This window comes from Microplitis demolitor, chromosome 4 (genome assembly GCF_026212275.2).
Source record: "Microplitis demolitor isolate Queensland-Clemson2020A chromosome 4, iyMicDemo2.1a, whole genome shotgun sequence".
NCBI lineage: Eukaryota > Metazoa > Arthropoda > Insecta > Hymenoptera > Braconidae > Microplitis > Microplitis demolitor.
The window spans coordinates 17,760,754-17,888,703 of NC_068548.1; the positions used below are offsets into that span (position 1 = coordinate 17,760,754).

The window sequence follows — 127,950 nt, forward strand, 5'->3', positions numbered from 1 at the left end:
CTACTTGAAAGTACTGATATTTTATCCCAATCTGTTTACTTTCTTTAATTGACTGTTTGAACTAAAGATGAATGTTCTTTCCATGCAATGCGAACATTTTATTTTATATCTATTTATTTATACATATATATGTATATATAATTTATTTATATTTATACTTATTATTAATATTATTATTTTATAACTAAATACTAGCCTAGCAAATAAAATTTATTTTAAAAAAATCTTCTTTGTTTTTTTTTAATACTCCTTAATAATTAGAGAGAACGTTTACAAGCATTTACAAAAAACTTATCACATTTTATTTTCAAACTTTATTCATTCGCAAAAAAAAATAACCTTTCTTATATACTAAAGGTCACGGCACTTATTACACACTTAAAATTTATTTTTTTTTATTTTTTAATATTTTTTTTTTTTTTTTACTTCAAATTTATAATTTTGTGTAAAAAATATCAACGACTTAAAAGCTCAAGTGCCGCAGTATTTTTTTTTTTATTTAAATAAGCTAAATATAGTTAAGCTTGAATACAACTTAAAATAATTTATTCGATTATATTAATTAAGTAATTTTTAATAAACTAATTAATAATAAGTACTTTTATTTAAATAAAGTTATTAAGTAATCGTTTTATTTTTTTTTTTTTTTAGAAAATCAGCGGTAAAATTGTTTAAAATTAATATAACACTAATTGTGTCAAATAAAAAAAATGTCATGAGAATACCAGCTCAAAAAAAAAAAATAATAATAAAAACAATAGTTAATAATACTTTCATAAGTAAACTGGTTCATAGATTATAATATATTTATGTTATTAAATATATATCTTACACACTTTTGGTAATGTATAAGAATTGATATACACGCTTAAATGTACAGTGAACAACATTTAAATTGTTATTTATGTTTTAATATGAAATATAAATTTATGTTTTATTTATTTTTAGTTATCATGTCACCCGTATAAAAAAAATCGTTTTAAAAAGTGTTGACTATTCTAAACTTCAAAACAAACACAATGACAATTTTTTTTAAACTTCTGAAAATACAAAGAAAAAAACAATTGACAATACTACAGATTATGAGTGTGAATGTAGCAGACATCAGACCAATTTTAAATTATTAGTTAATTAATAGAGAATAATTAAAAAATAAAATTTAAAACAAATGCGCGTTTAAAAAATTTCAAAATTAACAAGTGCTTTTTTTATAAATATTATTTTTTTAATTATTTACTCTATTTATTTGTAGTTTTAAATTTGTCTGATGTCTGATACATTCACACTCATTACAAATTAACGTTTTTGACTCATTTGCAAAATTTTCTTGACGCTTCATTAAAAGTAATAGAATTTATCATTTTTTTTAATGCAAAATACGTACAGAAAAACTATTTTGAATCATTTCTGAACATTTTTTGTTTTAGCATATCTTAATAATATCAAGATATTTATTGACTTTTCTCTTGAACTTCAAAAGTTCAAAAAAAGTTCATCGTTGTGTCCCGTTATGAAGTTTAGAATAAAACACTTTTTCAACCTTTTTTTACACGGGGAGAACAAAAAAAAATCATTCTTTTATGGAAATAAACTTGTTAGTCTTAAATGAATCAGTCTTAAAAACAGAAAAGGTTTTTAAATTTAATAACGTCATAATTATTCAATTTTTTTCCCATATAAATTATTTTTTGTAATTAAAAAAAATGGACAGAATTTATATTTAGTTAGAATACTCGACATCCATAGAATGGATTTTTTTTTTTCTTATAAGGTATATATAAATATATATATACACAAATTCACGTATATGCGTGAATGTAAGTTTGAAATTGAATTCGAAACTTGGTTTACGACCCACAAATAATCTCATTAGTCATCACATGATTTTTTTTTTTTAAGTTTGTTATTTTTTTTTATATATTTACGTTGAACTTCGCCCCATTTACATGCATAATCCTACTCAAATTCAATTTTAAAATTTATAGATCGTGTTTAATAAATAATATCCAGCGTACTAGATCGGCGTCAGTTACATTAACGAAGTTAAAATAAAAAAAAGCTTATTGAAAGCATTATAATAACTACTATTAGCTCGTAAATCTACATATTATATTTATTTATTTTATTATAAAACTTTATGCATAAGTATCAATTACTCACATCAGTAAATAGTTTTTAAATTTAAGTACGTGGGGCGGATTTAATTTTATGATCTGATTACATTGTGGATAAGAGGATACTACAAAGGGGAATAAAATTCTCTAATACTTTCTATTATTATTATTACCTTTTTTTTCACAGCTAATGCAGCTGTCAAATTTGTACCAAATAATTTGAAATTATTTATTTATTTTATATATTATTTAATTTAAATATTTATGGCAGGTGTAGCAATTTTTTCGAGCAGAGAGAAATTTTATTTTGTCAATTTAAAATTTCTCATCAATCAATTAATTAATTAATTAATTAATTATTTTGTTTGTTTTAATAGTTATTACATACTTTAACGCGTCACTACTTATGTTGGCATAAAATAATAAAAATTTATAATCTAGTACGCCGGAAAAATATCTAAACGGCCGAATCTTTTCCCACAAAGCCAGTCTTTGAGATTGATCGTTTGCCATCAAAGGTGATGGATGTTTCTCGTCTTAAACCAGAGTCGATTATTGGTGTTATTTTTTTCTCTTCTTTAAGTGGTTCTTTTTCTTCTCTGTAAAATTAATAAATAAAAAAAAAAATTATAATAAATATATACTTAGTATTTATACAACATGAGTCAAGTCACCAATTACTTAATTTATTATTCAATTTATTTATTTATCTAGTGTACTGCGTGCACGACACGCTTCATTAAGTCAAGTGATTCGATTACAATGATAATGTGTCGCATGCTGGCATTCGTTTTTTTTTTTTAATTATACAATTATCATTGTTCAAGTACAATGTTAAACAAGATGCATAAAAAGCATCATTTAGTTTATCGCTTAATTTAGTAGTTTAATTCTCATTTATATATTTTTTTAAATTATTTAATTACAATTAATAAATGTGCATAAGTTAAGCCTGTAATTTTCTGAGTTATAAAAAAAAATTATGAGGACCGTGGATCAAAACGATGAATTTGAATACGAATTTTCAAATATTCATTTAATTAAAATTTATCATTGAAGAGAAAATGTGTTCAAAATATGTAAAATTCAATCATTTTTTATATGTATATGTATATCAGAATACTCAAAAAAAAAAATATCGTAAGATTAGAGTGTTCCAAAAACAGTTGTAATAAAAGTTTTTATACATCGAAAAAAAAAATCCTGTCAAAAGGACAATTTTTCATTTCAATTTTAAAAAGTGGCGCCCGCAATTTGAATTTTCTCGTGTTAATAGCATGGGAATTTTATTTTTTTTTTTTTATAACAAATCCAATAACTTCATTTGACATTGACGAAAAAATTTGAATCATGAACATTCTTGTAAGAAATTTTATACTCTACAAAATTACTTAGAAGGTCAAAAGTTCTGAAACGAACGGTTTAAAAGTTACAGGTATTTAAAGTTGATAATTTTTTAAAAATAAACGTTGAAACTTTTTTTACACCAAAACTACTACTCCCAAGAAAAGTATCAAATAAAGGCTTTGTAATTTAATCTATTACAAAATGATTTCCAAAACATCAAAGTAACTTCCTTACTTTCTGATTCATCTGTATATTTCATAAATACTTTTTCATTAAAATTATTATTTTAATAAACCTACTATAAATAAAAAAACATGATTTTTACATAAATCAATTTGAAAATAAGTTGAAAATATTTTAATGGTACAACAAATTTATGAAAATAATAATTTTGGTCGTAGTTGAGTTTTATTCATTTTTTTTGTATTTGTATTATTTAATGGACGTCATTAAATAAGTTTGGCAGTTGTTAAAATATATGTTGACGACAGACATACTCGAGTTATGTAGAACTCCTCATAGTAAACGTTGTTTCGCTTCGAACTATAAAAAAATTTATAATTTTCCAGTAACGCAAATGGTCTTTTAAAATGGCCCCAATTTATTTATAAAATTTTATACATTAAACTAGTCATTGATGTAAAAAAAAATTACCCTTTTAAGTTACCACCACGATTCTAAACAATAGCAAATGATTCAATAAATTTTTATATGCTTTGTGAGCTACTTTACTTGAACCATTTTCTGTTCACAATTTTGTAAAGTAAAAATTTTCAATTTCTCGAGTTTTTAACTGGGAAACGGCTTGACGACATCTATAAAAAATTATTTCACAAGTAAACATTCAGCAACAAGATTATAAAACTTTAATACAATGTCATCTCCGCAACAACTTTCTGTACAAAGTGTAAAATGGAACCTTTGTTAATTACAAAAAGTACAAACTAAGTTATCTTTACTGGTGTTTCATTACAAAAACTTTTGAAATACTTCTAAGCAATGATTATTTTTTTGACAACTTTCTTTGTCTGTAAAAACAAAGTATATTGCAGTGCACTGCAACTTTGGGAACAACATCCGCATTATATCTTATACTCATACTTGAAAAGTTTTCGTTGCGAAAAAAAATAAAAATTATTGTTTTTTCCAAGGCGCCTCTAAAACAACTTTGTGCTAATCAGGATAAATAAATCACTTACAACATTTATTTTTTATTTGATAAAATTTTTACGATCAAGGGAAGCACATTAATTGTAATTAAATTATTAAAATTATTAATCAATCAACTACTATATTATTATTGATTTATACTCAAGTTGAAATTTAAATCGTAGATTGAATGAACTAGACGTTGAAAACGTAAATTCAACCTCTGAAGACACAAATAGCCGTATAAACGTATTTTCGACGTAGTTGACGTATGCAAACGTAAATAAGACTTGCGTAATCGTAGACACAACCTTTCGAAATGCAATAACGAAATTAAACTATATCGGAAAGATTTCATTGTTAAAAAAACATGTCTAGCAGTTAGAAGACGAGGAATAAAAATTTTTTATTTTGGGTCTTACAGACTATCTTGTAGCTTGGAGACCAAAAATATAAATTCTCAACAGCTATAGAGAATACATTGGGCTTTGTGAGACACACTCTACTGATGGCTAATTTATTGTGTTCCGTTGGGTCTAACAGACTACCTAGAAACTTGTAGACAGGAAATAAAATTTTTTAGCAGTTTTTGAAAACTATTTTGGAGAAATTAGTCATCAGTAGATTACTGTCTTACAAGGCCCAAAATATTTTTCTGAAGCGGTTGAGAATTTATATTTTTGGTCTCCAAGCTACAAGATAGTCTGTAAGACCCAAAATAAAAAATTTTTATTCCTCGTCTTCTAACTGCTAGACATGTTTTTTTAACAATGAAATGTTTCCGATATAATTTAATTTTTTTATTGCGTTTTGAAAGGTTGTGCCCACGATTACGCAAGTCTTAGTTACGTTTGCGTACGTCAAATACGTCTAATATACGTTTTTACGTTTATTGCGGCTATTACGTCTATTACGTCGATTACGGCTATTTACGTCTTTAAAGGTTGAAATTATGTTTTCGGCGTCTAGTACGATCTACAGCTTAAATTTCGACTCATATGTTTATGAATATTTAAAAAATTTTGTTTTTTTTTTTTCAAATAGTGTAATCATGCAGCATGGCCAAAGCTCAAGCGAATGGTGACAAAGGTATTGCGAGTTGAACACGAGAAAAAAAATCGATATCTGATAAAAATGTAATAATGATAATTATCTACTTACAAAATAAAAAAAAAATAAATAAATAAATTGGAAAAATAAAAATTATCGCACGTTAATGGTTGGCGGCACACAGAAGCCGAAAAGTATCTAGACGAAATAAAAGGCTCTCCATGCTTGATTTCCTTTCTTAAATTATATTTTTTTTATTATTATATATTATTATTATTCTATTCTTCTTTGCTCTTCTTCTTCAATTGAACAACCAACGTATCGAAAAAATCAAATGGAATAAAATAAAATTCTATAAGATACACAATTGAATCGACGGTTAATTTACAAATGGAAATTTTATTGTAAAAATTAAAATTAATTAAAAAATTGTGATAAAAAAAAAGGGAGAAATCATGCTAAGTGGAAAGCCATGTCATTTTAAATAATATAATAATAAATGTCAATGTAAAATAGTGAAATAATAGTTGATAAATAAATAAAATATTTTTCTGACGACATGCTCATTCTTATTGAATGCGAATTATTTATAATAATGAAAGCAACAGACAACCGACAAATTTCATATTTCAAATTTACAAACTTGGTATTGGGAAAAATTTTTTTAAAATGTACGTTATTAGATCAGTTTTTCTAATTATATGTTAATCTATACTAGTGTTATAAGAACTTTTTTCCTTTAATCAAATAGTGATAATTTAAAAATACCTTTATTAAAGGTTATTCCGCGTCAGTAAAATTAAGTCGATTTTTTTTTATTCGAAATTAGGCAGCCAAAAACATGATTAGTAGCGAATCTATAGATTAACAAAAAAAAATGGTCGAATCAAAAATTGTAGAAAATTTAATTACCTACAAAAAAGGTTCTAATGCTTATTAACGTACCTCCAAAAGTTTTAAAGTTAAAGAAAAAATACGTAAGGAATCAATTTTTTAAAAAATAATCGGTTAAAATTTGTTTTCTCATTTCAAGTTACAATTACTTTAAAATTAATTGATAGTTTGCAATAAACAAAAATTGAATTGACGCCAAGAGCGAGTGCAAGTTTGCTTACAACAATAAAAATTGTCGGACATCTGTTAGTTTCAGTATTATAATTGTTTATCATTATTTTTTTTTTTTTTTGTATTTTATTTTTATAATTAAATTTCAATCTATCATCTTTGATATCCTTACATGGAGGAATGTTTTACCAACTTAATGGTACTCTTTCCACTACCCGAGTCTTGGATGGCCGTAACTCCCGCGACATTTGCCATTTTTTGATCACAATATGGCAATGGAAACCGCCAACCGTAAAGACTACAACGATGAGAGAAAAGAAAAAATATACGAAAGAATAAAATAATTTTACTTAGTTATTTTCTTTTTATTAATGTTTAATTTTTTTTTCTACCAAAAATTAATAATCTCTAATTAATAATTAAAATAAATATGATTATGAAGATGATTATGATAACGATTGTTTTAGTATTTATGAATGAAAATTAGTTTTTTTAAAATTAATTTCGGCAATTGTTCAATAATAAACATGATAGAGCCAGACTTGCCAAAGCACGATGTGTTTTGTGTTTATGTTTATATTCATCATTTAAAAATTTTTTCGTTTTTTTTTCTTTAAATATTAATGTTTCAAAAAATTTTGTTAATTTATTTTACTCATTAAAATAAAAATATAAAAAATTAATTTTTTTATTACCTTCCTAGTTTCGCATCCTCTTCATCAATGGGTTTTCTTCGTGATCTTTCACAGACATAAAAAATAATACCTATAAAAAAAAGTTTATTACATAAAAAATGTAACGATAATTGATACGTATTATAATAATTTAAATTACCTGCTCGATGTGTGCAGCAACAGATTAAGTCAATGAGAACCAACATGAGGATTAATATCGCAATGATAATACCAATGATAGCAGCACTTGATATTAAAGGTCCTTGATGAAGTACTGGTGTATTTTGTTCTTGAAAAATAAAATAAATAAATTTTATATATTTTTAATGACAAGTTCTTTTTTATTAATTTCGCAGTCTGTTAGTGCAGTAAGCAACATCGAAAGACGTTTGGTGATGATCGGCAATTAATTTGTAAATTTATACGCCAAATTTATTATTTTTTTTAATTAAATTTTTTAACGTACTGGTACATTTTTAATTTATTTTATTATTTATGATGATCTAATAAAATAACAAGCAGTGTTACATATCTACTTAAAACACTAATATTCAAAGATATTCTTTTCAACCAGAACTCTATTCATCTGCATAAAAAATAATTTTGAAAATTTTTCGCATAGGGATTTTTGAAATTTAAAACAATTCGGGAAGTTACTTTTTTTAATAATTTTTAATTAAAATTCATAGTCGATTTTGTATTTTTTTCTTAAATTTTTTTTTTTTTAAGTATCAACAAAATTTAAATACTGAATTGATTTTAATTTTTAGTTTTACTTTTTTGAAAGCTATTAAAATTTAAATTAAAATTCCGACGGGTCTGAAATTTGGAAATTTTTTATGCGGAAATAATTCCGAATTTTTTTTTTTTTTTTTTTTTTTTTTTGAGCTGTTATATTTTTACTATTTGAGTTCTACTTAATAATATGTAATTATGATACACATTATTAAGTAGAGGTGATTAAGTAAAACTATAACTGAGTAAATATATGACAGTAGAGCTTCAAGTTGAGTAAAACATTTATTGACAAGAATTAAAACTGTGTGAAGATAATATTGAATAAAAATTTTTTGTAACACTGCTAAGTAATTAATAAAAATTATTAGAAAAATAAATAAAAAAAAAAAATTTTTTAATTAAAAAACCACCAAACGTGCTCTCATACTATATTTATTAAGCAAATAAAAGTATATCCTAAGAAAGAAATAAGAAAAATATTAATGCCAAAAATCCGTTTTTATCGATCAAAGCTTTCTATTTTAAATATACAATTAATAATTAATAACATATAAGTGTAAGTAAAAAATTAAATTGTACTTAGTACTGTTAATAAAACAAAAAAAGTATATTAATTAAAATAATTATCTACGAAGCTCAGCCATTAGTGTAAATAAAAAGAAAATACAATATAAAGAAAGTTTAAAAGCTTTAAAGAGAAGTAAAGAATAAAAGTATATAAGAATAATAAAAAATAAAAAATAAAAAAAAAAGTAAATTGAGACAGCACCATTTCCTCTCGATATTACTGTTAGTCTATCCGGCTACTACTGTACTCTAGCAACAAACTTTTGTTATCATCTACCCATACTCTTTATTCCCAAAACACTTGAGCATCTTTTCCAGGACATTTATTTTCCCTCACCCGGTGTCATTCCACTCAATACAACTACATCTTCAAGAAGCTGTGCGCCTTTTTCCTCTTGTATTGTTTTAACATATACATATTTACCATTTTAACGTTTTATTATTTTTGTTCCCTCTCTTTTTATATTTTTCTAGTTTATTGAAGTACTATGCCATTGTTTATTTAACTTTAATCCATACTTATTTATCCCGCTGATAAATTATTAAAAATAAAGTTCGGGCAAACAGAAATGTAATAAGCGAGACGGCCGTAAAAGAAATCATATCAAAATGTATATGATTATAATTAATATTTGTTTATTTATTTTCAAAATTTTTCGATAGTAAAAACACATTGATTTGATTTCTTCATTAGCAAATCGAGCAGTTCCTTTAAACACTCATGTATATTTTAATATCCGTTGATTTATGTACAGTTTTATATTTTAATTATTATTATTGTATTTAAATCCATAAAATTAGTTCGAAAACCCTCATTTTCATAAATACAAGAAGTTAAACATGTTATGCATACATACATTATTATATTTAAATGTATACATGTTAAAAAATGAGTACAGAAAAAAATTTATTATTATTTTTTTTTTTTTTTTTAATATATATTTATATTTATATATTAATACGAACGACTTGCAAGTTATTGCATGTATTATTTATTGTGGATATAAACTATATGAGATTGGAAAGCTTGAGAGACGTTTAACTCTTTTGATTTAGTTCTTTTTTGTTTATATATTATATAATATATAGATATATATTTAAGTATATAAAATACGGAATGTTGTTTGCCAAGTCTAATAAGTATCAAGAGTTTTTTTTAAGTTAAGGGTGACTTCAAAGTAATGGAGAGACGTTTTGATTTTTTTTTTTTTTTTTTTAATAGTACCTTTAAGAAATTAATTCACGACGTGGCAAAATAAATTAATGAGGGAAACCATTAAGAGATCATAAGATTTAGTATAATATACCTTTGATATAAAATACTTAAAAAAATTTTGCAAAGCTTATGGAGGAATTAAAATTTTCTCGCTATAATTTTATTTATTATTTTTTTTTTTTTTTACGTCGTAAAAAATTTAGATCAGTGAGAAAAAAAGTAGTACGGGAACAAAAGGCAGAGCAATTCTGAGGAAAGCGGAAGAAGTTTGACGAAAAATAAAAAAAAAAGCTTTTTTTTTGTTTTTTAATATTCACTAGCTTTAGATTTTTTTGCTTTTTCGTCATCATTAACAGATAGAAAACTATTGTCAAACGTTTCTGCTAAAGTTTTAAACGGAAAAAAACCCTCTCAAGCCTTTCCTCTCTTGCATTATTTTACTCATTCACTCTTTCACATTTTCTCATTTTTTTTTTTTAAATTTTCTGTTTCACTCTCTCTTTCGCTCTCCTTTACTTGCTCGCTTACTCTCTCTCAATTTCGCTTAGATTTTTTTATCTACAACCACATTTGACTGTAATCACGCGAAGCGCCGCAAAAAACAATCCCCTATGGCTAAATATGTCTACCACTTTTACAAAGTTTCATTTTATTTTTTGTTTCGTTGCTTTTGAAAAAATTTCAGTTATTGTCACCGGACATGCTACACAAGTATTGTCGCGATATTAAAAACAAATAATAAATAATAAACAAAAAATAAAATAATACTTAAAAAAAAAAAAAATAGTTCTTCTGTCAAAGAGCTTGAGTTTAATGTACTCTAATTCTATGACTCGTAAAAACTATTTATGTATTATTAAAATACAAGATACAATATTCTTATCGCACATATACATATAATAACATTTATTGTCATTGGTAGATGAATAAAAATGATAAGAAATATTGTAGATTTTAATATTCAAATGCGATACATGCAATTTTATTGAAAACTATTAAAAATTACTAATAAATATTTTATTTTGTCTGGTTTAGTTTTTAAATATCGCGGCAATTTAAATAATAACTAGCAGATAATACAGTAAGTGACTAAATAATAACCATAATAATAATGTCTAATAATAATAATATAGTAATTAATTAATTAAATAATATTAACTTAGTTATTAATTCACTCATGCTTACTAAATAATAAAATAATGCTCTTATAATTAAAAACTAAACAAGCAAACTATCAATTCCCAAAAAAGAAAATAAACTTTTTTTAAAGATAAATATTTTAGAAATATCCAGTATAAAAAAAATTTTTGAAAAAATTTCGCTTGAGAAATTTTTCTATTTACGAGAATTCGAAACTTTTAAAAATAAAAAATGCTGGTTGATTTACTACTTGTGTGTAAAAATTTTTTAAGTCTATACAAATTCAAAAAACTGAAATATTAAAATCATGATCTTAAAAAATTAATAATTTGTTGAGAAATACTTATAGTTTTTTTTGCCGAAACATGTCACAAAAAAGTAGAAAATTTAGAAACGAATTTTTTTAAAATTTCTCTGAAAAAATTTAAAGCAAAATTGAAAAAAATTTTAAACCGACAGTTATTTCTAATTTCCGAAATTTTTCATAAATTTTTTTTTAACGGGATAATTTATTTCAGTATCCACTTTTTGTTTATAAATATTTTTTTTTTTCTAATTAAGACAAAGAAAAATAAAAAACTTTGACTAAGGCACCAAAAAATATTTAAAGACTTAAATTTTTTAGTCCGATAAAAACGGATTTTGTATAAAAATGCATTCACAATATTCTCATTATAATAACAATATTTATACGAAAAAAAAGCATTATCAAACATTTAATCTTATGTCTGCTCATTGAAGCTCAGAAAAATTCTATAAAAATATGTAAATCGAAATATATAAATCGTAAGCTAATTTTATTAATTAATTAATCAATTAATAAAACTAATAATTTATTCCTTTATTTATTTTGTTATTTTCTTTTTTTTTTTAAATTTTCTAAATACTAATTATTCACTTTCAGATATTTAATCAATAGTTATAAATATCGTGCATACAAATAGTAAGCTCATGATTTTTTGAATTCACAATAAAAGTTTTCTAGTACAAGTGTATAATTAAGCTTTTTTTGGCAATACAAGGCAGTATCCTAGCCTGATTTAAAAAAGAAAAATAATAACAATAAAAAAAAAAAAATAAGAAAGAAAATAAAAACGTACCAGTACGTTTTTAACAATGAGCATTGAACATTATTAATAATTAATAATATATAAATACATTATAGTACGTTGTATACTTTACATGTTTATATAGTTATTTTAAATCCGCAAGTCTATATACCATTACTATAATTATTTTTCTTTATGCTCTTAATTTTTTTTTTTTTTAGTTAATTATAAATTAATTTAATGAACGAACGCTTGGAGCCTGGAGGCACCTACGTTATGTAATAATTTATTATTATTTTTTTAAAAATGATTATCGTATTTGAAACCTACGTCGGAATGTATATTAATTAGCGTATCACCTAATTAATCCTACTTTATATTATCTCTTTAGTGTCGTTGTTAATACGGTGAAAGGGAAAAAAACTGTCTTTGATTCCTTCCGTACAGAAATAAGTGAAAAAAATATTTAAAATGTAAAAAATAAACGAGATATAAATCTCCAGACTCTTGTTAATTTAAAAGAGTCGTATGTATTTATTTATTTATATTTTTTTCTGAGTTTATTATTAAACGGATGATTACGAATTAATTTAAATGGCGATTCTAAATGGCTAAGAAGACAATCGCAAAAGCTGTGACAACCGCATGAACGATGGAGTTGGACTTGGACGAACCTCCAGAAGATAGTATCGAGTAGTCCACAGTGCTGCCACTTGATTCTAAATATAAAAAAAGTGACTCTTTTGGTAATCGGACAATATTATTTTCTTTTTATCTTGGCACGCGTTTATTTTTTTTTATTTTATTTTTAAATATTAAGAATCACTCAATACTAAAAATCCTAATTTATTTACAATTCTACATTATTATTGTCATTAATATTTAAAATTAATATAGAAAAATTATCTAAAAAAACGTTTTCTTGAGTATCGATTTCAACTATTTTATCTAGAGTATAATAAAACTACTTTTCTAATTAAATTATTTATATTAATGATTCTCAAGAAAACTCCAGCTAAAGCAATTTAAATAAATTCTTTTTTTTTTTTATATACTAATAAAAAAAAATAAATTAAATAAATCAACTAATATAAAGAGAATGATAATTTAAAAAAAAAAAAAAAAAAGTAAAATGCTAAGATCGAAAGGCTCATATCGTATTAAAAAAAAAAAAAAATAATAAATAGAAAAAAAAAAGTAATAATAATCAGTAATCAGTAATGTAAAAATAAATAATTAAAAAATAAGACTTACCTTTAGCTGTTTTGAATTGTAGAACCTCGGTCTTTCCAAAGCCGATAACATTGTGGGCTCTAAGCTCGACGCGATAAATCGTATCGGGAGTAAGATTTTTGATGTAATGTTTAGATCTCTGTCCTTTTATTTCGTCGCGTACACACGTACTGTCTTGTTGTTTCCAGTCACCATTAACGCGTTTTATTTCACAGTAATGGATTTCATATTTGTCTATTGGTTCACCATTATCTGGCGGCGTTATCCAATTAATTTCATACTGATTGCTGTACAATGAAATATCGTAATTAGGATTGTCAACTCTTGGCTGGAATTTAGGTGCATTTGGTACTGTTCTCATAGGCGTATTTTCTTCAAACTGTGCACCCCAGTTACCTGGACCTACGTCATTTGTCGCGAGAAAACGAAACATGTATGTAGTTGCTGGTTTTAAATGTTCCAAAATATACGGCGAGTTTAATGCCCATGTTTTGTTCAATGCATCTTTCCATGGTTGGTTGACTTCACGATATTGTACAGTGATGGTTTTAACTGGCAACTCTGGTTCCATTGGTGGTGGTTCAATATTGAATGTTATTGTCGTTGCTGTGACTTCGGACATACGTGCTTGTGGAATAGTATCTGGTCTCTTGCCTTCTTTCAATTGGATTGTATGAACTTTTTCACCATGAATATTTTTAGCTTGACAACGGTAATGTCCGTAGTATCTGGTGTCAACTGGTGTAACTCGAAGAGTGCTGATAGGTCCATTACCATACTGCCTATAAATTTCAGAAGTAGCCAACTCTGTTTGTAAAATGGGACGTTCGCCGTGGTACCATTGGATCGTTGCATTGGGGATACTTTCAGCGATACAGGTTAGATTAACTGGCCTACGATCCCACGACCAAATTGAATGATTTGTCATTGAGGCAAAAGACGGCGGGAATTCAACAGTCAAGTGTCCATTTTTGTAACTAGATCCTACTTTATTGGTAGCTATACATTCGTAAATGCCATCATCTTCACGTAGTAAACGTCGAATTGATAAAACAGCAACAGTTTCACCGTTTGCAACATTTTCAATACTTGTAAGTTCAATACGATCATCGTTTTGTTGAATTCCTTTACTAAATGGTTTGTCATTTGTTTGTTTTTTGAAGACAACTATTGGTGGTGGACGACCATAAGCTTTGCATGTTATTTCAACGTCTTTTTGTACAGCTTGAGTTCTGTTAATAAATTCCATTATTTTAGGTTTTTCAATAACATTTATTCGTATGTTTATATTTGCTGAAGCTGCTGGATTTTCAGCTATGCACTGATACTCTCCGCTGTCTTCACGACGTACATCAGTGATGGTAAGAATTCCAGTATCACGATCTACACCAAAACGATTTACCGTTGTAAGGTTGTCTTTTGTGATTGTTTTTATCCACGAGTAAGTTGGTGGTGGTTTTCCAGTAGCATTACAAACAGTTATACTTGCTGTTTTTCCTTCAATTATTTCGATTTCAGAACTTACTTCTTGAAGTTTTGGTTCTTCATAAACAATTAGTTTAATATAACGTTCTTGAAGTTCACCAGTTTCTAATACGGCCGCGCGACAAATATATGTGCCGGAATCGTCATCGCTTACACTAGTGATTTTTAATGCGTGAGTTTCTACGATGTAATGATCATCAGTTAAAATAGCTTTTGGGCCTAAATACCAATCGACTGTTGGAGCCGGTCGAGCACTGACTTGACATTTTATTTTGTACTCTTTACCGACAATTGCATACTGAGTTTCTGGAGCGTCAACCCATGTAATGGCGTCTGTAATTTTGAATTAATAAAATATGTTTGTATATAAATATATTTTTTTAATGATATTCAAAGAGAATAGAAAATATTTTCAGCTCCCGTTAAAAAAAAGTTCATTTTTTGCGGGCAAAATGGGTACCCTCTAAAAAAGGTAAAAAAAAAGAATTCTGGAAATTAAATAATTTTGATCAAATTCAATTTTTTTATAAGTGATTTACACAAAGGAAAATTCTATTTCACACAATTATTAAATGAAAAGGAAAAAAAAAATTTTCAATAGTTTTTATCGTAAAACAAAAATTATTAATATTTTTCGACTGACACTCGATTTTTTCAAAAGCTCACTATTTGTTATTAACATCAAAAAACATATAAGATTCAAGTTAGTTTTAATCCTAAAGGAGATATTTTTAAAAAAGCTACTGTACACGGAAAAAAAATAGTAGTGAAAAAAAAGTACTCAGTACTATCCCAGAGAGTAGCCACTACTATTTTTTTTCCGTGTATATTGTTTAAAGTAATCGATTAAAAAATTAATGAAGTTAATTAAATTTCAAAATTGGTGTTCAAAATCAAAATCAAATTAAAATTGTAAATGTTTTTAAGTTGATTATTGACATGCATCTGAAATAATTTGACACTAGGAGTTTTTTTTATTGAAAATTGATAAGAAAGAAAACTAAATTGATTTCATACTATTCTTTCACAAAAACTAAATTTTTGAGAACAGTAAAAAAAAAATTTTAAATAATGCTCATTTAGGTAGAGGTATCATTTTTAGCCATTTTAGGGCCAATTTTGGACACTTGAAAACTTTAAATGAAATAATTTGTAAAAGGCATAATGACAATTTTGCACACCTCAAGCGTGAAAATGCTGAGAGTGCTTTATGAACGGTTTGTTTTTTAAATATGTTCGAAGATACTTTGACTCCGCTATTAAAATGGAAATTTTATTTTATACTTTTTTATTTATTGAAATAAAGTATTAAATGTCCAAAATGGAGCAGTGACCATAAATGGTTATTCTGCCCTATATTTGCAAAAATGATTTTAGAATGATTAAACTTTAAAATTAATCTTTTTTTGAAAAATGTCGGGGGTACCCCATTTTGCTCCTCCCTCGCCTGTGTATGCATAATATCTTATGTACATTATTGTACAACTTACCAATTGTTTGAACCTTTACAGTCTTGTTGAAAGTCTCAGTGAGCGCATAGCTTCCGATACAAGTGTACTGACCAGTTTGATCTTCTTTCAGTGGATTAAAATACAGTGAAAGACTGTTGTCTTGTTGTTTTTCTGTGTAGACTATTGGATTTCCAGATTTATCATTGGATGTGAACGAGCTGTTCAATTAAAATATATATTTTATTGATTGGACATTTATTATATTTTATTTATTTAAATAACCCTTTCGATGACAAATAATTGAACCGTTTAATTGGATTATAAATATTTAAAATATTTCGATAAATTTATAGATGGAACATTTATTGTATAAAATTTATTTATTTAATTACATTGAAAGGATTATTTTATAATAATTTTTAAATACTTGTGGATGATAGCATTTAAATTTAATTATCAAGTGAAATATCACGATGCACGCAAAATAAAAATATGTGAAAAGATAAGTTTCAAGTAAAAAAATGAAGAAAAAAGACACCAACTGATGAGGATATGATTAAAGAAGGTTGAGAGGATTCGATGAAATATGAAAATTTAAATTATGACATGAACAATGGAAACCCTGTCAGAGATCTTTTGTTAACACTTGTCGTCGTAGTCGGGTATGAGTAGAATTTGACTGTGGCAAATGAGAAAACAGTGGTGACTTTAAATCGTCTCTCACTTTTCTTACTCTAGGTACATACAGTACCCATTCTTTCTCTCTTGGTCTCATTCACTATTAAAATGGCTGGTGAAACGTGAAAAGACTTAGTAATTTATGCAATGAGAGAGTAAAGAATATTTTCTTTTGTCTCATTTTCTTTCTTTGGAAAAAAATAAAAAAAAAAAATAATAAAAGATAAATGAGGGAATATAAACCCTGACGTGGTGAATGATAAGTGGTGATATGTATGCAGATGAAATAAGAGTATAAGAGTGAAAGAAGTATAACACACAAGACGACAACCACTCGCTGGACTACTCGAAAAAAATTTAAATAAAAATTTTTGTTTTCATAAACAACAAAAAAAGTTCATTAAAATATATAACAAAAAAATGATAATTCATGACAAACAATAAAAGCCACTCTAAATCATGAAATATTTGTCTTTGTATTGCAACGAAAAATATTTAAAAGCATTTGAAATTTAAAAAAAAAACAATTTGTTAAATCAAATTTGCCAATTTAATTAAAAAAATTTTAAATAAAAAATGACTGGAGCCAATAGAAAAAATTCAGTGATAAATATTTGATGCAAAACTCGTGAATAAAAAAACACTAGTTGATAAATAAAAATATTTATATGTAAAATAAAATGAAAAATGATGTTAACGGTTTTTTGTTTTTGTTTTTTTTTTTTTTTTTTTTTTTTTTTTATACTCGCCTGTCGATCGCCAACACGACGAGACTGTGTGCAACAAAAAAAGAATAAAGTGAAGAAAATTTTTGTTAGAAATTTAGTGCTCGTGTTGGATGTTTTTTAGTGTTTATTAAAACATTAAATTTGGATTCAGTTAATAAAAAAAATTCATTAAATTTTTATATTTAGAATATAATAATGTTTCAAACTACTTGTTATTACTTTTACAGCCCAAAGATAAAGAATTTTATAAACTATTTTTTTATGGATACATTTTAAATCCAATTATAATTATAATTATAGTTATTAATATAAATATAGATATAATTAAAAGTATAAAACTTACTTTCGTAATTCAATAATACGGTTATATGGATCCAACCACTGTATATTTCCTAAGCTGGGATCATTAACGCCAGTTAATTTGCACGTAAGGAAAAGGTTTGATCCACTGGGTTTAGATTGGATTTCACCATAAGGTAAAATTTCTAGTGACGCTGCATTAGCCCACGCTGCAATAAAAAAAATAACAATTAATTGAATTCTTTTTGTTTTTATTTAATAATATAGCAAGTCAATAAATTTAATACTATGTCTGACTGTAGGTATACTACTATAATCATTGTTATTATTATTATTATTTGGTGTTTTAATAAAATTGAAAGCAATACATAATACAGAAATACAGAGTGAACCGTCAGGCTTAGTCATTTTCGTGAAATACCATAATGACATGACGTGAAACTGTTGAGAGATTAGTTGAACTCAATGATGATGACCGAGGGGAGAGTCATGTACAGTATAGCAGTGGTATAACAGAGCAATAGCTTGCTTTAGTAGTATAACAAATCGAGATAGTAAATGTGTAGATGTAGACGGATAGAATAGGATAGTTTGATATGGTCTATGGCGAATGGACACAAATGTGAAATGGGGTGAAGAAGGAAGGGTAAGAGAAACACACAGCAAGAGAGGAGGAGAATGGGTGATGGGTGATGACCGACAACAGGAAGCAGCAATTAAGCCGATTAAATTCTGCCAAGCGAAAGTGCGGAATTGACGCAACCATGGAAATTTAAAACTTTACAAACAAATTCCGCGTTCGTTTAATAAAATAAATATTTTTATTAATTTTTATTTAATTTAAGTACACGGTTTTTTTTTATTCTTTCATTTATGTAAATCGAGAAATATTTCATTTTGATTAAATTCATTAATAAACATTAAAATAATAAATGTTGTCTATTTCCTAGACTGGAGATCGTGGGACAAATTTCATTTCCTTATCGTGGGAATGCTAATAAACAAAATAAAGAGTATAGTGGTGGTGATGCTGGTGTTGGATCTCATTTTAGTTTTCATCTCTTGTCTATGTATATAAGAGCACGAAATTGCCTTTATTCATCTTCTTTCTTTCTCTCTCTCTATTTTCTCGGATGGTAATATACAACATAGCATCAGAGCAATTAATCCGCGGATAAATCGGAACTAACTCTGTTAATTTATCTATATATTACTCTTTCATTGTATGTATGCTGTGAGTAAATGTATGTGTATATATATATATATATATATATATATCTGTCTCTCAATCTTGTATAGCTTTAACCAAAAGAGATGAGAGGATTCACAGACGCGTGAAGCCGCCTCGGCAACTTTGCTAATTGCACCTGAGTCAGTCAAAGTTAATTCCCGTGGCCGACCACATCGGCAAGCGTTAGAGCTACGTAGAGAATTTACTCAACGATCCAAGGATTCTCGGTGTGGTTATTTCATCTTATTCACAACAGCTATATATATTATAAATATCTCACTGCTAATTTTGATCATTAAGTTAATATGAATATTCTCAATCCAGATTATTATTAATGTGCTAAAAAGATAACAAGAGAAAAACTAAAAATAAGATAATAAATGTCTAGGGTGTATCTTGGGAAATTTAGGGTCTTCCTAATTGCTGTGCGTAGTTGTGTATGTCCTAATTTAGCCGGACAAGCATCAACACCCTTGCGTTAGTCACGGGGGCATCGTAAGAGTCGACCTGGTGTTAAGATTTTCCAGGGGATCTTTTCTCTTATATCTTTTGGTGTCACGGGGGTTGAAAGAAGCCCCATAATTGGCATCAGGGATTCATCCTGGCTTCAATGCCGCAGTACTTGAAGCCTGTCTATATATCTATGCCTCAATACTATCGTATACCATCACCATGCTATTCTCTGTTATAGTATAGTGTATATAGTTATGGTAAAGTAAAAGGCAGACTTTAACGGCTTTTCTTCTCTTCTTTCTGTTGGATAGCTGGTGCTTCCCTTTCTTCATATGTATAGATATATATATCTGTAGCAGGCCGCCTTTAGGACACATCTTATTTACGTTAGTTAGGGTTTGTTGGCGCATCCACCCTCTAACAGGCATTCGTTTTTCCCATCACGTTCTTTCCCTTTAGTAAACTACAAGAACCACCTTCTACATCACCACCTTCACATCATAGTCGTTATACTCTCCCTTTAATTTTTACCTCAGAACATCCCTTAAGAATGTTAACTGACAAAATTATTAAAAGAACCCAGTGATTAAATTTATCCAATTACTTTTAGTTATTTATTAAGATATAACTATAAATGTTATCTTAAATGTTTTTATTTTTAGGTTGAAATGACAGTTAATAAAGTTGGGAAATAAATAACTGGCATATAAATATATATATATATATAGAAAGAGAGAGAAAGTGTAACTAGGACTGAAGAGCATAAGGTCTCGTATATATACTGGGGATATAAATTAACAATGTACTACCCCGATGGCGCACCTGAATTTACGTATAAGAGGGTTGTGTTCCTCCTCATGGTTGCCTAGACCAGCAGGGCAATATCGAGAGACAAGTTGGAGGGTGCGACAACAGAACAGAGGGTTGCACATCAGAGGCACGCTCATACGTAAAGTTACCCCATGATGATGGTCTTTTCCATGGGACACACGCGCCCCCGTCGTTCATGTTCAGTTTCTTAACACAGTCACAAGGGTTTGCTGGGTGTGAGCCTACTGAAACTAAGGGGAACTTGCATTGAGATAGAGAAAGAAAAAGAGATAGCAAGTGAACTCTGCGACATGTCACTTGAGCCGGAAGAATTCTATCCAGAGGGTTCAGTTGGTCGGGCGACGAGAGGGAAAAGGGCGATGGAGGATTTGATCGAATTCCAATATCGAATTGGCTTGAAACTGGGCGGCTAATACGTTATAGCTATGGCTTCGGGAATTTTAGAGAGACTCAAGTTTTGTGATTAGGGAGGTGGATTTGTATTGGTGGATCAGGATTAATATACAAGGGGTTGGTGGTGAAGTTGATTAAAGAACTTGTTAAGAAATTGTTTGAATTGCGATGGAGGCTTTGCTCGAATTTCTTTTAATTTATTTTAAAACTTTTTTTTTCTTTTTTTTTTCTTCTCATTCATCTCAAGTCGTACTCGTTATTATGACAAGTCTATTTAAAAAAAAAGTTTATCATTATGAAGAGTCAGAAAATTTAATGAAGGTAATTATGGGTTATTTAATAGATAAATTGAGTTATATTTGTGACTATTAAAAATAATTAACCGAATTAAATATATTTAATAGGAAGAAATGATTGAAGATAATTGGAAATAAGAAATAAAGAAATAACTTTCGGAAGAAGCTGAACTCAATTATTACTAATCCAATCTTGGAAGAACATTATTAGAAAGTCGTTGAAAACTTTTGCGATTAGACACCCTGGGGCATCCTCTTAGGCTCTCAGCCCTCGGATGTACTTCAAGTGTTCGGGCAATTAACGATTTCGTTGCCAAGCAAATCTAGAAAATGGAGTGAGCGAGTTCTCTCTGGAGAATGTATATACAAAGACAGATATTTATTTTAAGAGCAATGCCGTCTGCAACGAGGAATAAGTCGCTTTACAAACTAAAAAATAAACTCAACTTGAGATAAAATCTGTTTTACTGCTGAAGACTCCAAGGGCTTTATACATCAGAACAGCTTGAGAAGAATCTTTGGAGAAATTATTTCCCAAATGATAGGAAAAAAAAAAATCATCAAAAGTTTTTTTTTCTTTTAAGCTATTGAAATTTTTTATTCCTTTTCGTATCTCTCTTTGAGGATATCTTTAAAAATGCCTCAAGGGTGAAATCGTAACCACCCTCGATAATCCAACGAGATTTTTCGATTAGGCTAAAAATTAGAGCTTTAAAAACCGGATAATAATGAGCTACACCAGATCCAAAGCAAGAAGCTCTGGCATAAGAAAAAAAAAAAACATATTTCGAGGGGAAAAAAAATCGAGTAAAGAGATATGTAATTTTATATTTTGTGGGACAAAAAAAAAGTAATGACATAAAATAAAATTCTTGGTAGATAATAGGCGTATCTAGTTTAATGTATGGCGGTAAAATGAATGGGTAGACGCGTAAATAGTGCAAGCAGATAAAAATTGTTTGGATTTAATGTACAAGAGAGGGGGAATAAATAGAATGGGGATGGGAAAAGAGTCGAAGCACGACGGGAGATAAGCCGGCCTAATTAAATGCTTGCAGGCGCGGTATCTCTACTTTACTCTCTGCTAGTGTGTAATGTGAATATATATATATATATATATATATATATATATATATATATATATATATATATATATATATATATATATATGTATACAGTGTAGTGTTGTACGGAGGGCGTTCGTTAAGTACGAAAAGCTGGTTGGAAAGTAAACGCGGATAGGGGCGGAAAAAAGGGACTGAAGGGATCTCCGACAGATTGCGGTCCCCGGTTGGGAAGACTCGGACAAATAAACAGAAAGGAATACATATATATGTGATAGAGAAAATTCTCGTATAAAGAAAGGATACTGTAAATACGATTGGATATATGTGTACGTGATGTCGTGCAGATTTTCGTGATTCTCTTTGCTGAGAGATCAAATGAACTCGGATTAGTGGAATACAATGGATGAAATATTCCGTATTAAAAAAATTACTTTTTATTTCAATTTACTTTTTTTCCTTTCATTAACTTGGTCATTCACTTTAAATACATATATTCACTGTAGTTTATTATATTTACTTTCAGCAGATTTCAATTTTGGTGACTTTATTACATATAGATAAAGCTTATAAATATGTCGGATACAAAAGTTAATCATTTTGTTTTATTATATTTACAAATAATCAATAAATTCAATTAACAGTTTGTATGTGGAAATTTAATTTAAAAATTTAATATGACTTTTGTTCAATAAATCAACTCTGTAAATATTTCATTTATTTTTAATTGTTTTATAATTCAAATTTAATCAAATAATTATATATTAAATCTCAATTTTTATTTATATTTATGAATTTATTGTAATTTAATTATTGTATCGAATAAAATATTTATAAAACTTGCAATAAAATGGAATTTTTTAATAATATTAAATTACCCATAACTCATAAACAATATAATACTATCCTATAAAATATTGCATTGTCACAAGCTTTAAACTTTATTATTACATAAAAAATGAATTGTTTGTCTAGAGCAGTAAAAAATTACGAGCAACAGAAAAAAAAAAAAAAAGACCGAGTACTTGTGATAGGCCAGAATATCATCGGGACTATTGATGGTGGCTATAAAAAAAAAATTTACCACAATTTCAATGGATAAAGGCAATGTGTAAAAGTATGGGTTGAAATGAATAAGGGGAAGGTAAAAAAATTACTATATACGAGCAATTAAAACAAATTGAACTCGGCATTCTTTTATTACATTTTTTTTATCTCCACTTTCCTCTTTCTACGTTATTTCTTCCTATCATTGTTTTGGAAATAAATATTGTCTCAATTATACACATTTACGTTTTTCTTAAATATCGATTCTATGAAATATCTATTTCATTTTAAACATGACAAAGTATACATAAAATACATTTTAAGAATCTATTTCTGCGGGCATTATAAATATAGACCGACAGAAATGAGTAACCGCAGCGGGAAAACTTTATATTGCTGCACTTATACTTGAAGCTCTATAGTTTTAATTTTATCCACTATAAAATGAAAAAAGAAAAAAAAAAGAAACGTATTATCGAGTATAGACAGGGAATAGTGAATGAATTACAGAAAATTGAGAGAAAAATATCAGGTATAAGAAAATTAATTTTAAATTATATCAAATTATTACATTACTCTTATATAACTGAAATTTAATTTGAATAATTTTTATTAAATTAGATATTAAATCATTTTATTGAACGGTATTAAGTCAAAATTTAAATATAGTTGGTTTATATTTAAAATAGTAAAGTTTAAATTTATTAATGACACGTTCGAGTAGCCATGGTACTCTTAAGATGCATTAAATCGGTCTCAATATGCACAGCTGCATTTGAGCTTTTTATTCATGTCGTTTATAAGTACCTAGAGTTAATGCCGGTATACTGGGTTTTGTAACAAGCGGCAAAGACTTTTATGAGACACACGTAAGCGCATTTACTTTTGCAGATTTATTTTTATTAACACCTTTACTTATGAATTTTTATAATATATAGTTTAACAAAAAAGATATGAAAAATACTTTAAACCTAAATATCAATATATCTATTTCGATTTATTCAAATTTATGTAGATCGAGATTTTTAGATTTTTTTTTTATTTCAAAATTTTTTTTTAAATTGAAATTTTTAATTTTAACAATTTAATAATTTACTTCGGATCTAAAAAAATAATATGTAAATTTGAATAAAAAATAAATTTATAATTCAAATTTTTCTAAATTATATATTATAGTAAGTTTCAAAAATTATTTCTTGAAATAAAGTAGATATTTAGGAAAACTTAGTGATCGAAAAATTTTGAGGCAGTTACGTAAAATTTTAAGAAACTTTGTATGTTAAATGAATGTATAGAGTAGAAGTACCGTTTTTGGCCATTTTAGAGCCAGTTTTGGACACTTGAAAAATTAAAATAAAAGTAATTTGCAAAATAAGCAATGACATAATTAATTATTTAAATTTCTTCAGCCGTACTTTTATCCCATTGTTAAAATAAAAATTTTATTTTATTCTTTTTCGTTAATTAAAATAAAGTACTAAATGTTCAAAAATGGGACAGTAGCAATAAATACTACCTCTACCCTATATATATAATATATATGAATATAAAAAAAATTTTAATAAATTAAAGAGACAGTACTTAAAGCTATTTTTTAATTAGAGCACGTCAATGATGTTATAAAATGAAAAAATGAGTTTGTAATAAAAATAAGAATTTCAAAAGTATATATATACGTACAGAAGAGAAGGTAATAAATTTTCGTAATAAAAATAACAGAGATCAAAACATTAGAGTACTTGAGGTGTAATGGTTAAAGTCAACATTGACACGCAAGTAATAAACTATCCTGTAGTCGAGGGTTCAGAAGACTGAAATTTGCTGAATGTGGAGTAGAGGTAAGGGGAAAAAAGTAGAAAAGTAAAAAAAAAAAAAAAAAAGAAAAGGCCCAATGAAAAAGGAAAAAGAAACGGACAACTTTTATGTCTTTCACGTGATGCGAAAGAAAAAGTCGTTACTCGTTTTACTTGGGTTTTTTCCCTGAGGTATCGAAAAGTTTGTACGGTGGAAAAATAAAAAAATGGAAATGAAATGAGGATAAAAGAAATCAGATGATTTATGTAAGTAAATGAGTTTATTGAATTAAAAATATTTAATTAAATGATTTTGAGAAAAATTTTTAAATTAATTTCAGTTTGCGAAGTATACATATATATATATATATATATATATATTATTGACTAATGAAAATGCCAATAAATATGGACGAGATGTCGTGATTAATGGAAATAGGGTTTAATTGATTGGAAATTCTGTCCAACTCCCTGTCGAGTATTTAATAAAATTTGTTCAAGTGATTCAAGATCAATATTGTTTAATTCATCGATGCTTTTTTCCATTCAAATCACGTTTGAATATGAATTTTATCGTAATTATTAGCATGATTATTATTACTATAATTATTTACTTGAATATTAAAATTAATTCTCGATAATATTTTTATTTGAACGACTAAGTGAATTCATAAAAATTTATTCAAGTCTAGTGAAATTTTACTCAAGTGTATTGACGACGATCAATGACATTTATTTATTTACTATGGTCTCGAGAAAGCCAGGTATAGACTTGGTCATATATGTACTCAATACACAGAGATATATATATATAGAAAGTACAGTAACAGCAAGTATCTTGGTATGTAGTTAGTCTACATACTTGAGAGTGATCAGGTAATTTCGGTAAAAGGGTTTCGCTATTTCGAACCAGTTGAAATGGGTTCTGTACACCTGGTGAAATTGTCGAGTATACGAGCACAAGTGACTTTCTCAGGAGGGTTAAAAGCCGCTTTTCCTCGATATGATTCACTAGCCGTCCAATACACTTTACTGCCTTTGATGATAACATAAAATATATATTTAACTTTATCATATCGCTTCGTATTTTATATACGCATTTGAAATAATTTCAAATTCAATTATCAATTCAAGCTTTCATCATAAGTCATAATAAATAATTAACAGCTGCTGGAAAATTAAATTATATGAGTAATTTAATTTTTAAATGTTTTACCTTTTAAATTTAAATTTAAAAAAAAAAAAAAAAGAATATGACAGAAGTAAAAAAAAAAAAAAACACTTTAAATTGAACAGAGACTGGAAACTACATTGGAGCTTGTGTTTTTCCACAATTAAAACATTTTCTTAATTCAGGAAAAGCTCTCTTAAGAGATGATTCGAGGTCTCTCGTCCTTTTAGTGATAGTGCGGCTTCTCGGGAAATTAAATTCCCTTCAGGAGACAGAGAAACTGTAGCTTGGTGTACTGAGTAAAGGGAAGAAGACTCTTGAGTGTTTTTTTCGTTGAATGTAAGTAGGGTTGGAGTTACTGAGAAGATGCAAGAAAAGGGAGGGTGTGGGTTAAACTTAAATAATTCAGTTGTGGAGAGCTGTTTTTCCGTTTCTCTTAAGACCAGCTTCGAAATAATGCTCTGTTTCCTTTTTCCTTTTCCTCTTTTAGGTCCTCATTTCGTTACATTCTCTTGTCATTTAGCATTCTGGTTGCTTTCCACGCTTCCCAATACTCGGGATACTAGAAACCTCACGATACGACCCTCGTCTTCTCTCCTTACTCTTATTTTCAAGATATCCGTGTGGTTCAGTTCAGACATATCCCACGTATTTCACTCGATATTTTATTCTCGTACACATCGTTCTCATGGCGACCCAAACATTCTAGTTATAGATGATGGAGCACTAACAGTAAGAGAATGAGTAAGTGAAAAAATGTTTTTTTTTTACTCTCTTTTTTACACAGAAGCTTATGACAGCACATTGTAACAGTCTTTGGTGAGATGTTGATTGTTTTTTGATGCTTCAGAGATAATCAATCATGAGCAAAGTCGACAGTAATCACAGCTCGGTAAATTGATCTTTATAATAAAAAATATTAAATTCTCATTGTCATGATTAATAAATGGAATAAAACATTTTTATTTAAAAATTAAAAAATAGGAATTTATTTTGATTTTATTTAATACATTTTTTAAAAATATTATTTATTAGTTGTTAGTTTTATGTATCCTTCTTTATCAGCTAAAATCTTTTTGATTTATAATACAGTTATGCAAAACAATATCAACAATACATCTTTGAATTCGTCATTAAATGAAAATATTAGATAAATCATATTTCGAGGGAGAGATATATTGAAAAATGTTTTGGGGAACGTGCGAAGACAGAAATTCAAGCGAGATAAATTTTAGCGAGACATGAAAAAAAAAAAAAAAAAAAAAAAAAAAAGAGAGAGATAAAAAATATTGCAGATTGACGAGAATAACCGACGACCCTCGGGCGAATTTTCGTAGAATGAATTGAGGGTTGAAGGAAGGGTAGTTTTGTAGTAGAGAGACATCGTTTTTCCACTCTGCGATGAGTATATAATGCAACACACAGCATATACATATATATATATATATATATATATATATATATATATATATATATATATATATATATATATATATATATATATATATAAATATATATATATATATATAAACAGGTTTGCTCCTGAATGTAGGCTTTTCCCTTTTATCGAAAGTGTGTTGAGTGTGTGAGAAAGCATAGAGGGACTAAGAAGGCATATAGAGGAAACGCTGTAAATTGAGCACTAGGTGAACTCGATTTCCACCGGTAATCTAAAGTTTCCGGTTTTAAATCGAGGGTAAGCAAAATTAAACCTCGTTTTGATTAGTCTTCCAAATATCCTTTGTTCTTTTTGTTTCCATTATTCGCTTTCCGCACTCGTAAATATTAATCCTTTTATCGTTTTTTTTAACTAACCTACGAAAGGGTGAATGCAAAATTCATCAATGCTAGTTATAGCATCTACTTTTTTTTTATTTTCATTTTTTAAAAAAATATTTTTATCAATCATAGTTTATAATTAAAATTTTGTAGAGATTAAACTTTTTATTTCCTATTGAAAGTGATATCACTTTATTTTATTTTGTTTTTATTATTTTTTGTAAACATTTTATCGATAAATTAGTTTTCATGTCAGTTAAAAATTTCAAATTTGACGCTCTTTTAGATTCAACCCAAAATAGAAGTAGATGTCACTACTGTATATACTTCTCGCAAGTGCTCGTGAAACAGGTAGTTTGGATATATAACATTTAGAAAGTAGTGCTGTCGGGGAGATCCGACAAAGACACCTCGGAACCCTAAAGGCTCGATACAGCGGTCAACGATACCAGTGCCTGGGACTCCACTACGGAACATGCGGTTCCATCTTACATCAACTCTCAAATCTCAACGGACGACATGTCCACAATCAACACGTGCAACTTCTCTCAAACTCTTCGAGATATCTCTATCAATTCTCATCGAAACTTCTCAACTCAAAGGACACAACGGGGTCACCTCAAACTCTCAACGACGTCTCGAAGAAATCTCAACTCGAAGGGAACCGACCTTCTCACACTAGACAACTCGTCAGTGTAAAACCTCATATAATTCATTACGAATTGTGTTGCACAGTACTCATCGATGGACGGCTCGAAGGATCATATCAGGCGTACAAAATGGACCACGGCTACAAGTATCGAGGAGATGGTTCTCGCCCGGGGAGATGTAGTGCACCTCCATACCGGCCAAGAAGTTGTGACAACTCAGAAACGCTCAAATAAGACTTCTCTCTCACTAAACAACTGGGTAACCACCATCTCGTTACCAAACACACTCAGGATCATGCCATAGTACCATGACTGGGTGGGTAACCCTTTTGTCATAAATTAATTTTTTTTTTTTTAGTTAATTTTAATTTAATATAAAAAAATTTTCAAGATAAAAAATGTCATTAAGAAACGACATAATAAATTGGTGTCCCTAATATTGTCTTAGTATCATTATTAATTTTTATTTTAAAAATGATATCATCTTAAGAGATTTATGAGTTAAAAGGGGGAAAAATAAGTTAAGAAAGAAAAATGTATAAAGGAAAATAAAACAAAAAATATAAACGATGTATTTGGAGTTAATGAATATTACTGTACGTAAATCAAAGATCTTTTTTATCTTTAAAAAAATTTAACGGTTGAAAAAATAAGGTTGGTAAAAATTTTAAATGAGAGAAAGAGAATGATAGAAGATAGAGAAAGACAGGGTGTGAAGATGTGAAAGTAAGTGCAAGAGGTAGGTTGGGTGGCTCTTGTCGCGCTGCAGGAGGCGGCGTAAATCGACCGAGAAACAAACTCGATTTTCCAAGGCTGGGTAATCTTGAGGTTTTTTTTTTTGTTTTACTCATATTCTTTTTCTATTTATTTTATATTTGTTACATTTTTTTTTATACTTTCTAAAAGTTTAAAGCGCCAACGTATAAAACGAGCAATTTTACTTATCCAGCAGGACGTACGTAAAATTGAGCTGTCGAGTTATCGAGGAGCAGTGAGGTATTAATTATCGGAAAAAATTTTTCATTTGCGGGAAACTAGTGAATGCAAGCGAAGTTGATTGAATCAAAACAAAACTTGTTGTATTCAATTAATCATTGAATCACATGCGACGTAAATTAATTATTGGATACGTTATACATTTCGATAGTTTATATATTGAGCTCATTTGTTAAAACTTATGCAAGTTTAGAAATTGATTTTAATATTAAATGCATTTAATACTAATTAATCATAATATTGAAAATCTAAGCGGATTAAAATTAATAGTAATAATAACTTAGCTCATCAAATCTCTAAAAATAAAATCATTATGCAATTTAATACAAACAAATACGTAATTTATCATTTTGCGAATGATCTAGATAGATAAATATTGTTTGTACGAATATAGTTATTAAAAGTCGTAAAGTATATCATTTTTTTTTATGACTCAAGCTTTTCTATGCATTTTTGTTATATATTTATCCTGACTTTGCCATAAGTTCTTAGTATATTATGTGTTACTTGTTCTACATAACTCAATGATAAACAATAAAAATTCACACTGAGAAGATAAAATTGTTTATTGTCTGATATGAATATGCAAATATGATTTTAAAAGTGCTTTTAAAATGATCATAAACTTTAAGTTGATTATTTATACGACTGAAAAATTCTATTTTGATAATAAAAAATATACGTTATTTAAATGCAATTAATGTCCATAATAGAACATATATATATTTTTTTCTATTATAAAATAATAAAGTTTTAAGAATTTTTGTGCTTATAGGACAAAAATGACTTTTAATTTATTGCAAATAAAAAAAAAAATTAATTCCGGGGAAATCAAATAAAAAATGATCCTAAAGTTAGCCGACGTCTGATAATTTTTGAACTTTTTTAAAAAGCGACAAATAATTGAAAAAAAAAAATATTTAAAAAAATCCACCTAGAGTTTTTTAAATTTTCTATATGTGCATTTTTTTAATTCCTTTTCTTTTCTAATTTTTCTAGTGAAAAAAATATCCAAAAATTCTTGATTGTCTAGTAACTTTTGGATCATAATAAAAAACAGTCATTCGTTTTACATTTACTCCGAATTCAATCCGCTTTCCCTCAGCAAATTTTATATAGTGTTTCAACTTTAATTATATGCTGAGTATCAAATTAGAATTTACGCTCCATTAATTTTTGAAATATTTTTTGTAATTTTATTTTCAAAACTTAATCGGTTAAAATCCTTAAAAATTATCTTACCGCCCTCCTGAATTTCAAAATTAGAGATTGAAAAAATATAAGATATTGCTGTCTATATTTTGAACGAAAATTATGTAAAATAAAAATTTTATTAAAAAAAAAAAAAAAAAAAAAATAGATGTGTTGATTCAAGCAAACTCAGCTCAGATTTAACGATTTTTTAAAAATATAAATTTAGTGCATAGGGTAGGAGTACCATTTTTGACCACTGCTCCATTTTTGAACATTTAATACTTTATTTTAAATAATGAAAACGTATTAAAAAAAATTCAATCGTAATAGTGTGGTAAAAGTATATTTTCAAATACATTTAAAAAATTACTTATGCCATTGCGTATTTTACAAATTACATTATTTAAAATTTCTAAGTGGCTAAAACTGGCCTTAAAGTGGCCAAAAAGGGTACGTCTGCCCTAAAAACTTTTTATTAAATATTTGAGAGCACAATATATCAATAGAAAGACTTTGAAGAAAGAAATGAAAGACCGAAGAATAAAAACTACAAAGAGGAAGGATGCAATCATGGAACTCCGGAAACAGTTGGAATCGCGCTCAACTTGTTCGCTTAATCGGTTCTCTCGATTAAAGGGGACTACACCAATACCTGTTCACACGTCAGTAAACTAGGGTACAAGTATACACGAGTATACAGAGTAAATGTAAAAGTGACATAAAAGCAGCTTTTGTACAATTAGACAGTTCAACTGTGATACACTTTGCAATAACTGCTCTAGCTAAAACGTAACACACTGTCAAGTGTCAAGAGTTAATAGTTAAGAGAAGTATCCCTCTCGTCTCTCGCTCTTTTAATATATAATACAACTATTCCGAAAGTAAAGGCTTGGTATAATTTAAACTACGTCATTAAAGCATCCCGTGGCGCGTGAATAATTTCCGCGTTGACACGCCACTACAGTGGTGGAACGCCGGAAGCTTAATAATTTGTCGGACGGCCCAGAGGGCTTTACGGAAGGAAAACGAGAGAGTAGCTTTAAAGACTGGCTATACTATTATCACCCACCTGCTCTATGGACACGTTCTTTTAAAAACGTAGGTAAAGATATTTTAAAGTCAAAAATCACGTTTTAGATTACATGTACAAAAGGTTTTTAAATTTGAATAAAAAAAATACATAATTATACAAAAAATTTTTTGCCAAATCACGTACAAATTTTTTTCTTTTTTTTTTTTTAAAATTTTCATAGTTATTAGAGAATATAATTTTAAAAAAATATAATCTGACAATATACCACAAAATAAATCGAAAAACGGAACAAAGTTCGCGAGCGGTCAACCGTTAAATGAAACTTTTAGAATACTTGGTTTTCGAACGAATAAAGTGTACATGGGTGGGCAATAATACAACTGCACACAGTGCGCGGAAAAAAGAAAAAAAAAAAAATGGAAATAGGAAAAAAAAGAAAATTTGATCGAGGGGACTGAGCTCTGATTTCTGTCAAAGTCCTCGGTGACGTTATGTGACAACCAACAGCCACCATTGAACCGAAATGGAAGAGAAATCGAAATTTTCGTTCATCTCGTACATAAAAATCCACGCGCAACGATTGTTAAAAGACCGAGTGAATTCATCTGGATGCCGATCGAGTGACTCTAGTGTACACAGTACGTATATGTATATGTATGTTGTGTTATCTGTATACGTTGCTTGATGCTACGAGAGCTAGTGTCGACTGTGGACGAGAAAAGGACAGCAAAATTTCAAGCTCCATTAATCTCGTTGACATACACGAGAATATCGAGAGTGAAAGGCAGAAGACCTTGGCCATCATCGTTCCACTATTCCATACATGATTTACCTCGATATTTATACATCTGTATGTATATATATGTCCGCGATCGATGTAATCTCACCTTGTCTACACTACGGTATTTTTAATCGCATTCCAGATTCATTAAACAAATTTTCAGTGTTGATCATTTAATAGGATTTCAAATAAATTTCCGTATTTAAATATTATTTACTGAGATTAAGTATCTAAATACTTGAGCATTGTTATTATTTAAATAAATATTCAAAAATTATAATGTAATTAAGATAAAATCCTCTATGCCCACGAACTTTTTATCGGAGTGAGATTAAATCATTCAATATAAATTAATAAGTAAAATTAAAAACCATATTTTTTTTATAGTTATTTTTTGAAGTTTTAAGAATTTGAATAAAATTTGAGTTTGAAGAATAATGTTGATAATTAATTATTATTAATTTTTTGAATAACACCCTTGAATGTACCCATAGTTGCTCACTAAAAGTTGTGATGTACCGTTACTCGATCAACACATGGCCCTACAGTCGCTTAAAGACAATATCAATCAAAATATGATCAATTTATTAATTTGGAAAATAATTTTGAAATTCTAGTACTTTATTCTTTCATAATATAAAGTTTCATGAATTTTAAAAATATATTTAATAAGATATAGTTATAACAATTCTTAAAAAATTTGACGTAACCTAAATTTAATCTAGCGAATGAACGTTAAAGTAAAAAATGCCCGGCTGAGAGCGATTTTGAAAACAGTCACTTAATTTAAATTTATAATCTATTATAAAATAATTTGATACATCATATTTGAATATATTTAGATTCACAAATAATTATTTCTTAATAATAATATTTTTAATTGTAATTTTTTTTTATAGAAATTATAAAAAACGCATTGAACAGTTAAAGTGAGCGACTAATGGTATTAAGCAGGTATAAGGGTTTTTTACCTTATATTAATAAATAAGTGTATTTTAAAATAATATATTTTATAAGTAAATGAAAGAAATAAAAAAAAGTTTATCGTATTTATAAAATGATAAAATAAAATAAATCCCCTTTGAACTCGAACCAGTAATATATCGTGGTATTTATAAGGATTCATTGGGACAAATTGATTTTGAAAATTCGTGGTTGGCTGTGATCCCTTAAGTCCCTTTGTAGAGATAGTTAAAAAAAGAAAAAAAAATAAATAAAGAAAAAAGAATCGCTAGACCGACAAAAGCCGCTTTATCATTCGCCCAGCCAGTTCCCTTCAACGTAATCATTATTAAACTCGTTGTTTTTCAGTCCGCTCGAAATTTAAATCCCTACAATTTGTACTACTCAACTCTATCTTGCCTCTTGCAGATATCCATAACCTTGGAAAAATAATAATAAATAAAATAGAAAAACTACTTGGAAACTATTTTTATTTTCTCCGTTAAATTTTTTCCTTTAACTATATACATTGACTTTTCGACGAAGCGGAAGTCCAATCGCACCAGAAATTTCTCTCACGTCGTGAAGGGGATTCCTAAGCACAATTCTGCTGGTGGTTGTATGGACTTGACGAAACCAAAAGCAGGGGAGTAAAATAGAGAGTGGGTGAGTGAGGAAGAGAGAGAGAGACGAGGTTGAAATTAACTGTCAATCTCAATTTCTCCCTCGTACCAAGTTCGCTCTCACCGCACGTATACATTGCAACCCCTCAGCCGGGTGTCAATTATAAACCTGGATGTCCCTCCCACCCTTATACACACTGCCTAGATCTGTCTCTCTACTTTCTACTGTGGCCTCGTGTATGTATGTGTATACCAATATATACCCCCAACGTACTAGGAATAGCAACAGCAGCAGCAGCAGCAGTAACGTCAATATAGCAACAGCAGGAATAGCAGCATCACTTCTATTCCCAAATATTCGACTTTGTACCCAATCCCGACCAGTCTCTCGCCCCGTTATTCAATTCAACGCAGCTAATCCTCCAATTCTTTGTGACACACGTGACAAGACTCATTTTATTGTCTACCAAATACACACATACGTCTGCATATATGATGACAATCTGACACAAAGTACACGGAGAACAATGAAGCTTGCCGTGACACGGAAATGTTACACCCAATGTTTGAATCTGCAGAGTGTACTATGCATCGACTAGACATACATGTATATATATCGTACGACCGCAACGTACGTGCAGTATGCAATGAAATGAAGATGAGAATAAAGATTTGTTCAAGGGATAGGGATATTTAATATAAATAGGAAGGATACAATAGAGATATAGATATGACATTAAATCTTTACGGTTTTATATATAATAATATATATGAAAAAGATTATTACTCGCTGAAAATATTTTATGAATGAAACTTTAGCCGACTAATAGTTGTCAGTGTTTTGATAACAATGTCATTGTATTATATATATATTGTTGAAATAATATTTTTCATAGTCATTTTTTATTTAATAGTTTAAATGTAAATATTAATCATAATGTTGTGTCAGCTGTTGAAAGATTTGACATTATTTCAATGTGGTATTAGTTTCTATACAAATCTTTTGTTAACATCACGCATTTAATCTTTTATAAATATATATGTCTATAAAGAATTTGATATAAAATGCAACAAAATATTTTATTGAATTTTTTTTTTAATTATAAAAAAATATATATACGCAAAGTAGAAACTATGGAAAAATAACTTGATAAATAATAAATCCGATTGCTTTGTCAATAGAAGAAATAAATTGCTTTGGTTTTCATATAAAACGAAAATTTATTTATTTCGTATTTTATTTTATAATTTTAATTGAAATATTTATTGACACAAGTTTTGTTTATTTTCAATTTTTATTTTATTTTTAAAATAATATTGCAATATTTTAATAGAGTAGCTGACTACTAAAATTCATTTTCATTGAGAGAAAAAAAAAAATTGAAATTATTAAAATGTCCGATGATAGTTTTTATTCATAAATATTTATTTAATTAACAAGAAATTCCATAAGTGAAAGAAATTCAATAAAATATTTTTTCCTTTTATTTAATTATAACATTAATAATAAAATGTTCAGTCACTGTTAAATTAGTATCACGACAACCTGATAAATATCTCGCACGTGCCTACAAACAAGATGGGGAGAATAGAAACTTATAAAGATAATATCACTGAAGAATATACTGAATAACAGCGATTTACTGAAAAAATAAAAAAAGATAAATATCTATAGCAGATATAAATATATTTGACATGATACTTTTGTACAGTTATATGAAATTGTAACGAATTAGGTGTATAGAGATATATAGAATATCTAAAAGCCTAAGAAAATATGTCACGGTGTTATATTTTATATTTATATTATATGTATCCACTACTTTTCCACCCTTATCATTTTCATCTAGTACAATCTTTAATGCAGCTTTTTCCATCAGCCCCCAATCGGATTTTCCTCTTCTATATCTATTTACCCAGAACAGACAGAAGGTCACATGACACCAGCAAGTGAATGAGGGAACAAAATTAACGTTGCGTAAAGATCGATGAGCTAAGGGAAAAGAATAAGAGGGAGGGACAGGGGTCACTTTAGTTAACTTTGACCTTTGCTATACATGTCACTAAAGATTATTTATTTTTATTTTTTTTAATCTTTTAAAGCTTACTCAACGATAAACCATTGAAGCCATAATATTTATTCATTCATTAAAATTTTTTTACTCTAAGGGAAAAAAATAAATAAAATAGAGAACTTGTTGAGAAAAAAAATAAATTATATAAAATTAAAAGTATTTTAGTACGAGAAAAAAAAAATAAACTTTTACAATGTATTGGGTGTAAAGATAGAGACTGAAATTTACGTTGATTCAACAAAATCACTGGACCACTTGGGAATATATCAGCAAGAGCCAGTGCTCATTCATTCACTCACTCACTCACAGAATATCTCACTCCAGAGTTACTATCCATAGACACATAGTCACGTTTAAATCCGTGGTGAGGAATTATCGAGGGTAGAACAATGTACCAAGAGACCGCCTGAGGGTGTGAGAGAGTTAACACAAGGGTGGGTACCAGTGAGGGAAAGTACAGCAAGTGTTCACGTATTTTGCGGGAATTAGAGAGAAATCTGTCGCTGACCATTTGGGATAAGGACTTGTCGATCGAACGTGATTTATATAAATTCTATACAATACACAGTAAAAAAAGCGGTATTATGACGGATTTATTTTAACACCCGTGTGGTGTTAAAATAAGCTCACACCGGTGTAACAGTGTTACTTGGCGACAGTATCCAACCAGTGTTAAAATGAAGTGCATGCGGAGTAAACTAACTCTGATCGGAGTCGAGGATGTGAGTATATAAATGTTTGAAGATTTTCAGACAGAAACAAAATATTCCCAAGTTAACAGACATTTAACCATTTTTTTCAACAAATCAATTACAAACAAATAAAAATATGCACATGTAGAAAATTTAAAAAACTATAGGTGCAATTTTTTAAAATATTTTTTTTTTATAATTCATTGTTTTTAAATAAATCCAAAAATTATTAGACGTTGGCTAACTTCAGTACCGTAAAAAAAAATAATAATATTTCGATAAAATTACGAAATTATCGTTAATGTCTTTTACATTGAACTGTACAAATTGCCAAAACTTTTGATCACTTATCAAATTAAATATTTAGGAACGATGTTATATTTTTATTGTAACTCTGATGTTTTCCATGAAATAATACCTAATTTAAAGATGATAAATTAATTATTGATAATTTTATTTTATTTTTCTCGATGCGACGTAGTTTGCAAAGAGACTTAAATCATAAAACGATAAAAAATTTTTTTTTGAATTTGAAATACAATTGGACTTTTGATACTTCAAAAATAAAATTACTTTTTTAACGCGGTCTAACATCGCAAAAAATTAAACAGCGTTACTAGTGTTCTTATTACACCGTTTTCAAGGTAGAATTCAACACCGATAACCTTAACACCACACGGAAAAAAATTCCCTGTTGCAGCAACAGGAAAAAATCCTGTTGTTGCGACTCAATAGAAAAATATAGTTACACAGTAAAAAATTTTGCGTCATTGCGTCAAAAAACTTAGTCTTAGAAATTTTTGTGTTAAATATTTAATAGTTTTATGTGGAGATTTAATATTTATTCTGTTAAGTCAACACAAAAAAATGTTAAATATTTAACACAAAAATTTCTAACACTAAGTTTTTTGACGCAATGACGCAAAATTTTTTACTGTGTAACTATATTTTTCTATTAAGTCACAACAAAAGTATTAATCCTGTTGCTACAACAGGAAATTTTTTTCCGTGCAGGATAGCATGGACTTAAACCAGTTTTTTTTACCGTGTAATACATATATAATAATCAAATCTTATTCACAGACAGTACATAATTACCTGCAGTACATAATGTTAAGGGAAAATCAATCATGTTACCACGTACCATTATCTTCTAAATGGCATACCAATGACGTAATTCTTCTATATCTGTGTTTACTCTGTAACAATTCCGTCAACACCGGATGCGGGATCGATTTGCCGTCGTGTAAACACAACGTACTTCCCTAGGATATCGAGTGTTCTGTTGTGGTTCTTGGAACCGCGCCATACCTAACCAATCTATCCATTCACAATTTCCTATTCATACAGAATTTCATTTTCGGCGCTTTCGATCTTCCAAGCGCATCGAAATTTATCGCTGTCATGTAAATAAAAATATAACGGATTATTTGATGATAATAAAATAAAAAGCATTGCAGTTTTCATTGTTTGAGTTCTTTGTTAAATGTATATAATTATTTCCAAGCACGACTTAAGAAAATGAAAATAATAAAGTAAAAAAATAAAACTTTACTACTGCTCTCTAATAAAACAGAGTAATTTTAAAGCACTTGAAATATAATTATTTCCTCACAATATCTCATAAGATTTTAATCTTAACAATTTGACCACTTCTCTTATTATATTTATCTGTACCCCCGCCTTTCATTACTGTACACTAGTATACCATTAGCGAGATCTGCCAATCTTCAAAGCAATAAACAGAATTTTATTTACCCAAGGAAATTCAAGAGACGACTCAGTTCTCTTGTATTTATATATAACTAGTAAATAGTGTAAGGTTTTGAACACTAATGCTTAAACAAAAACCACACCCTTACATAAACAGCTTAATTGCGGGAGATGTTTGAAATTACGGGGGTATTCACCTTGCTTTTATCGCTTTCCTACAGCAACCCATTGTGACAAAATGACTCTTTACCTCAGGCATTTTCGTGTTATATTAACAACAGAACGTAAGGCTTTCGTTTATATATATATATATATATATATATATATATATATATATATATATACTGACGCGTTAGTCTTTACGCATATAACTTTACGTTAAAATATATGCACACTGTTATAGAATATTCAATATATATATACATATACATTTGAAAAGTAAGATCTTATGTGTGACGTAAAACAACCCTCGGATCCAATGCACGTGCCTCATACGGGTTAAGCATCTGAATACAAAGACCTGTACCATTCTCTTGAAATTACATTTACTATATATATATATATACATCATATATGGGTTTTAAACTCTTATACTACCTTTTATTATGCATATACTGTCATATTTACTTTTATTGCTTGCTACCTTTTTTTTATCTTTTCGCTGGTGATTAAATTATTCACAATGTTTCTTTGTTTCGAAAAATCCAAAGGGAACATAAATTAAATAAGTACATTTTCATGTTAATAGAAATTCACATTGTTTTTTCAGACGACTAAATTCATGGATTCGAATTGTTTACAAATTTATATATGAATGGCTATTGTAATAAAAAAAATAACTGAAAATGTTTTTTTTTTGTTTCAATTTTTTTTAATGGATTACGTGTGTCGAAATAATGTTTTTGCAAAATATAAAACATGGATTTAATAAAAACATTTATAAAACTGTAGAGAGAAAAAAAAATAAATGAAATAATGCAATCTGAGTAATGAAACCTGAGATAAAAATATAGGGTATAGGTACCATTTTTGGACATTTTGGGGCCAGTTTTAGACACTTGAAAAATTTTAATAAATTAATTTGTAAAAGACGCAATGTCATAATTAATTTTTTAAATATTTTTAAGGATCATTTTGTCCCACTATTAAAATGGAAATTTTATTTTACTCTTTTTCATTAATTAAAATAAAATACTAAATGTTCAAAAATCGAGCAGTGGCTACAAATGGTACCTCTACCCTATTTATTAAATTTTTTTTTTTTAATACATATAGAGAAATTTTTAGTAAAAATTACCCAAAAACGTTTGATACTGTGAGAACATGTGATAAATATCTAAATTTTTCTTATGATGGATATCGTAGAATATACTAATCAATAGCATATAAATGAAATGTAATTTCTACTATCAACATGCTAAAAATTTAGTTATTGGCAAGATATCCTTACACCAAAATTTATGGGTAATTTTCACTCAAAAATTCTCTGCATGTATTAGAAAAAAATTTAGAGAATAAATTTTATGAATTATTGTAATTAAAACTGTAAACTCAACAATTAAATTAAATAAATAAAAAAAATATTTGTTAAAACAATCAACAAGTATTTAATTAAATATAATAAATGGCTCAATTATAATAATTACAAGGAAGAAACTAAAAATAAAAATATTTAAAAAAATGTATAAAAGTAATACGAGAATGTACTTAATTGAGTTAAAAAATGCGCAAGGACACCGGACCGACCTTTTGACGAGTACGCAGTTTAATTAAACTCATAGCGGTATCTCGGGGCAAATAATGCCGTTAATTGAGAGGAACGCGAGCGCGAGAAGAAAAGAGCCGAGAATTATTAAAAAATTTTACAAAAGAAACTAAATGTCCGAGGGACAAAAAAAAAGATTTAAGTATAGAAAAACCGTAGACCGCGGTGACCTAGCAGTCGACTCAGATTAACTCAATTTTCATCGTGTCGCTGATTCAGTCCTTTGACGTTACGTACTTGAACGAATATAACACGGGATTCAATTACCCCTACAGTTTCCTCCGCTTACAGGATTTCTCAAGTAATATCCTTTTTACATTTTTTGCATTCCCTTCGTCCGTAATTCTTTATTCGTTTATTATTTTCATTTTTTTTTTTATCCATTTAAATTCATAATATTTCGTAGCGGTTTTTTTTTATACATCAAGTGTCTTTGAGCTTATAGTTGGCCTTTGAGAAATATTTAAACGACTTGTTGAAAGGTCAAAACGAGCTAAGCCACAGTACTCTGTACGTATACCAGTACTCTAGTTATAGTACGTACATATAAAACGCTTAGTGTACTTCTGCGGAAACTTTTGCATTGTTAACATAAGAGACAAGACAGCGACAGGGGTATAGGGATGGTTTAAAAAAACTGTATAACAGTAGTGGTAGTAAAAGAAAAAAAGATAATAAAAAGAGACAGTGAAGTGGAAACGTAATATAGAAGCTTTGTCTTTGGTAGCACTCCAGACAGTCTCTCAACAACAATGACACCGCGGACGGAAGTGGAGGATCGTGAAGAAGATGGAAAGGATGAACGAGAGCACATTTCAAGAGCATTAAAAAGCTACTGGACACAATGAACAAGCGTATGTGCATGTGTGAGTCTATACAAGAGAGAAATAAAATAAAAATGAAGACAGAGACTGATACTGAGGATAGTATAGTCCTGGTTCTACTCTTGTTTGCTACTAGACCAAATCGATTGGCTCTGCAACAGCAGAAGCAACAACAACCGAGCTTTACTCTTGTTCCTCCTTAACTACATACTCCACTAACTCCTATCCTCTATACTATCCACTGTACACGGTACCGACACCCAACTCCTCTGCCGGCACTCAAGCCCCCGGGGTTTCACCTTTGATTCAGCGAAATTCGAGACGTCTTTCCAACGGCCATTGTTTCATGTGGGAAGCGAGGGTAGTTTTAGCAAGCTAGGAAACCCGAGAGGGAGGTCTTGGAGTTTTTCTCTTATATATAACGTCCCTTGTGAGCTTCTACCATTTCTTTCTGTCTTTTTTTTTCAGTCGTTCATTTTTTTCTTTTCCATATATATATATATGAAATCATCTTTTGTTTTTTCAAACTTTTTTTTGTATTCTCATCAAGCTGATCGCTGGCTTTAGTTGTAGTTGTGATTCTGAGGAAGTGGGTCGGTTAGATCGAATTTCTCAATTGATCCTTGGAGATTTTTTTTTATTTTCTGTTCCTGAATCTCTATTTTACGACTCAGGGGATATAGAAATGTCTATTGAGTTGACACAATGAATTATATAATTGAGGGTATTATGGTTTTTTTTTTAAACTAAAAAAAAAATTGAAGCTGGAAATTTTTTTCTAAACGTATTGAAGTTCCGGGTTTTATTTCCAATTGGAAATATTTACGTTAAATTTAGAATTTAAAAACACGTTTGGTTATTTCAATAAGTGAGTAACGGATTGAATAATATAATACTATTTGTTTTTTTCTTTAAAGAATAATTTAAACATGAAAAAAATATTGTACCGTGTATACGTGAGTAAATTGACAAATAAAATAAACGTCAAGCTGTCAAAAGGCGAGTTAATTTTATCAGCAATCTGTCAGTTCGATCTACGTGTCACTCACGACATTGATGCTCCAACAAGATGGGACTCTAGTCCAATGAGATTGATCATGAAGAGATTTTATCATGAGGGAAAAGACGTTACAGCAAGTACTGCGTCGTCAGCTACTCGAGCACACGTATACACTGTGAGATTTAAAAAAAAGATAATGAAAAGTAAAAATAAAAAAGAGTCAAGATCAAGCTAGCAGAAGCATATTTAATATAACTAAAGCCAGAAGTTTGTTATTTTTACCACGACTGAGGCCGCGGGCTATTGCGCCACTAATATGTTCATAGAAAATACAACAGTAACGAACACGGATATAAAAAAATATAAAAAAAGTCTGGAGGAATTAACATCTGTACATACAGTGCGATTATATTCATACGACCTTCCTTCCGTCTATTAAATTTATACACGTGTCTCGCTAATTTCGATCATACCATTCATGTTTGCTCGCTGTTGATAATTATTACACTCAACAGTCATTTATATAAAAAAAAAAATATGTACATTTTAAAAAAATTCCTTTATTTAATCTAAATAGAGGCACTATTACGTTGTAAAAAAACCGGGGCAAGTCTAGACGGTGTAGGTGTTAAAATAACACCGCCACCGGTGTAAATATTTTTTACCGGTGTTGAAAATATTTAACTTTGTGAATATTTTTACTTACTCAGTCACTACAGTTAAACAGTATCTTTATTAATTAATCGAATTGGTGATTGAAATGGTGAGCGTAAAATTGTGTAATTTTTAAATAAATTACGTAGAATATAAATAATTATTTAAATAAGTAGGGGGGGGGGCAGAAGAGGGTACCTCCTAAATTTTATCTAGAGAAAATTTTATTTTTTAAATGTTTTTTTAAACATTTCAAAATCACTTTTGCAAATATAACTGAGCATTATTTACCATTTTCTTTTTGTTAAACTTTTTCAAAAATTGAGTGTTAGTCGAAAAATGTTAATGGCTTTTATTTTATGCTAAAAACTATTAAAAATTTGGTTTTCTTATTTTTTATTCAATAATCATGTAAACGATAATTTTTCTTCATGTCAATTGCTTACAAAAAAAATCAATTTAGTCAAATTCATTTAAAATCTAGAACTTTCTTTATTTTTTTTTTTACATTTTTTAGGGGGTACCCCATTTTGCCCGCAAAAATGAAATTTTTTTTTTTAACGGTAATTGAAAATTTTTTCTATTTACTTCAAATATCATTAAAAAAAAAAAAAGATTTTGAATCCTCGAAAACTTGGTATTTTCTCAGTACCCGATTTTGCCCCTCACTCCCTTACATAGCAAAATTAAAATTTCCTTCAGATAATATTCATTGAATTTATATATTTTTTTTATGTATTACATTTTTTTTTATAACTTCTATGAGTGGAATTTTTTTTACACCGATTTAACATCGCCCACACCGGTGTTATTTCATTTTAACACGCGTGATGTTAAATTGAGTCCATTTTTAACACCGCTCTTTTTACAGTGTAGTATTTCACTGTAATTTATAGTCTAGCGTCACAAACATTAAAATTTTTGACGAGAAAATATTTCGTCATTCATTTTAAAATTATTTGAATAAATAACAAGCGGCACTGTTCAATAAATCCTAAACTGAGATTTTATTTTAAAATTTAAATGATTGGATAAAATATTTTAAAATAAAAAAAAATGTTTATTGAAAACCAATTATAAATTCATTCGAATATAATCCATATATACTAAATTTATCGATAATAAGATTTAAAAAAAAATATTGTTTTATTTATAATAAATTTAGCTTCTGATAAGCTATTGTTCAGGATTATTAAATATGCATGTGCTTTCTATGGGGATAAAATAATTTTAAATAGTAACAAGTGTTTTGTTGATTATTGATGAAAATAAAAATAGATAGTGAGTTTTAACACGCCAACAGACTTTCACTCATCTTTAAAGTTGGTGTCAGTATTGATCCTATTTGGGCGACGCGTGATTTTAGTATTCCACGGGTAAACTTTCCCTGTGAATACGTGCCAGGAATTTTCGTCAAATACCCTCTTCTCGTGTCCTCTCTTTTATCCTCTCCTCTCATTTTCCAGTAATTGTAGATTCAAAGGATATAATTCCAAACGCACACGCTACGGAAGGTAGTAGTCAGATCTCAAGGGAATCATCGCTATGCAAGTATACTATAAAAAGACTGAATAAATAGGGGAAGGGCCAACGACAAAATTTACGAATGAAAGAAAAAAAAAAAAAAATACAAAAATTATAAAAATATGCGCGACAAGTATTCCCTTAGGTACTAATAAATTACTGTAACAACTTTTTTTTCGCTTCGACAAAAAAAAACCCTAAATTTAAGTAATTTAAAACCTCCATAAAAGTTGTACGTCAATAATCGAACGCGATTTTCTTTTTTTATCTTTGTTACGTAAGATCTTGTAGGTGGTTGTTATTTAATATCCCCAGGACCTTTTGTCCTTTTTTCATTATTTGCTAAGAGTCCAGACTGATCGACAGATGTCCCTCAAGATACTCTTGATTTAAGACGATAATCGTGAACAAATAGGCGTTTTCGTTCCGTTAAATTTTCTTTTTAACTTCGGTAATAGACCTTTAGACCTTGTACGCCCTTGCCATAGATTCTAAATGTATTATAGAGTGAACCTCAAAAACCTAAGTCTAATTTAGGCATGATCACGACAACTGTGACCCGATGGGTTTCCTTTTTTCCCGGCCGTCACCTGCTGCGACAAATTACTTCAACAAGATTAAGATAAAATCAAACATCTTTGTTGAAATTTTTTTTTTACGTAAAACTTTCTTGGAATCAGATAATTGATCCAAACAAATTCAAGTCTACAGTCGAAAAATTTAATAAAAAATAAATAAATAAATTACGAAAGTTGAATAAGACGTAGAAGCAATTTAATATTTTTCTAGAAAATTTTAACTTGAGAAATTACTTTTTCAACATTCACACGGAAAAAATATTATAAACTATTGCGTAATTTACATTAGTGTTCCACACATGCTTCTACGTCTTTTTTTTGGTTTGACATGTCTTGTTTTGACAACAGACTTAATTTATTCTAAAAAGTTTTAATGACCTGAATCTCGGGAAAAAAAAAAATAAATAAAAGAAAAAAAAATCAAAATTTTCTCGTATGAAAAACCCTTAAAAGTAATTGAGAGCGAATAAAAATAGAGTTAAAAAGGTGAGAGAAGTTGGATAGACAATTAAGAGCAATACGAGAAGGCTGTTAGACCACGGTCAACTTGATGATTAACTCGGTTCGTAATTGCCAGTTTCAATAGTCCTCATTAGGCGACTATTCTCTCTTGGTATCATGGGGTTAGATAGAATTAGTTTTCAATTGATACCAGTCCGTCCTATAATATTGATTTAATGATTTAATTATCTTAGATAAATTATTTAACAGTGCCTTTGTGGTCTATGTTTCCATTAAATGACATTACGTAATAAGCAATAATAATAATAATAATAATAAGAATTGATAAAAATTGAGCAATGCATTCCCCTAAACAATTAATTAATGAAAAATACTTTTATTAATTAATTAACTGTTAAAATTTAATCAAGTAAACAATTAATCAAGTTTTTGACTGTAGAATAGTAATGCATCCTGGGTTATAATATCTAGCCTCATTGAACCTCAATTTAGCCTCAATCAAACCTCACTTAGCTAAAAAATATTTTGAGCCTCAAATGATGCTCACAGATCCTCAATAAGCCTTGATTAGCCTCAAATGAACCTAGTCTCGAATCAATGGATCTATAATAATAATAATAATAATAATTTTACGAGTTCGATCAAATGTAATTTAAATTCGATCAGTATTATTTGAGGCTCAAAATGCTTTTTTAGCTAAGTGAGGCTTGATTGAGGCTTACTTGGGTTTATTGAGGCTAGATTGAGGTTCAATGAGGCTAGATATTATGACCCGGATATAATTAATTAATTAGATAATTAGTGAGTTAATGAAATAAATAAATTCATGAATATTTTAAAAATTATAACGATGATGGAACTGTCGACTTTAACGAGTGGATCGATGTCAGAAAGTAGTTGGAAAGACAAGTCGTTAGACGAAAGACAGAAGTAGTATGGAGTCACATGATGGAATGAAGGTAAGAAGAAACCGGTACTCAAGTCACTTGCGATAAAACGCTTGTTGTACACGTTCGCAGTAGCAAAACGGCATATCGCGTGCTTTTACCAGTTAAGTCTGCATTGTTGTATTTATGTCGCAGTACAGAGTTGTATGTGTATATGTAATCAACGAATAAATACTCTGGCACACATTATATTTTAGTTATATCTGTATATATATATATATATGTACATTAAATTCTGGGGCACAAGGCACAATATATACGTAACAACGCAAGCGCCTCGAGGGACGAGAATACGAGATCTTTAGTCACCAGGGTAGAAGTCCCAAGGTGTCGGTATATTGCGAGACATTTTCTTGGATTCACGTTACACCTCGTGGCTTTTGTTCCCAACACTTGAACTACGTTATACAAAATGTACAGCTAATCTGACAGTTATTTCCGCTGTTATGAATTTTTTGAGAAACGCCTAGTGTAGGATTTTTTTAAATAAAAAAAAACTTTTCATATCTTTTTTAAAAGCTTTGATAATTTTTTTTTTATCTTTGACAACGCTTTTTATTTCATTGTTCTCTAATAACCTCAAAGCGTCGCGTGATGTATACTAATATATATATACGTAGGGTCGCGGTCGCTCGTGCCCTTAATTTAGATCGTCAACCCCATTGTGAAGTGACCCACAACCCTCTTGAATAATTTACATATTTATGCAGCGACAATATTTGTGAATACTACTTTAATATTCTAAGGTTTGATGAATGCGATAACTTGATCATTACTATAAAATATCCATCTAAAATTATTTTATCAATATTTTAATAAATAATTTTATTTCATTTTTTTTTATTTTTATTATTGAATATTTAATTTACAGCCAAAAGGACCGAATAAATAAAATGAGGCAAATTGGGTCACATAATATTTTTTTAAATTAATTTCTAAATTTAAAATTGAACCTACAAATTTTTGGTAATGGTCTAGAAGTGGGGATCCACCTACTTTTGACTATAAAATGCCTTCTGTTTGACATTTTTCCATCTATTTTTTTTTTAAATTGTTCGACTCCTCGGCGGATTGATGATGAAAAAATTTTCAAAGAAACCTTATGTCTATTAGTTCTGGCTGTTTGAAAATTTAAAAAATAAAAAAAAAAATAATTTTTTTTACATTAATTGTGGTTTCTAAATTTTTTTCAACAGTTTTTCTCGATTTTTATCTCTTTTAAAAATTTTCTTTGGAAAAATTTTAGAAACTAATTAATGTAAAAAAATCATTTTTTTTTGTTTTTTAAATTTTCAAACAGACAAAATTAATATATTTTTTTTTCTTTGAAATTTTTTAGTCATCATCAATCAGTCGAATAGTGGAACTTAAAAAAAAATTAAAAAATTCCTAATAAAAACATATTTATGGCCAAAAATAGGTGGAGCCCCACTCCTAGAACATTACCAAATTTTTTTGTAGTTATTAAATTTGAATTTGTAATAGAAAATTAAGTTATTTACATTTTGGTGTACATCAAAAATATCCAAGGTAAAAAATAATTTTTTCTGAACTTTATTTTGTATTTTTTTTTTAGAAAGTTCATCTTTTAAGAAGAGGTCATCTTGCCTCTCCTGTCTCTATATTATTTAAAAAAAATTTTATGTATATATAATGATAAAGAAAATCAACTCATAAATTTTAAATACTTCAAGCGGATTTTTTTTTAAATTGCGTAAGTTAATCAATAGTGTTAATTAGAAGTCAGATTTGCTTTTGATCCTTTGACTTGAGTGAAATATAATCTGTGATATGAAACTGTGTTATATATAACCATATTTAGTTATAACGAACTCGTCAGTCTTACATTAATCGTCGTAGTGTGGTATAGTAATAGAGTACATACACGAGAAGAGAAGTACCAACTAAGCAACTAACCGAGGCTCCTTTATCCTTCAAACTCACAACTCTGATAAATTATATCAACCACCAAATCGTTAGTGTACTACTTTGTTGGTTGTAAAGTGTGCACAGGGGAATATCTTTGGCCCTCTTCCGTATTCTCAATCTCTCTACGGAAGTACTTAGAGACAAGTTCCCGTATAACTATCACGAACAAAGTACTATGAAGAAAAAAAAAATAGTTAAATATGAATATATGTATAACATACATATTCTCATAGTATATAAGAGGGGAAATAATGTATACACTTACGAGAATCGAACGGCATCATGAGTAGGTTTATTTAAGGGTGGATAATTTGGTGATATCCACTACCGTCTCAGATGATTAATGACCGTAAGTATTAAAAGCGAGTAGATATTTTTTTTTATACTAAAAATATAATAGAATAAGTATCTGGAAAAAAAAGTTCAATTTGACTTTTCCTTGATGTAGAAATAATGACAATAACAATAACAATAATATTTAAATATTTATGGAAATATAATAATAAATTTGTAAATATTTAAATATTTTTTTTTTTGAACGTAAAATAAAGACCTAATACCCGATCAGGGATTATTTATAGATACACAAATACATGAAATGATTGGTACTAGTCCCTGTAATCAAGTATTAGATCTTTCACCTTACATAGATTTATGAAATTTTATCACAGTTGCATTATTCATCACAAAAGTTAAATCGTGTCAAATAAATTCATTAGATAAATTGCAGATTGAAGTTGTCTCGGCCACAAGACTCAATTTTCTTGATTCAATAAACGTGTAAATTGAAATGAAAGAGATAGAGAGAGAAAAAGAGTAGAAAGAGGAAGCGAACATAGTTGAAATAGTAGAAACAGAAACTGTTTAAGAAGGAGTTGGAGAACTGAGAGATGATGTTGGTGTTGAACTAGAGAAAATCTCTGATTTGCTCATTAGTAAGATAGAAGTGAGACTTGTACACTCTGATGCACTTTATACATATATATGTATATATACACGGTACAGTAGTTCTCTCATCTTCTTTACTTGGTAGAATCTGTGGGCGACTGACTAAACGATGAGAAACGTGCTTCCCGTTTTACTCTCTTGACATTTACTATTTGATCGTTTGCATAATGTCATTCTTCTGTAAATTACTTTCCTACTGTATTACTGTTACTGATACAAATGTTTCGAGTGTTGGAATTTATTCTTAAGTATATCCATTATTTTACACTGTATATAACTATGAAAGATTTCCAACATGTGATAAAAGTTCTTTTCTTAGATACAATTTACATATAAAGGTTTCACAGTCGAAAATGAACACTATTGTTGAGTCATGATGAAGACTTACAAGGGATGAAAAACGATAGGGTGCGAATAGATGGTACGTTCCAATGAAGCCTTAGAAATCAATCATACAAGAAAAAATTTGTTATTGACATCGACAAAAAAAAATTTCTCAATAAAATACTACACAGAAAAAAAGGATTTTTTGGCGCGAAAAATTTTTTTCTTCAATTCATAATACAAAATATTTCTTGCCCCAAGAAATTCTTTTTTTCGGTCTATAAATATGCATTTTATTATTGGAAACGTCATAAAAAAATATATAAGTAAATATAAAGTATAAAATGAAAAACAAGATATAAAGAGGCGATATTCTTTAAAAGCATTTAGAAATCAAAAATAAAAGATAGCTAATGAATAGGTCTACTTATCTTGAAAATTAATAAGGTTAAAAAATAAAAATAGAACTATATGAAAAACTAAAAAAATGATAAATTCCCGGTTTAGTATCAAGGCAATTCGCACGCTTTCGCTATACATATCCAGGCGATAATCTAAAACCCAAGAGTATAAATATAGAAGAAGCAATATAATACAGAAGTGCAATTAACTTTCAAACTTTCCCCGATTATTCATTGAAGTAACGAAACTATTTCTCGGACCATAGGATACCCAACCAAAGTCTTTAAACGAGGTGTGGCATTTGGTTTTAAACTTTTATACGCGATAAACACCAAGGAAATATAACGTAAACGGTAATCAAGATGGAAAGCTTCTTCATAAGATAATAACTGGCCAACATTATTATTTCAAATAATCTCGGTGGTTATTTAATAATACTTGTTATATCATTATTCCAAGTATATAATAATGTTTAAGCATGAAAAATGTTTTAAACAAATGATGTAACTTAAAATTTATCATTATTACCAACCATATAATCTATCAAAATCAACCCTTGTAGACATACACATCAGTGACATTAAGCTTCATCATGATAAAATAGGGACAAATAAAATGACGAATTGAGTTGGACACTAATCCATCATTCATTTTATAAAATTAGGAAGTCAAAATAACCATTAATATTTTAATATTTATTAAATAATAAAAAATAACAGGGAACTTCTAATGTACTTCACTTCACTTTAGTTTTTATCAAGATTGATTTTGTGTATTTTTATTTAAAAACAAAAATTTATAAAAAAATTTAAATACTTTGTTGACGTATGTATGTTAAAGAATTTTAAGCCTCGCGATACAAAGATAAAAATATTTAAATTGCTGAGTAATTATAACATAATTTAGCGACACGTGTCGACCGGAAATTTTTATAAGCAGGGAGAATTAAAAGCTCGTGAGTTTTACCGAGGGTAAATATAAATAAAATCTACATCAACTGCTTTCTCATGTTATGTATACAAGGAAGTTCGTGAACTCTACACATACGATGACTTGATCGTTCGATTTAGATACGCAAGCGATGGTACAGCGTGTGTATGTATGTGTGGAACATTTTCAGAAGATAAATTCAGAGTAGATGTAGAGGGTGCTATGCATCACGGAGGCACCCGAATTAAGGACCTATTCATGGAAACTGGCCCCACCTGAATTACAGTCCATTCAGCAAAATGACTGGCGAACTTTTGACTTCAGATGACGGCAGCTATTAATTATAATAAGTCATCCTTTCCAGCTTTATTGTCGTCTCTTTTATTTATTTATTTTTTTTTATTTTTCATACATTATCATTTTCACTTACTCATTCACTCGCTCACTTTGTGTTTATCTTTATTTTTATCCACTATCAACCCCTTTACAATATATAACTAACCCTCTCGGCAAGTAAATATTTGTGGCTGGAATATAAATAAATCATTTGAATCGATCGCGTCTGTGGACCATCATTAATTATGGATTCGTCCTGCGGCTCATCTACACTTTCTCTTTTTCTCCAAAGCCCTATAGAGAGGGGGTTATAAAATATATGTGGAAAAAGTCTCGTCAGGGACATCAGTTACATGATTAATTACCTTCACAAAGTGTTGCCAAGTCAACGGCTTTATGAAAAAGCTATCAAGATATCTTTTATAATTTTAAAAATTGCTGTAACAAAGATATTTATAAATGCGAAACAATGCTGGCAAAGAAATATTGCAAGATAACAAGAGCAGAGTGGCGCAGTGGAAGCGTGCTGGGCCCATAACCCAGAGGTCCGTGGATCGAAACCACGCTCTGCTAACTATTTTTTTTTTTTTTTCAAGTAGTATATATTAAATTCTTTAACCATAAATTACTTGACGTAATATTGTTATAGATAGGAAATTTCAATCCGCTTGATAATTAAAAATTTTCATTTACTAAATTATTTAGCGATTGTAACAGTAAGACTTGAATCTTTAATGTAATTTGTTCCATGATTGCTTTCATCCTAGTAAAAAAAAAAGGTTCATACTCTTTGCAAACCTTTTTTTTAATTTGAATATTAATTTAAAATATAGTCATAACTATACTTCAAACAGTAACGATAAGATAATTTGTATAAGATTTCATCTAAGTAGATCAACTTTCCAGACGAATGCTCATGATTTTTATTCTATTATCGTATTATTATCGTTATTATTTACTTTTTTTCTGTCTGCAAAGCAGATTTTATGGGGGCTTATTAAAATGATTTTTCTACTTTATATATTTCTATATATTTTATCTGTATTATGCTTTTTGCAATTTTTTTATTAAAAGAGAATAAAATATCGATTGATGTATTTTTATCAATAGATAATCGTCTTTTCTATTTATTTTATCTGAGTATTTTCTTTTGAGCCCATTTAAAATCGACCTTCTTCTCCCTTCAAGCATATAAATCGTTCAGCATTGGGATTTTTCTCGTACTCAAGCGGAATAACGCCAACTTGGCAATTTTTCACGGATTTTCCCGTCGCCATTTCGCATCCTTACGACTTTCCAGGGTCCCGGATGTTACGCCACTTTTTCAAGTTGCGAGTTTCAGAAAGAAAAATAGAACAAGAAAGTATAAAATAAAATAGCAAAGGACAGAAATAAAAAAAAATGTAAAATGGTTCGAATTTGCTGGCGTGCATTTCATCTCTTGGCGAGAGCAGCGAGAAAAGCCAGACAAGCAGACGACTCACGAGATGTCTTGAGAAACGAATAAATAAATATCCTTCTCTTTCACCTGCTCCATCGTTCTGCTTATTCTTTATTATCTTTTTTTTTATCTTCTTATTCTTTTTCTTCCTCTCGTCTTCTTCCTTCTGCAAATGCATATTCTCACCAGAACCCTTGAATGTCTATTATGGTACATCTCTCGATTCTTCTCATGGATGACTATCAATACTCATCCGTTTGTGATCACTCAGCAACAGCCGGAAACTGTCGCGTGCCGACATAAACATCCTCTTCATTGTCTATTATACTTTATTTACATTCCACGAAATCAATGAAAAATATTTATTTCACTCGTTAGAATTATTTTTTATAATAATTTTAAAAATTATTCAAAATAAATAAGCAAAAAACTTTGCATTCAATTTTAAATAAAATTAATTAAATTAAAGAAAAAAAATTTTTAAATTAAATAAAACCCGATAAGAAAATAAAACAGCAATTAAGCTGGAGTAAGAAGAAAAACAACTGTTTATTTATTCTTACTGTTTAAATCCCATTGAGGTTCTCAAAGAATAATCGAAAAGACGAATAGTCAGCACTTACGATCAATTAATAAGAATGAAATTGATTTAAGAATAAAAAAAAATCAATTAATTAAGTCGGAAATTAATTTGATGGCTAAACGATATGAAATATATCAACAAGAAATATATACTAATTTGTTTGATTTAAATCCTCAAATACTCACGAATAGAACAAGTTGGGACAAAATTCGATAATTACAAATCTCCCGTAAATTGTCGGCTAGTTTGATAATCATTAATCGGCTTAAACCGCGGAATCCGTAGCTTCGAATTGGACACGCGTTAAACCTAAATATATATATTGATAGAGAGATAGATGAATGAATGTACATACACACATACCATTACATAGATACATACATACATTAACAAGATGTAGTACCTTTTCTACTTGTTAAACAAAGATAGACATTTCAAAATGCAAACTCGAGAGCTATATAAATGTATATATATATATATATAACTATCGTGACTATGTGCGGTGTGCCGCAATTTTCACATCCGTTAACGCTCATTGAAAACAGACAGTAAATGAGACAGACATTTCTGTGTAAATTCAACCGATGACTATTATATATAACATTATAAATTAATTTGACTAGGTTATTATTGATATATAACTAGAAGTATTATGAGAGTTGTCAGTTTGTCAAGATATTTATAATAATATATAGACAATTTGATTTATCTATTATCATGACACATATTATTTCAATGTGTACACGTTAAATGATTCAATATTTATCACTTGTGTATATTATCCTTGTATTACGTGTGTTGTAAATTAGTTGACAAATATTTAATGACATTAGCAAAAAAATATTTACTATCTAGATATTATTTCTTTTTTTCTGGTTTAAATTATTGAATACGTTATCTTTGTGAATAAATTATTTTAAATTTCATTTATTAACCCGTTATTTTAGTGGAAAAGTTAAATGCCATTAAATATAATTGAGAAATATTACCGAGTAAATTAATAAATAAATTCATTTTAAATGATTCATTTAAATTAAATAATAAAAAAAAATATTTACTCATAATTAGTGAAAATATTTAATAATTTATTTACATTTTGAATTAATCATAGCTGTAAATAATAAAAGAATTTTCTTATCATATATGTATATCAGACACGTATTTTATAACACAGTATCATATATCTCGGTTAATATTTACTCAAGTCATCATATTAATAATTTGATAGCAATTTATAATTTTCATTTCATTAGGCTTTTAATAATAAAATTATTACAACCAGGCTGTAAAGTTTATTATACCCGGGAAAAATTTTTTTTATAAAATTTTATACAGAAAATGGCTTGGTGAAATTTTAGAAAATTTTTTGTTTTATAAAAAATAACGAAGTTTTGTAAAATTTTATAAAATTAAATGAAAATCTACAAAGTTTCATTCAAAAGTCTTAAAAAATTTTATCAAAACATTTTTTCTCAGGTCATCTTATTTATATGTATTTATATTGTAATTATAATTAATGATTTATTGATATTTTTTAATACTGCAATTTTTAATATATTAATTAATTAATGGCTCTGAAACGACGCAAATATCAGGCGGAATTCCGCTCACGAGAATATTCATTTTCGAGTATTTCGTTATTATTATTATTATTATTATAAAATTATAATTATAATTTAACCATATATATTCCATTGCTCGCGTGCTTGCTCGCGAGTTTCAGTTATTATTTCACTTAATATAAACTTGAGAAACTTACAACCTTATATATAGTTTAACGTAATCAAAACCCCGTAAAATAAATGTAAAACCGTAGTAAATAAACATTCACAAACCAAATAATTAAAAATTTTTTTTAAAATCTTCACAATATTATTGTAATAAAAAAAAATCTACATAATAATAAATAAATCAGTTGAAATAACTGTCTGAAGTAACTGTAAATCAATAGTGCCATGAACTTTTTAACGAGCTCACGGTTGAATGAATTTCTCTAGTTCTAGTGTAGCGTATTACGTATATTACAGAAGAGAACAGAACAGAACATAGATACTCTTTACTTTTAATACAATATCAAGTACAAAATAAAACGTATAAAAAAAAAAAAAAAATTCTGACAAAGTTAGTGGGTCTGGTAACTTCACGTAGTACTCTTTTACAGCTACCTCATCACAAATTATATCCCCTTAACTTGAGACACGAGTTGTTACTCTTACTACTACAAGAATCTTTCGGAAATAAAAAGAAAAGTATAAAAGCTGAAGGTATAGTATAAGGTTGTTCTAATCCAATTCGCGCGAAAACGAACCTAACGGAAGTGAGTATTGGGTGTAGAGCAGCCCAAGGGATAAAAGGAGAAAGATACGCCTGACCTCGCGGCTTAACGATCACGAGAAACCAAGGGGGCTTGTCCCTGACTTACAACATGCTCCCTTTCTACTACACTTGCACATAAAACTAATGACGTCACACTCGTGAAATCGCCAGAGTGCTATGTGCCCTGTTAGAATGAAAGAGATGAAAGAAACACAAAAAAAAAAAAAAAAGGTATATGTAATGTAAAGGGTAAGGCGTCAACGGTCCGAGGAATATCTTCCAATGCCCACCAGAAGGTAGTAAAGGTTTCCAGTTGTAAACTCAACTACGAAAACTAGTCAACCATAAAACCCATTGGGATATTCAATAAACGAGTCTCAATTCAGTGAGCTTGTTTATTGTACTATACTGAGTAAAAAAAAAAAAAAAACAATTAATTATTCATTTTACCTACCGAAAACTTTAAATAATTGTACAAAAATAGAGGGTAAGAATTATATGAGGGATATATTATAACGCAGGAATATATTTTGAGTATTAAAAAAAAAAAAAACATATTATATTGAAGAACACCCAGAAATATAATCCGACTACGGTTGATTATCTGTTTCGTTTCGGATATAGAACATGCGGTGGTGGTAGGTCTTAAAAAGCCGAACAAGTGGCCCCTTTTGTCTGTTTTAGTTTTGATGAGTTGGTGTGCATGTATAATACAGGTGCACAACGACAACTGTGATAGCGACAGCGAAAAAGACTAAACGAGACAATGAAAAGGACAAAGATGAAAAATAAAAGAGGTTATAAGGATAAAGACAACTAAATAAAAGGTAAAAAAGTAAAAGAGTTTGAGGGCAGCACAGGCAATATCAAGCGGATATACAGGTACCCTTTTTGGATACTGAACAGGTTCCACGTAAAACCATCACGAAATCGTCTGTTGGTTATCCTTAGTTTCTTTTTCTCATCCAAACTTGGCTTGACGTGTTGTCTCGGTTCTTATTATTTTATTTTCAACCTCAATATTGCTAGTTTTGTTTAATCAAAATATGGTGGTTTCTTTCTTTTTCTTTTTCAATTCCCATATGCCGGTTATTTGAATCTTTGGGTAACAAGACAAAGGGATTTTTCAACGAATAATTATTGGAACTCCCAGTGAATATTAATTAATTATTCATTTATTTATACAGGAGTTTAAGTCAATTAGCAATAAAATAATGAAATATTATTTCCAAATGCAAACGAAAAATACACACGGGTTTAACAGACATCAAAAGATATATAAAGTTTTAATATAACGAGAGATACTTGTAAAAGATGAGATGATGCAGGCCAGATTGAATGATTCCTCGAGACTGCTCTTGAGATTCCATGATTAATACAAGTGAGACAGGGAGTTGTTGTAGAATTATATAGTGAAACAAACGGGTGTTATTTTAGTAATTCAAGTGTTCACGGACCCTTCGACGTTTTCTGTGGGTGGGCGTGGGTTTAATTTGCCTTGAGAGCAACAGTTAAAGACACAACACTGTGTAATAATAAGTAATGAGAGAAAAAAAGAGGAAGAAAGTAAGAAAGAAAGAGAGAAAGAGAAAGAATATCTAGTTAGTGTCAAGCATCAAGTGACGTCATTAACTCTGACAGACTGTGATCTATTACGATAAAAAGGGAACAAAAATTTACCACCCGGTTATTTAGATTATGCATTGAATATTTTCAACTCGTAGAGAAGCGAATGCATAACAAAGTACGGTAGTAAATTATGACTAGAACATTTGCATAGTTATATTAACGTAGAAAAAAATAAATAAATAAATGGAATAAAAACAAGTGACATATGAGTCTGGATGACATGTCATCAGTGTATATTCCCAGGTAATATTTTATATGTTCACGCCTACCTTGGAAAATACCAGATTATATATATAGACATATATATGCACACATGTACAAGGAGTAGTTTAAAATCATGCCAGTAAGCTACAATACATCTATGAATGCACATATGTGCAAAGGTAATTCACGGTTATGCGTTGGCGTAAATACCGAGTGAACGTGAGAATAGCGAGTAATCCTATCTCTTTGTATAACACTAGTATTCTCATAGCTATTGATCAACAGATCACGATACTATTGACGTGCTTTGATAACGAACAACAGTGATAAGATAGACACGTATAGTTTTAGATTATATATGCATTTTATACATTATATATATCCACTGTCAAATTACTGTTATCGGTGATTTTCATTCGGCGATGATAAAGTATATAGGTTTTAAATATCACGGTATTTTATTATTATGTCGGATTATATTTCAGGCTAAAAGCTTTAATAGAAAAAAATTTAATTTTTTTTTTTTTTTTTTTTTTTTTTTTCAACAAATAATAAATAATCTGAAAATTGTTAGCGAATTTAATTATTATATTATTTTGTTGCGATCTTAACTGTATAACTTCTGTTTTCTATAGTTTTTTTTTTTGTATTTTACATATTTTTATATTACACAGTCTTTAGCTTATTGCAAGCAATTTAAGTCCCTATTTTCCATATATATCTAACGAACTACGGTAAAAGCCCCTATACCCGCTCAGTACCATTAGTCGCTCACTTTGACTGTTTAAGGCTTTTTTATATAATTTCTATAAAAAAAATTACAATTAAAAATATTATTATTGAGAAATAATTATTTGTGAATCTAAATATATTAAAATATGATGTATCAAATTATTTTATAATGGATTATAAATTTAAATTGAATGACTGTTTTCAAAATCGCGCTCAGTCGGGTATTTTTTACTTTAACGTTCATTCGTTAGATTAAATTTAGGTCACGTTAAATTTTTTAAGAATTCTTATAACTATATTTTATTAAATATATTTTTAAAATTCATGAAACTTTATATTATGAAAGAATAAAGTACTAGAATTTCAAAATTATTTTCCAAATTAATAAATTGATCATATTTTAATTGATATTGTCTTTGAGCGACTATAGGGCCATGTGTTGATCGAGTAATGGTACATCACAACTTTTAGTGAGCAACTATGGGTACATTCAAGGACCTTATTTAAAAAATTAATAATAATTAATTATCTACATTATTCTCCAAACTAAAATTTTATTCTAATACTTAAAACTATAAAAAATAACTATAAAAAAAAATATGGTTTTTCATGTTATTTATTAATATATATTGAGTGATTCAATCTCACACTAATGAAAAGTGAGCGGGTATAGGGGCTTTTACCTTACTTTAAACTTTTTTGGACTGTTTCCTGACCATCTTTTCTTTTTCTATTCCATACCTCATTATTCGCTATGTTCTTATCTTTTTTTTCCATATTTTTTGCAATCACAGTTTTTTAGTGGGCAAGATTGCAGACAGGTGTCAGTCTGGCGGCTATATGGAACGAATCTCACAGGACAATGCGTTATGTAAACTTGTGAAAAATAATTCATTTGCTCTCTGTAGGATTCGAACCTGAGCCTGGTCAGTCCTCGAGTTCGAAGACAAGAGTTATCCACTAGACCACAAGTATTGGTTAAGAGAATTTAAATAATAAAATATGTTTATAATAAACTAATGTGAATAGTATTGTATTTTTAATTTAAAAGTAAAAGCTAATTATTGTTGGAGGTACAGTAGAGTCTCTATAACTTTTTCGTTCTGTAACTTTCTTCCCTTAATTTCTCCTCCGACAGCAGGGGAAGTGTTCTCCCACTATCACTCAACTGTACATGCGCAAAGGTAAAGCGCGGTTCTGCGTATAGGCGTTGCGCATAAACTGAGTATTCTAACCCTAAATTTGTGTACGTAAATAAACATTTAAGTTAAATAAGCTTTAATATTGTGAAAATCAATAAAAAAAAAACTTATTACGTGATGGAAAATGAGTTTCACTGGAAAAATTGATTTTCTATTTAAGAAGCTTAACAACAATAAAATCGACATATTAATTTTGGAAAAAACCTAACCTTCAAAATTTTAAAAATCGTGGGTCGTTTCGACTGACTCACTGTTTTTAAGCCACGCCTTCTAGTAAAAAGAAGGGGTACTTCTACAATTTTAATTCCTGGAATTTTGGATTCGTCTCAGTCAAAGTTAGAGAGACTCCACTGTAATAAAAAAAAGTATGCTAAAGCGTTGAGAAAAAAAACATGTAGTAAAATCAACGAGTGTAAACAGTACTATAGTTAATGACTAAAGCCCACCATAGAAGTTAAGTCAGTTGATGGGAATAGAAACCAAGTTAATAAACAAGAAAAAAATAAAATAAAATAAATGCAAAAAAAAATATAGTTTACGTATATGGACTTCGTTGAACTCATAAAAATTCGTGGCTTAGTTATTCAAGGGACAAAGAAGTACCCCGTGGTCAGATCAGAGTCACGACTAGCGGAATGTTTAAGTTATGACTGTTAAAAAGACTGCGAGAAATGGTGGGTACATTTTTCCACGAGTAACAAATAAATAAAATAAAGATAGAAAAACTTTCATAAGAGTTGGGTAAAAAGAGAAAAAAAAAGTTACCACGAAGAACTAAAACTAGCCAAGTGTAACTTTTTCTATACTAAAACGAAAACGATTCAAGCATTGTCACACTAGAGACTACTACAGAATACAGTGTTAGTGTAACGAGAGGTGAAAAGCTTAAGCAAGTTAAACATCCGGGCGCCTCGACCTTAAAACCACTGCTTATTACATTTGTAATTTCAAAAGAAAAATTGTTTTAATAAAAAAAAAAAACATTTTTGTACAATGTGTTTCACAGAAGTATTGGTTCTTATTTACTTTTACAGTTGTCTGTTTTTTTAGTCATGTGCAAAAAAATATATTAGAAAATTTTTGTGAAAAATAGTTTTAAAAAATATTAAATTTGACTCTTTTCAGTATAAAGAAAAATAAAAAGATTTTTTGACGCCAGAAAAATTACGCATTATCAAATGAACACAAAAATTGTTTTAGGACTTGAAAAAATTTTTTGAACAAATTTTTTCCCGCCTCAATTTTGACTCGCCCCAAGAAAATTTTTGTTTTCATTTCGAAATGCACAAAATTTCTTAAGGCAAGTAAAAATTTTCTTGGGGCAAGAAGAAATTTTTTGCGCCAAGAAATCCTTTTTTTTTGTGTACATAAATACATAAACTTATTAATTTTTATCAAAAATCTACTTTGTTAAATAACAGTTCAAAAATTTGTCAATTTTTTTATTTACTATGCTTCCAAAAAAACCAAGTAACTGTGAAAAGTTTCAGTTAACGAAATTTCGTTACATTTATACTAAAAAAAAATTCAATTTACGTGAGAGTAGATAAAGCATCCGTATTGCTTATAACCAGACTGTATTGTATACACAAATATAATCTATTAAAAAAAACAAAAAAAATACATAAAAGGATATTAATCTAAGCGGAATCCACTTTAGTAATTGGTTCGTTATACTTCGATATTTTTTTGATTACAGATTGTATAAAAAATAGAATAAAAAAAAAAATATATGTATATATATAAACGAAAAAGATGAAAATTGCATTTCAGTCTATTCTACAGTTGGAAGCATTTTCATTTTTCATTCGACTGAATAAAATCTATCCAGTAAATAATATGTTGTCAATAATAAAAATAAAATATTGAAAATCTTTATTCTATTTGTGAAAACTATTATCAATTAATACTCGAACATAAAGTATAAGATGAACAACAAAGGATTATCCTTACTTTGTACAAAAACTTTCTATTTCAACCCGTATGTTTAAGCTGTCATATGGTTAATTCATTATTTTTTTTATTTTTTATGACGCAACAATATTCAAGTTATGGTACAAATTTATACCAATTGGTTAACGTTCGATCAAAAACAAAATAAATAATAAAAGCGAGGTTGAAACTAAAAAAAATGTTACGGCTCATTAAACGGCGCCACTATGAGGTACATAACATAACATATACGTATATATTTGACCAAAACGAGTAACGTATTTTCTCGTAGTGTGTCCTGGCAATAACCCTCTCATTATCGTTTCTCTTGCCGTGTAATTACGTTACAAATTATTATTCACTCATATTAATATCGATCGATTTAATATTCTCACGCTCCCTCACTTCCTTTGCTATCACACCCACTATTTTTACACTCAGTGACCATAATGAAATAAAAAAAAAAAAATAGCATACATAATAATAATAAAATAAAAATCACAATCTTCAATGAATATAAAATAAAATAAATTGAAAAGCGTAAAAAAATTTTTATGAAATAGCTTTCCAAAGATATTGTAATAAAATCTCTTGGAAAGGCTGATAAATTCATGAATTTTTATTTGAAAAAAACTTTTTTTTTTTACTTTCTGTTATCCTTTTTCATTGTATACATATATGTAATATATTTTCACGTATTTTTATGTATTGGTACGCGTATGGTATATATATATGTACATAAATGTATACAATCTCATCTGGTGGGTTTCTTTGTCCATAAAGTCAGTGCGGTATTTCTGACAGCAAAGCATTTCGTTTCTAACACGAAACAAGTCGGATACTGAACAATGCAACACTACACAAGTTAAGCCTGAGAATATGTCCATACGTGCCTTTCACTTATTCCTTTATTCTCAATCTAGTCATCATCGACATTTTTCTTAACTTCTCTCTCAGCTTCATTTTATTATTTTTATATATTTTATTCTATTGTATCATTATATATATTTTTTACTTTATTATATTTATATTATTTTATTTTTTATTCTTTATAAAATTCTCACTCCTATTTACGCATACAATCAATTTAAAAAAAAAAAGTCTAAGAACCAAAGGCCAAAGTTTATTCAGTATCCTAAGTTCATTTATAAAGCTCATAAGGATAAAAGAGTCGAAATTTCTACTCTGAGAATATAAAGAAAAAGAAAATAAAAAAAAAATGAAATGAGAAATGACTCAAGTCTTATGCTTAAGATATGATATTACTTAATAAATTACAAGTTTCAAATTTAAAAGTTATATTCCTCATTTATTAATTTTTTACATTTCCTTTAAAATGTCTGTTTTGTTTCATTTCCTGAGTAGTTTCTCTTAACTAGACCTAACTAGATAGGGCCACTAAACTCAGACAATGGGGGGTAGGCATACCATAATATATAATATATATGTAGTAGTTAGATGTACTGTGAATAAGAGAAATATATATCTCTCTCCCTGAAAGTTGCCACGTGTTTTAGACTAGTTTTGAGAGAGATCTGTTTGGGTTACAGTCGTTGACAAGTTATAAAAGGGCGTTAAGTGTAAAGTGTCAAATGAAAAATGAAAGAATAACATTTTAAAGTTCTTTAAGAATAGTGTCACTATTATATCGTTTCAATTGACTCTTAACTAAATAAATACTAACCCTAAATTGTTTACTGATTATATAACCCGAGTATTTAAAAATCATTTGTCATTTATTACGTCATATATCTTTTAACAGTGGACCAAAAAAGTTCGAATTATTTAATAGTCACTTGTATTAATGAGGATCGTTTGAAACTGGACAATAATTAAAATTAAATAAATCATTTTTTTCGTCATCTGAGTAATGAACATTTTGCGATAAAAATATTGGTAATATTTGTAAAAACAATTTTGAATTTTCATAACTAGTACTTAGTTTATAAAAATCTTTTAACATAATTCAAAAAATTGAAAAATTTTAAATAATTATTTGAGATATCATGATCAAAATATTGTTCCAAAAAAATTGTCGACATTTAAAACAGAAACTTGATCGTTTTTTAATTTATTTTATGTTGGAGTAAAAATTTACATTTTCATTTTACAAGAAAATGTGTCTGAGAAAAAATTATCAATTACTTTTAAAAAATTATTGTGCCAGAAAGATTTTTACGCCTTACACGTTGTTTTCTTCTAAAAGAAATAATTAATAATAATTAGGGCTATCAAATAAATGTTCAAAAATCAATTTATAAATGTACTTAAAGATCGAAACATTTTTCGCGGGATGAAAATAAAAAAACAAAATGAAAAGTGAAAAATCCACTGGATCTAGATTTCTGAAATGTTTCGCATAGAAGTATGTCAGTCGCGAATTGCAATTACCCCCAATAGAAAAGTTGCATGAATTTTTGATCACCAAAAATTTGTTTGTAGATGAAAGAGCAACTTATCAAGAACATGTTTTAATCATTTTTTTTTTTTAAGTCAAAATTTTCATTTTTCTATAAATTAATTATGAAAAATGAATGGATTTTGGCGCAAAAAATAACGACTTGTAATTGATTATGACGTCACTACATCTGTCGGAACTAAGGGCCAATGAAAGTCACGCTATTCTCTTGTATTTAATTTTTTTTGTGATTCTAATAGAGTAAACGTGGATATTTTTTAATCTCTCCGTGCGATAGCGTGTCGGAACCTATATAATACATCACTAGTGTTTGAATTGACATTTTAAAAAACAGTTTCTAATTTAAAAATTAATTGAGAAATTAATTATTATAATACATTTTGCTGAATTTTTATTAATAACTTTTACTAAACTTTAAAAAAAAATTTAAATTACAAAATGTGCAACTTCACTATTACCCTTTGACACTCCTAAGCAATTAAATTTCAAAAAAAGTTCCGATCATCAGGAACATTAATAACTAAATTTTATTGTTTATTTTCTCAAAATTACTTTCAAAAAAATTCAAACAGTGATCAGAAACTTAAAGTATTTAGCAACGAACTTATTAAAGTTGTAAATCACTATTTATTTTAATGCATTAAATTAAAAATTTTCAAATTATCTTAAATGTATCCAATTATCACACACGATAAATCATTTAAATAATCAAAATTTTCGAATTTGTAAAAAAAAGAAATATGTTTTCAAGTAATAACTAAAAAATTTTTTGCATCAACAAAAAATATAAAAGAAAGGTCGAAAGGATATAATATATCCCAATTTAAACTGCTAATAAATAGAATGTTATAAGAATATACAAAGAATAGATTCATTTGTTGAAATGAATTAAATATATGATTTAATTTATAAACATAGACACTAGTTAAATATTTAATAAACGATATTCTAATCTGACTTGAGCTCAGACGGACTCTACCAAATTATTAAAGAATAATTATTTATTGATAAGAATGAAATATGAAACAAATTTTTTATAACTATAGAAGATTTTAAAAAACGGTTAATTTTCGAAAGTAAAACTGTCTTGTTTTAACGGTAAATTTTCATCATAATCTCCTGTTTCATTGGAAACATTGAGAAGAAAGAAGAACAAAATAAAAAAAAAAATAAAAGAAACATGAAGACGGGGTTATCCGACAGTCTCTCATTTATAAATCAGACTGGCATGGTGTAGCAACATAAACAGGAGTACAGTTGTTTGTTGCAGAATTTCCAACACCGTGAATTGGAGTGCAATGAAATAAAAATAAATAAATAAAATAAAAATGACCAAGAACGACAGTAACTGGGTAAGATTCTCTTTACTTGGTCTTAAGTCTCTTCTTCTACCTTTTTGTTTATTTCACTTTTTTTTTTCCTTTTATTCTGCTCAAGACGTCAATTGAAATAATACAGGCTTAAATGTCGTTAATTCGATACCCCCAAGAAATGAGATAAATAACAAAAATAAAAAAAATTTTACTATTATCTGTTAATGACAAAAATAACAAAACATTAACAAGAAAAATTCTAACGAGCCTGGCACGGGCTGTATTTTTTATACTCAACGACCGTTAATTCTAGATTTAAGTGAAAAAACTAATGATAATTACATGTAATGTTTTACGCTATAACGATTTAAAATACTTTACACGTTATTACAGTAAGCTTTTAAATAACTTGGTGTAAAAATTTAAAAAAAAAATGAACTTTATATATACAGTCTTTACTCTTTACTTTATAAATTGTGAGTACGCGTCGCAGATGACGCACCCGGACGTAATTTCGTTTTATACTTATATTCCATCTGCCACATGTAATAGCGAAAAAAAATTCTATTTTATAATTTATCGTAAAATGGTAATTTTTCCATTTTAAATTTAAAAGTTTATAAAACTTGAATTTTACTTGTTACAATAAGCATTCCGATTATTGTTACATATTTAAAATATTCTTTACAACTAAATAAATGCGTATTTTATTTAAATAATTCTTTTTAAAATGAAATTCCCTAAAGCTTTATGAATATAATCGATTTGAATATTTTTACCTATTTTAATAAAAAAAAAAAAAAAAAAAAGAAAAGCAAAAAAGTTAATACACTCTACTAATTGACTGTGAAAAGGTAACGTTTAAAATAGCCCAGGTAGGGATGCAGCCCAAGACCTCGAAAAATTTAATATTTTTTTTTCCATAACGAAGCTATTTTAAATTTATTTTATGTATCTTCTCAAGTACCGTGAAGCTTAAAGCATTTTAAAAGATTACAAGAAAAAAAATGTATATTGAGAGGAAGTAAAAATATTCCTCGATTTAAGAGTCTTAGATTAGGATAAATAGACAGAATACGTGGGTTTTAAATCTTGTTTTTTAATGTCTGCATGACTTTGAGCAATTTTCTTAACAACTTCGGTTGCCTTCAAGGGCCTTTTACCTTTGCCCTTTGCATGTTACTGTTGACCCTGGACCTGTAGGCTAACAGGCAAGAGCATCACGAGAACCAAGAAGAGCTCAAGTAACTATACATAACATATATACATTGAGAGTAAAACAAAGTGGTTTAAGTCGGTGCCGAGCAGGTGCTCTCTCACGAGTAACACGTTTGCTCAGGTGTCAGCAATTTTGTATTTTGATAAATATTCTCTTATTATTTATTGCAATTTAATTATTTTTTTACTAAATAATAATTCATATTATTATTTTTATTATTATTAAGTAAATATAAATTATTTATAAAGCAGTACTAGATAAAATTATACTGCAAAGGTATCCAGCAAACAAGTCATGGGAAAAGGGGAAACACAAACTTCCTTCCGCAATTCCGCTAATCAATTCACACTTTCCCACGCAGCAGGTACTGAATTATTAATAATGATAATAATAATCTGATAAAATATCTAATCACCTGTATAATTAATATAATAACTATAAGTATATATTGAAAACATATCACGACATATAGTAATGATGATATAAACGACTTTCATATGTTTTTAAAACTAACACTCAGGAATGTCGACGCGGTCCCGACGGTTAAATTCAAACCGGCGCCGGGCAACGAACTCACGAACGCGACGCGCGAAACCCTCAATTTTTAAATTCACATTTAATTTTTAGACTACTCACTGACCAATTACAACTTAATAAATACACTTGTTAATTAATATTAATATTATTATTCAAAACTCAGTTTACGCGGCAATTAAATTTATATATTAAATAATTAACTTTTAAACTGCGAATTATAAAACTAAAGATACGTAATCGGTTGTAATGAGGATAGAGAATCCTTGGATAGAATGACAATGACAGTATACCTTGAATCATCATTATCAACATATATATAAGCGTACATAGTATGTATTATTATTACTTTTGTCTCAGTATGATAAAGATCATGAGGTTTTATCGATAGCCGTAAGTATCTTAAGGAATCCGGTTTTACAAGTTGAGACAGAATATACGAGAAAGTGTATACGGGAACAAAAATAATAATAAAAATAAAAGTTATAATATATAGTATATAATGATGCTTGACGCCATCACTCACCTAGATGCAGCATAAGAATTGCAATGACCGCAGGTCGCCCACTTGATAAACTCGCCATCACAAGTTTTATTTAATAATTAATTATAATTATAATTATAATAATACTATTTTTAAACAAATAAATTTTAATTAAAACTAACTCGCTAGTTTTATTATTTAATTAAGTATAAATAAATATCTAATTGTCTTAACGGTAACACAAATTACCGATACTACTGAATAAACAGTTTTTAAATAACACAAACACTCGCGACACGTTATTTTATTTTTTTTAAATTGTCCTTTCTTTTTTTTATTTAAACTCAACAACTATTCATTTAAATCGGTGTACACATTGGTATGTAGGTTTAATTATTACACATATATATGGTGTAATTAATAATATTATTGGTGGGTATTAATTGACTATTTTCACGAAAGACATACACGAAATAACTGTTGGATTGTATCTTAAAGAATGCGCGATTCGTCGACTTGGTGTTGTCGTCACGCTGGCCGATTTCCGACTGTAGCAGGGAACGCGCTCGACCCGAGGACAACAGCGCCGCTCGGTGAGGCTCGGTGACGTTCGGTTTATATGTCAGTTTGTTTGTTCTGTATATGAGAACTTGCATTTGAATTTAGTTCTATATATATAAATATAAATATATATAAATGTGAGAGTAGACTAGTGTGTAATAGAGTTTAGTCACTACTTAACTATTATAGTAGTCACTGATGAATTAATACAATGCAATGTACGATGTACTGAGGTAAAAGTCCTGATTATTGGCCGTGTACCAATTATTTGCACTTTGTTTTTTTTTTGTTTATTATCTTTTAATATTTTTAAAAGTTACCCAGGCTAAAAGTATGATCATAAAGTTAGCAATTAACAATTTTTTATTTTTTTATTTTAACTAATTAATTAGAAAAAAAAAAAGATCTAAAAATATACACATATGGAAAATTTTAAAAACTATAAGTGCAATTTTTATGATGATGCTGAAGTTAACCGACGTCTAATAATTTTTGAATTGTTTTTTGAAAATATATTAAATCATAAAAAACAAATATTTGAAAAAATTGCACCTATAATTTATTAAATTTTTTACATGTGCATTTCTTTTTTCTTTTTAAAATTCATTTGATGAAAAAAAAATCCGAAAATTTTTAATTGTCTGCTTACTTCAGGATCATATTTTTATGATACTGAAATTAGCCGACATCGAATAATTTTTTGATTTTTTTTAAACAATAAATTATAGCAAAAACAAATAATTGAAAAAATTACACCTGCAGGTTTTTAAATTTACTACATGTGCATATTTTTAGTTTTTGTTTTTTTGTTATTGATTTGTTGGAAAAAAAAGTCCAAAAATTATTAATTGTTTGCTAACTTCAAGATGATTAATTTTTTTTTAAATATTGTTTTTTTTTCTAATTTATCGTTTTTAAAAAAATCACAAAATTAGAAGACGTCGGCTACCTTCAGTATCATGCTAATGAGTGTAAATGTAGCAGATATGAGACAATTTATAAATTTTTAATAAATTTATAAAATAATGATATTTAAAAAAATGCGCGTACGGATTTTTCATTTGTCCAAATACGCATTTTTAAATTTTCACTCTAATTAACATTTTATTTATTCATTTTAAAATTTAAAAAATTTCCATTTGTCAGCTGCATTCACACTCATTCATGATCAAGTACCTAATTATCAGCCCTCTGTATTTTTTTAATAAAATTATTTAATGACTGGTAATTACTTATTTTTTTTTTTTTTACTGATTAGATTGATTTATTGCTAAGCCAGTTTATTTCAAATTCGTAGAATTATTATTTTGAAATGGAATATCGAGGGGAGCTGACAGCTGGGATTTAGCAAACTTTTTTTATTTCTTATGATTTTAAACAGTCGCTGTAATAAATATTATATACAGACATTGGCAGTAATTATATTGGGTACTCATATTTATAAATAAAAAAAAAAGTATTGATCTTATTACCGCGTAATAAATCACCTAAATCCTTTAATTTATTGATTTTATAAAATATATAAAACTTTATGAAATGAATTCATAATTTATATTACAAAAAACTGAACAAAAAAAAGAAAACTTTGTGACGTCTAAAAGCCGGACGGAAACTGTGAATTCCTCACAGATAGCATGCCGATAATTGGCGATCATTTAACATGATACATATTTATTGCAACATTTTATAAATTAATAATGCAGTAAAAGTGATTGAGTAGATTATTAGAATAATCAAATGAATTAATTTTTTACTAATATTAAATATAATAAGTAAATTTAATTTCTAGTATACTTCTTATAGTGACAATAACTGGAATTTTTACCTTAATGTGACGAGTTCTTATTTAAAATAACAACATGAGAGCTATAATTTAAACTAAAGCGCGGTAAAAAATTCAAACAATAAAGAAAGTGAAACCAAGACTACAGATAATGATAAATAAGTTGTAAGTATAAAAATATGTATTTTGCATTATATATTGTATAGTCTGAACTATGAATAAGATGTTTATATTTAATTATTTATTTATACTGATATAGTGGCCTTTATTTTTATTTATACACTGATCCCACTGGGAGCGATAGCGTAATGGTATAGAGCTCTCAGGTATAAAAGGCCAGCTACACGCGATTAAACTATAAAACTTGAGAAAATATTAAGTTTTTAGTATTACGAGTCTACTGTATTATTGCAGTAAATCTTGAATTATTTTTTTATCACTTAAGAATTTTTAAACGCTTTGTTTAACGTGTCCTTTTTATTACACATTTCATGGGAAGTAAATAAAAAAAGCGGGATTTTCGGACAATTTTTAAAAAAATTCAATTAAATTCTTACAAAGAAAGCTTTCATTTTTTATTTTCTTACATATGATCCGGCAATTTAATTGTATACAGAATATAAAATGTAGCAAAAATCAATAACAATTAAAATACACAGTAAAAAAAGATTTCTTGGTACAAAAAATATTTGCATTATGAATTAAAGACAAAATTTTCTTAGGACTACAAAAAATTTTTTGCGGCAAAAAAATTTTTGTTTATAATTTATAATACAAAAAATTTCTTAGGGCAAGTTAAAATTTTTCGCCAAGAAATCTTTTTTTTTTGTGCAGGCTATTAAAAATAACTATTTAATAATAAAAAATATAGTTTATACAATGAAGTGCTATAGTTTAAAACTTTTAACAATAAAATAAAATCCAAAGTTGTTTATAAACCTTATTTTCATTTAATAAAAAACAAAAAAAAAATACATGCTCTAACTTATCTACCTACTATACATAATACTATTTATGAATACGTTTTTTAAGCTCAGAAACTGCATGGAAACTAATAACTAATAATAATTGTTACTTAATTAATTGTATACTTCAAAAAAAACATAATACTTTTGATAAGAGAATATTTCTTTATGACAATCAAAATAATAAGGGTAAATTTGGTTTATTGCTCGAAGTCCGTACATCATAAATTAAACTGATCTGGGGCAGAGTTCGGAGCAGAAAAACAAAGCCATATATTTTCATCGCGAAAATTTGTTGACATTAAAAAAAAAGTATTTTTAAATTTTAAATTATCTTTCTTAAATATAAAAACATTGTTCATTTATTTATTTGAATTTGTAAAAATAAATTTCAAGTTTTGTTGACTGAGAAATTTTTTTTTTTCAAAATTAAATCTACCGTTAATTAAAAAATTTATTACAATAATTCTCAAATGAGAAGATCATTAATTATTGATATGTATATTTTTTTCTTTCGGTGCAATTATGTATCACTTATCAATAAAACTTTTTAATTTAAACACTCTACGCATTAGTATACACAAAACATATACAGGCAACTTATTATTCTAACAATAAAAATTATTGCAAAGTATTTTTAAATTATTATATAAATAGAATAGTTATTTCACTTTAAAAAAATAATTGATCAATATAGTGAAATTTGTTCCATATAAAAATCACTAATTTTTTTAATTTAGTTTATGAAAAGTTAACAAAACTTATGACAGTAATTCTTATTATTAATTAAATAATCTTGCCCCTACGCTGAGAAAAATTACAATATTTTTAAATTGCTTTTAGTTTTCTTAGACAGTATAATGATTTTTCCTTAATGTTTCTTCCGTGTAGTATAGAAGAAAAATTTTAAATTACTTGAAAATAAAGTTTTAAGTTATGGTCCAGGAAGTTATAAAATTAAAATTCTCAATAAAAAATATCGCGCAACATTAAAATAAAATTATTCTTAAATGACTCATATATTTTTTTACGTACAATTAAATAAAAAAACAATAAATTCTAAACAGCATTACAAAACAGCCAATTTTAGATGTCACCTTAATGATTTAAAAAGAAAGAAGTGGACTAGTATTACGATTACGAGGATTTAAAAATAGAGATTATAGCAATACGGAGGTAATTTTCCATCTAAGGAGTTTTTAATGAGCCAAGAAGAGAACAGAGTATTGAAGATCATTACGTTAGGTCGGCTCCTTATCAAGCCGCAAATATGCATCTTCGCTGGTTGCCCTCAGGAGTAGTTGGGATTACCGTTTCCCCCAGCAAAGCTATTTCAGGAATTTTCCATCACCCAAATATTTTTCCCCGCTAATATATTATAACAAGCCGTCGAGACTGCAAGCGCATCCATGAATTGCTCAAGTTAAGCTGCAGGAATATTTTTAATCCCCTTCACTTTCTATCTCTATCTTTATCTTTCTCACTCTTACTCTTATCGTTCCGTTTCCTGCATCTCATACTTGTACTTATGTACATAAACTTCCTTCTCTTCCTTCAACTTCCTTCTCTATAATAATTTTGCATCCTCAAAGATTGATGGATTGATGGTTTGATGTCTACAGCAAATATAACACGTCATCAGATTAATAAAAATAAATATATATATATATATATATATATACGCATATACAACACATGCCGTGTTGTATAAAAATGAATCAAATAAAAACAAAGTTTAACGATGATAAACATTATTTATCAAGTGAACCATTTGGTTCACACCTGAATGCATATATTATAAATATCTATCACTCATACTATATATATATATATATATATATATATATATATATATATATATATATATATATATATATATATATATATATATATATACTGTTTTCTATTAGCAATTGCGTAATATTTTTAAACTTAAAATTTTTCTTTGTCAGTCAAATTTTTTATTTCATAAGCTATTTGTCATACATAAAATACATAACTTAGTTTACATAAAAATATTCAAATTTATAAAAACTAAAATAAAATAATGCATAATGGATTTCAAAGTCTAAAAACCCTCTAGGCTATAATAAATTTGTTTTCACACTTTAGACAGACATATGTACGGAACGGTGTTATAAAAAAATGTGACGATGGTAATCAAACAAAATATATTCTATCGTATAATAGGTGACGAACTATACAGTAGTGAAGTGTTGTGAGTGTGAAAATGCCATAGATCTCACATCTTTTGTAAAAAAAAAAAAATGTTATAAGTTCTAGCCAGATCTTGAGTTTTAGTTGTTGGGTACATTATGTGTGTGTACCATCCGACGATCCATCTCGCTTGTCCAAACAAACGGCAATCCCCTTTGGATGTTTAGTGGGTAACAGAAAGAACCAAGTGAAGAGGATAAAGAAGAACTAGTGGAAGAAGAAGATAAAGAAAAAGAAGTACAGTAGAATAGAGGAAAACGAGTTAAAGTAAGAGGCAAATACGAAGTGATGGCTTAGGAAAACTCTCTTTGGTCTGTAGAATAAGCGAGATTCTGAGTGAGAACGCTTGCTGATAGTGAAGGTAGTAGTAAGGGTTTTCTTACCTTTTTTTGTTTGCCATTTGTCAACCCTTGTTTACACCCGATCGTGAACTCATGAGACTAGGCGAAGAGCCGGCTTCGTTCTCATCTTGTTTTCTTTTTATTTTTTTTTGTTTTGATACTTCATCCATCTACTTGCACGTGATTCTTATAGCCAACACCCTCTATGTATATTTATATGTATATGTACCAACGTTAGCCATGTCCATTCACATACGTCACGTTTTTCTGCAGCAATGTTAAAATAAGAATAAAATTTTGTTAGTTGTCGTGAAAGTCGATACAAAATAAATTTTACGGATTTATACTGGATTTCGCTCAGAAATTTTATTCGCAATACATAAAAGGGAAAAACAAGCTCGAGGAATTTTATTCAATGATTTTTTTTATTTTTTTTTTTAAATTTTTCATTTTATTTGAAATAAGGTATTTTGAAGATGAAAAGTCGGTTTCGACCATCATCGACTTTTATATGACGTTTTATCCATCTTTTCATAGAGTTAAGGAATGAGCGTTTACTTGAATGAACATAATCGGGATAAAAGGATTTTTTTTTAATATTATGTTCATTTATATTTTATTTTTTTAGTCTTTTTCATTGTATTCGCTGCTTGATGAATTTCCGAGCAACGCCTTGAAGCGACTGGCATGATTAATAAACGGATGACTAATATCCGTTTATTTACGTATAAAGAAGGTCAGGTAGATGGTTGGAAGTGCATCTGAGAGAATATGATAGAAGTTCTAGAGGGTAATGAGGATCAGAGAAAGAGAATTGGGTTGGGAGATTACTAAAAAGACGAATGGTTCAAGAGTCTGTGTTCGGAGATGAGCTTATCAAAGAATATCTTTTCTGATTTATGCTAAATCCAGAAGAGGAAATATATTTAATTAATATTTTATATATTTATAAAATTTTTTTATAAAAAAATTGATAAATTATAATAAGAAATAATATGATATTGATGTATATAAAATAAATTGCTGTTAAATAACTCCGAGTTATAGATAATATACAGGTATCAAAGAATAAAGAACGATTGTGTCGTTCTGCACTGCATTATAGAGCAGGACGCTATAGGTGAATTTGTCGTTTGTGTTGGGTGGAAAATGAACGATGTCGACAATTGTGTATCGAGGGGCAGGTTTACTGGCGCCTAGACGACAGTCAGACGGGCGCCAATTCTGCAAGCACCGTTTCTCGTTGCGGTGGGTGGGTTCAGGGTGGAAGAAGAGACAGAAAGATACCGAGAGATGGAGAGCTTTGCTGGATGCTGCTTTCCAACGGGTGAGTCTAGAGTGTATGCAGGATTCGAGACCAGATACGAATGGAAAATTCAAGTAAATGTGTTGGAGATCGAGACAGAAGAAGTTAAAAGGACCAAGTAGTGACGTCTTTTATGTAATACTATGTTCTTAGAAGGTTGTGTGCGCAGATCCTTTGACTTTACGACATTTCATCTTTCTCTCCACTAGTTTGTCAGATCTTAAAGAAAACTCGATCTCGTGGCAATGCAGGTATGCAGCCAGTAGCTGCTCTCCTATTCTTCTGTGGATCATAACTGAGTGATGGGAGCTTCGCTTACCAGTTAAAACCTGGGCAATAAGGTCACTCATCGAGTCCCAGATTCAGTCATTTAAAAAAAAAAAAAAAAAAAGCAATTAATTAAATGGATTTCGAGAGGTCCTAATTTTATCATAACTATCGAATCACTCTGTATATTTCAGCAAATTACATTGTGACTTCTTTCAACGTTAATTATAATTTTATACATAATTATATCGAAAATATTAAAGCTGATCAATAAATACTCTGGAAATTTTAGAATATAAATGAAACTAAGATAAAATACTGAGGAAGCAAATACTCTAGAAAAATGTTCGTAGTCAAGGCTGTTCTCTTTTTAAGAATTATAAAGAAATATGCGAAAATGCAGCCACAGCTTTTTCATCCGTGTAACTTTGCTTGGGAAATTTTTATCATGCTCGGTCAACCGGAAGTCCACTTGTCGAACCACTCGATAGACGTCCGATCCAATGATTATATAGTTTTAGGTTATTGATAGAGAAATTACATTTTTTTTATCACGCCTGTGAAATTAAATTTAAAATTTATTCACTACTTTTTCTTGAAAGTTTTGAAAAATATTTCGTTGAAAAAAAAAAATTCTTTAATTTTTTTACCCATCACTTAAATCGCTTATCATATTTTTACCTAAGTTATGCATAAATCTCCTAACTTTATAAATTTTATTAAAAATATTTAAAAAAAATTTTTTAATAGTAATGAAAAAAATTTATATGTATTATGTTCTTAAAACATATAAGTAAAAAGTAAAAAAGTAAAAGATCCAATGTACCAAAGTTTACAAAAGTGCTTTATTTCTTTAGCGTCCCTGTTTTGCTTAGCCCTCGCTTATATATTTATTATGATACTTTCAAAAACATTAAATAATAAATACACGCTGTTAAAAATACATAAAAAAAAAAAAAAAGAGAAAATAAATATATCTTATTAAATAATCCATTTTCCTAACAATATTTTCATTAAAATTTTTTTTTTAAACACCCTCTAAAAAAATATTATTTCTATGTATAAGTATCTATATGTTTATATTATCGAATTGACGGAGACTCAAGTACTTTCGCTGTTGGGATAAGTATCGTTTGGAGACTGATGTTTGTAATAAAATGTCTGACAAAGAGAAATCCGAATAAAAGCGAGCGAGAGAGTGTTATATATAAAAAAAAATGAAAGAAAAAAATCTCAAGTCTTAGATGCGAATATTGGAACAATACGTAGAGAAGGAACAAATCGATAACTCCGCCAACGGCTGTTCCAAAGAGTATTCACTATAGTGTGACTTTACCTCTAGCTCTACAGTAACATCCAATCTGAGGAGCTTGCGAAAAGATACAATACAATATATGAACAAACATAAAAGGAAAATAAAAAAACTTTTAAAGCATTGCTGCTGCGTGATATGTCCTTTAAAGTCTCAACAGTTTGCACTCTCTTCTCCAGATACAACTCTTAATACTTTTCATTTTTTTTTTTTTTTTTTTATATATAAATAGAACTAACAGGACAGTAAAGAATTGAAACGCGAAGAAGAAAGCACAAAAAAATTGTTTTAGAAGTAACTATATCTTTTAGATAAGGAAAAACTTTAAAGAAATCGGACAGTATTACTTTTTACTGTGAAAGGGCTGACTATTGTTCTGCTTCGGAAATTTACTCTTTTGCTCCAATACGACTATTATTTTTCTATCTCTATTCTCTTTCATCGCCAGTAGATATATATGGTATAGAAAGCGTGAATACCGGAAACCGGAAGTTTCATTCACGGCCATGGGCGAGTATAATTACTTCTTCCATTTATATACGACTACTACTATCATTACGATTTTTTATTTATTTTTTTTAGGTTTAGTCTATTTTATTTTCACAAATAGTTGGTATGGAAGATAAATATCGAGTTCTGGACTTAATTAACTATCTGCATCAACATCAAACACTCGGTTCAAAGAGTTTCTGAACAGAAAGATGGAAAAATTGTTTTTTTAAATTTTTCTCAGTTTGTTATAAATTTAAAATATTCATTTTTTTGTATGTATGTATATAAATGCTGTAGGAAACGCTTCATCTGCGTAATGAAGCTTTTATTTTCACGAACAAACAGTCCAATATTTCATTTCAATGGAGGTATTGTTATTAAAGAAATATGGAAAAAAAAGCTTCCAATTTTATGATTTCAAACAGTTACAAGCTATAATAAACATACAGTTATTGACAACAAATATATTGTATTTATAGTAACGAATGGTAAAATATCAATTTTATTATTGCTAAATAATTTTCATAAATATTTTAATTTATTTATTGAAAATTAATACTTTGTAAAAAAAAAATTGGTGTTGAAATAAACAAAACAGGTGTTTTTCACGGATTAGGCATATTGTAATTAGTAAATTGTATTTTTTTAATTGATTGGAATAGTATTACTCTGGTGTTAATTTAACATCGAAAAACTAAACACCAGATATCGCGCAGAATATTTCTAACAATAAAATTTTTAATTTTAATAAAATTATCACAGTAAGCGAGGTGGTATCGAAATGGATGACCCAAAAATTTTACTATTAGTTAATAATCAAACAAAATCTTAAATTTTTTCACAATTGACCTTAAAATATTTCTTTTTATTTGGTTTCATAAGTTTCATAAATAAATAATTTGGTACCAAGACGGACACTTAGCAAAGGTTACGAAAAAACAACCAAATCAATTTTTTGTCGTCTTTTTGTTCACTCAGAATTAAATTACACTGGTAAAATAGTCTACCAGTTTAAGTTGAAGCAATTTCAAATATTAAATTTTCTGATAATAAATTTTGTTACACGGAGAGAAAATTATGGTAACTGTTCCCAGTACGTTTATGAAATATCATCCCATAATGTTATGGTAATGATTACTTGGGATTATGGGATATAGACCCATACTTTCTGGGAAAAGTTTCCATAAGTATGGGAACAATTCCTATCATTGTGGTAACAGTTTCCATATCGCATGTGAAAGAATCATGGTAATGATTACCATACCCATAGGAATAGTTCCCACAAGCAAATAGTAACCGATCCTATAACCACATTGTAATCGTTCCTAAGTGTATATGGGAATAAGCCCTATATATTATGGTAAACATTACCATCATATTATGGTAATGATTACCATAATATTATGGTAATCGTTCCCATAATGTATGGAAATTATTACCATGATATTATGATAACCGTTACCATAATATTATGGGAATAGTTACCATAATAGTATGGGAATGGTTACTATAATATCATGGTAATAATTCCCATAATATTTAGAAATTATAATAATTTTTTTTTGTAAGAAGCGTTTTTTTTTGTATATTACAAAATTTTAAGTATACAAAAAAAAATTTATTATAATTTCTAAATATTATGGTAATGGTTACCATTATTATAGTTACATGGTAACGATTACCATGATTCCATAGGAACTATTCCGATACCATATGGGAATTATACCCATAATTATAGGAATGATTACCATAAATATATGGTCAACATTTGAAAAAAACCGGTTACCATGCAGTATGGGAACCATTCCCATAATATATTGTAATTCTTACCATAATTTTCTCTCAGTGTACACATAGTTTTTGCTCATAAGCCAAATTAAATTACCTTATAATTTAAAATTACAAAAGAAAGTAATAATTTTATTTTTTTTTTTCTAATTATTGGAGTGGGGGCTGATCAGTGATTTAACATCAATTAACGATTTTGATTCTAATAAATAAACAAAAAATATAATTGTTTTCATGATACCAGCATTGAAACTTATAGTTTCAGTGTTTCTACAGCCAAGTCGAAACAAGCTAATGTCAAGTCGATGCTGCAAACAATCTAGCGAATTCGTAATTCACAAATATCTTCATACAGCGGGTAGAAACATGGACGTTTCTTCTCTTGGGAAGAAACACGATTGTTTCTGCCTGGTGTCAGTTATATTTAATGTTCATTTGCAGCCTTATTATTCTCATTTGTTTACTCGTCACTTCAGTTTACTCATTTCATTTTTTAAGTAACAGCTTTAATTAACCAAATAAAATTACTAAAAAATGAGTGAAAATAATATTTTCGTCTTATTTGCTAATATAATAAGTGACTGTAAATCACAGATTTCTTATTCTTTAACTGTTCACTGCAACATAGGCTTGAAATTAACTTATTTCTTACTGGCTGCTGACACTGAATCTTCAAGTTCCGATGCAGATAATCATGAAAAATATGGTGTGTGACTCAGGATAAAACACGATTTCAGACTGCGGCTCGGGCAGCCAACCTCACCCCAGTCTGAAATCGTCTTGTTTCATCCCTTGTCACACAATATACTATCTTTTACTTTTTGAGGTGGCTCATCTTGATATATCTCCTCCTTTACACTGAAATTCACTGCTACTTACAAAATTTAGTGTGAAGTTTTCCCAACAATTTTCTTTACTACGTATTCGAGAAAGTGATATTGACCAGCATATTTTTATGACACCCAATACCTGAATTATTTAGTTCAGGTAACTATTTTAGTAGTATACTAAAACAGTAGGAATATTTTTTAAAAATATTTTTCAACTTTTTCCAATATTTTTATTGACGTCATATAAATTTTACTCGAATATTGACTATAAAAATATTGAATATTTGTTTACATTTTTTTGGAATTCATCAGTCTCATTACCGTGTAATAAATTACATAATTATTTAAATTTATTAATTATATATGAACATCATTCTATTCTCATGTTATTTTCAGAAATGAAATGTAGAATTGTTGATTTACTACAGCAGTATTTGAAATTTTAATAAACATTTCTCAATTTATTTCAATACTTTTATTGACTTTATATAAATTTTCTGGAAACTCGCGTAAACTGCAATTTATTTTTCAGATAAACAAATATCTATCTACCTCAATAAACATCAAATATTTTACCTTACTAAATGAGCTCGCGAGCGTACTTTTAAATAACAAAGTTCAAAAAATTCTTTGCAAACATTTTATACTTTTTTTTATGTCAATAAAAAATTTAAACCTTCAGTTATGTTCCGTTTTTCTAGTTTACATTTTTATTTGTAAGCAAAAAAAAAAAATACATTTTGATCACATAAATAAAATCATAAAAACCGAATTTTTCAATTGATATTACAATGTTATCTAAAAATCAATGTAAAAATTTTTTTACCTCAATATTAAAAATAAAATTTGAAAAAAATCAAAGATATAATATTTCACACCTTCATACTACAATTCTATACAATATATAATTTATATTTTTGTTCGCATAATCCTTATACTATTCATGGTATTCTCAATGAATCTAATCCGTGTGGAAGTACTCTCATGAAAATCCATGGAAGAGGCTCTATATGACAATGAGTGGTCCTGAAATCAATATCAACTAATCGGATCTCACTCGACCTATACTACCACATATACACAACATACTGAACGAGAATAAAAGTAGTCTACTACTATACAGTAAGCATAAGTATCCTTTTTCTCAATATATTAAAAGTGTAGTAAAGCATAGTGTAGCCTGCGGCTGGACATATGGATGTTACTTTTACTTTCTCTACTCTACTCTAATACTGTAGCTGTCGCCAGATGGGATCGCCGCGGATGCAAACGGTATATATACAATGTAACAAGTTCTACTACATACTGCTACTGCGTTCTTTACATTCAGTTGGCTCTACTCTGTATAGTCTACACACTACACTAAAGTATTGTACACAGCCGTACCTAATCCGATTACACGGCCCATTGAAGTCAGAAGTGCGATCTTTTTAAAAAGGGCGAAACAACCCCGTAGGTTCTGTACAGTTCAGGGTACTCAGACTTTGTTACATTTCGCAAAGTCTACGTTAATATGCTTGTTAATGTGCCACTGGACTCACCTCCTAATCGATATTTTTTTTTACCGATTATTATTATTATTATTATTATTATTATTATGACATCTATTGTACAGGCATGTACATATACAGAGTTTATATATATATATATATATATATATTTACATAGATCTGCTGCTGTTGGTATGTGCTTGTCTGCTTGTATAGTTGAGTGCTTTCGGACCGATGGGGCGACAGATAATCTAAAGCGCGGGAACCTCGTTACCACCCCTTTCTATTTCTCTATCTCATTTCACTAGGTTTCTCTTTTACTCACACAATACGACACTCAGTGCACTATATTACTATTCTACAGATATATATGTGTATGTGTGTGTGTATGTGTGTATGTGCTAGAATTATAGATGTCGCACCCTCGGAATTTGTATTGCGAATCTCGAAGGAATTATCGTGCTTCCGGCGTGTTTCCTACTACTTCTCCATTGTCTTTCGCTTGTTTGATTCTCACTTAAAGGACAATTATTTGAGCTTAAATATTTAAAAACTTTACCCAACAAAATTTTTTAAACATTTATTGGTTAGCGATTTTTTTTTTTATTTAAATAAAACTAAAACATTTTTTATTTTTATTTATTACTTAATTTTTTTTCAGAGGGTGAATATTGCCCCGTTGGGAGTGTCGCAATATTTTTCCCGGAATGAGAAAATTCCGCTAGTCTACTATCATATGTAGAAAAGCGTGAATGCAATTTTTTTATAACTTTACATTACAAGGACATATTTATACAGATACACTTTGGATTTGACGCCATAGAAAGTTCACGGGCATTGAAATAGTCTCATATAATAGATTGGGCGATACTTAATTAATAATTATTGGTCAATAAATGGCTGACTATACTAGCCCATACTGTTGAATCATTGACAACCATCTTCCTGCTTATGAAAATTACATAATTATTAGTCGATGCTTCAAGATTGGCAGCCATTCACAGCCCAATGGTGGACCGACCCTTCATTTTTGTATACCTGATGTTCAAACAATATATTTTTCCGGGTGGTATTTGCTAATAAGATATTTTTAGCATCATTTTCCTCGCGGTCCATCACGAGATCACATTTGTCACAAAATGCAAAAAACATTATATAGATGTAGCATATTCTGTAACCATAATTACATTTTAAAATATGGATTCTTTTTTAATGTTTTTGTAAAGCCCTTAAAAGAATACCTGAATCCATTGGGAATTCTCTGATTAACAAGATCAACTTCATTTCCGATATATACACTGATCGGAATCTCTTTTTTTTTTTAACGATTTCTCCCGACGTTTTTTATTCCTCAGTTTCCAATAATCTGTAAATTTACGATCAACTTTAATTATCCGTTAATTAATTTTCATTTGAGCTAATTTATTTGCTTTACGTTTGTTACTTTTGTTTTTAATTACACTACTTACACTTTTATCATTTACAGTATCACCTTCTAGTTGTCGTTGCTCCTTTTTCATTATTCCTACTTCTGCTTTTCTTTCAGCTATTTTTGTTTTTGTTGATTATCTATCTTCAATAATTTAATCTTTTTCAAAATTTTTATTGTTGTTGTTATTAACATTTTTCATGATGATTTTAATTTAAGTACTTCTGTAAATCACATTTAAGAATGCATTTCACGTGAACTTGCTTCCGTTTTTGTATCTAATTCACATCATCTAAATTGATTTAATATTACTGATTCATTCTTTACACCATTTTTATCTGTATTGTATTGGCTCGATACTTTCGATTGGCTCGATTTTTCCATTCCCGTGTTCGCAACACCGTGTAAGCCACTACGCAGTTATTGGTGATAGTGAGTGCAAAGAATGGATTGAGAATGAGAGAAAAAAAAAGTTTAAGAGACAAAAACCTGCATGGATACACGCTTATGCTGGTAAGCGAAAGCTGTCGTATACAGTACGTATATAGACGGGGAGAGGAGGGTTCGAGTGGCATAGAAAGAAAAGTACTTTCCCAAAAGTTAGGGTGGTATATATATATAAATTTACTAGTTTAACTCTTGAAGAATAGATGGGCAACGGGTTCTTGAATTATACCAAAATCGACAACGCGTAACTCCTCTAATGCAATTATTTCTCACTCTTGTCTCAATTCCTGCGGGCACATTGCATCCATTTGTGTATTAAACTTTAATTTGATTTCCATGCCGATTAAATGGATTTTCATTTACAAGTGAATGACAAAGTTACGAGCATACTCACGAGGGGTTTTAAAATTTTATTTTTCAAACTTTAAATATTTTTTTCCACCGATGCCTCTACACTATTCTCACATTAATATTCATTCCGTCCATATTCTACTAATTATTCCATAATTAATTCATCTAATTAATTAACATATTTTATTAAAACATATAATTTTAATATTTCTTTTTCAAGAACGTTTGACTATAATTTTTTTATTTTCATTTAAATTTAATTATTTGTTGTTTCCTCTCAGTGATATTGTAATTAAATTTGATAAGTATAAATATGCAAGGCTTTAAAGATAAGAAAAACGTACACAACTGATTTAATATTTTAATATCCATCTGAAAAGTAGGATAAAGAAATGAAAAATCACGATAAAAAAAAGTCCCTTACGTTTTCTGGCAATGGACTTTGTCTCGATTTGGAGAGTTACCAACAAACCAAAGATTTGGGTTAACGTCGGGAAATCGTGTCGAGCTCACTGTATAAGTACACTGTGTTCTACTACAACATTCTACAAATTGTGCATATATATAAGCGTGTATTGACACATAGGATGAAATAGAAAAGATTATATATATATATATATATATATAACACAAAATAGAGAACAAAAAGTTGGCGTCTAGAACGCGCCAAGATCGATCCGCTCAATGTTCTATACATTTTTATACTTGTCCTAAAAAAATACTCGCGTATTGCCAATTTGCCAAACTAACATAACATTTATATATCTTTCTTTTCCCTTTTAGTGCATACATTTTTCTTAAAGTTTCAAATTCATCTAAAATCAGGAGTGTAAATACGTTTAAAAATATTTTATTATTACAATATAAACATATAATTTTATACATTGTAAAACACCGGAAGTGAATTCAGAGTGAATTTGAATTTTATTTGAATCCGAATCCACTCCGTCATTCAGAGTTCCAGAGTTGAACAAACATTTTATTTAATTTTTGGATCTTGACATTTCAGTTTCATTGTCACATTTTTGAATTAAAAATTAATAATAACAATAATCAAATCATTTATTCCAGTTCTTGAATGTATAGGCATAAAAATATACGATGGGAACGTCCTAAGAGTTCAGAGACGACTGATTTTCTATTATATTTATACCAAGGAATTTACTTCCAGAATTTTCTTTAAGGTTTAATAATTTTGTGTCTAAAACTCTATTTAAAAAAAAGTATAAGTATCATGTTCTTGCACATGTGGCCAAATTTTTCGGAGAAAAGCAAAAGTTTACTAAGTTGAAAATTTTAACAGTTTATTCTCATCAAAAAATCAAATATAATTTTTTCTAAGTCCCATTTTAAACTCATTTTGCTTTCAATATTAAATGAAGCTAAAATTAATTCTAAGTTCCAATTTTGAACAGATTTTGTCCTCATATAATGATATTCACGTTGAGGGCAAAATAAGACAATCAATTAGTCAAGCTGTTGAGGCTTAATTGAGACTTATCCAACAATAACTGCCGAATAAGACCTAAATGAGTCTAAAATCCATTGGAGGCCAAAATCCATAATTATTTTTCGACTCAGGACATACCGTGTAAATAAAGAATTTTTTTTCAGTGAAGTGATTTCGGAGTGATGTGGATTTTATTTTAGTTCGCATCTATTTTAACCCGGATTTTAAATGTCAAAATAAACTTCTCTTTGGAGTGAGTTTAACTCCGAGGGAATTAAATAAATAACAAATCATCCGCTTCGGGTTTACTTCGAATTTACTCTGGATTTATTCCATGTTTAGTCCGCAAATTTTTTTTCCAGTGTACCCTTTGCATGTTTTTAATATTTTCTCAATAGAATAGTAAAATTTAACCGTAAAATTTTTTCTATGTATATATTGTAACCCTTAAAAGAGCGTAAAAAAAATTATAAACAGTTATTTATTGTCCCGTGTGGATGATAAGCGTAACGTGATGTACCGTGATAATTTGGTACATGCAATATGGTATAATCATTGTTGGATGCATTGGGTAGAATGAAGAGTGATAGAAGGATGATGTTGATCAATATATTACCAGAGTAGAGCAAAGGGGCGAGGAGAATATTAAAGGGGTAGGAAGAGTAAAGAGAGCTTGACGATAATGTGTATAGTAGAGGTGAAAGTGAAACATGTTCATGCATCCAACCACGTACATTGTAGCATATGTATATGTGTATATATATATTTGCTAGGCTGAACGACAGGAAAATTTTATATACCGTTGTAGGAATTGCGAAAGGGTAAATTTGACAGATGCATCGCGAATATCAATCGATCAGGAGGGTATGCCTGAGGGAAGTTCATTGGAGGGCGGACACTCATGGGTGGTGATGTAGCAAGGTATAGTAGTTTCCATCAAATATACTCACGTATATTAACGAACGAGCTGTGTAATTTTACGAATTACAGTCATGTCATTTGATCAATATCACGAGTACTTTACTCTTTCATTTAAAATTGTGATTACTGTAATTAAACATGTTTTTTTGTAAAAAAAAATTTGTTTTTAAATTATAAGGGAACTCAAAGGAAACTGAGGCACTGGGGTAGAAGGGGATGCTATAAAATCCATGTGTTCAAAACAACATGAAATGCAAGAATTTTTTTTTATGGGGGCTGATAAGTTGGCCAGTCTTGACAACGGTTAAAATTTTAAAAAAATATTTCGTTTTTAAATGTTTGAATTATTGTGAAGAATTAAAGAAGCCTAAAACAGAACAAACTTGTTGAGATAAAAAATAAATTTTTTTGCGTCAAAATTTAAATACGGTCGCACTGCTCGAGATGATCAATTTGTCCCATCATCTAGAGTTTGTAAATGAAAGTTTTTCAACGACAAAAGTTTTTTTTTTATCTTTAATAGAGTCTCATTTCGCTCTGGATTCCCCTACTATTAACTTCGTGTTTACAAATATGATTTCATTTAAACAGATTATAAATTTTTGTTTTTTTCTCAAGCAATTACATATTTAGATTAAATTTAAATAACTTACAAACTTTATAAATCATTTTTTTTTTTTATCATTTTTGTGTTGAAAGAAAGTTACTTTTATCCAAAAACTTTTTAATATACGAAAATTTAATTCACAAATTTAGACTTTTCATATTTTTTTTTTTTTTAATACAATTAATATCGTTGTAAATTGCTATTAAAACTTTAATTCTATTTTGAGAATTTGTAAATTTTAATATACTAAAAAATTATTCATATATATATGAATATTTTATATTAAGTTTTGGAAATTAATAACTAATACTGGGTACCAGAATCCAGTCATACAACATTTAGTGCGCATTTTAACGCTCAATAATTTATAACGTATTTGTTCGTACATAAAACCTATATATTATTAATATTACACAATATAAAAATCCCTACGTCAGATTCATCTTTCTTTTTTTTTTTTCTCATCATGCTTGTTATATATATTACACTCGTGCTCTACTTCCCCTATCCAAAAAACCGATCAGCAATATTTCACACTTAACGCTTATTGGTCGGCGTTATGTAGGAAAATATTATACACAAGAAGTGTGCTAAACTCATGAACACGTACATACATGTATTATAAGCACACAAGATCATTCTCGACTTATTAAACCCTACTATATTTTTTTCCTCAGGCGACAGAATATTTATTGCAATAAAAATCGAAAAAAAATAAAAACTCAATAAAAAAAGCAAGTATAAAATATTGAACTTACAATCCGTGACTAATTTCGATTCGTACTGCTCCATTATATTTTCCTGCGTTCGTTTTATTTTTTGTTCATTATTTTGAAGTATGCCGAAAAATCAAAACATAACGACTCATTTGTTTTTAGTATTAAAAATTTAAAAAAAAAAATAATAAAAATATATAGTTTCTATTTGGTCATAAAAATAAAATAAAATAAAACTCGGTCGTTTTTTATTTTTGAGTTACATTTTATAAAATTTCCATGAATGCATCCAGTGTTTATTCCAGACTGCAGCATCAGTTTTCAGAGAGAGTGTCGGGTGACAAGTGTAGCAGTCTATAGTAGTAAAATGTAGTCTAAAATTTTAAATATATATACATATAAATGGATATATAAATTAAAAAACAATATATATATATATATATATATATATATATATATATATATATATATATATATATATATATATATATATATATATATATATATATATATATATATATATTAAGTCAGTCTTGTAGGTCTATTTAATATTATCTTTATATATGTCCATCGTCCCTAAAGTGCTTTGGAATTTTTCCCTGTTCTAATTTACAGCCCGTCAAACCAACGTACACCCCTATCACTCAGACACTCATATTGTGGAAAATGTATGCATAATTCATGAGTTAAAGGTCCTTCGATTGGGTTATACGCAAGAGTACAGTACAATGTACAATACCTTGGTCTTACCCTCCAATAACTTAGATATTTTCAACCCCTTTCTATTGAATTCTCAATTATACAATTTTCAGAAACAAAAAACCCAAAGTTGTTTATAAACTTTATTTTCAATTTAATAAATTAAAAAATTAAAAATAAAATAAAAATTACACACTCTAGAATCTACCTACACCCTGCGTATACAATATTATATATGAATAAGTTTTTAAGCTCAGAAACTGCACGATAAACTCATAAGACTCGTGAACAACTTTTTTACCAGCACACCCGTCGGCGTCCAGTCGACGTCATGGCGCCAGAAAGTCGTTAAGGTCAACGAATTTCCACTTCTGTACACCCTCAACGTCCTTTTCCATCTATCGTTGTGTTGGAATGCTTTGATTGTGTGAGTAAGAGTTTGAATTGGAAAAAAGACAGCTTGACAATAATGAAAACACGTCATACCTTCAATATTGAGCTTACGTCATATTATTTAAAGCATATTTATATATTTTTTCTTCATATAATTTAACAACCGTGGAAAATTTTTGGAGTAAACGTAGATTAAATCTGGAGTGAATGCAGAGTAGATAAATTCTGTTATTCTTCAGATCCTGATGTATCATAAGTTAATGTTTCAGAGGATGTTAGAATCGCCTGAAGAAGCAATAATAAATTGTGAAACGTTGCGTCAAGTAAGAGTAGTTATTAATTAACCACAACCAATCCTAACATCCCCTAAAACATTAACTTATAGTAGATAAATTTTTATATTATTTAATTTTCTCGGAGTTGGATTCACTTCAAATGGGAGTTTATTTTAACATTAAAATTCCAAATCGGAGTGGATGCCAATTAAAATAAAATTGACATCTCTTCAAATTAGTCCGTTGAAAAAAAGTCCCCATTTACTCCGTATGTGAAGTGATTTTTTAAACTCCCGAACTCCGAACGACAGAGTAAATTCGGATTGAAATAAAAATCTATATCCATTCCCGATTCATCAACTTGCATTTGCATTATATTTTATTTTATCAGTACTATTATTATTGCTAGTGCTCTGAGTATAGACTAACGTACTTGAATTTGCTAACAGTATTCAAGTTAACAGTCGATGAAAATAAACGTCGACAACATCACATCGGGACGACGATAATTGCTAGCTCTCACCCGTTGTCTACGTCGTCTTTGTTTGTCAGTTCTTGGCATAATAACAACATGATAATTATTCGTACGAGTTGAATTGGATGTTTCTATCATGTTTTATTTATTTAAATGATAACTCACTATTTATTTGTTTTAATTCAATTACAATTGCCGAGAGACAAGTAGTAAAAATATAACAAAATTTATACACCATACGATTGTTTATTTCCGTATCATTAATTTTAATAACAGCCAAAGCTATGTCATGTAATTAAAAAAAGAAAAAAAACTATTATAATTAAGTTAATGAAAATGAATGTTTAAATGCAGATGGAAAATAATGATTTGTATTCTTGTGTTAATTGGATCCGTGATTTTCGAGCAGAGGGAAAAGATAAAATAAGGATGTTAAGGTTCGAATGTGTGTGGGTGGATGATACAGTGAATGAGATGTGTATTAGTGTGACCCAAAGCTAATATAGCCAGACCAAGGATACAACCAGGATGAATGAGAATAAGAGGAATATTTAGAGGTACATAAATATATACACTGTAGATATAGATTGTACATATATGTGAATGCATGTAATATACGAATAAGGTGATAGTGGGTATAGCGAAGTCCATAGAGTATTGACGCACTCATGGGTAAATCGAGCGCGTAATTTAGTAAGAGTGAGAAAGGCATATGCCACGCGACAAATATAATTCGACGCATCAATCTGTGGTCGAGGGTTTCTCTACCCCCTATTTAAACCCCTTTCACTATTTTACCTAGTTGTTTGATGCAAACTCGACTCTACTCTTTCCCTAACACTATAGTTATATACTACACATACATTTTCATATACATATATATGTATATTTGGAAGTATAGATAGATAGATGTATATATGCATTAAATATACATATATATGTATGTTTATTTACATTGTGGACATGGGTATCCTTTTTTCTAGCCCTCTAGAGTTTAGATACCCCGGGTAAAATTCAGGAAAACTAACGGGGTGCGGTTGCATTTCAACCGGAAGTGATACGTATACCCAGTACAGTAGAGTCAGTCTGTGAGCTGTGTCTCATGAAAATGTTTCCGCAAAAAACGTGACAGGATTATATCACGTACGCTGTATAAAATCCGATTTGTCAGGAAGGTACGTACCCTTTTGAAATAAAAAATAAAAAAAATATCATGTCCTGAATAAAAATGAAATTTACATGTTTGCAGATTTAAATAAAAAAGTTAAATAAACTATGAGTTGAAATTTAATTTTATTTATGGCTTTTAAATGGAAAAAAATACGTAAAAATATTGAAATTAAATTAGCCGAAAAAAAAACACGACTCAAACTACAAATGTAATAAATTTTAATCAAATATAAATTTTCATTGTAAACTTTTTAAGTAAAATATATTTATTTGAGTAACGTAACGAATTTTTATTTATATAACAATATTTAAGTAATTTGTTAATTAGTTGAGGTATTGTAATTAACAATTATTGATATTAAAAGATATCGGAGTCGGGATGATGATAAATTAATTAAGATGTCTTGTTCTCCGCCTCTCTATTTATCTATCTCTCAAAATATTCAATGAGACAGCGGTAGTACAGGTCTCATAGCAAATGCAATTAATCGTCGTCGTCGTCGTTGTCCAATAGATGTTGTCCAAATCGTCGTCATCGCCACAAGTGAAGCGCACACGCAAGGAACGTCCCCTTGGGATTGTCTCATCGACCCTTGTGTCACAAGAATAGAACACTAGGCCTTTGTGTGATGCCGGCAATATGTACGAATACGAATTACAATAATCCAAAGGCATGTTTTATTTTTAAATTTTAGATTACCGGGATCAAAAAATTAGATCTGTTTTAAAATAAATGATAAAGTCGTATTATATTTAGTCTGTTTTAAATCACTTTTAGACTAAAAACAGACTTTTTTGTTATACTTATTGGTCTGTGTTCAATTATTTTTAGGGACAAAAACAGATTTTATTTACTGTAATTTTTAGTCTGTTTTTAATTACTTTTAGAACAAAAACAAGACTTTTTACCAACATGATAATAATAAAAATCTAGATTTATAAATTTATTTTAATTTTTTTGATATTTGAAACATAAAAATGGGCTCCCGTAATAAGATGTCACAAAATTTCTTGATTACTTCTAATGTCAAAATGTTTTTTGATTTTATCTAGTAAATAAGAAAAATTTCTTCAAGTTTTAAGAGTTATTTTATTACTTTTGTTTAATTCTATAAATATTCAGCCAAGACAACTAAAAAATAAAACTGTCAAACTTTCATTAACTGCCGACATTTTTAAACAAAAGACACTAAATAAATAGTAAACAAAACATAATCAATTCTGTAACTTAAAATATTTTTTATAAACATTGTCCATAAATAAAAATATTACAAGTCGATGATTTATAGTTGGATTATCGAGACTTTGCGTTTCGGATATTTTCAGTTTTTACCCCCACCATCTAAATTCAATACCTAAGACATTGCGTCTTGATGGTGGGGGTAAAAAATCAAAGCGCAAAATCTCGTTAATCCAACTGTAATTTAGTTTTGTGCTTGCATATGTTCAGAACTAAAATTTTTTAAAGTTCAAGAAAATTCAATTTTGTCTGCCTGTATTGCAATTTTTTTTTAAAACAACAGATCAAAAACAGCTTAAAATTTTTATAAAAGATCAAAAACAGATCAACTAATCCACATACAGTCCAATTAGACTAAAATCAGATCAAAGTTTTTGACCCGGATAATTTTACTTTTTCGTTCCTAAATATTAAAAAAAGGAGACTGCGGCACGATGGAACATGTCGAAAATTTTGGTAGTCATCTTTTTTTATAAAATTTACGTACAATCAAAATTTCCAAAATTATTATTTTCCTGAAGCATAAACTTGAAAAATTTGGTAAAAAAAAAAATCAAATTTATTATACTTATTTTGCAATTTATTTGAATTTTTAATCAATACAAAGTACTAAGGGTAAGTCGTGTCATTTAAAATATTTAAGAAAATAAAAAAAAACAATTTCTGTCTCGTCCCGTAAAAACAAATTTTTTTATTAAAGTTAATGTGAAATTATGATAAAATAAATATGAATTATATTTATACATCAAAAGCCACAAAAATTAATTATTCATTCAGATATTTTGTCGTGCTCGCTCGCTCACATTATATTAATAAATTATGTAGTGCGTTAAGTGTAAAGTCATAACGTTCTCATTGTTGAAAGTTAAATAAAAATAAAATAAAAATACAAAGCATAAAACATATGATCTTAATCTTATGTAGTCTAAACAATGACGTTCATGTGTCAGTTTACACGTTAAAATAAATAATAAACATAATATGACTAACATGACCAATCTTAATACTTAAATGCAATCGATTCAAAAAAAATGTGTATATATATATATATATATATATATATATATATATATATATATATACTTGAATAGGGCTTGTTATTTTTTATTACTTTTTATACTTCAATACAATTTAATTCAATATCTTACGTCATCAATTTATCATTTATCTTACTGTCAACTCGATTTTATCTACCCCAGAGTGCTTGATTTAATTTGCACTCCCTTGTCCCTCTTTACTTCCTTTGATTTCTCAAGTATATTTCTTCAGGAAATACTACTTCTGTACTTCTCTTATACTACCTGCTATATTCCAATCGAATTTAAATGTTTCCTACTCTACTACACATCTCCATACTATAGTAAACTAAAGTTGAGTGTAGTAGAAGTAAAGAATTATATAGACTTCCTTATCTATATACATAACATAGACATGTAAAGAGAAACAGAGGGCGCAGTACGAATTTGTGAGGGACAGTAGACAGGGTCGACAGTGTATAGTAGACGGTACTAAGATTAGAAGCTGCTGAGGGGAAGTACAATCTCAAGGGACACATAACCTCTAAGAGGTTCTCAAACGAACATCGCTTTGTTTTCACAATGTATCAACATCTCCCCATATACATTTCGTGGTTCACATGTCATATGGCATTTTCGTTTTCCTTATATGTACTACGTTACATTACAAGTTGCATATCACCCGAAAATAAATGAAAAAATTGAATAACTTCAAAACCTTTTTTACATAAGTGAAAATTTATATACTGGATTCATACTTACTGCGCTATTTATATAGATTGTACACGTGTACATATGTGTCACCATACTCTCTAATCGATTTAAGTAAAACAAAAAAAATTGCTCATAGATATCACTATACATATTATATATATACTTGGGCGTACATACGTCTCTGGATGCATTAGTATAAAGCAGTTTTGCATCTATTACGTAGGTCTTTTGTCTATAGACGACGATAGTTTTCCTCATATCAAGAATAAATCGAGTAGAGTAATAGTGCGTGTGGGACATGTGCGCTAGCATAAATTTCTTATCAGTAATACTTTCTGTAAAATGTATATGGTTGCTATTGTGTTGAACTGTACAAAATACGTTAAAATAAAATAAAATATATAAATAAGATAAATATTATTTGGTATGAGGAAATACGGATATATAATGGTATAATTTTTTCTCTTGTAATAGTATGTACGTCTCCTGGTTGCTGACTCGACGCCCATATGTGGCATATATTCATATGCTATTCGCGGATATGACAAAAATTTCAATAATACTTCTACTCTGCTATGCTCACAACCCTCTTACTAGCTCAATGGGATAAGAAGAAAAAAATGGCCGATTATGTAGTTTAAAAATAGATAAATATATGGAGCAAAATAGATGTAAAAATAATTTAAAATAAATTTAAAAAAAAATAATGAGTACGAAAAATTAATTTTAAATTGATCAGATAAAATTTTATGTTATGCTTTGGTAAATAATCATAAAAGAACATTCTTATTTGAAATAATAAATAAAAAGTTGTGAGTAAACATGCCACAAGCAATTAAATGAATTTTTATTTTCGTACAATAAATAAAAATGGATCGTATTAATTCTCGTTCATTTTCATACAATCTACATCGTCTGGCTGATTTTTTTTTTTAATCTGCGAAAAAGTGAGTAGGGCTTTTTGGTCGATCGAGGTACGCTCGAGTGGCTCTCAGAGGAAAGGGGAATTCAAGAGGGATGCCAGGGTGCACTCTCTTGTTCTCTCAATGCCTCTTTCTCTGTCTCTTTAATTCAAATTCTCATTCTGATTCCCTCTATAAAGTCCTGACGGGGGGCTCACCGGGACTTTGTACTTGAATTCTAGAGCGAGGGCCCTTAATTTCTCAATAAATAGCTTAATTATCTTAATTAAAATTGTGAATGTCAGGGGCTGGGAGTTACGTTGACCGAGAGAAAAGACACAACTTCTCATTCTCATTTGTCTCATTCCATACACACTCCTCTACATATATTTCTCTCAACTTGACTCTGCAGAATATAATACGAGAAGAGACCTTTGAGAGTATAGAACTGCTCGTTTCCTGCAATTGCTATAGAGATACCCAGTGGATGCATACTCAACAATATTATTATTACATTACACTACATTATACTTGATCAGTACGAGTATTAACAATTATCACTTTAATTTATTCATATAATTTATCTTCTTACTCTCAATCTAAAATTATAAAACTTCTACGTAACATAATTTAAAATTTTAATAATTATTAAAAATATTAACATTTATCAAAATTTTTTATCTCAGCCGGATCTATTTTACCCTAAAACTTTTTAAAAATATATCTCACTTATTATTCAACAGTACGTCAGCACTTTTTATAACGAATTGAATTTTTTTTCCATTGCTCACATTTCCGCTGTAACGAAAGTAAAGAAAAAATTTTTTTTCAAGTTGACGACTGTACGGTTAATGAGACTACGGTAATTAAAGCTCGTAAGCCATAAAGATAACTCATTAAAAAAAAATTTTTTTTTATTTACTTTTGAAATTTTTTTCATGGATAATTAAACAGTTGCTATAGATGATGGGTAATAATAAAAAGTATTATTGAAAAAGTATAAATGATGACTGATAAAAAAAAACGATAAATCTATTTAGTAGTTTAAGTTGCAGCAAGGTTGTCAGAACTATAAACACACAATATTGTGCATCGATATGCTGGATTAGATGGCCTGGGAGTAAGAGCGTAATAGAATTTCCGTGTTATCCTTAATTGGTCGGATTAATGGAAGGGTCCAACTAATTGGCTGTGGCGAGCAGAGGACACGTGCTTCGGTCCACTGGTCTGTGCCTTCAAGCACTCGCTATCTGGTCTCTCTAGAAATAGAACCAAACTCACCTATACTCCTCGACATATATATAATATATATATATATACATATATATCATCTGTAGTTGGTTGTTATAACCACGTTTCCAGGCACCCTCTAGGCACTTTTAACTCGTTTGCATCCAATTGCTTTACTCTCTCACTACACTGAGTTATGTCCTTTAATTTTTTAAATGTCGACTGATTGTTAACAGGTATTATAATCGATCGCACAGGAACAAACTAATTTATAATATGGAGCGATTAAATAGTTGTTGAACTTTACGGCTATCAGGGTTTAATATCTCAGTTTCTGGTAACATCCAATTACAATTATCAACGTGTCATTAGACTCCCAATATGAAAGTGAATTCATATATAAGGGAAGAACAAACAGTGGATTAATTTTTTTTTTTTTTAAACACTTTTGAGGAATTCTTCAGTGTACTCAATGTATTGCATGCCACAGAAAATATATACGGTGTCTTTGCTATATTTAAATTTTATAAACGTTATTTATCTTCAAGATTTTTTTTTTGGCATCTTTATTTACCAACTGTATTACAATTCTCTGTTTTTTTTTTTACTTAGATTAGATATAGATAACTTATTATAGTTATTAATTTTGAAACACATAAAAAGCAATTTTTTACCTTTTTTGGGGGACGTCCGTGTTGTCCAGATGGGGAAGAATTTTCTTTTCACGGCAATTCAAAATTTAATATAATTACTTCAAGTAGAAAACGAAACAACGAGATTTACTGTATTCAAATTCAAAAACATCCATTATTTCTTTGGTGGTCCCGTTTTGCCCGCCTTCCCCTATCTATATGTAAAGGGGAAAGCTCAGCGAAAGAAAGACGCTAAATATATATATATATACTTTTCTGACCTTCACGGTGTGAAATCTTGAAATTTTCACTTATGTTCAACCCTTGATGGCCTATAGACCCCAAGCAATTTCTAACTCTAAATTTCTATCTGTAGTTCCATGAATTTTAAACTCTGAATATTTCAATAGCTATTCAGCCTTTTGAAAAAGTATATCTTTTTTTCAGAAAATTTAAAGAGTTATAAGAAATGTTTTTTGCAGTTTTTCGAATATATACTAGAATATTTGCAAAGAAACCAATGAAATGTTGTTCTTGATAAATTTCCTATAGAAAATTTTTCTCTTGAATAATTTGAAATAAGATTTAATGAAAAATATCACAAAAGTTGTATTTCTATGCGAGTTTACTTTTCCAGTGTTTTTTTTTCTTGTTTCAACTAAAAATTAAAATTTATGTTAAAAAACGATTTTAGCTTTAATAAAAATGTTTAAATAATATCTCTATAAAACTTCAAGTAAATATATTGATTAGTTTCATTTTTATATCAGATCAAAACCGCTGGGATCCTAGACCCTTCGTGACCGTTATGATCCCCGCCGGAAGTGTGACCGTTGAGGGTTAAAGAAAATAATAAAAATGTTCAATTATCATAAAAATTTTTTTTTTCTCACATTCCGAGGCAAAATATCGAATTATCGAAAATATTATTTGCAGTATAACGTGAGTTTAAAAACTTCGAAAAAATATTTTCAGATGCAACTTTCACGGATATTTGAATTATTTAAAATAATTGTAATAATAAATTAAGATTAAAAAGATTGTTAAACAATAAGCCTTTCCCCGAAATTTGTGAACAATGTTTTGTTCGACCCTTCTATACAAACATACATATATACATATAAGCGAAAATAAAAATGCAATGATGAATTTGGAGGTATAGATATGCCGAAATGTAAAATACGTGATTGAGATTTGCAGACGCATGAGAGACGTTAAGACGATAATAGAATTTTCATGTAATCCTTAGGTAATTCCCCTGCGGTTGAAAAGGAGTCCATGAGCCACTTGGGGGTTATCAGGAATAGGGTACACTCCCCCGCGGAGATGTAACGATGGAGACGCGTGTGTAATGTTATATAAGGGGCCTGGTGTACCCGCTTTTCTAAATCCCCTGGGTTTAATTGCCCGATGTTTTGACGTAACGTACATATCTAGGTATCTATCTATATATGTATCTTGTATATGTATAGTTTACGATAGGAAGGAAGGACGAAATAATGTACAATAAGGAGAATAGTGAAGACGGAATAGATTATTTGGATATCAGTCTTACCCTACTTGTCGTATTGTCCAAGTTGAGGTCGCTCGAGTCTAGACACACGGGAGGTTTTAGAACAGAAGCGACTCTGCGGCCTATTTGTTATGTACTCATCCTGGACGCACGATTATACCAATGGGATACTGTGCAAATATCAACCGGATTGGGTAGACACGTTAAAGGGTTTATCGGTGAGATTATCGGACTATTATTATATCACGCAAAAGAGGGTGCCAATGGGATGTATATATACATAATATATATGTACGCGTTTCGATGGACGAATTTCTATGGCTCCGTATGATCTGATTATTACCTAAAGGGGAGATAAGTATGCAAAGCATTAAATTTTTTTTTTTTACAATTATTTCATGAATAATAAAAAATACAAAAGGATAATAAATTTGTCCAGAAGATTATAATTTTTTTTAAGAAAAAAATAATATACATTTATTTTATTATTTTAAAAAATGTAAATAAATTTTTTTAGACGTAGAAAATTACTTTCATCTAAAATTATCACTTATAGAGGTGGGAAGGGCAAAACGGGGTACTTAAGGAAATACTAAGTTTTGAGGACTCAAATACGCTGAATATTTTTTTTTTTACTGATATCCAGTAAATAGAAAAAATTTTCAGTTGCAATAAAAAAGAAATTTTTATTTTTGCGGGCAAAATGGGGTACCTCCTAAAAAAGGTCATAAAAAAATTCTGGATATTAAATAAATTTGATTAAATTAATTTTTTTCGTAAGTAAATTTATATAAACAAAAATGAAATTTTACACAATTATTCAATGCAAAGAAAAAAAAAATTTTAATAGTTTTTATCATAAAACAAGTCATCAATATTTTTCGACTGACAGTTGATTTTTGAAAAAGCTTAGCCAAAAAATTCAAAATAATGCTCAATTATATTCACAAAAGTGATTTTAGAATTTTTTTTTATAAAATTTTGGGGGTGCCCCGTTTTACCCACCCTATACCTGTTTGCCCCCCTTCCCCTATATTTAATATTTAAATATGCCCATAAATCAAAATCTATTAAAAATAATTTATTTTAAGATAAAGTGACTATGAATTATTATTCATCTTGAAAAGTATTCTTTTGAAAAATTGTGTAATCATTGTGGTACGAGGGAGAAAAAAAAACTTAACGGACTATATGAAAATTCACATAGATAAGGGAGCGTGTCTTTTATTTTCCATTTGATTTTTTCTTTTTTTTATCGAGTTGGTTTTGAAAGAAAATCATTTGTCATTTTTTTATACACAAAACTGGCGGAGTCTGTCTAGGCTTGAAGACGCATTAAATTACTTTGTGAAAAGGATGAGTATTCGTCACCTTTTTGTCGAAGGGTGTGAAAATAAATGAAACAAAAAAAAACATACGTTTATCATAACAACAACAAGCATATTAATAATCATGATAAAAATGAAAATAATGATTATTTAAATATACAATAGTGATAATAATAATGTACACTACCCTACGATAATAAAGTTTCTTTAAAAGGATCGGAGAAAGAAAGGAACTTTTCCATAGCGCGTTAACCGTACCAGTATGATTTCTGACTTCATGTGGCACTTTTCTCACCGCTTGGCAATCTGTTTGAGGCTGGGAGACAAGGGAGAATTTACCCCTAGGGGGTTTCAAAATGGATAGGCTCACAACCAAGTTTTCAGCTCGCCAAATGCGTCAAGCTTTACTACTTCATACACCCTCTACCTTCTCTAAACAACATCACCACCAAAAAAAACCCAAGTGACTATATGCAAAAGCTTACCAAAGCATCAATTTCAAATTGACTAGATTCAGACTGAAAAAATAATAAACAATAAGTTAATAAGTAAAGAAAAATAAATCCAATCTTGATTTTATCACTAAAATTTAATCCATGAAATATATATCTATAAGTGTATATATTCATTTTTATTTATTTATATATTGCTCAAGTTTTGAATTCATTGGTAAATTTTATGGTGATATTTTATCGATAAAAAGAAATGATTAATGCAAATACATTGGATCTGGCATATCACAACAGAGTCTAGATCGTATCCGAGTTTAATTCCATGCGGACGCATGAATTTTCGACTAGTCTATGCGTAAATATATATATATATATTTTTTATACATATAAAATACTAAAATGTATATATGTATGGACGTACAGCAAGTTTGTTGGTTCAGAATATCCCACAGGACATGAACAGTCTGATGCTCTCATTTGAAAACTCTCCCTCATACTCAGGGACATCAGGATATACAGCTTCAACCAAGGGCGTGCCAATATTTGTCGCGTCTGCGTATTGGCATTATTTTGAAAGGATTCAGATTTTGAATACCCTAACAGAGTAATCCTTGTGAACGATGCATCAAACAGTGGATTATATGCACCTGGTATAAATCTTAATCTTTGATGATGGCTGATCCACAAAAGCCTTTTACAATTCATATGCCTATATGGTTTTTCCTTTGAGTTGAGAAAAATATATATTTATACATGTCGTGTATATATATGTAGATATAAAAAGTGTAAAGGCAAATGTAGAGGTTACTACTGAGGTAATCTTTACAGAGCACAAAGTTCTTATAATGTTTTTCCAGGACAAATGCGTTTTCCAGTGTGAGTAGTCTCCTGACTCCTGGGGTCCATGGTGATGGTTCCCTCCAGTTGCCTTGGCAACGCCGTAACGCCATTAAGCGCAACGCGAGCACAGGGTTTCACGCGGGAGTATGGAGTCGTAGACGATGAGGACTACAACTACGAAATAAGAGAAGAGAAGAGAAGAGAAGAGAAGAGAAGAGAAGAGAAGAGAAGAAAAGTATAAGCGAAAATTCAACTTACGGTGGTAACTCAACGACATAAAGAGAGAAACCCCATAAAAATAAATAACTCACTGAGTCTAAACCCCCTTCACTTCAAGATCTGTTTTATTATTTGGAGACGCTGTACAATAGTCGATGTAAAAAAATAAAATTCGCGTTTGAAACTAGAGTATACGAAATATTTATTTTACTTTTTTCATTTAATATAACATGAACTTGATACTTGGCCACAAAAATATATTAAATTTAAATGACACTAGGTTATGCGGGAGATATATATATATATATTTATTATATAGAAAGCTTTAGGGGATCTGGACTCAACCAAATGAAAGGAACGTCAAACTTTCATGCAACTCAAAAAAGAAAATCAATAAATTATTATTATTATTTTTTAATATAAATGTCTCTTGAAAATTGAATGGGAAAGTTATTACACGAGTTTTACTAATTAAATATAATTTTTTTAATTTAATTTTTTTGTGGCAAAAGTCTGCTCGTTAGTTTTCTGATGAAATATAACTGTAGTGAGAAATTTATTAAAAATTAAACATAAAGAAAAAGAGCTTATGTATATTCGAACTGAGGTAAAAACTTTTATTTTATATTTCTAAAATATATTATGTAATGTAGATGATAGAATTATATATATATATATATATATATATATATATATATATATATATATATATATATTTAATGAAAATGGAGGAAAAAGTTTGAAAAGTTAAGTCAGTATGCGACCGTTTAATTTAGAACCTGCCGGCTAAAAATTGTGAAGATTTTTCTTCTATCTTGAGTGCACACAAGGGAGAGTAAAATGTAAGTTAAAATAAAAAGTATCACAAGGAAAAAGATAAAAGAATGAGATAGTTTGATCTATATATAGATATATATAAGTTAAATGACAAGGGACATAAGGGCAAAACAATTACTAAAGTTTTTGGCAAGTTGTTGAGATAAAGGCTGAAAGAATAAGAGAGGAAGAGAGAGAAAGAAAAAGAGAAAGAAATATTTAAGTTTAGAGAAATGAAGTAGGTCGCTGGTCGATGGATGATAAATCTAAGGCTAGAGGAATATTATCCAGCCCCCTCATTATCACTTCTTACAGTTCACTCCTATAAACCTAAATGCCGAGAGTTATCAGCTTTCATCCCTTGTCCCCCTCAGTTCTATAGGACACACACCCCCGTCTCTATTTTATCTCGGAGATAATCGTGGACCTGCATAAATCGCATATCCAGTCGACGAGACGCTTAATGGGTAGCTGTTCAATGTTGGCATGTATACACACACCCCCTCAGATAGGAATTAATCCCAACTCCCACACTGTAGTTATAAGAGTGAGAGGTACACTGTCCCGTGCTATGTATAAACGTATTTGTACGGATAAATGGAAAACGAACTGACACATTTGGTCAAGACTTTGTCTGACATATTTCACGATTTATGGAATTGCCTGTTTCCAAACGATAGAATAAACCCGAACATTGAGGGGGATTTAGATGAAAAACCAAAAAGTAAATTGATTGGGAGTAAATGTTATGTACGTATACATTGTATACATAGTCACTTTCTATATAATTTAAATTGTGTGATGAATATTCTACTATTAAATATCACTTAATCTCAATTTTTTACGTCCATTCATTCATTTTTATGTTTTTTCATGTTTAACTCAGGAGTTATTACTAAAGTTTGGGATACTACTCGGTTATTAACGAAATCCTCGAGCTCACTATCTGCCCCAAAGGATTAACAGGATTTTCAAAGCTATAAAATGATCCTGGGATCAGTATTAAAGATAGTTTTTATTTTTTTTTATTTATTATTTTTTTTTTTTAATATTTTTACACTTCTCAAATATTTCAGTTTTTTCATTTTTTAATTGCTATTCTTAAATATATTTTATTTTTTAATTAATAACATAATTTTTATTGCTGAAAAAAAAAATATTTTAGAAAAATTAAATTTAAATTTTAATTTAAAATATAAATCATCACACAAAATTAATTCACTCGTTAAACTGTTTTAACTTTATCCTTTTTATGCATGAGAAAAAATTAATGGGTAGTGATGACTGATTAGTTGTGATTACTTGTAAAATCGATCAGTTTCACAAGTCCGAAACTTTTAACTGATTTTTAGTCAGTAATTTTTATCGAGCACCAATCAGTAATCACAACCTTTTTTTATGTAATTACAATTACGGTTGATTGTATTTGGAGAAAAAAAAGTTGTAGAAGTTTATTTTGATATATTTTATCTTTTATCTTTTGTCTTTACTTACACTGATAAAATTTTGAATCTTTTGGTATTGTGTTGCCATAATGATATCACAAAAGCTGCCTAACAAATCTCTTGGAATCTCTCTTGAGCAAGTATAGCAAAACTTTATTTTAAAATAACGACTACTTAAAAACTTTTTTCCATTACCTTACAGAGCAGCCTATACAAACAAATCAGCGAACAATTTATAATAATCGTTTACTTGACGGATTAAAAAAAAAAATATTTCTTATGTACAATAGCTAATGTGTTGTTTTACAGCCTAAAATACTGAGTAAAAAGTAAACATCTAAAGAAATGAAAAACATTTTTTAAAAATTTCAGGGCATTGTTAATTTTTTTAAATATAACTTAATAATTTTAACGAAACAAAGTAACTCAGTCTAAGATCGGTAAAGTTAAAGTGACTCTTTTTAGTTCTTAACTTTTAAAAGTCCCTGAAATGCAAAAACTCGGCACAATATCACGATTACCCATCCAAAAAGCCTCTTTCCTGCCAAGAAAAAGATTTAGAATGTTAAGATCTTCCCCCGACAACTCGATCCTACTATCTTTTTTCATTCCTTTTTATTCTATCTCTGTCTTACAACCATAGTCATTACAACAAACATATATAGTTGGAAAGAAGTATCTCACTTCACCTCTTTAACATCCATTTCTATGCCAGGAAATCGTTTCGACTGTACAATACAAAAGTCACAGATTCTTTGGCCTTTGCCGCGTTTTTCTTGTGAAAAAAGTAAATTACAATTTTATAAAAAACAAGTGCTGAGAGATAGTATAGGTGTAAGAGGTACATCAAGGAAATGGACAAAAAAAAATTGGAAGAAAAAGAATTAAAGGAAACTAAAGAATACAAAGAGAAAAACTTTTTATTGAATGTCGATAGTTAGTGTCTTGCATACCAAGGGTTTAATTAAAATAAATAAACTCAGTTTCTGCAGACCAATTACCTAAATGACACTTTTCATTTTTATTTATTCATACTATTGTATACAGGGGAGGAAAAGGCAAAACGGGGTACACTGTACAAAATCTCGGTGTAAAAATGGACATGGTGTAATTTACTTTTTTCAGAACATTCCGTGTTACTCGTTATAATTTTGATTAATTAGCAACAAATGATCATTGAACATTTTTAACTACTAATCAATAAGTGGGGGAGCCTAGGGCACAAAGGCCCCCTTAAGCCGGTTTTTTCGTTTTGTGGCTTTTAACCATCAAATTCATTTATTTTCCGTCGATATCAGAAGAATCAGTCGAAATTTTGAAAAAAATCGAAAAAAAAAATTTTTTTTTCTGGGGCACGAAGGCCTCCCCAAAAAATTATTAAAAAAATTTTTTTTTTATTTCCCGTTAATGTATGAGCTCCGTAATGTTTTTATCATATTTTAGGCTAATGTGTGATAGTGGGGTAAAATGGACCACTTGAAAAAAAAAATTGTAACGAAAAATTGATTTTTTTGTTTCATTTTCCGTCAAGTTATGACCTTTATAATGTTTTTATGACGTTTTAGGCCAATATGTGATGTATGAGGTAAAGTGGACCATTAAAAAAAAAATTGTCACGAAAAAATTAACTTGACGGAAAATTTAAAAAAATAATTTTTTCTTTACAATTTTTTTTCCGAGTGGTCCATTTTGTCCCACATATCACATATTGACTTCAAATATAATAAGAACATTATAAAGGTCATAACTTGACGGAAATTAAGAAAAAATTTTTTTACATAATTTTTGAAGGGGGCCTTCGTGCCCCAGGCTCTCCTATAATTATTTTATTTAGATAATGAATAATATTTTTCAACTTCTTAATATATTTATGGTTATTTTTCTTAACGCAAAATTATCATGAATTATACATACATTTACACGTTTAGCAGTGTTAAAATTTTGAATTCACACCGTCTAAATTTAACGGCGAATTTAATGTAATTTTCACGCCAAAATTTTTATACCGAGTCATTTACACTACATCGGGTCCAAAAATTTTTTTACATTATATAAACTATAGGGGGGTACAATGGAATATCCCCAAAATTCTACAAAAAAAAGTTTGTTCTTATACACGGAAAGAAAATTCTAGTAAAATTTACGATGTTAATATCGTAATCGTGGACTAGACTTTTATTAGCGTCAATTTTAGAATATTTTAATTCAAAATTTACAATGTGGGTTATATTTTTTACTATTTAACATCGTAATTTTAACAAACCAAGAGTTAAAATTTTTTAAACCAACTCCCTTTATTTTTAGTTCGAGTTCTTACCGTTTATTGTTTCAAAACATCATAGTTCTTTAATTAAGTGTATAACTTTCTTGAACTAAATGTTTTTATTTCTTGGTTTAAGTAAGTAACATATTTAAGTTAAGAAAAATATTTATTACAATAAGAAAAGCAAGTTTTCAAAACAAGTAATTCTATTATTGGACCAAGTATGAAATATGTATTGGCTGAAGAATTTTTTTTCTTAATTCAAGATTTAAAATTCAAGAAATTATTTCACTTCGTTCAAGAAATTTCCGGTTTTCATGTCACCCGTTGAAAAATTTCTTGGTTAAAGAAAAATTTGCTTAAGTCAAGATTTTGTTTTCTGTGTATTTAAATAACATGGAAAAAAAAATTTTTTTAGTTTGGATTGTTTTACCTCGGCAATGGCTCAATGTACGAATGATTATTCCTTTAAATCGATCAGAACACTATTATTTTAGAAGCTTGGCATTAAAATGGAAATAACTAGGAAACAATGCAGAATTAAAAAAAAATTCATCAAAGATAATTTGTAGAAAATAAAATTATCTACAAAAAAGATTTCATGGTATTTTATGATAAGTCCTATAGTTTCGCCGGAAAAGTAAAAAGGTCTCGAAATTTACTCTAACTTGACTTCGAGGTTCAATAACTTTTGAACAGATGGATTTACCAAAAAATGATAAGAGACTTTTTTTGTAGAGCGTTAAATTCCCGACAAAACAGTATGCTGGACTTATTCGTACATTGAGCCATTGCCGAGGTAAAACATTCTAGACTAAAAAAATTTTTTTCCCATATGTTATTTAAATGGAAAATCGAATTTTTCGATGAGTGAAGCCACTAATTGACCTGAAATTTTTTTTCGAGCGGGAATATTTTTTTTGTTCTATAAATTGTTAGTTTTTCAGGTAGGACAGAAAAAAACAAAAAATCGCCTAAATTTGAAACACCCTAATATATATATATATATATATATATATATATGTATTTAACGTGCATAATAATCCATTACAAATCATTTGCGTGTAACGTTTGAATAAATGAATTAGAAACGAGATTTTTTTTATATGTTCTACGATATCACACTCAAAAATACCTAATTACTTAATTAGACAGTAAAATTAAAATTTAAATTGCCAGAGCTTTTTCCTCATAACTCAATATTAAAATTCAAAGATATAATACCTATTTTTCAGTACAAATAATATTTAATTCACATCTGAAAATGATATGTGAATCTAAAGAGATGTACATTACAATCAATAAATAAACAATTTAAATATATAAATAAATAATTGCACATAGTCACGGTAATCGTGTGCTTCATGATGAGCAAAAGGACATGCATGTCGGCTAAGGCTAGCAGCAAAGTGTGGTTATCGAAAAACATCAGTCAGTTAATGTTTGCGCATCACTAGAAACCGTCGAAAAGTATACTTATAAAAAAAAAAAAATGTATATAAAAAATTTTAAAATAAGCGTTTTTAAGAAATTAATCACTTTTTTTTTCTTATTGATAAGACCTTGGACTTATGCAGGCTCATCACAAAGCATAAGTTCACTGATTCATCAAAAAATGGTAACTTTTATTATCAAAATATTATAAGTAAATCATTTGATCATTCTTTGTATATATTTGTAGAAATTTACACTTAGTGATGCATGTTTTTTCGATAAATTGGCTCCTGTTATTATTTCTGATGAACTCAAAGAAATAATTTATGAAACTTTATTAATTAACGATACTATGTCCACGATTTTCATCGATAAAAATTTCAAAGTAAGCAATTACCAAAAGTTATCTTTTCCTAAATGGCCTACATATATTCTGTCATCAAATCAATTCCAAACGATTCTTCGAGTAATGAAATCTTCGTCATGGTGGAATATTGATTCGAGGTTTCTTATTGTTCAAACTTCCGAAGAATCATGCAATAATGCTTGGAACATACTTTAAGTAATGTGGAAGAACAATTTACTTTCATCGGTATTTATTTGTCAATATTCTGATAATTCTGTAGCATTGTATACTTATAATCCTTATGTCAACTATGCACCGTATTCATGGCAAGAAGTAAAAAATCCCGTCAATGTGCAAGACAGCCAATGGACCCTGTATAAACGAATCGACTTTCAAGGTATTTATATTAGTATGTTGTATAATAAAAATAAGGAATATTAATCATTAACAAATTTCGAATATTTCTACTTAGATGGATCTGACTGCAACAACTTATTTTTTGACAAAACCAAATACTTAAATGGATATAATGTCATCGGGGAAGCACTACCACGCTCAGGAGTATCATGGGAATCTGGAAAAGCTTATAATATCAGCTCGCTGAGTGATAACTTGGAGTATTATAATACAAAAATTTTTCATCAAATATTTTATTCTTTAAATGTTACGCCTATAATATATTACGGTCAATTAGACGATTTGGCTATAACGCGAAATGGAAAGCGTGTATTATCGAATGAGAATTTGATGAAGAATAGTGACATTTTGCTGAATATCATGATCTTTGCAAAAAGAAGTACTTACATGAACTTTCTTTATCCGAGACATACGGAAAATTTTTTAATAGTTACGCGTCCTCGAAAAGTATTTTTGTTTTTTGAAGATACCAGTTCTATTTGCAGCATTAAAGTAATCGTTCTTACTGTTTTGATATTTTTAATTACTCTCATAGTGCTAATGATTTGCAAAAAACTAGACTTTGTTTCCGGATTACTTGAAATTTTGCGATTGTTATTAAGCATAAGTATGGAGTCTCAGTTTTATAGGAATTCGTTGAGAATTTACTTTACCTTCATACTTATTTTCGTAATAATTATAAATAATCAATATCAAGGTCATATGTCAGCCTATTCAACGAAAATTCAAAAACAAGCAGTTGACAGTATTGCTGATTTAAAAAATTTGAATTATTCAATTTATATGGCAACTTATATTAGAGAACTTGTAGGTGTTGATGATTGGACAGACGAACAAAAAAAATATGTTCATTACACAGATGCCGATTGTTACAAAGTCGTTATTGATGATGACGAATTCCGAACAGGTTGTATTGGTAAGATAGAACGTCATTTACTTGGTGCTATTAAATATAATTTGCATGTTGCATTAGACAACAATCAAAAACTTGCGAGTTTTTATGTACGCGACAACTGGCCCCTTAAAACGAAAGCTGATAAAATATTATCCAAATTGACTGACGCCGGTATTTTGAATCATTGGAGAAATAAACAAATACAGCAACCGATACAGAAGCTTAAGGTTATGAAAACTGAAATATGGAGTAATTATCGACAGATCATACTGTCAGATTTGTCTTATATATTTTTATTTTGGGCAATTGGTTTAATGACGAGTATAGTTGCTTTTATTGTCGAAATTTCTTTCCACCGATTAAGTTCATATATCTCGTAAGAATGACGTAAAGTACTATAGCAAATACAAATAATAGTAGTTTAGTGATAAATCAATTGAAACGTTAGCACTCAATTACCGACTATTGCTTTAATTTGTTATGTGGGTATGAATTTTCATAATTAGCTATTTGATTGTTCAAATCGAAGCAGAATCATTTGCCATCGTAAGGAAAATATATATTTTATACTCAATTGATGCCTTTCCAATTTGAATTTGGTTTAAAGTTTATTGTCTTGTTTTCTGTTGCAAATAATTCGTGATGGTGAGCTATGTATAATATTCATAAGTTTTTTCCCACAATGACATAAGGTTAAAAGAAAAAACAAGAGTTATGCTTCAATGAATAAATTATTAAAAAATTACGTATAGGTCAGAGTAATTATCTACTTAGTCATTCATATGCAGATTCTAATGCGTGTTAGCTTAATCTGGAACGAATCTTGCTTATCAACAAACTCTCGTTAGTCATCTACACTTGGCTAGAAAAACTTTAAACATTGTATCAAAAACAAAAAAAAATATGTTCTTGACGATGGGGTTTTTGAAAAAATCAATCACTTTTTGTTTCATATTTATAATACCTTGGGTTTATGTAGAATCATTAGTTTTTGTTTTTTTTTTTTTTGTATTGATAAAATAATGGTAACGATTTTTATTGAAGTGGAATATAAGTAAATGATTTTGTAACTTATAATTATTATATGTATTATAAATTATAAATTATTTATATGTATTTATGGAGATCAAACTGCATTATTAGAAGTAATTTAAATAATCCACATTTTTATAAATAAACTTAACGTTTGCTCTCTTAAAATGTAATCCCTGGTAAAATTAAACGATTTATTCAATGATGAACATATACCTACATTTTAGTAAAGTGAATCGTTTTGAATTGTTTTGAATTATTTCTATTCGTTTTTTAAATCAGGGGTAGTGAAAATAGCGATTATTCATTGTTTACTAGTGAAAAGTACTCCGCTAATTCAAATAGTGATATACTTTTCACTGGCAGTAAGTGACTACATTCACTGCCAGATAGTAATTGTCAGGTGATTTTCATTAATTTGTTTTTACAAAGTTAATGGCAGTTCTGAATTTGTGATTAAGTTCTATAAAAATTAATATAAATAATAGATAGTATTTATTGTTTCTGCTTAATAATTAATTGCAAATCACAATTTACGCTTGCGTTGATGGTTGATCACACCATTGGTCTTAAATTAATTTGTCAGTGACTGGCTGCGGACACTGAAACTTGAAGTTCCAATGCAGATAATCATGAAATAGTATATTGTGAGACAAGGGATGAAACAAGACGATTTTAGACTAGGGTAAGGGTGGCTGCACAAGCAGCAGGCGAGGACTGACTTCACCCGCACTCTGAAATCGTGTTTTATCCTGAGTCACACACTATATTTTTCATGATTACCTGCATTGGAACTTCAAGATTTAGTGTCAGTAGCTAGTAAGAAATAAGTTAATTTCAAGCCGATGATGCGGAGAACGTAAAGAATGAGAAATCTATGATTTACAGTCACTTATTAAATAGTAAATAATAAAAAAATATTATTTTCACTTATTTTTTAGTAATTTTATTTAGTTAATTAAAACTGTTACTTAAAAAATGAAATGTTTGTTGACCTCGGCCTCGTTTCGGCAATTACATGTGATCTGAGACATTTCTTACTTTACTTCCCTAGGTGTATAATATACTATTGAATTACAAATTCGCTAGCAGTTGTTTGCAGCATTGGCCCGAAATTAGCTTGTTTCGACGGGCTGTAGAGACACTAAAACTTTAAGTTCCAATGCAGGTAATCAAGAAAAATGTATTTTGTAACTCAGGATGAAACATGATTTCAAACTGCGGGTGATGTCAGCCTTCACCTACGGCTCGGGCAGCTAACTTCGCCCTGTTCTGAAATCATTTTATTTCACCCCTTGTCACATAATATACTATCGACGTTATATTAGCTTTCTTTGCTGAATATACATCAATAATCAGTAAATGGCATCTAGTTAGTAAAGTACACATGTCAAATAGATCTGCGCATGATTTTCACAATAAAGAAAATCATACACTGTTATTTTTTTGTTTACCCTTATTAATTATCTCGTATGATCGATTTCGATTTATTGATAATAATAAGCCAGGTCCCGTTTTATCCGGTTTTCCCCTATAAAAAATGTAAAACAATCCACGTCACACTACTTGGGTGTGACACACATTAAAGCATTGGATAGATTATACATATAAACTAATGCATCTAATGAAGCAAAGCTTTTTTTTACATTTCCTATATTATTACGGTTAAAAGTACGATTGTTCTATTATTTTGTGTTTATTTTTTCTATTATTGCTATCATCATACTCATGTGAGCACACATGGTCTAAAGTCATTTGCTTAAGATGGCTTGTCAATAGTTTTTGTTCAAGCTTTTTTCTTAAACAAAAACTCTGATAAAAAAAACGATAATCCAAGTCTTATATATATATATATGTATAATGAGTAACATCATTTGTGACTAATCATTTGCGTGTAACGCCTTTGTTTATCAGAAACATAAATCAATTAGAGCGAAAATTTTTGTTTATATAATCGAAATTATCACTCCCAAAATTATCTAATTGCTTCATTAGATAGTAAAATTAAAGTTTGACTAGTCAAAACTTTTTCCTCATAACTCATATTGAAAATTCAAAGATATAATAATTTTTTTTTCAGTACAAATAATATTTTGATCAGATCTGAAAATGATATGTGATTTTAAAGAGATGTACATTACAATCGATAAATAAACAATTTAAACATATAAATAAATAATTGCACATAGTCACGGTAATCGTGTGCTTCGTAATTAGCAAAAGGGCATGCATGTCAGCTAAGGCTAGCAACAAAGTGTGGTTGTCGAGAAACATCAGTCAGTTAATGTTTGCGCATCACTAGAAACCGTCGAAAAGTGTACTTATAAAAAAAAAAAAAATGTATATAAAAAATTTCAAAATAAGCGTTTTTAAGAAATTAATCACTTTTTTTTTCTTATTGATAAGACCTTGGACTTATGCAGACTCATCACAAAACATAAGTTCACTGATTCATCAAAAAATGGTAATTTTTATTATCAAAATATTATAAGTAAATCATTTGATTATTCTTTGTATATATTTGTAGAAATTTACACTTAGTGATGCATGCTTTTTCGATAAATTGGCTCCTGTTATTATTTCTGATGAACTCAAAGAAATAATTTATGAAACTTTATTAATTAACGATACTATGTCCACGATTTTCATCGATAAAAATTTCAAAGTAAGCAATTACCAAAAGTTATCTTTTCCTAAATGGCCTACATATATTCTGTCATCAAATCAATTCCAAACGATTCTTCGAGTAATGAAATCTTCGTCATGGTGGAATATTGATTCGAGGTTTCTTATTGTTCAAACTTCCGAAGAATCATGCAATAATGCTTGGAACATACTTCAAGTAATGTGGAAGAACAATTTACTTTCATCGGTATTTATTTGTCAATATTCTGATAATTCTGTAGTATTGTATACTTATAATCCTTATGTCAACTATGCACCGTATTTATGGCAAGAAGTAACAAATCCCGTCAATGTGCAAGACAGCCAATGGACCCTGTATAAACGAATCGACTTTCAAGGTATTTATATTAGTATGTTGTATAATAAAAATAAGGAATATTAATCATTAACAAATTTCGAATATTTCTACTTAGATGGATCTGACTGCAACAACTTATTTTTTGACAAAACCAAATACTTAAATGGATATAATGTCATCGGGGAAGCACTACCACGCTCAGGAGTATCATGGGAATCTGGAAAAGCTTATAATATCAGCTCGCTGAGTGATAACTTGGAGTATTATAATACAAAAATTTTTCATCAAATATTTTATTCTTTAAATGTTACGCCTATAATATATTACTTTCGTTACGACGATTTGATTGTCATGCGAAACGGAAAACGTGTATTATCGAATGAGAATTTGATGAAGAATAGTGACATTTTGCTGAATATCATAATCTTTTCAAAAGGAGCTTCTTCCAGGAAATTTCTTTATCCGAGACATACGGAAAATTTTTTAATAGTTACGCGTCCTCGAAAAGTATTTTTGTTTTTTGAAGATACCAGTTCTATTTGCAGCACTAAAGTAATCGTTCTTACTGTTTTGATATTTTTAATTACTCTCATAGTGCTAATGATTTGCAAAAAACTAGACTTTGTTTCCGGATTACTTGAAATTTTGCGATTGTTATTAAGCATAAGTATGGAGTCTCAGTTTTATAGGAATTCGTTGAGAATTTACTTTACCTTCATACTTATTTTCGTAATAATTATAAATAATGAATATCAAGGTCGTATGTCAGCCTATTCGACGAAAATTCAAAAACAAGAAATTGACAGTATTGCTGATTTAAAAAATTTGAATTATTCAATTTATATGGCACCTTATCTTAGAGAACTTATAGGTGTTAATGATTGGACAGACGAACAAAAAAAATATGTTCATTACACAATTGACGGATGTTACAAAGTCGTTATTGATGATGACAAATTCCGAACAGGTTGTATTGGTATGATAGAACATCATTTACTTGATGCTATTAAATATAATTTGCATGTTACATTAGACAACAATCAAAAACTTGCGAGTTTTTCTATACGCGACGACTGGCCCCTTAAAACGAAAGCTGATAAAATATTATCGAAATTGACTGACGCCGGTATTTTGAATCATTGGAGAAATAAACAAATACAGCAACCGATACAAAAGCTTAAGGTTATGAAAACTGAAATATGGAGTAATTATCGACAGATCATACTGTCAGATTTGTCTTATATATTTTTATTTTGGGCAATTGGTTTAATGACGAGTATAGTTGCTTTTATTGTTGAAATTTCTTTCCACCGATTAAGTTCATATATCTCGTAAGAATGACGTTAGTATTATAGCAAATATAAATAATAATAGTTTAGTGATAAATCAATTGAAATATTAGCACTTAATAACCGATTATCGCTTTAATTTGTTGTGCGGGTATGTATTTTCATAATTAGCTATTTGATTGTTCAAATCGAAGCAGAATCATTTGCCATCGTAAGGAAAATATATGTTTATACTCAATTGATGCCTTTCCAATTTGAACTTGGTTTAAAGTTTATTGTCTTGTTTTCTGTTACAAATAATTCGTGATGGTGAGCTATGTATAATATTGATAAGTATTTTCCCACAATGACATAGGGTTATAAGAAAAAACAAGAGTCATGCTTCAATGAATAAATTATTAAAAAATTACGTATAGGTCAGAGTAATTATCTACTTAGTCATTCATATGCAGATTCTAATGCGTGTTAGCTTAATCTGGAACGAATCTTGCTTATCAACAAACTCTCGTTAGTCATCTACACTTGGCTAGAAAAACTTTAAACATTTTATCAAAAACAAAAAAATATATATATTTGAAAACGACGATGGGGTTTTTGAAAAAATCAATCACTTTTTGTTCTATACTTATAATACCTTGGGTTCATGTAGAATCATCACAAAACATCAATTTTTTTATAAATAAAAAAATGCTCAAGATTCTTGTCAAAGCGGAATATAAATGATTGATTTTGTAACATAAATTGTTTATACGTATTAATAGGGATCAATAATTCAGAAATTATGCATTTTCGGTGAATTTAATTCTATTATCGTTTCTGACGATCTTGAAGAAATAATCTATGAAATTTCATTAATCAACGAGCTTGTACGTACGGTTTTAATTAATAGTACTTTTAATGTAAAGAACAATCAACAATATCTTCTACCTAAATGGCCTATATATGTTCTGTCATCAAAACAACTCAAAACGATTCTTCGAGAAATGAAATCTTCGTCATGGTGGAATATTGATTCAAGATTTCTTATCGTTCAAACTTTCAATGAATCATGCAATAACGCTTGGAACATACTTCAAGTAATTTGGAAGAACAATTTACTTTCATCGGTATTTATTTGTCAATATTCTGATAATTCTGTAGCATTGTATACTTATTATCCTTATGTTAACTATGCACCGTATTCATGGCAAGAAGTAAAAAATCCCGTCAATGTGCAAGACAGCCAATGGACCCTGTATAAGCGACTTGACTTTCAAAGTATTTATATTTAAATATTTTCTAACAAAAAAAAAGGATACTCAACTTTAATAAATTTTGAATTTTTCTGTGTAGATACGTACGACTGCGGCAATTTATTATTTGATAAAACCAAATCTCTCAACAGATTCAAAGTCTTCTCAGGAGCAATAGCACGCCCAAGAGTATTATTTGAATCTGGAAAAGCTTACAATATCAGCTCGATAACGAGTAAAGTGACGTATTATAATTCAAAAATTTTTTGCGAGATATTTTATTCTTTGAATGTATCGCCGATCATTTATTACGAAAGTATTGCACATTTTCTTAAAATTTTGAATCTAGGAGGAGAACGTAATAGAAATTTGATTAATATTACTTATGACGTTCTCATATATGCACCTATTCTCACAAACAAAAACTCTAACATGAGCTATCTTTATCCAAGACAAGCTAATAGTTATTTGATAATTACCAGTCATAAAAAAGTAATTTCTTTTTTTGAAGACGTGGGTTCTATTTGCAGTAATGAAGTAATCGTGGTTAGTGTTTTTATATGTTTAATTACTTTGATAGTACTAATGTTTAGTAAGAGGCTAGATTTTGGATCAGCATTATTCGAAATTTTACGGATAATATTAAGCATAAGTACTGTTTCTCAGTTTCACAAATATTCATTAAAAATTTTTTTCGCATCCATATTTTTTTTGTCTTCATTATAAATAATGAACATCAAGGTCACATGTCAGCCTATTCAACAAAAATTTAGAAGGAAGCTGTTGACAGTATCGCTGATTTACAAAACCTAAAATATAAGATTTACATGCGAGCTGATATTGGAAAAATTCTAGGTGTTGATGATTGGACAGATGAACAAAAAAAATATGTTCGTTTTACAAACGATGATTGTTACAAATTTGTTATCGGTGATGACAAGTTTTGAACAACTTGTGTTGGTAACACGGCACGTAATTTACTCGCTGCTATTAAGCATAATTTACATCTGGCACTAGACAACCATAAAAAATATGCGAGTTTTCTGGTACGCGACGACTGGCCCCTTAAAACGAAAGCTGATAAAATATTATCAAAATTGACTGACGCCGGTATTTTGAATCATTGGAGAAATAAACAAATACATCAACCGATACAAAAGCTTAAGGTTACGGAAATTGAAATATGGGATAACTATCGACAGATCATCCTGTTAGAATTTATTATGTTATTTGGTTTTTTGCAATTAGTTTATTGACAAGTGTAATTACTTTTATTTTCGAAATTACTTTTCACCGATTGAATGCATATATGACATAAAAATTATCTTAATTATGTGGTGAAAATAGATACTGAAAGTTGAATGATAACAAAATATAAATTTGAGAATAGTAACATAGTAGACAGTACACGAATGTCACTATAGTTTGTTGTTAGCGTGTGGTATTAGTTCGTTTTTGTTCATAACTGTTAATATCTGATTATATTCACATTTTAATGATAGAACAGAATATATCAAAATTATTCAATGCTGTTTGACTTAATAAACCATTGAATTCTATCATATTGAGCAGAAAATGTCATGTGAAGTTATTTGACTTGTAAATAAGCAATGAAAATTTTCTATCCCATACGTATTTTCATAGATGTCTTGCTTCCATGAAAAGTGATTTATTACAAGAAATAAACTTTTATATTTTCCACATCAGTTAGAAAATGTTTCTTATATACTTGAATAAAGTTTTCCAATGTATAAAATTTACTATATTTGAAAACTAATCTGTATTTTGGTGGTTGAAGTTGTAAACTCTAATAAATAGATGTTACGAATTATTTCATTTTATTTTTATAAAACTATAATAAATATATGTCCAAGTAATATACTTTGGACGTTGTAATAGCTTTTTTTGCCAAATATACATCAATAATCAGTAAATGACATCTAAAACCCTCGCAGATTTGAATCACGGTGGAAACACCGTGGAAGTGTGAACACCGTGGATCCACCGTGGTTACACGGTGGGTTTGTTCCATTTTACCACCATGTATACACAGTGTATCCACTGTGACTACGCTGTGTATCCACCGTAATTCTACGCTGGTTTTACCACCGTGTATACATCGTGTTTCCACTGTGATTACGCGAAGTATCTACCGTGATTCCACCGTGACTTTGTGCGATTTCACCACCGTGGTTCCACGGTGTATCCACCCTGCTTAAAAAATCCGATAGATTCTTATAGCCAAGGTATAAGGCCCTATACTTAACTATAGAACTTCTCATAGAACTTATTCATTCTTATAAAATGTCTATGGGAATTTATAAGAAACTATTGGATTCTATAAGATTTTCTAAACAGGGCACTGCCTAATTACAGTGAAAACACCGTGTACACACGGTGGGAAAACCACCGTGGAATCACGGTGGATACACCGCGTAACCACAGTGATAAAATGGAACAAACCCACGATGTTTCCACTGTGATTCAAATTTGCGAGGGAATCTAGGTTTTATTGACAAGTTATTATTATCAATAAAATAGAATTGATCGTACTATACTCTCTTAAACTGAATCAATAAAAATGTTACTGATTTCTCCAGTAGTTACAAAATTTACTGAAAGATCAGTAACTTTGAATTAATTTACTGACTAATCAGTGAATTTAGCTTCACGACAGTAAAGAGTGCCATCTATACTTGGGAACTTGTTCGTTAGACAGAGGTTGTTTGTAAATTACGATCAAAAATTATTATTTATATTACACTATTATTACGGTAAGTTTAAAATATTTTAATAAAAAAAAGTCAATTGATAATTTATATGCTATAATAAAACTTATTTATTTGTCTCAATTGAATATAAGTAAAATAATTCTGAAATGTTTTTGTGTATGCAGTTGATTTACATTTTAGGTAATGCATAACCTGAAATTATCTAATTAATTATTTCATGTTTATAAATAAATACCATTATTGTTTTCAGATAAATGTTTATAATAATTTTCAATGGAAAATTACTATAACTTAATAGACGATAACTTGATGATATTCAAAAGGAAGACTTATTAAATAAATTAGACTTTCACAACCCATTTCATGGATTAAAGAATGTAAATCAACAAATCGATGTATCAAAAGAATGCAGTAAATATGTAGAGCCTGAAGAAATACCACTTGGTTATAGAATGAAGAACGTATTTGATCGAAAAACCTTGTATATGTTGTTTTTATTTTCATCAACGGCTTAATGTTTGATCATGATATGAATTTTTGTATTTTTTAATGTGCATTAATCAATAAATACTGATTTTTTTCCGCATCAAAAACTTAATCAGTAGTTATGAATAATTACATCTGTTACGATCACTATTTCATTCAGTAACAATTTTCTTGATTAGAACAGTCAAACGATTTCACTGATTGAATCAGTAACATTTACTGATTCTAATAGTAAATCGATTTTTACTAATTGAATCAATAACATTTCATTAATTTGCAATGATATTCTTGGGACTATTTACATTAGTGAATATTCATTAATAATCAGTGAATATTCACCGATTCAGATTAAGAGTGTGTAGAAAGAAAAAATCCGAATTCCAATCATTTGTGATATTTTCAAAATTCGTGAGCGACCTTTTATAAATTTTTTATCAAGGTGATTTTTGAAGAGGCTCTTAAAACATCTTACTCTCTAAAAATGAATTAGTGAAATTCTCGCGAACCAGTGGATAGTCACTATTTCTACAGCTATAAGTATACCACTAATTCAACCAGTGGTATACTTATAGCTGGTTCCCAGTGAATATTCACTAATTTGAAGTGAATTTCACTGATTCATTTTTAGAGAGTAAACCAACAAATTTTCATAAGATACTCGAAAAAAAAATAATCAGTTTTTTTTGGGTCACCCTAATCTAGATGGCAAAGTACAAATGTAAAATAGATTTATGCATGACTTTCATAGAAATGAGATTCATACTGTGTTATTTCTTATTTCTGTTATTAATTATCTAGTGTGATCAATTCTATTTTATTGATAATAATAAACCCGCTCCTGGTTTGCCCGAGCTTCCCCACCAAAAGATATAGAATAATCCACGATACACTATTTGCATGTGATCCATTCACACATTAAAGCTATGAATAAATTATATACAAAAACTAATGCGCATGTAATGAAGCAGAGCTTTTTTCTCCATTTCCTATACTATTACGATTAAAAACTTTACTTTTGCAATTTTGTTCGTGTTTATTTTTTCTATGATTGCTATCATCATAATCATGTGTGAGTGCAAATTGTCCAAAGCCATTCGTTTAAGATAAATTTTCAGTTGTTTCTGTCAAAGCTTGCCTCCCAAACAAAAACTCTGGCTACAAAATAAATCTCGGGGTCAATACAGTACTCTATAATCTAGTAATCTACGTTTTTATTTTTTGAAAAATTTTATTCGTTGACGAAAAAAATGTGTACAAAGATTATAAACTTTTATTACTCCTATAGGAAACTATAGTGTATTAAATAAAAAATCGTACTCTCTTAATTAAAGTTATTCGTTCTAGTTTTATCTTTATTCTAATTAAATTCTATTTACTCCTTTCTGCCCTGGGGGATAATTAAAAATCCTTTTAGACTCAATCGATTCGCAAAAAAACAAATTCTCAACATTGTTCTCTCACATGCCCAATTTTTCACTATAAGAGATACTGTAACTTCTCTCAGTCTGACAGACCATCAGGAATAACAGTTTCATCAAATTTATATACTTCAATTTGAAATAATGACAGATTATATGCATCATTTTATATGTTAAAACATTTGTTTAAAATAATTTTATTAAAAAATTTATTTCAAAATTTTTGAGATTAATTGCTTAATTTACTTTGTATTTACTACACGCTATTGATGTAATTAATATACATTTGTGAATCTGTTAAAAAACCTTTTTATATTAATTGAAAATTTGAATTTTAGTAAATTTATATTATTTATTAATCTAGTAATTGCAGTATAAATTTATTGAAACTGAATACCACAACCTCTACGGCAAATATTTGTATAATTATCTATTAAATTTATGATATATTATTGAAATCATTTCAACTTCAACATAAAAATATATTTTGCAGCTCGACTAACGAATGGATAAAACATAAAGAGTGCCCTAAAAAAATAATAAAAAACCAATAACTCTAAAAACAAATGTTTGCTCTAATAATAATAAATAATGTAAAATGTTTTCCGCTGAAGAGTTTAACCAATTACTTTACCATACAATCATTTAACTCTTATTTCATTGTCTATCAACTCTATTCTCATGCCTTATGTACACAGCCAAATGCTTTTACCCTCTCAAACACACTCGAGGTCTGATCTAATTATTGTCACGCAAACCCTCGGTATCCAACTTCCCATGGTGGTTTCGTGAAAATGCCTTTGTGCTGTTTGCCGATGTTGTACTTATAACGTATACATATACCATCCATACACTCTATAGTTTGCGTTGATGGAAAACAACTTTTGCCAAAAAGAAACACACCACCAAGGCATTAAGGGAAGGAATATTAACAATAGGGTGCATGAGATAGTAAAGACTTGATGACACGTAAATGTGACATACTTAATAACAGTAATAATATATGTATATATGTAGAGATATATATATATTGATGCTCGTGACAGTATTTTGATGATAGAGATGAAAATATAAAATTTATAAAAGCGATGACGACCAATGGATTATTGAAAATAAACGACTGTATGATTAATGAATGCTTTTACGATATATATAAATTTATACGGTACTCGTTTCTACTCTCACTGGCTTTGCTGACGTTTCTATATACGGTTATATACCATGAAAATGTATATATATATATATATATTGCAAGAATAAGGGGTTTGAATATGGAAGTAAAAGGAAAGAGAATTATGTATGTATATATATATATATATATATATATATATATATATATATATATATATATATGATAAATTAACGTAGCGCCGCAAAGTGTTTCCTACCCCCTATAGTTGAGGTATTTATGCTTTGCTACCACTAGTCTACACCACAGGGCATGAGCCTAGTTTCATTGTCACAGTATTCTACTCAGCCTATTCACTATATACACTATAGTATATATTTTATTGAAAGCTCTATCCATGAAATTAATTTCCGAATGATGTGTCGACGAGTATATTGTCATTCCATAAGTTATATTATACTATTGTATACGGCCATTTAGTATTTCTATTGCTAGTACCCAAAATTTGCTAGTATTAGAACGAAATTATATTGTTCATTTGAATAATGGAAATTAAATCGTCATGAAAAGAAAACTTATGTACAATATTAAACTAATACATCCCATTGAAAATATTATTGATCATATAATGCAATTATAATATTTTATAAAATAACTTTTTTTAATAATTTTAAAAATATCAATTAAATTACTAAGTATATCTGTAATAAATTACTAAGTATTAGTTATTATTTAATAATTATATTTTGTTAAAAAAAAATTTTTCTTTAGTTTTATAGTTAGTTTATTATTATGGTTATTTAAAAATTTTTATTTTAACGTCATATATTTTGCATTGGTATTTTTATCAACAAATTCCGTATATTTTAGCATGTAAATTTCTATCTCTGACGTGGACTTGATTTATGAATCAACAATATTAAATTTTTCTATATTACATACATACATTTTTTTTACAATTTATATATATGAGTAATAATGAAATATTTAAAGTTAAATTATCAAGACGCAATGATTAAAATATTTTTATATTTAATTAAATATAAAATAGTGTTGTTTAGTAATTAAATTTATTAACAAATAAAATCCAAATCGTGGTCTATAACACGTCTACAAGGATCAACAATTTTATGAGCTATAAATTTTTACGATTGGATTTTTTCATCTTAATACAAACAGTATTGCGTTAATAAGAGCTCATGTAATAAAAAAAAAAAAAATAAATAAAACATAAATCCAAATATATTTCTTAAAAAAAAAATAAATAAATAATAAAAATGACTTATTTTCTTTTGAAAATTTTTTTAAACAATTGATACCTTTATAAAAAAAAAAATAAAAAATTGTGTCCAATAATTCAATAAAAAATTCAAACTCCAGTATAATTAAATTATTGCCCTATTTTCATCTACCACAAGTGGCTTTCTAAAGAATATATATTTAAAAACTAATAATAATAAAATATTTAACATGAATAAGATATAAGTATAAATAGAGCAAGCTCTGAGACGCGACGAAGATAATTATTTATATTTTAAAATTTTATTTTAGTTTCTACAGCTTTCGAGTAGTATCGGTAACATCCAAGTTATTAAATTAATTACCGAATAAATTATACTGAGAGCGTGAAATTCGCTTTCCTTGGTTTAGTAATACTTGGGACATTTTACCCTGTCCTGAAGAGGGTTCAAAATATATGTATAGGTTGGTTGTGACAGCACACTGTGTACGATATAGAATAACTTTTTTGGGGGTTCCTTGGTACATGGAATATAGTATACTACACTCTTAGGATAGGAACATTCCCTCGGGAACAGCTACCGCGATAGTCAACGGACAACAAGCGACAGAGGGAAAACCAACTAACGTACAAAGACACTCGCTCAACTCTGTATACACAAGAGAACGTCTTTTCTTCTTTGAATTTCATTTTTATCTTTTTCATTTTATTTTACTTAACTGTTTTTTTTTATTTTTATATTCTTCATTCTATCTAAGGAAAATACGAAAGATATTCGGATTGCATTCTCATCACTGTGTCTCTTACAAGCAAAGGATAAAAAAACAGTTTTGAATTTTTTGATTCTGATTTTCTTTCTATAAACTTTATCTTTTCTTTTATTTATCAACGACACAAAAAAAGAGAACGAAAAAAAGTTTTTACAAAAAATTTAAATTTCATTATCTGACAATAAAAAAGTTTTACAAAAAAGTAAAGTAATATAATAAAAGTTTTATTTTGTAAACACTACTTATTTTATAAATTATTTATGTACAAAGATTAATATTTGTTATTAAAGTTTGATTAAATATATATCTTATAAAATTTTTAATTAAGTGAGATTTAAAGTTTTAATTAAATTTATCCATCGAAATAGTCAACTATAATTATTTATAATCAATCAACCTGAGAAAATTAAAATAATCTCATCTGTAAATATCATCACACTGATATCAGTATCTGATATAAATTAAATTATAAAACAGATCGATTAAACCAATTTCCAAGTCGGCTAAAGTAATGCGACTACTGATACTGCATCAAACATTAAATCTGTATACCAATAATAGAATTGATTACACTTATACGTGCATTAAACCCATACAGCCGATGTACTCAGTAGTTTATTGACATTGAGTCTGTTTCAGCAATTCCATAATAACAATAACATAGTAATTATAATTATCTATCATTAACATTCTCTATACAATCTAATAACTGCAGAAGCCGACATAAAAAATTTAAAAATTAATTACAATTTGTTTCATTTAATATTCCTTTTTATTAAAAATTTATTGTCAATATCCATCTCACATATGAGAAAAAAGAATATATATAAATGCAAAACTAGGTACATATGACATGTATGCACATATATATTACATATATCTAATTTTTCACGGATGGGTGTCAAGCTAATCCCATTAAATTAATTTAAAGATTCAAAAAGTTTAAAAAAATAATAACAATAAATCTTAATCTTAAATTTTTTTACGTAATAAATTTTTTTTCTTTATAATTTAACACGATCGGATTTAACCAATCGTCATATCCTTGGGTCGTTTCGTCTGCCTATCGTGTCAAGCTCAAAGTCCCCATGGCGAGTGAGTGAGTGAGTGAGTAAGTGAGTCACCCTCAATTCGCACAAGTTGCCTCGTACTTCCTCACTTTTTCTCATTCACTCTCTTTATTCCTCTCTCTTGCTCTCTTAGTATTATCCGCGACTGTTGTATGGGATGACTAGTGCTGTACCATTTACGAAGGAACGACAAAGAGGATCTGGTCCCTCCCGATACGATAGTAGATCGGATGTGGAGTCCCGTACCGAGTATAAGAGTAAAGTAAAGGCCGGTTCGTAATCCGTATCACATCTTTCTCCGTCTGGAGGTAAGACCAAGACTCTCTCTCAGATATATCCAGCTTTTCTACCTACACCATACCTTCCCTACACCATACTACCCTGGCACACAACCATATACACCAAGAGAGTCTCAACGTAAACTCCCCTGGAATCTTCATCCCTTCCTCTTCATCTTTCCAAAATCGATTTTGCTCCGAGCCGCGCCCAGTGGCAGTAGCTCCAGTTCGAGTTAGCCTCATTTAACCGAGAAGCTTTGCGTCACTCCTTCCTCTTTCATACTATTTCTTCTATTTCGTTCCACTTCTATTGTCTATACTACTTTATCTTAACTACATACGTTTACCCTTTTTTTGTTCTTCTTCTTCTTCATCTTCGTACTCTTCTTCTTCTTTTCTTCTTTACAATATTTCTTATTTTATTCCTTAACTCCTTAGATACTCACAACTTATATATATATATATATATATATATATATATATATATATATATATATATATTGCATTTTACTTTGCTGAACAACAGCCAAAATGTTTCACGATTCAGCTCAAAGCTCAACTCAACTTAAAGCTCAAGAACTTGGTTTGAATCTGCGCCACCCAACCCCCATGATCTTACCACACTTTTTATTCTTTATACGGTAACTTTACTTGTTCTTTTATATTTTATTGCCCTTTTTCTTTTACTTTATTTTTATTATTTTCTCCATACTGCCAGTGAAACAATACGCATTCTCGCGTTTACGCGGAATCGTCGGTGCGTAGGCACATATAACCACTCGGTTATATCGCATTACGTACGTTCCCGGGTGGAAAAAACTCGGGGTATTTTATGTATGTATGGATATACGTGTTTTTATATACATGGGGACGTTTTTTTTTCTTTTTTTTTTTTTTTTTTTGTAAGAGGGGAAAAATAAAGAGACAGAAGAATAAGAAAGAATAATTGGTCTAAAACTTAATCAATGGATAAAATTATTCAATTGTTGCAATTGTTAATTTAGTTACAATGTTCTATTGTTAGATGATTAAAATTCATTAAAAACTTTTTTTTAGTTTGTTTCACTCAATTTAAGTTAAAGTTGTAATTTATTAGTTTTAATTCCATTCTTTGTAAAGAAAAAAAAAAAAATTTCATTTTAATCATTTAAAATTTTTTTTTTTTGTTTTTTTTAGAAATAATGTTTACTGACGACTTTCAAAGGTTAAATTTTATTTAGTATTTATAGACAAATACTTTGTCATTGTTTCAAACGAAAGAACTGCAGTAAATCCTCTTTGAAAAAATAGTTTTTGAATGAAATAAAAAAAAAACGTCGTATTGCGAGTAATCAATACCAGTTCCAATTAAATTCACTTCAAAAGTAAACATATATAGATTTTTTTTTCGTTATTTGAAAAACTTTCAGTTTAAAAAAACTATTATTTTTTGACATTGAATTTACTTTAGATTTTAAAAAGTTGATAATAATTTAGTATTCATAAAAAAAAATGTAAACTTCCATTTTTTTTTAAATACGAAAAATTTCAGGATATTTATTATGAAACAATATTTTTTGTATTAAAAAAAAAATGATGTTGCGAGTGATCGATACCGTTGTTAATAAAATTCACCTAAAAAATGAATATGAGACCGTAAATTTCTTCTTTTTTTTTTCAATAAAATTTATGAAATTGAAGTTTAATCACATTAAATACTATTAAATTACTCGATAACTATAAATAAAAAAGTACAGATAAAATGACAAAATACTTGCCCTATCTGACAAATTAAAATTAAATAAAGTGGAATTTAAACCGGAAATAATTTGAACCAACGACTGTCTTGAATATTTGATATCATTTCATTGATCGAGAACGGGAAAAGATAAAAAATTCGAGGTCTATTAAATAAATAATTAAAGAGTGCTCGTAAACGAGTTTACCACTGTCCAAGGTGTCTCGTTTCTCGAGATCCGGGAAGGATAGGATCACCGACTGACTAGACGACGTGGTTTTCCTCCCCTAACTCGTATAACTGAACTCGTACATTTATATATGCTCCCATCCATGGAACCACACATACGTAAAACTAAAACCAGAGTGTACTTGGTCGGTTGTACACGTCCCTAAACAGACGTACCTCAACATACATATTTAGCTGCATCTTTCTCAATGTGATTCTCGTCCTCATCCTCGTGCTCCCGACTGGCATTTCTACTTCGTCCCCATATTAATGCCCACATGACCGCCCCCGCGGCTGTTTCACGAGTCAATGACTATGAAATCCGGCGTGCCTCTTTTTCCCTTTTCATTTTTTTTTCTCTTTCTCATCTACCACCATGTACTTTACACACTACATACTACTTGTGCAATACAAACGGTTCTGCATACTTCACCATGACGTCTTTGAATTGCTTTTGGTTGTCGGGTGTTGGCAAACCCGTGATATTTTTGTTCAATAATAATGCATGTACATAAATGTATGTGTAATTTTAATGACGATGGGGATAAGGAAAAAGTATATATATGTATACGAGGATATATGTTATAGTATTAAGGTATAGAAAGCAACGTATTATGCTCGAGTCATTGATTTTATATTTAAGGGACATTACCAGGTGGTTATCGTAGACGTAGCCATAGTTATAGCCGGTAGTCTACACCTCATAATACCTTTATACCTTTATCATTAACCTTACACATTGTCTAACCGATCTTGGTTTATTTCTCTCTCCCTCCCTGGTCATCAGCCACCCCTCGTTCCATTTGCTATTTGCGGATCATTTGATATGGTGCGCTGAACACTTTACCGGACCGTTTGGCCGCATCAAATAAACGGTTCCTTTGTGAGCAGGGGTAGCTATTGCCGGCCAGTTTGGACGCTTCGGTGGTTCAGCAATTATCAATTAATATTGAGAGTAGATGTGATGTGGAGAACGTTAGAGCTATAGGTTATATGGAAGTTGAGCGGACGGTCAAGAGACGATCGAGATCAATCGATAATTTATGCACGAAAGCATTTTTGATTAAATAATAATAAAACAAAATTAGTTGTGAAAAAAAGAGGGGGTGGGTGGGTAAGAGTGAAGAGTATATGGATAAAAAATTTAAACAAAGGAGTGTACAGAGTGGTAGCCGGTGTATAGATTGAATAAAGCTCGAGGCTGTTTTTATGTATATACATAAATATATATATATATATATATACAAGGAGAGACTTATCAAAAAATACTTTTCAAGTTGAGGTCTAAAGGCACTTTACTTGCACGGAAATATCGTGAAAAGTTATTCAGTTGTTAAATTATTGATGGATATTTCAAGAAAACTTTGCTCTTTTCGCAAATATATACGTCGAAATATATATATATGACATAAAGATGGTGAGGGCTGGTTGTAAAAAGTTTTACAAATCAACCGAGATGGTTTTTACACTGTTAGTTTAATTTATTATTCTTCACGTTTAAATTTTTTTTTTTTTAATATTTAATTTCAATTTAATGTTTTTTAAATTCAATAAAAAAAAAAGTTATATGATTGATGTATCATTTTATTTTCTATTTCATAGCTATCGATTGGCTATTTGAAACGAAATGTAAATTATTTAAAATAATGCTGTTAAGCAGGATAGTATGTGTTCATGCGCACACACATACGGAAATGTATACGTAGGTTCTAAAGTAGTTTTTCATAATTCAGTACGATAAATTTTTAATTATGGGGACTCTATAAATGAGCGTTGCAAAAAAAAAACCACAAAATTTGAGCTACACACAATCCGAGTAGTTTGTATTAATTATTAAATTTATTTATTTTTAAAGTGCTTGTAAGTTATATTTACTTAACATTTTATTACTTATATGTAAAATTTATAATTAACCGACACACTTATGGTTTTCAAAATATTTTTTTTAATGAAAATAAAAAATCCTCATATGACTTGTGTAATTATGGTTAAAATATAGACAAGAAGACATATTTTTAGGTCTCATGATTTTTGACTAGATGAATCATAAAAAGTTTATCATGAAAAAAATTATAAGAATTCTCTAATTTTTACCCGCACGAAAAAATTTATATCCCGACAAAATAGTATATATCCGGCTTATATTTTCAGTATTGTCGAATGTATGCTATTTTGCCGGCATATATTCTCGTATATATATTTTTTCGTATGGGTAAGCTTGTAATTTTATTAACTTTTTTTATTTTAAATAAGTCCCATAGTAAATTAAAAATTTTTTTCTTTCATGTAAATTGAGAGTTCATTTATATGTGGATAATTTTTTTTTATTTTTGTTAAATTTTATAATAATTAGTTACAGGTTTAAAAAAAAAAACTTTCATTTAAAATGAGCCGGACATTCAAACGATCTTATAAGTGTTCCATTACAGAACACTTAAGATAAAATAATCATACAAGTATTGAAGATAAATACTGAACTTCATGAAAAGGAATTCTTAGTGACTGAGATAAACGAATTTGTTGCTAAAACTATCGGTATATTTTATTTTACTCTATAATGTAAAGAAGTTAATGCTCAATTGCTGTTGCTGATAATTCAAATAATTGGAATTACAATATATTTATCATTTATATTGTACTTATGAAAATAATAAACAAATGTGTGTATTTTTTCATTTAAATAAAGTTATAAAATATATACGTATTTATATATGTACATGCATATTAGACTGATTCAAAAAAATACTGTGAAAGTTTGAGCTTTTAATGCTAATATTAACAGCTGCTGCATCGCAATTTTCTATTTCTTGTTTAAATAACATATGGCTAAATTTATTTTTTAAGCTTTAGAATTTTGTAGCTCACGGTGCGACCAGTACTTTTGAATATTTAAGACATGTTCTTATGGAAAATTCGACGTTCTACAAAAAAAAATTAAAAGAGATAAATTTGCAATAAACTACCAGTAGTTAGCTTCACTTAAATTT

General features: G+C 28.7%; 1 protein-coding gene and 1 non-coding gene across 4 annotated transcripts; one reads left to right on the forward strand and one right to left on the reverse strand.

Moving 5' to 3' along the window:
* Window positions 1-473: 473 nt before the first annotated feature.
* Window positions 474-67,944, reverse strand: LOC103579754 (fasciclin-2). Of its 3 annotated transcripts, none has more exons than XM_053737993.1 (8): window positions 67,415-67,944; window positions 18,028-18,193; window positions 16,318-16,496; window positions 13,364-15,160; window positions 12,784-12,828; window positions 7,560-7,688; window positions 7,421-7,490; window positions 474-2,713 (listed from the first exon to the last, which is right to left on the reverse strand). In XM_053737993.1, exons 1-8 carry the CDS (start codon window positions 67,470-67,472, stop codon window positions 2,572-2,574), a joined length of 2,586 nt encoding a protein of 861 aa, XP_053593968.1. In that variant the 5' UTR covers window positions 67,473-67,944; the 3' UTR covers window positions 474-2,571. The 3 variants fall into 3 exon arrangements, with proteins under 3 accessions (XP_053593968.1, XP_053593967.1, XP_053593969.1); XM_053737992.1 differs by lacking the exon at window positions 67,415-67,944 and adding an exon at window positions 66,770-67,093; XM_053737994.1 differs by lacking the exons at window positions 12,784-12,828; window positions 67,415-67,944 and adding an exon at window positions 66,770-66,916.
* On the forward strand, window positions 51,866-51,937 carry Trnam-cau (transfer RNA methionine (anticodon CAU)). The gene has a single exon. It is a non-coding gene; the product is annotated as a tRNA-Met (tRNA).
* Window positions 67,945-127,950: the final 60,006 nt, after the last annotated feature.

What these genes read in the sequence shown, in the direction of transcription:
- LOC103579754 (XM_053737992.1), bottom strand. Translation starts at nt 66,851, where the DNA reads ATGAAAGTCGTTTATATCATCATTACTATATGTCGTGATATGTTTTCA. An exon ending in ACAATTCAAAACAGCTAAAG is followed by an intron (nt 12,829 to 13,363) that starts GTAAGTCTTATT and finishes TTTTATATTTAG; the next exon opens with AATCAAGTGGCAGCACTGTG. An exon ending in GAGGATGCGAAACTAGGAAG is followed by an intron (nt 2,714 to 7,420) that starts GTAATAAAAAAA and finishes TTAATTTTACAG; the next exon opens with AGAAGAAAAAGAACCACTTA.